This window comes from Varanus komodoensis, unplaced genomic scaffold (genome assembly GCF_004798865.1).
Source record: "Varanus komodoensis strain SLA01 unplaced genomic scaffold, ASM479886v1 scaffold72, whole genome shotgun sequence".
NCBI lineage: Eukaryota > Metazoa > Chordata > Lepidosauria > Squamata > Varanidae > Varanus > Varanus komodoensis.
The window spans coordinates 1,576,217-1,682,845 of NW_025336374.1; the positions used below are offsets into that span (position 1 = coordinate 1,576,217).

At 41.6% G+C, this 106,629-nt stretch overlaps 2 protein-coding genes across 2 annotated transcripts in view; both read left to right on the plus strand.

The window, feature by feature from the left end:
• Positions 1-14,191, plus strand: part of HSDL2 (hydroxysteroid dehydrogenase like 2) — a 27,659-nt gene extending 13,468 nt beyond the window's left edge. Inside the window, exons 5-11 of the mRNA XM_044452458.1 lie at positions 5,686-5,789; positions 8,195-8,293; positions 9,299-9,493; positions 9,896-9,967; positions 11,026-11,247; positions 11,921-12,049; positions 13,212-14,191. Of these exons, the coding sequence (XP_044308393.1) occupies positions 5,686-5,789; positions 8,195-8,293; positions 9,299-9,493; positions 9,896-9,967; positions 11,026-11,247; positions 11,921-12,049; positions 13,212-13,324 (934 nt within the window). The 3' untranslated portion in view covers positions 13,325-14,191. The remainder of the gene's footprint in view (positions 1-5,685; positions 5,790-8,194; positions 8,294-9,298; positions 9,494-9,895; positions 9,968-11,025; positions 11,248-11,920; positions 12,050-13,211) is intronic.
• Positions 14,192-35,082: 20,891 nt separating this feature from the next.
• KIAA1958 (KIAA1958 ortholog) lies at positions 35,083-93,001 on the plus strand. Its single transcript, XM_044452476.1, has 4 exons — positions 35,083-35,282; positions 56,260-56,359; positions 66,461-67,652; positions 91,869-93,001. Exons 3-4 carry the CDS (start codon positions 66,485-66,487, stop codon positions 92,912-92,914), a joined length of 2,214 nt encoding a protein of 737 aa, XP_044308411.1. The 5' UTR covers positions 35,083-35,282; positions 56,260-56,359; positions 66,461-66,484; the 3' UTR covers positions 92,915-93,001.
• Positions 93,002-106,629: the final 13,628 nt, after the last annotated feature.

Consider the following 106,629-nt stretch of genomic DNA (forward strand, 5'->3'; position numbering starts at 1 on the left):
CTCTGGTCCTCCCTATTCTATTGTTTTCTTCTATTTCTTTGCACTGTTCATTTAAGAAGGCATTCTTATCTCTTCTAGCTATTCTCTGGAATTCTGCATTCAATTGGGTGTATCTTTCCCTTTCTCCCTTGCCTTTCGCTTCCCTTCTTTCCTCAGCTACTTGTAAAGCTTCCTCAGACAGCCATTTTGCTTTCTTGCATTTCTTTTTCTTTGGGATGGTTTTAGTTGCTACCTCTTGCACAATGTCGCAAACCTCCATCCATAGTTCTTCAGGCACTCTGTCTTTCAGATCTAATTCCTTAAATCCACTCTGTATTCATCAGGGATATGATTTAGGTCATACCTGAGTGGCCTAGTGCTTTTTTCTACTTTCTTCAATTTAAGCCTGAATTTTGCAACAAGAAACTCATGATCTGAGCCACAGAGCACTCCTGGTCTTGTTTTTACTGACTGTATAGAGCTTCTCCATCTTTGGCTGCAGAGCACATAGTCAATCTGATTTCTGTGTTGACCATCTGGTGATGTCCATGTGTAGCATCATCTCTTGGGTTGTTGGAAAAGTGTTTGCTATGACCATTGTATTCTCTTGACAAAATTCTACCAGCCTGTGCCTTGCTTCATTTTGTACTCCAAGGCCAAACTTGCCTGTTATTCCGGTTATCTTTTGGCTTCCTACTTTAGCATTCCAGTCCCCCAGGATGATAAGGACATCATTTTTTGGTGTTAATTCTAGAAGGTGTTGTAGACCTAAATAGAACTGGTCAACTTCAACCTCTTCAGCGCCAGTGGTTGGGGCATAGACCTGGATTACTGTGATGTTGAATGGTTTGCCTTGGATTTGAACTGAGATCATTCTGTCATTTTGGAGATTGTATCCCAGTCCTGCTTTTCCTACTCTTTTATTGACTATGAAGGCTACTCCATTTCTTCTGAGGGATTTTTGCCCGCAGTAGTATACCTGATGGTCATCTGAATTAAATTCACTAATTCCTGTGTATTTTAGTTCACTGATTCCTAAGATGTCGATGTTCAGTCTTGTCATCTCATGTTTGACCACGTCCAGCTTACCTTGATTCATGGATCTTACATTCCAGGTTCCTATGGAGTATAGATCTTTACAGCATTGGACTTTCCCTTCATCACCAGACACATCTGCAACTACATGTCCTTTCGGCTTTGAGCCAGTTGCTTCATTCTTTCTGGCGCTACTAGTACTAGCCCTCTGCTCTTTCCCAGTAGCACATTGGATACCTTCCGACCTGAGGGGCTTATCTTCCAGCATCATATTTTTTTGCCTTTTGGTAGTGTCCATGGGGTTTTCATGGCAAGGATACTGGAGTGGGTTGTCATTTCCTTCTCCAGTGGATCAGCTTTTGTCAGAGCTCTCTGCTATGACCTGTCCATCTTGGGTGACCCTACACGGCATAGCTCATAGCTTCACTGGGCTACACAAGACCCTTCACCAGAACAAAGTAGTGATCCATGAAGGGGATACAGCATATTACAACATTCCAATCTGGATGTCTTGAGAACATGATAGTTGAGACCAGGCCCTCCTCTCCAGATAGGGTTGCATGTGTTGAACCAGCCTAAGGTTGTACAATGTGCTTCTGGCTATCCCTGCCACCTGAGGTCTCCCCAGCACCAAGTCTAGGAACACACTTGGTCCATCTAGGAGCAGATGTAATCCTCTATCCAGGATGGTTGGTTCTCCTTCCCACAGCACTTCTATAGTTTTTCAGTTACATTTTAGGTTGGATGCCCTCACTGATTGCAGAGCTTCCTTCATGCACCAGGAGTTCCACATCTGCAGTGAAATCACCAGTTTCTCAGTGGGAAGAGCATTTTTCTTAGTAGCGATAGTTATATTCTGCAGTGATGTTAACTCTGGCGCTTATGTGTAAGCAATGCTGATAGTGCCAGTTTGCTTTTATGGAGAGTATAAACTGTTTTATATTTTAATTCTACATTATATGGAATGGAGAAAATAGGTTTTGCATAATTGCAGGTAGACAGCTATGGAGAAATATCTTGCAAAAGGCATAATTTAATACTGCTCTGGCAGTCACTTCAAAAGTTCTGAGGCATCCTGTGCATAAACCATTTTGGTTTGCATCTCGTTAACCATGTGTTTTATGAAGCCTATGTTCTCTCTGTGCATTCCTCCTGCAAATATATTGCTTGCTGTAATGCCTTTTCCTACAATTTGAAACAGGCATTTTTTGGCCCTAAGGGTGAAGTTCTACGCATGTTTAGGGGCAGTGTTGCAGAGGGGAAGCAGGAGGCTGGCAAGGGAGAGAAATGGGCAGGGAGAAGAGAAACCTTTCTTCATGCTTGACCTGATACACAAGAAGACCAGGAACTATTAGCATTAATGTAAATCCCAAAGGGAGGTAGAGTGAATGTGTATTCTTTAGTCAGGGAAAGGCTTCATGGGGCAAAGATCCCTGGAGGAAGAGGAGGAGGAGAGGCAGGCCCCAGGCTGGGTGCTCCAAAAACTAATCAGGAAGAGTGGCTCTCAGCAGGGCTGCCCTTGGAATCATGCTGGTTTTCAGAGGTCTAAGACTGTTTTGTCTTCAAAAGAAAGACTAAGAGCTGATAATTTTGAAAGGATGATATTCAGGTGAACAAAAGAAAGAAGTTTCTTCTTCTTGGCAAAGAGGAGGGGTGTTTTTGTTTCTGAGTGGGCTAATGGCATGGCCTGCTTGTGGTCACATGAACCCAGGGCTGTCAGTGGCTAAATGATAAGTGATACAGCCTTGATTGAATTAAGAAGCAGGGAAGATTAGGCATTAAGGTGTTCACAACCAGCAGAAAGTTTGTCATGTCTTGTCCAGTTCCTTAGAAGCAATTTATTCCTATTGGCTTCTGTGAGTTTGCTGTAAGCAGGACTGCAAACCTGTACACATTAACCTGGGAATAAATCTCACTGTATTTTGTAAGAGTTACATCTGAGTAGATACTCATAGGATTACACCATAAACCTATCTTCTGTTTATAAGATTACTGCTACATTGTAGCTAAGATAAATGATAGAAAATACTAATGCATTAGCAAAGTGATAATGGGGTTGTGCAACAAAGGCAACTTCCTTACATGGGTGGTTGGGTTGTAAACTGATCAAGTAGCTGTAGGGGGAGGCCTTTGCTGCTTTAAAAAGATCATAGGGTTTCATCTTCCTTCCCAACCAGCAGTGTGTATATGTGAGGGAGATATGTTAGAAAGAAAGAAAAAATAGAAAGATGTCCTTTCTAATGTTAAAGAGAAATTAGAAAGAAATGTGGGTAATAGTAGATAATTTGATTATGGCCCAAAACTGGAAAAAAAAAAACATGAGTCCCCTATAGAGGAGTGACCAAGGAATTTCTGCCCTACATTGCTAATGAATGAACATGAAGCATTTATGCAGTTGTGAATAGGAAAGGTTAAGGCAGTTATTGTAAAACTAGAAGGTAAACAACCACTTATACCCTATTAACTTAAAATTATGGAATGGTACAGTCACTGGTGATGTTGCTGTTATATTTTAACTTACAAATAATGGGAGATGTGAAGGTGAAATTAGACTGGCTTTTTGTATTGAAGTTTGGTTAGATGGTCCCCTGGCACTTAGCAGCTAAACATCTTCTAAAAAAATGATTTGGCATTAGGTTTTATCACCACAGTTGGACTAAGCTTTTCTTTGGAGCTGGTGCCTATGCCCTAAAGGTGCCTTTTGCTTCCCAAGAACTAATGGTGATGGTCCCTTGCTTGTAATGCAGTTCACAAGCTGCCTGTGTTCTGTTAATGGAGATAAATACTCGAAACTTTCTGGGCAGATCAGGGTCAGTGCCCTCACCTAGTCCCTGCTGACTGTTCCACTTGAGCTGGTCTTTCTAGCGACCAGTAATTTAGTTTCTGCTGGATACTTTGTCGTGGTACATAGCTTAGAAATCTGTACTTACCCCTTTCTTCTTCTTTTAATTGCATTTTTCTAAAGGGGATGGTCCAGTAAAGTTAAACACTTCAAAGTCTTTCCATTTAAATAGTGGAAAATTAGGACATGGCCAACTCTAATTGACACTGATGGCTACTGTGCTTAAAAGCACAGTCCTGGCTATGTACACTCAGAAGTAAGGCCCACCAGATTCAATGGTACTTACTTCCAGGAAAGTATAAGATTGTTGCCTAATTTTGGCTGGATTGTGCTTTTGTATTTCTGCATGATGACGTGTGACTTTTTTTCTTTTATTAGTGATGCAGGTTATGGAGTGGAAATTTTCTCTTTGAAAAAATAAAGAGATGATACATGTGAGCATTCTAAATACAAGCTGTGTGCCATGAATACTTAATATTACAGCATCCTATGAATATTCATTATGTAGGAAATTGATGGAACAGTAGAATTACATTAGTGAAATTACAGAGCATCATTACTTGGCCAGAACAGGACCTGTTGTTACATCTAGTGTTAGCTAGGACCCTGTGGAATGACTTGCCCATTAATGGCTGATGAGGAATACTTATGATGGAAGTTTAATATGTATCAAAACAAACTGTTGCTCTGTAGTTTCTGAATGTGCTAATTAATGTGATACATGCAGCTCAATTATGTCATGAACTGTTTTTTCTGATTCTTTCTGTGAGGCTGTTTCCCAGTTACTGAGGTATTGCCAATATCCTGTACAGGGCTTAATTTTGAAAAAGCATTTCAGGGCAATGAGTGGCATATGGCCTGCATATAAAACTGCCACAGCTCTGAAAAATTCTCAAAATGGCCTGAAAACTGTGAAGTCTCCTAAATACAGGATACGCTCCAAAACATCTTGAAATACACATGGTGGAATTAGGGTGGCCAGATGTAGACAAGGACAGGGCTTCTGCACTATCATTCGTTATGTAGCGGAGAGAATTTCAGCAGATGTTCCTTGCACATAAAGCTACACGCCTCTCTAGAACAATTAAATGTTCAAGAGGCCTGTCGTCTTTTTACCTGGCCACCCTAGCTGGGATATAATAAGGACAGAGTCCCAATGAATGTTCTAGGAGCAGTGAGTTCTGCAATACTGTTGAAGCTAGGCTGTTGCAGATTGGTGGGGGAACTAGAGAGAAAAGGCTTTCCACTGTGGGTTCTGACCTTGTTCTCCACATTCTATCGCCACCAAGCAATTCTAAATGAATTGTTCCTGATCATTTTCAGCTGCGCAGAGACAGGCCTGCCCATGGCAGTGACCTGAACTGCATAATGCTGTCCCATGCTTTGTTCAACTAATGAGGTGCTGAATGTTCAGTTCTTGTGACAGATGAATCCAGCTGTGCTTAAAAAATGGTTTGTGAACAACCCAGAGAGAGAACCCATGGTTTCTTGTTGGGTTGTAAACTCTGAGTTATTTACGTAAAGCACGGATTGCTATTAAAATGTGAACTGAAAACCATGGGTTTGGAGAAGTTTCTTGCTGAGGATTGTGACTTTCTTTTTCTCACATCCATTTACACAAGTGAGTCTGAATATAAACTATATACTGCTTTCTCCAAAAAAAAGTGGAACAAAACTGCAATAGAACTATGCCAGCTCTAAGATTCAGAATACATATATAAAAGAGTAGGGTGAGGAGTAGGATTGGGAGAGAAAAGTTAAGCACAGCAAATGGTGATTATGTTTACAAGCAAGTCTAATGATTGCCTTGTCTTTGTTTTCATCTTCAGATCTAAAATATGCCTTCCTCACTTGAAAAAGAGTAAGATTGGACACATCCTTAATATCAGTCCACCAATAAATTTAAATCCTGTCTGGTTCAAAAATCACTGTGGTAAGTATAATTTTAGAGCTCTAATCCCCCTCTTAAATTTTGCACCCTGTGTTCACATCTGCAGCTTTTTAAGCATTTGACCCCCCCCTTCCTCTTTGACCTTGACCTGTTCCATTGTGGACAAACCTTGCATACTATTTTTGCACTTGGCTTTTATTTATGCTGCTGGGGAGACATGGCTACCAAAGCCTTTTTAGGTTCATCTATAGCACTACCAGTGGTACTTCTCCTTTGATTGTATTGCATCTTTGCATGCCATTCCCCAGACAGCTTTCCTAGTACACGAACAGCTGTCAGCAGCAGGCCGTGTTGCTTGACTGGATCTTCATCTATGGCAGGAATGGCCAGCTGGTGCTCTCTGGCACTCATTGGGCTTGTGAGATGATTTTGTGAACTCAGTCTGATTTGAACAATTTCAAACCGGTTTTTCAGAAATCTGGGTATTCTGCCTGTGGCTAGGACTATCTTGACTTCTTGTGAACCGTCCCAAGACATCTGCAATGGGATTGTATGGAAAAGTTTTAAATAAATAAATAATAAATCCTGAAAATATTGTTCCCAGCTCCTGTAGCAACCACCTTTTCCTTGAGTAGTTAACTACCCTTTTAGGCCTTTACAAGGGAGCAACCATGCCTTCTTGGTCCTAATTTGTAGAGTGTGCAAATGAATTTTCCTCCAAGTATTAGCTGCTAATACGTTTTGTTACATTTATACACTGTTTTAAATCAAGATTGGCTCCTGGAGCAGTTTGCAATAACTAAAATGGATCACAGGGTGGTGATGATCTAAGATGTGCAGGCTGTGCCCTACATATTTCACACATATGCTCCCCTCTCTCCACTCCCAGCCCAGGCTTCAGAAGTGAGCCATCCCTTACATATGGAATGCTATTTGCAGACTGTTCTGTTGCTGATTGCAGCACTAGCCCATAAAGTCAACCAGTATGATTTAACTTCCTAATCAAAAGGTCAGAAAACAGCAGTGGCCTTTTCCCACATATGTGGAATAGTTTAACAGACCTGCTGTAGTGCTGCAATTTAATTTTTAGGCTCACAAGAGGACTACTAAATTAATAGTGTGGTAGGGAGATTCCAGTTTCCATATATCCAGTTTCTAGATTGCATATATCAGCTTGCCTGAGTTGTCATTTGAATGTCATTTAGCAATGACAAAATGGCAAACAATGTGTAAGGGCTGGATTGTCTGCTATTGTGCAGCCCTCTTGCGTGGATGATTCCAGGGGGTCTTGGAGATAACCCAAGAAGCACAATTCTGAAATCTACCAGAAATCCAGTGGGACAGATTGAACAAAATCTGTATGCTCCTAGCCTGGGATACACAGAGAATTCTTCCAGCTGAGATCCTGCTGCTGTGCCAAAGCCCATTGGGTTTGGTACCAGTCTTCCTGAGGTGTGCCATCCAGTCCTTTCCATGCTTCCTCATGAAGTTTCATTGACAGAAGAAAACCTGCAGCACAGTAGAAAGAACATCCCTGGGTTCACCATACTTGTTTAATCTTGCATTACCATGGAAGCTTTGACAAACCTGGCGCATCAGGGAGGAGAGTTTGAGAGAGAAGAGAAAGGGTAAGGGAAGAGAGCTTGTAGAGTATGGTAAATTGGTGCCTCCTAGATGTTTTGGATCACCACTCCCATAATCCCCAAGCATTAATCCCTCTGGCTGGGATAACTGGAGTTGGAGCTGGAAAGCATCAGGTTGACTATTCCTCCAATAGTCTGTCTTCCCCTCCAAGAATGTGAGAGCTAGTCAGGATTTCACAGTACAGCTTGAGTAGAGGACCCCTGCACTTTTCTTTCTTTTGATGGGTGGGATGTGTGTGGTGTGTGTGTGTGTGTGTGTGTGTGTGTGGAGAGACTACTTCAATTTAGACTTTGTGCAGAGGGTTAGAGTGCCAGGCTCCTGCATTGTTTGAGATGTTCAGAGGAGGGGACAGATGCCCACTGGCTACTCCCTACCAGAGGACTGCTGCTGTGAACAAATAAAATGGAGGTTTCTCAAAAGGTGTAGAAGGGTAGGGAGCGGATGATGGAGAAAAAAGATCATTCACCAAAGGTAAAGGCTGAGAAGAAATGTTCCTGGGGTGAGGGCAGTCTGGATATAATGAAAAGTCTGTGCAGATAAGAGCAGCTGTGCTTGATCAGACCAAAGAGATATCTGGTCCAGGATTCTGAGTGGCTAACCAGATGCTTATCATATATGCATGTGCTCATTCTCCCTCCCCCCTCTCCTCCCCCCTTCCGCCCCCCCATTTCTTATCCCATTCCTCCCTTGCCAGTCCTGCTTTTCCCATGATGGGATTCTTTCCTAAAATAGAGTGTTTTTAATTAATTAGTACATGCCATTATTTTAAATAAATGGGTATTAACGTTTATGTTCTGTTCCAGCGTATACTATCTCTAAATATGGAATGTCCATGTGCGTGCTGGGAATGGCAGAAGAATTTAGAGGAGAAGTTGCAGTGAATGCTTTATGGCCGCAAACAGGTTTTGGATTCCCTTCAAAAACTTTATAATGCTTGGATTGTTTCATTTTTAATTATTGGCCAGATTCTGATTTAAATAGATTTACTTTCGAGTATGATTTTTTAAAGTTAGATAAAAATGTAGTTTCTGGACAATATTCCTTGGGCAGCTTATTCCTTGGTGTTGTAGAGTAATTTGTTTTCATTTGACAGTTAAAAGGTTAAATATTGAAATAGAATTCTTTTAGAATAGTTATTTATTTGACACAGTCCAGCCCTGTACAAGCTTACATGGGAACATGTGCTGCTGAGTTTACGAATGTCTAAAAACTCAGATAATGGCCTCTTGTAGCTCAAAGCAGGCAGCTTGGCTTTTGTTGCCAGCTCCACTAGTTTCTTAAATTTAAGGACCCTTTTTAGACATGATATGGCAGCAAACCTGGGTCTGCTACAAAGTATGTACTTGTGCATGTATGGCACCTGATCTACAAAATGTACGTTTCTTGTATTGCCATTTGACAGTCTTAAAGAATAAAAGTAGGAATAGGCCCTAGAATGTACTTCTTCCATTAATTAAAGACATGTCTAACCTAAAGCTCATTTCACTGTTTCTGCTCTATGTAGGTCTTATGTTGGAATTTACTTCTAAAGTTAGATGGTCCCCATGGACTCTCTTGTCTAACCCCCTGCTACTCAGTGCAAGAAATCTATTGTTAACCAGGACACATTAACTAGGAGGGCAGGATGCTCCAACGGAGCAAAGCTCAGGGAACCAAGGTTCAATTTAGAAGTACTTCCTGACAGTTAGCACCCCAAGGATATGGAATGGGCTTCCATGGAAGGTGGTTGAGGCACCATCGGTGAGGGTGTTCAAAGATAGGCTGAACATGCACATGGTGGGCATGTCATGAGCAGAGCCGGCTGGAGCCAGGGGTCAGACTAGATGGCCTGTGAGGCCCCTGCTGACTTGCTCTGTTTCTGTTTCTATGTAACTAAGCAAATTTTTGTGTATGACCTTCTTATTTAGCTATATATACATCTGCGATGGATATGTTGGGAGGAGCTGGTGTGGAAAAACAGTGCCGGAAAACAGATATTTTAGCAGATGCTGCATACTGCATTTTAACAAAGCCCAAGAGTTTCACTGGAAACTTTGTCATTGATGAAATTTTGTTGAGAGAAGAAGGAATTAAGAATTTTGATCCATATGCAGTTGCCCCAGGTAATCTAGATTTTATTTTATTTTCTAATGTGTCTACAAAAGGAAAAATTGCGGTTCTTCAGTTGTGTAACTGTTGACTGTGGGAAGGATCCAAACTTAATCATATTCACTTGCTTTGGAAAACGCAGGTGTTAAGTTGCTGCTCCTCCAGACAACATTATATGTAGATTTTATGCATCTGCATGCATGCATATTGGAAACCCAGTCAAGTTTCCCAAGTGGATGGGTACCTGTGCACAAAGACAACTTTAAAAATGTAAAATGCTACACATTTGCTATAGATAACATCAGTATTTCCTATTGCAACTAAGGAGTGGAGGTAAACCTGAAAAGTGGAAAGACACATTCTGATATCATATAAAAGGTATACCCTTTTAACATATTAATTCACTGTATTTTTAGGTCACCCTTTGCTGCCAGATTTCTTTTTAGATGTGGACCCCGATACACTAGCAATGAAAATGGAAGCACAAGGTGAGAACTTTCTTTCTCCCTCTGAGATCTTGCAGGCCATGTGGCTGGAAATTATAGACCTCAGACTGGTGAAGGCTGCCTTTGGATCTGAAACCAGACGTTGTGTTACCCTCCACAACACCACATTTTCCGATCGCAGTCCCTTCCTTCTGTGAGCTTCCATTGCAGGCAAATATAGCAAATGGATTCAGAGTTGATTTTGGGAAGGGTTTTGGGATTTTTAGAGCTTAGCAACCAGATATCTAATTCAAATTGCATAGCAGGCAGGTTTCAGTAACAACTTTACCTGCAAATCTAAATGCTAGCTTTTGAAAAACCAAATCTTGAGGACAATAGTACTCTGTACTTTAGGGACCAAAAATGTGGCTCCTCCCTAAGAGCTCATTTCTAGTTTTCTATTGAAAAAGCTCCTTGAAGCCCAGTAAAAAGGCAATGGGAGGTCATTTTAAAGTGCAAAATTAATTCCAAACATACTTGATTAGCTGACATTCCTAGAAATTAAGGAAATAACCTTCTCATTAAATTTTGTCATTTTCAAGTGTCTGAGAAAAGCTCATTAGGTTCCATCTAGTGTTGTGCGAGCAGATCTCTGCATATACTATGGAACTTCTTCCTTTCCTCTTCCCTGCACCCCATGACCCCCAGATCTTCTCCAGAAGGTTTCCTAATCTCCAGAACTGATTTAGGTGTGTGTTGTCAGCTCCAAGGTGGTAGCAGAGAATCAGTTCCGCCAACAATATTCATTCCTCTGGGCAGACACATATGGATAATTGATTATCCCTGCTTGACATGAATTAAATCCAGAACTTCATAGATGCAAAGCATGCCTTCTGCCTATGAGCTATGACTCGCTGAACCAGTATGCTTCCTTGGCTTAGTTTTCATGACTGCTGACCATTTCTCCGTTCCATATGAGTTAGTAAGCACTAATTTGAATTCAGGAGAAAATATGGTTCCTGTTTGTTGAAGGGTGAAGCTGGAAGCAAAGAATTGGGAGAATTTGAGTCATTTGAAGTACTTGAATCGGAAACAAGTATTGATCAATGTTTCCCGTGCAGGAGCTTCTCCAACATTCAAAGAGGGGAAAATGCAAGATGTTCCCAAACGTGATGGTCCTGACAAAACTAAGCCTGATGGTCCTGAGAGAACTGGGCTTCATGTGCATTTTGCTTCAGAAAATGCAACTGGGCCTGTGGCAAACACTTTTAAAATTATAAAAGGAGCAATTAATGAAGATGTTGTAAAGTCAACTCAAGGAGTCTATCGGTTTGAGTTATCTGGTAAGACACAGATTTAAGAGTTAATTAAGATACCAGATGGGTTTAGGATACCTCTGTTATCAAAAATTTAGTAAGATTAACAGAAAGAAATACATCTTCACAGTTGTGGCAATAATCAACCTTCAATGTAGTCTCCTATGTCAACACAAAAAGATAAACAGAATAATCTAGTTCGTTCATTCGTTCTCTCTCACACACACACATGCACGCACACGGAGATATTGAGATTATGAAACTTCATGTGGATGCACTGGGATCATTTTGTTCAGCATCTATACAAAAGAATGTGTGCAGTTCTTACAAGAAAACATGACAGTTCATTTACTTACCGCCTTTAGCTGGTATTGATAGATTGCTTTTGGAAGTTCCTATAACCTGCCCTGAAATCAAGGGAAAGAGGTAGCTAGAAAGCTAAGTGATTATATCACAGGGAGAAATCCACCAGGAGAGTTAAAAAAAAGCCATTATAGCAGATACCCCCAGCTGAAGCAAGCACAGATTAAGCCAAGCCTGTGTATCTTGCCCTGACTTTTAGTAATGTTGTCTCTTCCTAAAAATATTTCAATGAAACCATGTCTTTAATGTTAAAATCTCTAAATTACTTGATTTATACATAAAACAAATAAATGGCTAATTTAGTTTGCAATATTTAACTGTGTTATTCCTGCATTAGGTGAAGAAGGAGGGACATGGTATATTGATCTCAGAAACAAAGGTGGCAGTGCAGGAAGTGGAGAACCACCTGGAAAAGTTGATGTGATTATGAGCATGTCTAGTAGCGACTTTGTAAAAATGTTTTCAGGTAGGTATCGGAAGTGTCTTTGGCCCTTTAGCCAAATGTGTTTGTGTCCTCTTGGGTTATTGCTAATCAGAGCGTTTACTGTTCTTAGAGCTGCTTACACTGATAACTGTTAGAGATGGTGTAGAATTCTGTGGGCTGCATACAGCATACTGGCCCAGTTATAATACTGGTATACCACTAGCATGAGTTGTGATACGCCAGTAGCATAAGCTGGCTCAACATGTTTCCATCCAGAACATTAATCATGCCAGAATGTGCGCTTGGCATACTGCAAGAGGTCGTGTACCTTAGTGATTCAAGCAGACTGGCTGTAAGATTTTGCCCTGCATTTTAATCTTGGTTTCTTAATTCTGAGAAGTTCAGCATTACTTATAGGGCAGTCTTTCATACAAGTCAGGCTATCTATTCCAAGAAAGTTAACTTCCAAAATTCTTAGGTCAAATAACAGTCTGACTACTTTTACTCCACACCTTATCAATAAACATCATGCTGTTGAGAGGAGGACTAAAAGAAATCTAGCACAGAAATGTTTGTAGAAACAATTAGGACTACATTTGGGAGCCCAAACATTCTTGACCATTTTACTATACATTTTATTAAAAGAACTCTTGCACCTTTATGTGAGGTAAAGTTCGTAGCACTTGGCAGGATGATACAGATGACAGTGCTTCTCTGCAAGGTGAGAATGCTTTCCATGGTTATTACTATAAACTAGTGCAGTATAATCCTGTCCATATATTCTTGGAGCTGAGGTTGACAGTACAGTGTCTGCAACACCGCTCACCAGATGCTCACATCTACCTCTCCAGATGCCTGTCTCTGTAGCATCTGCTGCTGTTCTCACTTCCTTCTCTTCCAGCACCCTCACCCCGTATCTCCACTGCTACAAGCTCGATTTAGCTGTTTGGTCACTCTGTAGCTGCTAGGAATGTCTGGCATAGAGGGGAAGCCACATGCAGCCTAATAGCTGTGCATTGCCCCCAGCTGGTCTAAATGTTAAAATCACACCTAAAGCTTTCTCTGTAGTTATTTAGCTTTACAGTAGAGAAGTCTGTTAAGTGAAAAGTCTGCCAGGGTCTCAATTATTAGGTGAAATGAAAGGATGCAGGGGTTTTGTTGCAATATTTCTTGATGCTTTAAAGCTGTTTTTGTCTGCTTTCAGGAAAACTGAAGCCAACCATGGCTTTCATGTCTGGAAAGCTGACAATCAAGGGTGACATGGCCTTAGCAATCAAGTTGGAAAAACTGATGGGTCAGTTAAATGCCAAACTGTGATAATAAAAGGGCGATTGATGTGTCCCATTGAACTCTCAATAAATATACAGTGCTTTGCTGTTGAGGATACCAGTGCCTGCTCTTTAACATGTTATGATTTATCACTTCCTTAGACTTAGGACATTTGTAGGATACCTGGGTTCCTAACTTGATTTACTTAGAAATAAATGCTGTTGGTTGAAATGAGATGTATTTCCTAGGAAGAGTGCTCATAATAAATGTGGAATAGATTTATTTTCTGATGAGAATTAATGCACCATGAAATTACACAAAAACATTCTTGTTTCAGAGAGGCCATAGGCTAGATATTTTGCCATTTTCCTTTTTCCTGAGGTGTCAATGTTTGATTTTTCCTAAGGATTAGATTCTCTTAAAATTCTGCTCTAATGGCTATAAGCCTAAGTCTTCAGCTTAGAAGGGAAACTTAATCCTTTGCCCTGTTGCGTTGTCAACCCAGGCCTGACATCGGAAACCTTCATTAGATTCATTAATACTGAAAGACTTCAGTCGAGTACACCAGTGTTAAATGGCAAATTAATTGGCTTTAAGCTGCTTCTGTCTTTTTGTTCTTGGTATTGATGCTTTGGAAGAACAGGTGCCTTCTCTGTTTTAAACACAAATTTTCTACATGAATTTCAGTAACTAAATCACTTATTTCCTTAACGAATTTTGATTCTCTTTAACCAAGATCAGATGCTCAGGGGTTAAAAGGCAAAACAAAGCCACCAGTATTTGCTTTAATTACCAGCTGCCTATATGATTATCTTAGTAGCATTTTGGAATACAGTATTTTAAAATCCTGTGAAAATGTAGTTCCTGCCAAACTGTACATACAAGATAGTTTAAATAAAAATCTCTCTGGGTGTATGTCTGTTTACTTACAGTTCTCCTATTTGGTATGCCAAGTGACACTATTGTTATGGGGTAAGCAAATGACAGTGAAGGGTTCCGGGTATTCTTGCTATCATTTTAATGTCTTTTATATGTTGGATTTGTAGCACAGTCCAAGGACAGGTAAGAAGGATTGCTTCAGACAAACACAGATGTTTATGTAGCACATGCAAGGGGCTGAATGCAAAGATGCTTCCTTTTGGTACAGTTCTTGTAGTACTGGGTATGAATGTATCTTTTTCACAGCCTGGCTCTCCATCTCACTTCAATGAACATCTTAATTGTTTATATCATATCTTTGTTTCGTTCAAGGAAATCCAGGCAGTTTACATAATCCTTCTCCTCTCCATTTTATCCTCACAACAACCTGTGAACTGGGTTTGGCTGAAAGCCTGTGACTGGCTCAAAGTCACCTATTGAACTCCCTGGCTAAGTAGAGACTAGAACCTAGAGCTCTCAGATTCCTGGTCCTACACTCTTAACTACTCCACCCCACTGGCTTTCCAATATTTACAGATTGCCAGCTTCAAGTAACAAAGCATTAAGAATGTGCTTGTGTTAGGGGATGAATTTCAGAGAAATAGTGCCTACTTACTGTCCTTGCCTAAAGAACAGATCATCCATTCACCCTGGCCTGATCTACACATCCAGCAGAATAAGATGGTAACATGGATTGTACCATGTCAAGTTGTAGGTCAAGGGGTGCTCCCCCTTTTTAAAGCAGATCACAACCTAAAAGGACAAGAGAAATCTTGACTAGTTGCTCCTTAGACTTTCTCCAAGGTAACATCTGTTTATACTAGACCTACAAAACAGATGGTGTCCAGGATGCATGCTGTCCAGCAAGCCATTTCTGGTGGCCTGTCAGATCCCTTCACACTAGTCTCAGCAAGAGAATGTGTGCCTTATTTCCTGATGAGAGGCTGGAGTTAAAGAAGGGTTTATCTGCTAGTGCTAGCTGTGGGGGAAGCAAGGGAATCCCCAGGTATGTGCATGTTTGTACATTTGTGGGCTCCTGGCACTGTCCAATGCAGTCCATGCAACAAGAAATGTTGTGCTCCACCACCATATGCAGCATGGTTTCCTAAAGTGGAGATGAGGTGCAAAGAAAAGCTCAAGTCAAGAAACTGCTGCTCCCCCCTCCTTTTTTTCTAGGCACTGTGAATTTTAATTGATAGGTGAATTCACCGAAACATTAGTGGATTAGAATGGTGGGACCCATTTTAATTAAGACATGTATTTTATTAATGAGACTTGGAAGCGAGGACATTTCTGAAGTTGTCTGGATTTATTATAGTATTTGGCCATGGCAAAGAGAATGTTAAGTGGCTTTGTCTTTTAATAAGGAATGACAGCTCTTGTTTATAAATCAGTGTCTTAAACTTCCTTCAGTATCTCAGAGGTATTTATGCTGGATACTGGTAATTTACAGATTTATAACAGTAATTGACTTGTTAAAAGATCGGTAACCTAGTACAATCCTATTACTGTCTGCCAAGAAGGCAGTCCTACTGAATATAATAGCATTTCTCTGAAAGACACCTTGACTGATCTGACCCTACAATATGCAGCCCCAAGGAAATGTCGGGTATGTTCTAAAGTGTGCTGTTATGAACATACAGTAACAGCAAGGCCCTGTAACCCTGGCCCATTCATCATGTGACCCCCAGATGAGATAGTTCATGCTAAGCTTCTGTGGCAGACGTACAGTTGAAGTGGTCCACTGAACACAAGACAGCTTGAAAGCTATTCTGGTTGACTTAAGAGCACTAGTTATTTTAATTTGTTCTTCTGGTGTTTATATGTTAATACTTTTACTTACCCGTATAACTGGGCACTTTTAAAAGGTGCCAGTTTATGCTCAAACAAAGCTGTGAAGTAGTTCTCTTCAGGGGATTATCTGAACTATAAACAGTAGCAGTTTTTCCATGAATTAAGCCTTATGTAACTTGCATATGTGATGTTTATGTACTCTGAACGTTTTGTGTTTGCCAGAAGGTTAGTGATGACCTTTTTAAAAAAGAAATGTGCCCAGTAATATATGTTTAGGCTCCCACTTTGGTCTTTTGTGTTTCATAGTTCAGCAGCAAGACATGATACTGCAAGACAAAGTGCAGCCTGGGGTTCATGTGTGTGTGTGTGTGTGTGTGTGTGTGTGTGTGTGTGTGTGTGTGTGTGTCCCCGAACTGGATGTATCTTGGTTTTCCCCTTCCTTAATATTAAATCTGATTAGAAAAAAGATTGTACTGATGTTAATTTAAATAAGGGTCAGTAGAGCCTTCCAGGGAAAGGAAGAAGGGGTAATTAATCTTCCTATATAACTTTCTAAGTGGGAGTGTGTTGCCTGCCACTATTGATTTTACAGGTAGTAAGGTTTTCTGATCTAGCCTTTTTTGCTGCTAGGCTGTGCTTCATTTATTTATTACATTTCTCTGCCTCCCAGTAGGCAAAGCTCTCTGAGTCATTCATAGCATGATCAAACATAAAGCTTTTAATGCCAAAACATTTAAAGGTTTTAAAACAAGTTAAGGATAATTGATAATACAGTTACCAGGATCTATATCCTACTCTGTTCACAACGGAGCTAATTGTAGATGAAACAGAGAGAGATTTGCCATACAAAAAATACTCCCACGTTAGCAAATAGAAATCTCAAGGGTGCAGAGATGAGGGGGGAACAATAGTCACCTCATAGCTTAGGGCTGAATAGTTAACACTTAGGCAAGCCTTTCCAGCTTAGTGCCCTCTGGAAGTTTTAGACCACAATGTCCATCATTCCCATCTGCCATACTAGCTCAGGCTGAGAGGAATTGAAACAGGAAGCATGGAATTTCTAGCCAACATCCAATACAGCAGGATTTGATCAAGGATTCCAAGGGAAATTAGGATTGGGCCAGTAATCAGGGTTGAGATGGATTGGTAGACAGGTAAGAAGGGAACATAGATTTCGGGCCTTGGTATGAAGTTTTTCAGTTTTCAAGAGGGAATGCAGAACAGCTTTGGGAAAGAATAAGAACAAGAGCGTATAGGTAAAAGATGGGCAAGGCAAATGTGAAGGCTTAGAAGGACTCAAGGGACAGCAAAAAAGAACCGAGAGAAACTCTCTGTCCCAGAGTAGATGTGAGCTTGGAAGCAAGAGCTGATGTGGGCATGGGGCTGACAGCTATCCGTGAGATTTTTGCTTCCTCAGAACCCTGCTGGAACTAAAGGTCCCTTTAGTTCAACATCTCGTTTCCAATGGCAATAAGCAGAACATGGAGGTAACTGCCTCTCCTGTTATGTGTCTACCAGATCCAAGACTCAGCTGTGCTGCTGTTTTACAAAGAACTTCAATTTCAGCAATAATGGCTAAATGATTTAAAATCATCATCATCATTGGTGGTGACTGGTCACCTGTTCTCCATAAATTTATGCAATTCCCTTTTAAAACTACCTAGAGCTATTATTTGTCACAGCATCTTGTGACAGTGAAAGACAGATGGCAAGAGTGCAGTCCTTCCATTTTAAGATTTTTTTCCCTTAAGATTTGAAGTAGCTTCTGAAACGACACCCCCAGCCCATCAAACAAGGAAATGCCACTGACTGCTCCTTTACCTCCTGTGACTGTAGGGTTATAATAATCCATATGTAATGGGATGAAAAGAATTGCTGTGGAGGGTATCTCTTTTGAAAATAAACAAAAAAATAGGTGGATATTTATGTCATATGGATGGAGTGGGGAAAAGCAGGTTGCTTACCTGTAACTGATGTTCTTCGAGTGGCCATCTGTGCAGTCACACATATGGGTGCTGCGCCTGCGCAGTGCCTTTGGCCAGAAGATTGATAGCTAACGGTTTTGGCGGGAAACTCCGCTCCCCTCCCCACCAGTAGTATATGTAGAGCAGAGTTTCTGCCATTTTCCAGTCTTTGATAGACCGGACGTTCGCTCTCTATAGAAAAAAAAATTAAACTAAGGAAAAACGTCTTAGGTACCGATGACAAGAAATACGGTGTAGGTACTGAGAATAAAGAATAGTATGGTACCGATAACAAGTTCCACCCATCGACACTGAGCGGGGCCAGCGGGTGGGTTGTGTGACTGCACAGATGGCCACTCGAAGAACATCAGTTACAGGTAAGCATGGACATCCAAACGATAATGTTTAGCGAATGTGCTTGGAGTGGCCCAGGGCCGCCCTGCAGACATCATCAATCGGGACCCCCACCACGAAGGCTGAAGAAGCAGCTACTGCTCGCGTAGAATGACTCCTTGGGATTGTAAGTAAATCTATCTTAGCCAACTGGTAGGACAAAGTTATAGTGTGAACTATCCATCTGGAGAGTCTTTGAGGGGTAACAGGAGAACCTTGGTCCTGCTCAGAGTATTTAACAAAGAGCCGATTGGAGCGACAGATAGATTCAGTCCTTGATCTATAAAAGGCTAAGCAGCGCCGTACGTCGAGCACGTGCAAGGATCTCTCAATTGGATTCGATGGAGATGGAAAAAAAGCAGGTAAGACAATCTCTTGACCCAAGTGAAAAGTTATAGCCACTTTTGGTAGAAAAGACGGATCCATTCGTAGAACAGCTTTCTCCCTATGGAAATTCAGATAGGGAGGGTCTACCCTGAGGGCACAGAACTCACTAGCTCTTCGAGCTGATGTAACCGCTACAAGAAATGCTGTCTTCCAAGAAACAAGGCGCAAATCAATAGTCGCCAAAGGTTCAAATGGAGCTCTGGTTAGTGCTTGTAATACCACTGAAAGACTCCAAGTAGGCATAACTGGTCTGATTGTCGGATGAAGGTTATGCAGCCCTTTAAGAAATCTCTTTATCAGTGGTTGAAAAAAATAGAGGATCCCTGAATTGTACCACGGTAGTAAGAAATTGCAGCCATGTACACCTTTATGGAAGATTTAGTCCTAAATGGTGGAGTTCTAAGAGAAACTGAAGAATATTCTCTATGGATGCTGAATATGAAAGAAACGAACGAGACTTGGCAAAAATAGAGAATCACTGCCACTTAGCCGCGTATGATTTTTGGGTTGACAGTCTTAACGCAGATTCGAGAATGCTCTGAATCTCTGTGTGGAAAACCATCAAATCGGATGAAGCAGGGAAAAGCAACGGATTCGAAGCCTCGATTCGAGTGTCGGATCTGGGGACACGATCCATAGAAGACGTAGACACCGTTAGTACCGAGTCAGTACTGACAGTTATCGAATCTGCCAGGCTGTTAATTTCAGCGATGTTAAATCCAGGTGGCGAACTGTGCCCTCTCGCTGAGTTATCAGATAAGGAACAGACGGAAGTTGAAGGTATTCTTCGTGAGATGTTCGAAGAAGTGTTGAAAACCATGCTTGGCATGGCCACCATGAAGTTATCAGCAGTCCTGTGGCCCTGTTGTGAACTATCTTTGATATTACTCTCATAATGAGGGGAATCGGAGGGAAAGCGTAAAAGCTCATATTGCCCCAAGGGATCATAAAAGCATCCCCTGATGATCCTTGTCCGACTCCCGCTCTTGAGCAAAAATTCTCGCATACCCTGTTCTGCTGGGTAGTGAACAAGTCCATGTTCGGATGCCCCCAGCGATGGAAGAGTTGGTCGCATATCTGTCAATCCAGCTCCCACTCGTGAGATGTTGACATTTGTCTGCTTAGAAGATCGGCCTCGACATTGTCCGTACCAGCTAATGTACTGCTACGAGAGCAATGTCTCTCGAGATGCACCAGTTCCATATCTGTATCGATAGCCGAGCCAATGTGGGCGACTTTGTCCCGCCTTGTTTGTTCAGATAAAAGACTGTAGCAATGTTGTCTGAGGTTATCTAAACGAGTCGGTGCCGAAGAACATCCTCGAACGATTGTAGGGCCTTGAATACTGCCAGAAGTTCCAGGAAATTGATATGATTCTTGGACTCCTGAAGATTCCAAACACCTTGAGTGCACAGATCTGAACACACTGGTCCCCATCCGAGCAGGGATGCATCGGTACCAAGAGTCACTGTAGGACACCAGGGTTGGAACGGAACCCCAACACTTAAGTTGGCTGGAACTGTCCACCAAATCAGGGATTGTAGAACAGAGGACGGGAGCTGAATTAACTTTGTCGGCAAGTCCTTTTGTGGTCAAAACATCTTGTTGAAGTAGAGCTGGAGAAGGCGAAGTCGAAGTCTGGAATTTGGAACGATGGCGACTGACGCGGCCATGTGTCCCAAGAGTCTTTGGATAGATCGGGCAGGAACCGTCCCGTCCCATTGCATTCGATGGATGTGCCAAGCAAGAGTATGCTGTCTGTCTCACGGAAGAAATGCTTTTGCCACGGTGGAATCCAGACGGGCTCCGATGAAATTGTTCATCTGTGCAGGAACAAGAGAGGATTTGTCGAGGTTAATGCAAAGCCCAAAATCCTGCAGTAGGGTGCAAGTCATATGTACAGAGGAAAAAAGTCCTTCTCTGGTCTGAGAGACTAATAACCAATTGTCGAGATAGGGGATATTTGAACACCATGTAGTCAGAGATATGTGCAGACCAGACTCATACACTTTGTAAAGACCCTCAGGGCCGTAGCCAGCCCAAACAGGAGCACTGTGAATTCAAAGATTTCAGAAGCAACAGCAAAACGGAGGAAACACCTATGACACGGATGTATCGAAACATGGAAATAGGCGTCCCTCAAGTCCAATGAGGCGAACCAGTCCTCCCTCCTCAGCAACAGTAGAATGTTTTGAAGGATGGTCATCCAAAATTTCTTTGGTGTTATAAATCTATTAATAGCTCTTAGAGTCAATATTGGTTGGAGACCCCCATCCCGTTTCAGGACCATAAAGTATCTAGAATAGAATCCGTGGAGTCCTTCAGATAGAGACAAACGACAAAGCACTCCTTTACAAAGGAGCTGGTGAACTTCGTCTAACAATACCAGCGAGCATGGAGTAAACCGGATCAGACTCAATGGTGGAATGATGTGGAATTCTATTTGATATCCGTGCTGAATGATGGATAACACCCACCAATCAGATGTGATGGACTCCCAAATGGGGAGTTGGCCTTTCAGCTGGTCCCTAAATGAGAGAGGGAAAGGTGGGAATGGGAGCAGAGGAAAGGTTCGCCCGGCCCATCAGCGTTGGCGCTTGTCACCATCAAAACGGTGGCGGCCTTGTTGGAATTGCTGAGGTGGCTGTTGTCTGCGGTGTTGTTGGCGGTGCTGTGGCTGTTGTTGGGGCTGATATTGCTGGTATTGCTGTCAGTATTGTGGACGGGTCCAGGACCACTTACGTCTAGGCTGAGGCTGCATTTCCATGCGTCGAGCCATCATCCTAGACTTGTGTACCTTCTTCAACTTGTGGTCAGTATTCGCGTTGAAGAGGCCGGACCCGTCAAAGGGCATCTCCTCAATCCTTCTCTTCATCTCCTCCGGAAAGTTGCAATTATGCAACCAAGCATGCCGCCGGAAGGATATGGCACCGACTAAGGCCCTCGAATCGGTATCCACATGGTGTCTGGCCATGGAGAGCTGTTGTATCGTGACCTGCATGGCCTGCTTTACGAAAACCCTTGCAAGGTCGCCTTGGTTGTCTGGGAGAGCGGCAATGATGTTGTCCAGGCACTGCATTATAAAATATTGGTAGCATGCCAATGTCACCTCATAATTGGAGATTCGCAGGCTGAGTCCAGAGGCCACATAGACTCGGCATGCGAGGGAGTTGATCTTCCTCCCTTCCTTGTCATGGGGCGCGGTGTGACTCCTTGCTTCCCGTCCCTGAGAAGACTCCACCACGACCGAGTTTGGTCTAGGGTGACGTAGGAGGAACGGGATGTCCTCCTCCCGAACCCGATACATGGCTTCGTATCTCCTTGATGTTGGTTGAGGGTGAGCCAGGAGGTCCCATGGCTGGGTCATCGTCTGACGCAGAGTTGTAATAAATGGCAAGGCAATGGAGGTCGACTGTTCACCCTGGACCACATCATGGAACCGGTCAGTGCTGGGACCAGGCTGTTGCTGAGCCTCGATCTCCAGCGACTGAACCAGCCTGGACATCAACTCTGCAAAGGAGATGTGTGGCTTTTCTGGTGATCCGGGGCCCTGAGATGTGACAGCAGCATCAGGTGAAGTTGAATTGACCTTGGACTCATCTGAGTCCATCCAATAGGGAGCTGGAATGCTGGAGGAAGAATCTCCTGGCGACACTGATCTACCGCTCTCCCTAGTCGGTGCTGGTGGAGCATCCCTCGGAGCCTGAGAAGTGAAACGATCCCGAGGAGCTGGTGTAGAAGGCTGGTCTCAAGAAGCCGGATAGTAGCCGACGGATTCGTAGTCTCCCCATCTTGGAACAGAAGAATATCGGGAGTGGTAACAGTCATCAGATTGGCCATCGGAAAATCGGCTTCTATGGCTCCTTGGAGGAGACATCCCAGTCTTAGCGTCCAACCGCACTGGGAGCATAGGCGTGGGAGACCTAGTGCTGTTGCGGTTCACCTCCCATACAGCGCAGAGAGTCCGGAGAAGTAACCCTCATAGCTGCCTGAATGATCGGACCCGAGGGTGTTGGTACCGCGACAGCAGTCAGGACCAAAGATGCCACAGAACCCGAGCGTCGATGTTTGGTATGCTCGGGTTTTTTACGTTTCTGAGCCGGCTTTTCGGACTTATCTTTCTTGGCCTTTTTGTGAACAGACGGCTGTTCAGAGCCGCTGTGTTTCCTCTTTTCCCACTGTTTTTTAGGCGGGGAAACAGGCTGATTGCCTATGATGGAAACAACTTCATCCGAAGGGCATGAGGGCAGAGCAGCTGAGGAAGAAGCTGGACGTTGCAGTGGAGCAGCCGGAGTCGGAAGGCGGGCAGGGGCAGCTGAAGTCAACGCGGACTTAGCAACCAGACGGTTCGATTGTAGGAGAGCCTGGTCCCACAAAAGTTTTCGCAGGTGATTCTCCCTGTTCTTCGTGGCCTGCTTCAAAAAGGCCAGGCAATGGCTGCATTTGTCCGTCCTGTGACCTTCCCCCAAACAGAGGAGGCACAGGTCGTGCGGGTCTGCCGCGGGCATCTTAGAGCCGCACTCTACGCACTCGCGGAAAGCCGCTCGTTGTGCCATTGCAGAAAAAGAAGAAAGAAGACAGTGCAGAGGGAGTAGATAATATTTTTGCTTTTGGTTTTTTTTTTTTTTTAGAAAACAAGAAGAGGAACGAAGAGACTAACAGGAACACTATCAAGAGCAATAAGAACGAGGAAATATGAACTTGGAAAAAGGAGGAAGAGAAATCGCAAAAGCGGAGAAAAACGAGAAACGATCCTAGCGAGAGCGAAAGTGGCACGAGGCACAACGAACAGCGGTTACTAAGACTGGAAAATGACGGACTCCACTCTGTATATACTACTGGGGGGAGGGGAGCGGAGTTTTCCGCCAAAACCATTAGCTATCAATCTCCTGGCCAAAGGCACTGCGCAGGCACAGCACCCATATGTGTGATGCACAGAGGCCACGACGAAGAACACATATCACTCAAAGCAGGATATAAGGGTTTTTTAAAGTTTGAAAATCACATTTATGGGGATGCAGAGGCAACATTGCTCTTTGCTTTTTAGCAAGCTATACCTACATGACAAACTGCTCACCCTGCACTGAACTGTACTCATTTTAAAAACACTTTTAAGAACTAGATAGGCACAGAATTCTGTGGTGTTACAGCAACTGCCTAAAAAGCTTTAGCTGTTACTAAAAAAAAGGCTAGGCAAATCAGTTTGGTAGTGAATGAAGTACAGTTGGAGAGTGTATTAAATAGAACCAGAGAAGGATATTAGCATATTAGCACATTTCTGAAAATGTGTTCCTAAGACACAGTAAAACAATAGATGGTAGTAACTACCTCGATCTACAGCAGGATGGCCCTCCAGCATAGCTGGTGTTTGATATGATGAAAGCTGTAGGTCAGAAGGCCACAAGTTGTGCACTGCTGGTCTACAGTACTGCATCTCTCAATGATTCACAGCCCTTTCTTCTGTGCTGTTGATGTGTTTTCTCATTCATGCATCTTTGGGAAGATACGTGCATTTGGTACATTGAAATGGCTAACCAAATGCAAAAGTTAATAAGGAAATGTATCCATAACAACAGCAACACCCCTCATGAATATATCAGTAACAACAGCAGTGGGTAAAGTTTCTTTGTTAACAACTATCATATATAGCTGCTTCTGTGTAACTTATATGCATGCACATGCACACACAGGGGAAGCCTATTATTTCTTGAATTTGGTCAAGGCAATGTGCTCTCATTTACACAGAAAATCATTGCACCGCTTGTTGAATCATAAGCCAGAGAGTTGATCAATACTTTCCTAAATTAATTCTTTGGCAATATTGCTTACAGTGGCTGGCAAAAACTCAATGTTCCGTTAAATGCTTGTAAAATTTGCCATATTTTCAGATTGCTTGATTGCATTATTCATTGATCTCTCATCTAACTGACTTTTCATCCTTAGACTGTAACAAAGAAAAATAGTCTTTAAAATGATTTAGCACAAATTAATCATCCAAAGTGTCTAGGTTCTGGACAGAAAATAAATAAGTATTAAATTTTTATCGCAGACATACAAGGTACTTTTCCCATAGTGATTTCTAAAAGGATTAAGAAAAATAAATCACGCACTGCATTAGATATGATCTCTGCAAAATCCTATTGCTAACACCAGGTGTCACTGCTAACTTGGTCCATTTTATTTTCAGTAGGTCAAGTGTCTTCAAAACCACCAGAGTGCTTTTTATGTCCTAATAATTTATAGGTCAATTTTTAATTTTTTTGCTGAAGTTGCTAAAAAGGTTGGCTTACATTCTTAAGTCGCTATGCAATGATACCCTTTGTAGGTAAGATCAGTGTATTCAAAATTCACATTTATCTGTGAACATCATGGTTGTAAAAAAAAATCCAGAGGGGAATATCAAAGCAGCAGTCATAATGACATGGTTGCAAGGGCAGGGGCAGTTGGTTTATACTTGTTCTCTTGTGTTTTGACATGAACATCTTGTTTCTGGCTATTCTGGCACTCATAAGCGAATTCAGATAGGATTATGCACTGACCATGCATGCCAAAGGCATAAAATTCCTTTGCTTCCAACAACAACAATCACTCTGTAGTAGTAACATTGCCACACAAAATATAAAAATATGACATTTCACAATGTATATTAAAACACATTTATGTTACCAAGAATTTGTTCCTGAGCCTGTTCCTCTGTTACACTGTGATGAAGGCTGTTCTCCAACTGCTATAGCATTTCCTGTGTCATAGTTTGACCTGGACTGATTTAAAATCAAAGAGTGTGCTGTTGTTTTGGGTAAAGCTACAGCAGGACATTATTTTCTACAAACAATTCAAAGTTGACTTCACCAGCTGCAGCTAGAGGCAGCAGAGTCCTCATTTCATTCCTCATTTTTGTTCTGTGGTTTTCTCTGCCTGGCATTTCACCACTCCTGAATTTCAGTTTAACTAGGAAAATGTCCAGAACTGGAGAATGGTTCCTTCAGTTTCTTGGCATTTCCTTCCCCAAACACACATATACATCTTTGTGTTACCCATGTGTATGGATAAAACACTGCAAAAAGTGCTCGATGTGATCGTATCAAGTTTTTGTGTGTGTATGATGATGCCCATATCTCCACAGGTAACCCAGAGGAGAAGAAATTTCCAAATTAAATGAAGGACCAGAAAGGTGAGACAAACTCTACTTACTGAAAACCAGAACTAATTTTACAATTGCTAAAACATCAATTAAAATGAATCCTAATATGACCCTTCATACAATTAATATCCAGATTGATTTTTTTGTGTAGGATATTTTATCAGTACAAACCTTGCTTTGCACGAGTTGGAGTAGCCCTTAGTTTGCTACACAAACCCTTCAAGCAAAGGTATGCACTTGTTGGAGTTGGATACATTGCACCTGCCCTGCGTGAAGCCATGCCAGCTGACACCCCAGGCATGATCCCTTTCATGTTGCACCTCAGTGAGGTGGTTCTGGCCACTCCATTCCCCTAAAGCAACTGATGACTGCAGAAGGAGCTTTTTGGGCAGGCATGACTGGTGGCATGATTGGGTGTTCACTAGCAAGTAGAGGATGAGGTAGAGTTCACAAGCACCAAAGAAGGGGATGAAATGGACAAGCACAATTAATTTCTGTATTACCCATTAAACAGGACAGGCTCTCTGGGTAGAGATAGTGGTTTGCTGGGTTAAACAGACATCAGGCAATCTTGCACAAGACACTGAAAAATATTTTTTTTAAAAAAATCTTGAATGTATTATTGCTGTCACAAGGGCTCAGCGGATTATTTCTATTTGGCAACCTGATGCGTGTGGGAATTTCCCTTGGTAGCCAACAACTTCAGAGGTTCAGCTGCAGAAAAGGTGTTGACAACAGAGCTGTGGAAACAAAGAGTTCTGCCATGAAGGCATCTGGAGTGCATGCTGGGAGTCATCAGGAGTACTGAGGGTATGACAAGGCACAGAAAACCCAAAAATTGTCTGTTGAGCTAATTAGACCACAAGCCCATGGTGACTTATTCTCAGGATGGCTTAGCATGATGCCCCACGCCTTTAATTAAGACTAATGTAGTTTAAATGCTAGGATGCACATCCAAAAAATTCATTTAATATGTATACCCAGGTTCAAGTTTTCATGTTTTATAGTCTCAGAGATATGGTGTTGACAGAGCAATACATGTCTTTTATTACTGCAGAAGACTACTTTTATGTCACACTTTTCCTCCAAGGCTGCTTTCCACCACATTCCAATTTTATTCTCAGAACAACTCAATGAAGAAGGGGAAGATGGGCAAGAATGACCAGCCCAAAGATATCATGGCTAAGTGGGAGATTTGAACTGAGTCTCCTCAGTCCTATTCCAACACTCTAACCATTACAGCTTACAGCAGAGGAACTAAACTGCTAAAGTACTGAAAACTGTGGCAAACCTCACATAATAGTACCCTATATACAAATGTAAAATGCAGAAATAACCATTTTTAAAGCACAGAACAATGAAAGGTCCCTACTGCATCAATTATCTTGAAGAAATAATACCAAGTAGATCAAACTCCAAAATTTGGGAAGCAAATATGATGAGGAGACAATTCAGAAGTGTTCTTACCTGTAGCATATGAAACAAACATCTGTTCATGGATCTTCAATGCATGAGCAGAAGATGTAAGACTCATCTGTCCCACACTTATGTAAGTCCACGGAAAATGATTAAAATATGGTCAAACTAACAAGGATTTGAAAATGCACGCTCAAAACCAACCTAGGAGGCAAAATAGATACAACAGGGACATTTACCAGAAAATCAGGTTCTTCTCCCTGATGAAAGTGTTATCTGTTCAGTACATATAACAAATGGATTGGAAATACATAAATCTTACACTTCAATACTGAATATAATCTTCCATTTTGAATCTTCCATATCCAGGAACTGTTGTTAATCTTTCCCCCTTTATACTGCTCCCTACCATCAGCACCAGCAGAGTATATTATGCACCATAGAATTGCTAAACTCTCTGCAAGTGGACATTAGTATAGTCACATTACAAGAGCCCTAATTTATCTAGAGTTTTGCCTAACAATCTAGTACTGGCTGCTGTTGGACCATTAAATCCTGTGATGCATTTGATTTTTAAACACTAGAAACACGAATCCTTAAGAAAGCATTTTCATGGGATGAGGGCTTTCTTAATCTTCAAATGAGTGTTGTTAGATTCTTAAAAGACTGGGGTCCAGGCCCACAGGGCCCAAATCTGCATAAAATTTGCATATGTTGATTTGTATCTATATAGGCAAACAAAAATAATTACTTGGATTTATTGAAAGTTCACAGGAGATAAAGCCAGCCAATTAATTTCTCATCTAATAATGTCAAATAAAACACATACTTTAGTTAATTTGTTCTTGCCCCAGATCAATGGAAACCAATGGAAAAGTGGTTTTTCCCCCTAAGTTTAATTGCCAACCAGAGAGACATTTTTGAGGGGAGGGCTATTGTAGCTCATTGGGAAGATGGTGTTAATGCTATTCTTTCCAGCTGCAATCCTCCTTGAGAAATTCAGCCAAGAAAAAGAATCTTTCAACTTGTACCAATGGGAATTCAGGGCTCCAAGGTCCTAGGTCCTAGGTGTGGGGCTCCAAGGTTAACAACATGTCTTCAAACTGTTTCACTTACATTATCTCAGTAACAATTCAGTCAATTTGGGTTTTGTGCACATGGGTACAAGAAAAGTCAGGACTAGAACATGGACTAGAAAATAGAGTGGAGCTAAAGATTTATGAGCAGGACCATTTATGTCCCAAAACACAGAAAGGCGTAACACTACAAAAGAAATTAGTAAATATAATTAAGAGGTTCAGTATGTCGCACAGATATTTTAATCAATCAATCAATCAATTTATAGGCTGCTGAACAACCTGATAGGGCTGATAGATAGCAGTTGCATTATATACTGAGGAGTGCACATAAGACTGTATTACTATGTCCCACAATGTATTCAGAACTTATACTATATTATCCTGATGCAATCAAAAGTGCTTTCTCTTATATAGTTAATAAACTCACCCAGCCACCTGCTTTGTAATTAAGATACCTGCTTACTGCCAGATGTAGTTTCAAGTGGATTTCTTGTTTATCTGCTATATTACTAGACATCCTTTTATGTTACTCTGGCTGGCACATTAGTTAGATCAATACATCCAACTTATGGCCTAAGCATATGGATTTAAAGTTAAAAAGCATCCACACAGACGGCCTGCTCCTAAGCTCCCTCTAGCCCCCTTCACACAGGAACAGTTCTGCTGGCAGGGCAATCCTGTCCATAGTTATCTAGACATAAGTTCCATGATTTGAGTAAAGCTTGTTCCCAGGTTGGCTAGAATAGCATTGTAGCCTCAGACAATTACAGCTTAATTTCTTCCTCCAATTAGAATCAGGTTACAAACACATTCATTTTATGGACATCTCCATCTTTGGCAAAGCTGGAAAATGTGTTGGCACTGAAATACTTCCAGATTGCATCTATCATGATTTTGCTTGAAAAACAGTGCCAGTAAAGCTGTCATGTGTTAGCCAATTCATCTTTAGCGAACACTGAAATAACACAGGAAAAGTGGGGGGGGGGGGTACTTTCCTGGGATTTCCCTGCCATAGTACATCTCAGCTTCAGAGAAGTTTCTCAGGATTGTCACAGGAGAAGAACCAGTTAAATTTCCCCTCCATGCCTGCTCCAGATCCTGTTAATTCTATGCATCCCAGCACTTTTTGAAAGGACAGTGTTTGAAACAAAGATTAGTAGGAGGGCTTATTTTGTAAGCCTCAGATTATTTGGAAAATGAATGAGTTTTTTTCCCTTCCCTTCCCTTGTAATAACTCAGTCCATCTCTGGATGTCTCTAGGGGTATCAGGACAAGCCCTGGGTGGGAGTCACCATGGTTGCAAGACATAGCAGGAGTCGCACCTGAAGCTCTACGTGCCCAAGCTATAAGTACAGAAATAGGCTGGCAGCCCCAAGAAAGTTTAAGAGATGTAGTTTTTCACTCCTACAGTGATTTTTGGAGGCAGGCTTCTATTAACCATTTGTGTAGCCACTGCCTCCTGGTGTTGTATTTCAAAGTGCTGTTGCGGGGAGAACCCTGGTCCCTGTAGGGGACCCAAGAGTTAGCTTCAGAAAGTAGATCCATGGAATCAAATGGACAGAATTTTCTCAATTTGTTGAACAGACTGCTTTCTAAGGCTGTGCTCAGAAAGTCTTCTGCTGCTCAGTTTTTAATCCGAGATGGAGAAGAATTTGGGATGCTTTCAGCACTCATCTCTCTCCTGTATGAACCTAGTGAATTTCATTCAGATCTCTAGTCCTGACTGAACAGTTGCATATTGACCCAAGAAATAGTTTGGATCACTACTCAGAATGTCCAGGTTTGCACGTCACACTAAACCACCCTGCAAATAACTCACGGTTGGTTAGTTATTTTGAGAATGACTCATAGTTCGCCCAACAGACAACAGGATTTGCTGAAGCTTGCTCTTCCCCTCCCTTAGACCTCCATTTGGCTCCATTATGCATCCCAAGGAATTCTGTGACAAAACCCATCTCCTTGTCGCAGTCCTTTCCTCACTCCAAGCAGTACATCTTTTTTCCTCCAGCTTTTATTTCCTTAATTTCAGTGCCTCAAAATACTGTATACAAATCAGGGCAAACAATTTTTATTATTTTCAGTTTTTTGCAAGAAGGTGGGTGTAGCCTTCTCTGACATCCTACAATGTGTTGCTGTTAGATATACCACTAATTTCCCTTTGTTATTTAGGAAGATGTGCAGTTTCCTAGAAAAGTTATCATTTCCAAGGAGATTTTCTATATTGATTATTTCACTCCCAGGGTCAGGTACAATATGGACAATGATCTTTTTTTGCTGAAATGATAATGCAAGTAGGGATACATTTTCATGTCATAACATGCTTACTAAAGCATTTGCATTTGTCCTGAAGCTTTACTTGATGTACAAATGCACTCATGGCATCTTATAAAGTTAGCTGTGTTATTCAATGTTTGATTTAGATGTTAATTTTCCATAAGTGCTGTGAAAATAGATTTAATAAAGTCCTCTAATTCAGAAGATAGATTCCAGAGTTTTTGGATTAGGAACAGAGGGACAGTTAGACACAGAAGTATTCTATCATTCTCCAGACATCCTACAATGGTGATCTTGCAATGGGAAATGAAATCAAGGAGGCCTCCAACAAAAGCAGTACTGTAATAATGGGGTATTTCAAGTATCCACACATTGACTGGATCCATGCATGTTCCACTTCTGTCAGAGAGGTTAATTTTTTGATGTCCTAAATGATGGTGCCATAGAACAGATGGTTTTGGAACCAAATAGAGGGGAGGCAATCCTGGATTTAGTCCTAGGTAATGTGACCCAGGACAGAGTACAGAACGTAAATGAGCCAATAGCAGACAGTGACCATGGTGGTATCAGATTTCATGTACAGCTAGGTGGAAGACTGCTAAAGAGGTCAAACACAGTTGCATTTGACTTCAAAATAGGAAACTTCTAAAAAATGAGGGAACTGGTAAAGAATGTGAAGAGGGGAATCAAGAAGTTTAAATCACTTCAAACTGCTTGGAGAGTATTCTAAAGTACTACCAGAGACACAGATAAAATGCATACCGCAAGAGAGGAAAGGTAGCACAAAGTCTAGGAAATCACCAGCATGCTAAACACATAGAGTCAAGGAAGGTATTAGGGAGAGTAAAACTTTCTTCAAAAAATGAAACTCTTGCTGAAACCAGAACAGAAGAGACCACAAGCTTGCACAAGGGAGATGCAATCAGTCCATCAAAGAAGCAAGGAAACAGTTCGAGGAGAACTTCCCTAACAACATCAAGGCTAACAATAAAGAATTATTTAGATATAGCAAAAGAATGAAAGCGGCCAAGGAAGCAGTTGGGCCATGGGCGATATTGGAGTTAAAGGAGCACTAGGGAGGAATGAGGAGATTGCTGAGAAGCCGAATGATTTTTTTATTAGTCTTCACAGCAGAGGATGCAGAGCAGATATCTGTTCCTGAGTGTATGTATTCTGAGGAATTAAGGCAGATAGCAGTGACAAAAGATAAAATTCTCAACCTTACTGACAGACTAAAGTCAGCAAGTCCAGATGGTATCCATCCTAGAGTTCTCAAAGAATTCAAACATACAATAGCTGAAATTCTTACAAAAATATTTAATATGTCCCCTAAAATCAGCCCTTGTACTAGAGGAGTGGAGAACAGCCAATGTAACAACAATTTTAAAAAAGGGATCTAGGAGAGAATCTGTGAAATTACAGGCCAGTTAGCTCAACATCTGTTCTGGGTAAACTGCTTGAAAGACTGGGCTATGTTGACACAAAGATCACCGGGTCGCAGTCTTCTTCCTGATGTTGTAATCGTAAAGTGAACTGGCTTTTGAGACTTCAGAGGGTAGGAGAAGGGATAATCCTGGAACTGACAAAATACAAGAAAAATCAGGTGCCAGCCTTGTGGTTGAGAACTATCAGAATTATTGCTTCAAGGACATTGCAGATAACAGTTATGACTAGCTAAGGCTTTCTGTTACAGTGAATTAATAAAATTAACATTTAAATTAATTAAATAAAATTATGTTATTATTTATTTGCAACATTTATATACCACTGTGCAGCTAAACAGATTCCAGAACAGTGAACAATAAAAAGATACAAGTAAAGAATAGAACAATATGTTTAAAATGGCCTTGCAATAAAACCATGGCTGGTCAGTCAAGGAAGGCTTTCCTGAAAGACTGATGTTTTCAGGAGGTCCTGAAGCAGGAAGTTCCACAGATATTGAGCTGCTACACTTACGGCTCTTTTCTGGGTGGAATGTGGTCAGGTTGTAGGTCCATGTGGAACCACCCGCCTGGCTATACCATGCGGAACCATGTAGATCATGCCATATAATGACCTTGTGACCAGGCAGGTTGGTAAAGGGGAAAGTGCTTTCTAGTATCCTGGTTCCCATTTGTTTAGAACTTTATACATTAGTGCCAAAACTTTAAACCTGGCTTGGTAGTGATCAAGCCCTCAGTGCAGTTCGCTCAGAAAAGGGGCAGCTGTACAAGCTGAGCCTTATGCGCAGCCCCACAGTTGGCACTAATCTAGTCTAGGGGTTACCTGAGTCTGTACTACTGTGGCCAAGTTATCTTTCTCTAAGAGAAGTCATAGCTAGCAAACTCGTAAGCGATGGTAAAAGGCATTCCAAGTTATTATGGTCAGTGGGACTCCAGCAACAGTGATAGATCTAGCAGTAACGCTAGGCTATAGACCTAATCTTTCAAAGGGAGTGCAATCCAGAAAAGGCAATGGGTCTACCTACAAGCTCAGAGAGCCTTCTCCCACAGAGCTTTAGTATTTCCAGGATGCAGTTTAGTGGACCTCCCCCATCCCACCAATTCTAATCTATTTTATTTAATTTTAGCAATTGCCTCATGACTTTACATTAACGCAAATAAACCCCATATACAAATATGCAACTTTATATCACCATTTTGGTGATCCGTTTTTTGCTCCGGAGGCCCTGTCTCAGCAGCCACACTGTCCTGTGGGAAACGCAATGGCCGGGCAAAGCATGAAACGACGGGGTGGGAGGACGGCTCCTCTGCAATTTCCAGTGGCTCCAGCAAGCAGCAGCACCGCCTAAGAGTAAACACTCCCCCTTCCTGATCCAAAAACAACCGGGGAGAGAGGAAAACTAGCTCAGCACGCTCGCTCCCACAGCGTCCCACTGTTTTCAGGTCCCAAACAACAGCAGCAGTCATTAAAACACGCACACACGCCCCCTCCCACATGCCACGCGACCAGAGAGCTTTTAATGCAATCATTTAATATATTCCCCGGTCGCTGCTCCCGCTGCTCCTTCTGCGCACGGAGCGGCCCAGAGGACGGGGAGAGGTGTCCCAGCAGCTGCTCTTCCAAACGCGAGCATTGGCTCGACATGACTGTATTTAATGTGCTGCTTATTGCCTCGCCACTGAATAGCACTCTCCCTCCCCCTCCCCTCCCCCTCCCTCCGGCTCCTCCATCTTCCTCACTCCCGCTTTAGGGGGCGATTAGCCGCCTCAGTGTGCCTCTCTGCGCCGGAGAAGGGAAAAAAGGCGGGAGATGCCGCCCGCCACAAAGCAATCCGAAATATTCCGCGCCTCACGGCTTGGCTACTGGTCCCCTGGCAGGGCGAATACTTGTGGCGATTTTTCCTGTGCCGTTTTGTTCGGTCGTGCCTCGAGGGAAGGAGGAACCAGATACCAGAATATATGCAATAAATAACGAAACATGGGGAACGAAGGAGACAGAGGAACAGGCGAGAGCACGACCTGGTGCGCGCAATCCTACACGTTACACGCCACTATACATATTCCAGGTGTGTCTGGCATGAAACTGGGGGACCTCAGTGGCACCTATTATGCAATATTCGCCTTGCATACGAATAATTTGGGAAACGCGTTTAGTCTGACTTCACTTCGTTAAGCATCTCTGCGCAGATTAGAGGTTTAAAAATAGCTATTCGGTTTCTGCGTTTTTAAATGGGATGCAAACACTCCTTGAGATTAGAAGCTGAGGGATGTTTAGAGCGATAAGTATCATTCTCTGCTCTGAAGGATCTTTCCTGAGACCCACTAGCAGTAACAGAAACCCCGCGTATGTGTGGAGTTGTGAGACATTTATATATGCATATTTAGTATTTCGTCACCTTTTCTGTGAGTTCTTTAAAAGCTTCGGACATGCTCTCGCTTACTTTCACTCGGAGCGAGCGAGAGATCTTATTACATGCTCAGGTTGATGTCTTGATAATATTCCTTCTCAAAGATGTTGTATTACACTATGCTTATCTGCTTGTGCTGTGCTGACAACCCAGGTGCATTTACGCCCTGCACTCATAGATGGCTATATAATAAATCCCTAGCAAGGGATGGGCAGCTTACATGGCAGTGTCCCCTGCCACAGGCGTCTTCATCTTCCTCGCTTTCCAGCCATGGTGGGCTGAGGCGGGGACGCCGAGGGGTGCGTCCCTGCGTGTGCCGGGGCAGCGGGAGGTGGTGGCGACGGCGGGGCTGGCTGAGCGTGTCCCAGCGGGGAGGGGATGTGTGTGCAGTTGCGTGCGGTACTTCCTGTGGTATATTTATGACCAGGGCTTCGATTTCCGGTGGCTGATACGCGCGCTCTCCCGCTCTGTGTCTCCCTCTTTCTGGCAGAGCGTTTAATAATACCACGGAGGGAGCGGGGGAGCTCTCGGTAGACACAGGCACACGCACGGAGCGGGGGAAGGCGGAGGAAGGCAGAGAGCGGTGCCAGTGGACGGGGATGAAAGGCAACTCTCCCCTCCACCCGCCTCCCGCACACGCCTCAGACACAACACGCTCCCCTCCTAGCCTAAACAAGCGCTGATAGAACCTGGCCATCCGATATCACCAATAGACCACGGTCTCCACTCCCCCGTTACCCCACCCCCAGCACATAACACACATCACATTCCTATGGACAGGCACGTGCAGGTAGGTGGCGACCAGAGCTGTGGGGTGGCTGGCGGGGTGGGAAGCCGAAGCGAAATGGCGTGGACGGGAGGCTGCGTAAGGGGGCGTCCATATGCTCTGTGAGCGCTCTCGCTCGCTCTGAGCGTGTTGTGAAAGGGGTGGCAGCTGATTCGCCCTTACGGCACCCGAGTGTGTCTACAATAAAGTCTTCCTCTGTTTTTGTGCGTCTGGGGCGGGAGGGCAACTCTCATAAAGCCCTTCCGTGCAGAGATACCCGCCTGTCCTCGTCTTTTGGAGAAGTGCAAGGGAGATAGAGCAGTTATTGAATGGAAGGAGGAAACATAGGTGAGAAGCACCGATATCCTCTCTGTCTTGGCATCTCGTTCAGGGCTGGCGGCGCCCAGCCTTAGCCGGGCACCCCACACTTGACGATAGGGTCGCTCATGCTTTCATTGATCAGAGTTTCGTGTACGTGTGTAAGTTTATTAGAGCATGAAAGGGATGCGCTGCAGTTTTCTTCCTCCTCTGGCGGGGTTGAAGGCAGCGGGAGAATGAGAGGCATGCTTGGGGATGTGGTAGGTTTGAAGATGTGACCCGAATGATGCCTATTTGCAGGAGTTACACTGCTGAGTGTAGAGGGGGCGGGGGAGAGGCCAGGCAGGTATATTTGGGGACGTGAAGGAATTACATCTTTGGGGTCGTGTTGTGATGATGCTGGTGAATGGAGAGGACTGTGCATGGTTGAGGGAGCGTGATTCCATCGTGTGGGTAAGTGAATCGTGGGGTGGGGATGCATAGGGACAAGGTGCACCTCTAACACTGTGTGTGTGTGTGTGTGAGAGAGAGAGAGAGAGAGAGAGAGAGAGGCTGTTGGCTATGTGTCTTTGCTGTGTAGAGACATTGTGAAGAAGTGCGGGGGGAAATGGGTGATTACGTAGCGGGACAGGTGTTATAAAGTGTTCCTTTTGAGGCTAAGAGACCGAACCGAAACAGGTTCACTCAGAAGTACGTCCTGGTCGGTAACGCTCCTATACGTGGAGACAAACGTTGCAGCTTCAATGGGCGTTTCTTGGCTCGGGACAGGTGCGATAAGAAGGAGAAGTATTCGCTTGAAATGTGTGCTGTTGTTGCGGGACAGAGTGGAGACACACACGGGAAAAGCTCCTTTCATATGAATGCATTCTTGCACGTGAGATCAGGTATCCTAAGTCTTCGAATTTCGCCCTGCGATAATCAGCTTCTCTTTACTTTGACCTAAAAAAGATGAAAAGGAGGGGAAGCAGAAGGGCGGCAGGTTGATATGGAGAAGCATTCTTCTGCTTTGGCTTTGTTGAGTGTGGAGTCAGGACAGAAAAGAGCCTAGACAGATTCTGTTAGCTGTTTTGAAGTTCTCTCTCCAGAGCTGTTCTTTCCTTTTTGGGCTAGAGTAGACACAGAGGGACCTGAGCAGGGGGGCTTTAAAGAACCGGATCCATCCCTTGTGCCTACTCTAGGTAAAAATGGAAGAGGCATAGTTGCAAGATCTGTATTTTAAGCAATACCAGTTTTGACCCCATCATACATGCATATGTTCCTCTTGGCAGCTTAGCTACCCTTGTTTGTTGTTTCTAAGAAAACAGAAAAGAAAAATAAGGATGAAGAGGAAGGGAGCATTTGTGATCTCAGACACGGAGCTGTTTTGTAGCAAATACATTCATCACAGTCCTTCAAGAAATTGGATAACACACTTAGTTAGGAGTAAGCGCCACTGAATCCGGTGGAGTTCACTGGTATATAGACATGTATAGGACTGTGCTTTGATTGTTAAAAGGAGGCCAAAGACAAAGTTGAAGGGGAAGAGCCTTCCTTGTTTCTTCTTGGCATTCTTCTTAGAAAGTTAAATTTTCACTGTTGCCTTTCCTGGAGTGGAAGGAAAAAGTAGAGAGGAATACTGTTTGTATATCCCAGCTTCCAACAGTTCTAAATGCCAACTAAAGTTGAGATCCAAATGAAATAAGTACACTGAAGCCTTGGTAGCAGAACCTTGTCTTCAAAAGAAGGATTGTTTATTCCAAAATGTTTGCTGTCATTTTCACACTCCCCTTATAGACCAATGCCTTAAAAGACTGACAGCAAACACTGTGATTTGAACAATAATAGTTGCTAAGTCTGTAGGTTCCCACAACTTTTACTAAGGCAGCACATCAGCAGAGTTTCATATTTGTTCAGGATCTATGAATTTGAGCCACAGTCACTAACTCTGAAGTCATTTCACTTTTGCTTATATTGCCTTTAGTCGCCACACATCTCTAATACAAAATCTGGGATTCTTAATTATCTGCAAAGAATCTCTGTCTTAAAAGCTAGTTCAAGCTTTTACACATGATGGATGACTAGATGTTCAAATGAATCTTGAAGTTGTTATTATTAATATTATACTATGGTAATAAAAATGCAGACATGTGGGATACTGTCCTGTGTCATTCAGGAACAGAATTGCTTAAAAACCTCCATATATGGAGAAAATGCTGAACAATAATAATTGCATGGCATTTAGCTGTTCAGTAATTAAGTGTTCTTAAAAGCACAATCCTATAAATCTCTACTGAAAAATAAGCACTATTGAATTCAGTGGGGCTACTCCCCAGGTAAGTGTAACTTAAGTGAACTATTGGGAAAAGATCCTTTAAAAATAACAACTTCTAGACTCTTTCAGAAAAAAAATGAGTTTTTAAAAAGCTCTCATTCTGTAAGTTCAGCATGGCAGCAAACTTTTTTTAGAAGAAAAAATGACTCTTATTTACAGCTTGGCACTGGTTCTTCTGATTCTCTAGGATTAAATCTAGGATCCTATTTAATGTGTTTGTTTATAGGCTTTAAGTATACAGTATTTTCAGTATTGTGTTAAATCCCTAGGCTCTTTGAAGTCTAACATGAAAGTGAAATAGCTTACTGAATTGACTGGGTAACACTCATGCTTAGACCCTACTTAAAACAGAGACTAAAGACTTAGAAAAATGGGCTGGCAATATGACTGACAGTATGCAAATCTCACTTATGCTGTCTTGGTTGCTCTTGGATATTTTTATGTCCTGTGGATTGATTCTTAAGGTACTTCAAGGAAACCAGTCCCATCCAAACAAGGTTGCACAGGCTTTCCTTACTATTTAAGACACAGCAGCTGAAATGTCTGATGTAAATCATGATGAGATACATATATGATTATATAGTAAAGTTGATAGAGAGCCGTGTGGCCAGAAGGTTGAATGAGAGTGATCTATGTTCAACTCCACACAAAGTTCACTGGATACCTTGGCCATCACTTTCTTTTAGCCTAATCAACTTCACAGGGCTGTTGTGAGTATAAAATGAAGGACATATATGCTTCTCTGAACTCCTTGGAGGCAGGGCAGGATAAGAATAAAATTAATGAACAGTTATAATAGAAATACGTTCCTTCTGTCCACTTTCTTCATTATGTATATATCTGAAGGTATAAGATTGAATATGTCTTGTACCTGAGTTCATATTAGATTATATAAACTCTGAGCAGCTCTTCTGGTGTTGGTAACAGCTGAGTGTGACGATACTTGTAAGCTATGGAGGTCTGCTCCAACAATAATAATTTAACACACTGGTAAACTACATGTTGACACCTACATTATACAATGTGATCAAAATGTCAACACACCTATTTCCTGGAATAAATAGCTGTTGAGTGTGTAAGATGATATAAGATCAAGCAGCTAGTTCAAAGATATACAGAGTTTTGAATTTCATCTAATACTTAGGCAAAATGAACATTCAGAGCATAAAAAATGGACTTCTCTTGCATGTCCATTTTTAGTTTCAGCCTCTGTTTCTAAATGCCAGCATGGCTGAAAAGTAGATTAATTCTTGTTTACTGGCAAATTGCTTTTGCTGGTTTTAACAAAATTTAAACATGGGAAGCTCGAGGAAAACAATGCAATATATATTCTTACCTATGTTTATCACAGTTTGGAACAGACATACATTATTTTAACCAGTATCCATTTTTTTTGGGCAAAATGTACATCTTTGCTAGCAAAAATGTTTGTGTCACTTTTCTAACATGGTATATTTGACACTGGTTTTAAATATAATATTAGATGTGGTGGAGAGAATCTTTATCTTTGCTAGCATTTAATATGTGGTTGTGATTAAAAGTACATTATAAGGTTTGCTTTCAGATTCCTCTTGATGTTCCTTTAATTGGATTCTTCAAAGGAGCAATGCAATACATTTTAATTGAGCGAAATGCTGAAAAGTTGTAGTAATGTGATGTCATGGTATATCCTTTTTCATTTCAAAGTATAGGTGCCTATGATGAATCTAAAATAGGATGTGGTTTTTAAGGGGTTTTTTTATATATCACATAGCAAAATACCTTGATTTGTCACAAGACTGTACTTAACCAGGAACTATAATCGGTCCTAGCTCCCTTCATAACAACTATAACTATACAATACATGTGTTTGCAAACATTCATTTGTCACATTTCCATTATAAAAATGCTACATTTCTATTTAGATCCTGAAAATATCCTAAGTGCATACTGTAAAAGTGTAATGTATGAATTATCTGTAGCAGTCAGATGATTCACACTTTGGGCACTAATGTCGTTGATATTTAGGCAGTCCACTGCAGCAGAGTAAATTGTGTGGCCCAATGTTCAAAACAATGGCTCTGCATACACATTATATATTTCATAGTCCTTTTAGTGTATGTTTAGATGTTACTTAGCTAGCCAATACCACCAATATTGGCGGAAAGAGACTCCTAGGTCCTCAGATCAACACTGACATTGCACAGGTCCATCTCACAACCTGTCTAAAATCCTCTGCCCTAAAGAAATGTATAGTGCTATACCATCATGAGTGAAATTGGTGGGAGAAAGGGATGCAAACAAGGAGGCACCTCTGATTGCACTGGATCCACTGCTGTTGTTAAAATATCCACACTTAAAGTACTTTAAGATGGAAGGAGAGCTGTGGATTCACTGTAGCATCCTTCCATCCAATTTGCAGGTCTCCTGTGTTAAATGAACACAAACGAGTCAAAGGAACAGGCATCTCCCTCTCTTCACATCCTGCTTGCAGTGTTGAACAAGCAGCTGCCTCTCCAAAGGACTGTGCCAACAGTGTAAAATTTATTAAACCCCACCCAACCAAACTTGGGCTCATTCTCCCATTGAAATCAATGACCCCCTAATGGGGCTATTGGTCAAATTCTAACCTAGTACTGTTGCCTAAGTCACTGCTACACAGATAGAAATAACACAGATTCACGTGCCCTTCTTATTCATAGAATCATAGTATAGTTGGAAGGGGCTAGAAGGCCATTGGGTCCAACCCCATGCTGTTGCAGTATACTGAGTTACACCATCCAATTCAGATGACTGTTCAGATGTTTTTTGAAAGTCTCTAGCAAAGGAGAGCTCACAATATAGCCCAGGTAATAGGTTGTATTGTTGTACTGCTCTGACAGTGAGGAAATTCTTCCTGATGCCTAATCTGAATCTGATTTCTTTTAACTTAAGTCTGTTATTCTGTGTCCTGCCCTCTGAAATGAATGAGAAGATACCTCATCCTTCCTATTTGTGACAATCTTTCAGGTACTTGTAGAGTGTTACCCTATCACCCCTTGGCCTTCTCTTCTTGAAGCTGAACATGCCTAGTTCACTCAATCTTTCCTCACAGGGCTTTGTTCCCAGTCCCTGTATCATCCTTGTTGCCCTCCTCTGTACCTTTCTAGTTTTTCTGCATCTTTTTAAAACTTAGGTGCCTGGAACTAGACACAGTGCTCCAGGTGAGGTCTGACTAATGCAGAGTATAGTACTTCACATATTTTGGGAGTGATACTTCTGTTAATGCAGTCCCAAATAGCATTTGCCCTCTTTGCAGTGGCATCACATAATTGGCTCATATTTAGCTTGTGATCTACAAGAAGATCCCTCTCATTTGCAGTATTATTGAGCCAAGTATTTGTAGCAGTGCATTTGGTTTCTTGTTCCTAAGTGGAGAAGTTGGCATTTGTTCCTGTCAAATTACTTGATAATGAGCTTCTGCTTAGGCTATTTTACTGCTAATGAGCTGTTAATGGCAATTTGTGGGTTATTTAAGCCTTTAATTGGTGAAATGTTGTGGGTGTGAGTGAATGTGCTGCCTCTAGCATATTCAACACTTCTGTTTTCAGTTATCTGTCTATGATCATCCCATTCATAGATTGTTACCATGATGTCTGAAACCAAACATTATGGTTTCTTTAGGGGTTAGAGAACCTGGAATTAACCCAGCAACGATGTGTTCAATCATCACAGTAACAACCTACAAACAACCTATACATTGTTAATTGAAAGTAGAAGCCATGAGCACGCCAGAGGTAGTATACTCAATGATTCCTGTTTGTCCCCAACAACCTATTTAAACAACCTACAGGTACTTGTAGTGTGTAAACTGGATGGTTCATAAGCATATAAGTAATAGACTAAGAATTATAATTAGTGAAATGAATTCTTTGTTTCTTCAATGAACTTGCTATAGTACTATGGAAGTTCCTTTTGTTCCCTTTATTTTTCTTTCAAAGTAAAATATCAGGGAAACAAAGTGCTTAATTTTGACCGAACTAGGCCTGTTATTTTTATACTATATTGGCACAACACACCCTGTCCCAAATATTTCTTTTAAATACCCATTTAGTGGCATAAAGTTATCCCAAAAATGTATGCATTAAATGACCTTGGGGCAAGAATGATGTTATTTCCCTTGACATTTATTCCAAAATGTTGATTTTTGTGGGTTTGAAAAACCCCCCCCCATCAGCAATACTGAGTGAATTCTTTTGTAAGACAGAAATTATAGAGTATCAATGTTCTAGTATGTTTCCTTGGTAACAAATATACTACACAGATTCCATAATGAGGTTCTTAGTCTACTAGCAACTGTGTATATTGCCTCGCTCAGCAATTGTGTCTTGAAGTGAATACAAGGTCTTGTTTATATGGCTGTTCAAACAAATGCTATCCAAGATAAATTACCACTGAAAAATGAAAATCTTCCACCTATGGTAAAATACTGTATAAAAGTTTGAGTGTAAATAATGCAAAATATTTATTCTGGTTGAGAGGTTTTCACATTTAAAACTATGACTGTACAATATGTACTGCATTTTGTCTTCACTCAGGTGTCCGAAACCTACAGTACAATAACCTTATAACATTCATTGGATTGTTCATTATCAAATGTGCAGCCTGATCCTATGCAAGTTAACTCAAAAAGAAGATCCAGTGAGTTCAGTGGTGAATAGTTCAATGAAAATATTAACTGAGTGGGCAGCAGTGTAGAAAAAGGTAAATTCCATATCGGGGACTATTAGGAAAGGGACCAAAAATAAAACTCATTACTGTCATAATGTCATTCCATAAATCTCTGGTTCTGCCTCATATGGAATATTTTATGCAGTTCTGCCCATCTCAAACGGCTATTTTAGAACTGGGAAAGGTGAACAAAATTTTAAATGGTGCACCTTCCCAGTGAGGAAAAATATTTGGGTTATTAGTTTTGTTTTATCTGGGACCTGGGGAAATTACTGATGTAGGGTTTCTGATATAATGCATAATGTGGAGGAAGTGGTAGAGGGAACTATGTTGGTTAAGAGGCCACTGCTACTATGATAAAGCCCCCAAATACATGGTCCATTGCATGGATAGCAGAAGATACCTGGCTGAATGGAGCATCAAGCCATATAGGAAGCAGCTCCCCACTTGCTAAGGTAGCAAGTTATTGTTTTTTTCCTAAGTTCTTGGCTCCCTGAATCCAGAAGGAACTCTCCTCATGAACAATAGCCTGTTTAGGAGTCATATTCTACTCACATGCAAGATAAGGGAGACAGGAAGTGGATGTGGTTATAACCCAGCAAGCAGCATGCAAAGGAAGCTGAGGAAGAATTTTGTGACTTGGCCTGGTTAGAATAGCAAATGTGTGGCCTACATAATACTTTGGACTACAACTTCTGACAATTATCCTTAGCTAGTGTAGTCAGTAGTGAGGTGTGATGAGGTTTGTAGGCCAACTTGTGGAGGACCCAATTCACCAACCACTGGCTTAGGGAGACTGCAAGAACTACTGATAAAAAGAGGACAGGAAGTTTACTTCAGCTGAGGCCTAAGTGGGCTTAGGATTGACCTACCCCCTTCCTTATTACTTTTCTTTCTTAGAATAAAGAAGTCTGCATAATGGAATTGGACTGTCAATTCAGAGATTCAGAACAGATACAAGAAAGTATTTTACACATTCACTGGTGCAAGATGTGGCAATGCTCATAGCTGGCTTTAGAAAGAAATCAGACAAATTCACAGAGGACAGGTTTAGTATTTATTTACATGTATTTATAGGCCACCTATAATTGCCGATGCCTTCCTAGGTAGCTTAAGTGAAACATCCATGTTCAGAGGCAGTATGAATACAGCTGGTTATTCGGTGACTTCACTGTCAGCGTCCCACAGGCATTCGCCACTATAGGAAACAGAATGGTGGACTAAATGTATCTTTGTTTTGATCCAGTAGGGATCTTCTTAAATCTAGTGGGGCATATTATGGTAAGCTTAGCTAATTCTGACATTTTAGGCCTTTGGCATTCTATAAAACACATAAAACAATCGTAAACATAGCCTGCACCCAGGAATTTGGTTATTTTGGGTCTGGCAGCCTTGCCCTACCCTACCCCTGCTGGGTGGTTGTGTAGTGTGCAGAGTCTGTGTTACAGCTATGGTGGCTGGATGCAAGAAATGGCAGGCCTTTAATAATTGTAAAGAACAGGGAATTTTAGCAGAAACAGAACAGAAGTAGGGGGAACCAGTTGACTGTTCCCCACAGTATCCCACCAGATGCCTATGGAAGCTCATAGAAGGACATGAACACACAGCATCCCCCAGGTCATGCTCCCTGACTTTGTTTCTGTGGCTATCTGTCTCTGATAATGGAGGCATCCTGAATAGTAGCTATTGATGTTTGCCAATAATGAAGTCTCCCAAAAGAGGATCTCAACACTATAATTGGAATTAATCAACATCAAGTCATTAGATCATGGTACAGCCAAAGTCAAGTTTGGACAATACAGCAAGCCACACCGCATAGAAAGCTATGCAGTGTGGTTTCTTTGCCCCAAGGCTTGCAGAGGACCTCCAAAAGATCAGGCACACTGTGGCTCCAGAGCCACCTCCCACTTCATTCCCCTGGTCTTCCTGCAAGGATCCTAAGGGATGCTGCAAGTGCACTGAAGTTTCCCTCTCTCCCTGTCACCACTTGACAGCAGAGCTGGGGAGTGGGGACGGGGGGGGGGGGAGAATGGGAGAACACCCATCACTTGAGCCTACTCATGAATAGGCAGAAGCAATGGGGAGCTCCTTGTCTCCTCAATAGGAGGCCCAGCAAAACATGCCATTGCTCACTGGTCCCTCAAGCTTCATACACACAGGCCTAAGGGGGTGGCATGTGATGGACACTGATGCCTGCATGTGCTGCCTTGTCAAGCCCCAAGCAGGACATGGGAAAGCAGTGTGTAGCTGTGGAGAAGCTGATGATAGCAGCCCAAAGAGCTGCTTGGTCACTCTGGGCAGCTGTCATTAGAGCCACATGGCCAGAGTGGCATAACTTGCAGCTGTCTTTGCTTGTAGGCCTTGGGGCTTCATTTGGTTGTGTCATCCAGGTTCAGATGTTGTGGCATGCTGGGAGTTGGGGGCATAGTGGTTTAGTGTGTCATACAAATGCATTGAGTAAACTAGCAGACTCCTTATAGTACGAGTTCAGAGTACATTTTATGTAGACACTAACTATTTGGCACCAGATACATGGAAAAGGGAATAGTATCTTTGCAAATCCATGTAATGCCACATTCTGTATATCCTACATTGGGTTGGCTCTGAACTGGATATTGAAAAAAACCATACTGGGCAAATGTAGCCTTCTAGTATCAGTCCAACTAGGTCTCAAGAATACATGTTGGATCAGTATTCTTTATCCTGAATCAGATTGGATGACAGATGTCTTGTTTGGCAAGAGCGGATTGTACTGCCTGTATAAAGTGATGTTAGTGGAAAAATATTTGTCCATATGCCCACAAGCTATGATATTATTTGGAATGCAGTGTGGGTTCTGAATTACAATATGTTTGATGCCTTTTTTAGTCCAGCATAGTTCTTGTAAGTGTACAGTTCTAGTGAAGTATATGTGTGATTCTAATTTTAAGCTGGCTAAGTACTAGTACTGAGCCATGTTGCTAGTTATGTTGTGTTTCCTTCCTGTTGTAAATTTGTTTGCAATCCCCATCTCATCTAATTACTCTTCCACCAAGTGTCTTGTTAAATAAGTCATTCTAGTATTTTGATATACTATTCTACAGAAAATTAAGGCTAGTTACCTTCTGGGTACAATCAAAAAGTGCTGTCTGGCATATGAGAATGTACAAAGTGGAATTTTATTTTTAAATTTTCCTTTGACATGAAAAATACTCCTTTTTGCCAAGTTGTGTTTTCTGAACCAGTTATGCACGACAGCAGTGGAGTGTTGCTCCAATACAGAAACAGTCAATTTTTTTATGGGAGGTTGTTATTCAACAGGGCCTTAATTTACAAGAAACATGTTACACTTTAATTGAGCCCTTTTAAGCAAGCTGCACCTGCTTTAATAGACACATCTTGTACTGTGCATATGTCCAATTTCTGAAGGATGGTTAAAATCTGTTTTGCTTTAATTGGGAGCCAAAGCAAAACTGCAAGTTGTAGCAATAGTATTAAGGTGGTGTTATGGCTGCTGGGTGACCATCCTTTATTAAGCAAATTGATTGCTTTATACATCAGGGATCATTTGTTCCCTGAATGAGATTTAATGACTGAAACACAGTCTTCCTACCTTTGAAAGAAATATCCTTCAGCTAAAAGGAGCGGGGCAGACAAATGGTGTTATTGCACTTTGAACAGGGATACAGAAATTAACATCCCTCACACAACAGAATTGCATTCACCAGCCATGTCCCCTTCTTCTGGTTTATCATGTTGACCATGTTTCCCTCTAGCTGTGTGTTCAGCAAGCATGAGAACGGCCCATACACACATACATTCATTTACACTTCCTCCTTTGCACAGGTGATTCTGAAACACTCAGGGATCGCCTCACTTGTGTAGAGAAACACATGTGTACCAGCCCTTTCCCATGATCAGTTTATGCATGGCTGGAAGCATGTTTGTGGTGGGGCTAGCCTATGTGGAACAGTGACCCTCACCCTCAAGTTATTTTGATACTTGGGGATGGGGTGGAATTAATCAGAGCACCCCCTAGAGAGAGTTCAAATCTGTTCTTCTAAGCTCATCTGGAACCAGTCTGAGAAAATGAAGACATCCATGCCTGCTTTCAGAATCTGAAGAAGGATCCGTAGTTTTGTTGCCTAGAGTAGTAGCCTAGTTTCTTTCACTAGTATATTTATAAATAAAATGAATATATTACTAATACTTTGTACTCTCTAGTTCTTTCTTCTCTAAAGGAAACTAAATCTTACAGCTAGATTGCTCACTTTTCAGGAAGTGGGTAGCATGGAAACAATACAGGTAATTAAGTACTAGAAAGGGTAAGCTTGCAGGGTGTGTTTACTAAGATTGAATCCTTGACTAGTTGATCCTATAATGCTAACCTGTTTTTTAAAATCTTATATCCCACATCTTCTCTTCCCACCTATTCTGTCATCTACTAAAATAATTGCTTGTTATTTTGATTTAATTTCGCTTTTACAAGCCATTGGACAATGAAAAAATATTTTATTGGACATAGTGCGATGACACAAATTGAAAGGAGCAAATAAAAGTGAGATAAAAGTATAGTAAATGTACTCTTACAATGTTATATAGTTTTTAATGATTTATTTAGATCCCTGGTTGGCAAGTGTTTTTTAATAAGAGCCAAGCTTTTAAACTGGACAGCAACATTTGTTCTGTCCAATTTTGTACAATCAATAATGGCAAACCCATCTTCCCTAGTGTGCATAGCAATAGAAACTTAGGCAAAGCTTTTCAATAAAGCTGTGCACTTGTCCCAAAATTCAACTTGGATCTCAGTTTGGTGCTTCAGAAAATGGCCTGCCTCAGCTTAGACAGAACTGGAGGCCATCTGCTTCAGCTCATGTACTGAACACAAGTCAGGATTTGGAAATCTGAGACTTTGTGCCTCCATTTGACTAACATGGAAAATGAAATGGAATGGCAGTAACATTTTTCCTTTTAGCTGGAATTGGATGATATGAGCTCATTAGCCCATTAGGAGGGGAACACATCTAAGAATGTCAGAAACACAGGAGTAGGGACTCTGTGCCTCATGTCTATTTTGATTTTTTAAAAAGAAAAACTGATGATAACTTTTTAATGTCTTGGAAGATTTGGGAGATCAAGCCTGCCCAACTTGAGAATGATAGCTGTAGGTGGTTCTGTGGAAGAGCAGCCTAGACGTTTTGAGGGTACCCAAAAGAGGATGAGCTGATTCCTCTAGCGTCCATAACATTGGCCATGTTGCCAAGCATGAGAATAAACTTCACACACATACTGACATGTCCACTTTCAGTTCTTTCTCTGCATGGAGGTTCCTGAGAAAATGTGGGATCACCTTTGTATAGAGAAATTCTGCATGTATACATAAGTGTGCTCACAGGGCTCCATCTCCAGTAGAACCAGCTGCCTAGAGAGGTGGTGGGCTCTCCCACACTAGAGACATTCAGAAAGAAACTGGACAGCCATCTGAGTGGGATGGTGTAACATGGTGTCCTGCAACAGCAGTGGGTTGGACTCCATGGCCTTCATGGCCCCTTCCAACTCTACTGTTCTATGATTCTTTGATCTCTTGGTCAGCATATGCATGGCTGGAGGGAAAGGAAGATGGCAGGTGTGAGTATTGCTAGTGATTATAGTCCATGTCACCCTAGGCCCCCCTCCAACATAAAATTGCCCCTAAATTAGATACTTGTTAAGTTTCAGGAGAGGTACTCTGATTTATGTGGAAGGGAGATGTTAAAAATTGAGGTATGTATACTTTGCTTTCCTTTTCCTCCCACTCTAATTACTCTAGGGGCGGGGGGGGGGGGCATCTGAATGAAAATGATACAAACCATGAAGGTTTGCCCAAGTATAAAACCTGTAAAATTTCAGAAAGATAGGTAGGGGTGATTAGGATGGATAATGATGGAAAAAAATAAAACTTTTTCATAGTGAAGCTTGCAATAATGGAAACATTTCCATCTCAGTGTCCCCACTTATAATCAGAATTTTGGAGAAACAGAGCTGAAACATGCTATTTACATGAGATAGTCTATGTATCCCCAAAGAAATAAAAAGGCTCATTGGAGTCTGGCAGAAAGCATCAGCAGAAATCAAGCCCAATTCTGTTCGGCTTCCAAACCAATGCACTTTCCTACTTTCCACTTACCTATTTAAGTCACTCACTTCCAGAGTCGAGCAATAACGTTAAAAATTATTTATTTCCCCAACACTGCATTTTGTTCTGTCAGAGTTAATGCATTTTGCATCCTGTTCTTTTTGGCCAAGATTCAGCCTGTGTTGCTGTTCTCATTGAAAGAAGAGAATAACTTTTAAAAAAATAATCTGTGTCTTAGATCACTTTGGAAGCATCATCTAATCCTTGGGTTCAGGGGCTATGCTAGACACTGTTGCTAAATTTAATAGAATGTGTGTGTGCATGTATCACTGTGTGTATTTACTTATTTATTTCAACCCGCTTCTCAACATTCTGTGGCTACAGAATGGAGTTCATATTTTGTTTGGTGGAGTTTCCTCTCAGTTCCTCCTCCCCATTGAAATTTTCCATATATTTAATTTTGCAAATCTCAAGTTTACTCCTTGCATGCTGATTCTTCCTCTTGTTTCTGTTTTTAGTGGTTTGATATATCTTTAAACATGCATTGCCTCATTTGGTCCAATTGTAGGTTTCTGTGAGACATCCAAAGCCAGACACTTTGAGTTGTTCTTGGGTAAAACAACCCAAACTTAGCTAACAATAAACCATAGGTTAAATTTGGATATTTTTATCCACAAGCAACCCACATTGTCTGGCTTCTGCCATTTACACAGGAGCCCATCATTGGGCCAATTGGAGGATGCATGTATAAAAAGTGAGACACAACCTGGCAAATTGTGGGTTAATCAGTCCACAATTTGATGCTGTTATATGCAAACCCAGAAATGTGTGTGTGTGTGTGTGTGTGTGTGTGTGTGTTCTGTTTTGACTACAATCCTATTGGCACACAGAGTAGCCAGATGCAAAATAGGATATGGCTGCTGTGCCTTTCATAGTTGTGTGGAAGAGGGAATTTCAGCAGGCATCACTTGCAATGCAAACTACCCTTGCTGAATATCTTCTTTTGCATCTGGCCACCCAATCAGCAGTCAGCAGTCAAGTTTGCTATTATTGGCAGTTTGAAATTACACAGTGTAACACTATCATGGACAGTCTGGCAGCTGTCCCTAGCCAGGTTACAAGCAGGAATGGAAAAGGGTGCAGTACAGCTTGATTGTGAAGTTATGGGTCTTTGCTGTGCAGCAGCAGAGTCACGGGGAGAAACACCAACAGAGTGTGCAGGAGCTTCTTTCCTCCCCAGTTGGTCAGATGGATTGTGACTTCCTTTTTTCAGCACCATGATGGGAAATGAAGTTTGACACTTGTTGTTTCATGAGTGGGCACAGGCCAGGGAAATGTTGCAATATTTAAATTAGCTAAGTCCAAAGGACCGTCTTGGGCTGTTGCTCCCTAAGGTGAGAAGGGGAAATTGTTGAAAACATGGAAACTTGAGCTCCTTGAAAGCACTTTGTTGAGGCACAGTTGCTGCAGTGGGAGAACAAGGAAGGCAAGTTTGGAGTTTCTCCTGTATCTTTTATGAGTTCAGAACAGTCTGAGTAAAATCTTAGAAGGAAATAGCTTTTTAAAACAAGCTGAAATATTTAGAATTAATACCAATAATAACTGAAACTGGAGATGATCACATGGCAGAAGAAAGAAAGTGGGGATAAGCTTGGCTGATCAGTATGTTTAGATTTTGTACAGTTTCCAGCTCAGTTCTTAAACTGTGTCCATACCAGTGCTCTTGCTTCATTCCCTTTAGTTTTATTCTTGCCCTTCAATGTCCTGGAGTTCAACTCTGGGCTTTTCCTGGAGTTCAAAACTGCAGACCCAGGGGCTAGATTTGACCTTTGAGAAGTCTCTAGAGGACACTCCCCATCTCTGTTCCCACCTCTTTCCCCAAGCCACTGATCATTGGTGGTTTCTCAGCTTTTGTGCAATTTCCCCCACATTCTGCACTTAGTTACTGTCAGGAAACATTTTAAGCTAAAATATGCTGGTACTTTTGGCCTTGATCCTTTTGCCTTTGCACTGGAATGCATCCCGGAAGAGCTACTTTGAATGTAGTCCTTAATCTGAAAGTGGTTCTGCACCCCTGTTTTATGTGATTTTTGGTTTTGTGGTGGAATATGGGGATGGGTTGCAACAGAGATTTGTAAAATTGGAGGCAACGCATAGAGTTTTTGTTGCTCTTTCATAGTATCAGACCTGTGGTCAGCTAATGAAACTGAATGGTAGAAAATTCAGAAGAGACACCAGGAAGCCCTTCTTCATGCATCATATAGTTAAACTATGGAGATCAGGTCCACAGGGTAGAATGATGGCCACCAATTTGGAAGTCTAAGAGGATTAGGCACAATAATGAAGCATAAGGCTATCGGGGGCTACTTCTCATGATGGCGGTATGCTACCTTTAGGATTAGAAGAAGACAGCATGGCTCTGAATGCCAGTTGCTGGGGATCGACAGTAGGAGAATGCCTACTGCCTTCATGTCCTGCTATTGGGCAAGCAGGATGCTGAACTGTACTGATTCCTGCACTCATCCAGCCCAGTCTTCCTATGGTATGCACACTGCTGTAAGAAGCCTCACATTCCAATCATTAATTTACCCTTTCAAATTGTTTTCAGTTGTCCTTAACACAACACTCAAGTTTCTCTCACAGAAGCTGGGTGGGTTAAGACCTTGTCATGTGACATTATTCAAGCGTTGTTCCATTCTACCCTTAATTATCCACTCAAGCTGTGAAAGTATATAGTAATTTCAGAAAGCAAATACATCAATATCATTTTCTTCACACTGATAATTGCACTGTACAGGGTTTTTATGGTATCAGAGCAGCAGAAATAATGATATATATTCATGGCAAAATGGTTTCTCTTTGGACATGATTTTCAGGGACTTTGCAGCCAGCCTTGTTTTCACATAGTTTGACCCATTATAGTTGTTTACTGGAAAGTGTTAGAGCAGGTAGCATATTCTATGGCTTTTACATTTTCCAGACATTTAGGAGAGGAAACTGAAAAAGCAGCACCAGATAAACAGTCATCACATGTAATTGCATTACTGGTAAGGAAATTTAATTCTCTCCTCAGTTATGGGTTTGGTAAGATGAGTTGCATCCAGTTTGAGATAGGGTAATGCATGAGGTTCTGTTCTTAGTAAACAGTCACAGAATAAAATGGATATATTTTTATGTTAGGAATGTATTATTTATTGTATCTGAAGTAAATGTACAGCAGATACCTGATAGCACAACCATCTGTGTGCAACTGGATACTCTAGCATCTTGGCAGCAGAGACAGAGTGGTTGCTATTCTAACTTGCTGCACAAAGGCAGGTTCAAAATTACTCCTGTGGCTGTATTGTGTTAGTTAATCCTACAGTGGTTCTTTGGGATACAATCTAAGTTTTTGTTTGACTTTGTTAAAAAATTAAAAGAAGCCTTTCTGATAGAGGCTGAAAGATTAGTGTGCCATGGTAAGAAGTAAATCTCAGTGAGTTCAATAGTACTTCCCCAGGAAGTACTTGTTCTCAAGTCTGTTTGAAAGGGGTCATTGCATCTGGTGTGGACACTTTCACCTTTGGAAAACAGAGTTGGAAGCTTTTCTATTGTTTCAGAAAGCTGTACAATCTTACTGGAAGCCACCGGGGAAACAAATGTGGGCACTGCTGGAAGCAATGCCTATCTCAAACTATTTGCGATATCTAGTATATTTAAGATAAGACCAAGCAAATCAGTCATCTTGGACAAAATAATAAATTCTTTCTCTAACGTGCCTTCCCATACAACTACATGCAAATGTCTGTGCACACACACACATGCCATTCACCATCCTGCCCAACTTACTAAAGCATGAATCTACCGCATAGGATATCTTTTAGCTAGCCTTGTCTCTTGTGGTGCCTTCCAGATGTTTTTGATTTCAGCTCCTATAAACCTAAGCCAGTCTAACCAAGCAGCCAGGAATGGTGTGAGTCAGTAGTTCAAAACATATCTGAAGGAATGCCTGTCTTCATATATCCCTACCAGACCCTTAAGATCTTTTATGGATGCCCTTCTATGTGAGCCCTCCCTAAAGTAAAGGGGGAAATGACAAGGAAAACGACTCTTTCTGTTACTGCACCTTGTCTTTGGAATACCTTTCCTAAGGAGTCATGACTGGCACCCTCATTGTTCAGTTTCCATCACCAGGTGAAGACTTTATTTCCTATCTGTTTTTAGTATAATCTATCATCTTCCTATGTTTTTCTCAGTGCTGCTTTTATCTGTTAGGTGCATTGTCTCCTATTCCCATCATAACTATTTTTATGATGTTGGATTATTAATTTTTAAATCTGCTGATTTTATTCTGTATGCCATTGTTTTTGTGAGCTGCCCAGAGAACTCTTGGGTTGTGGGGTGGCATACAAGTATCATAAACAAACACCTGGCTGGAACTGCTCTTACCTGGATGGCCACATCCAGAAGATCCTTCAGGAAAACCACACCTCAGCCCTTTGGCAATCACACTTTGAGCTTTTGCAAGATTCTGTTTTAACTCCTATGCTATTTAGCATCTACATAAAAGCACACAGAGAAACTATTTGGAGTGAGATATATTGGTGTGCTTTTTGCTTTATTAGAAGCAAGCTGTGGCTATCTTGAATCATTGCTTGGGTATGGTAATAGACTGGAGGATAAACAAATTTAGACTTAGTCCAGACAAGATGGGGGTACTATTGGTTGGTGCTTCATCCATCTAGGTCAGGGGTCAGCAACCCACAGCTCTGCAGCCTCATGTGGCTCTTTCATCCCTCTGCTGCAGCTCCCTGTCGCTCAAAATATGCGTCACAACCACCAATGTGCGACACCCGCCAGCACACGATTTATTGAGCTTTTTGACCCTCAGTAGGCCAAACCATGGATAAATCCAAGAAAAGAAAAGTTTCAGAAGAAAACATAATGTTTAATGGTACGTGGGCTGATTCATTTGCTTTCACTGCTGATGAGACTGGTTTACCAGTATGCTTAATATGTTTTTGCTGCATGCAGAAATAAAAAATTGTTTTCTCTGTAGCAGTTCACTGATTTCATAAATGCAACACACTGTAGTTTTTTTTATACATAGCATAAAGGTAAAAAACAATATATGCAGTGTTATCTTCATTTTAGCAGTCAAAAGGGTTTTGTGGTGTTTTCTTTTCTGTGGGAAATGGGTCCAAATGGCTCTTTGAGTGCTTAAGGTTGCTGACCCCTGATCTAGGTTAATGGTGAGTTTAACATGTTTGGGTTTCACTCCTCCGAAGCAGGGAGGGGTGGGCAGCATGGAGCCATCCAGATATTCTGACCACTACACCCATCAGGCCTTACCCTTGGGCTTGCTGATTAAGCTTGATGGGTATTGTAGGCCAAAACATCTGGAGGCCACATGTTGCCCACCACTGCCTGAAGGATCAGATTCACAATCTGGAGGTGCTTATTGATGCAGGATTGTCATTAGAGGCTCCAAGAGCTTTTTATTAGTTTTGGCTGATGGATCAGTGGCAACCTTATCTTGCTAGAGATCGCTTGGCCTCTGTAACCCATGCTTTGCTAACTGCTCATTTAGATTATTGGCAAGTGCTGTGTGTGGGGCTGTCTTTAAAAACAATTCAGAAAGTGCAGTTGACCTAGCATTGGCCCATTATTTTCCCACTCATTACTAACTGGGACTTGACTGTATGCACTTTGTGCTTTAACAGCTGCATGAACTGACAACACAAAACACAATTTAAAGTGTTGGCTTTAGACATTAAAACCTGAAGCTGCTTCAGTTCAGTTCAGTTCAGCTTATCTGAAAGACCTACCTGAATCGTAAAACTTCTTCAGGGACCCATCTCACAGTGCTCTTCCTGCCTGTTAGATGAAGCCAGGCAGGAAACCATTTGGGCAGAGGTGATAAAGCTTCTTTGGCCCAGAGACACAGTCCCCCTTTTGCAAAGGCTCTTGGAGGCAGTGTTTGAACAGTAGGTGGGGTTAAGAGCCCTGGGGCAGGGCCAAGAGCAGAGTGGGTGGGGCCAGATGTAATTCATATCAGTTTGGATCTTTCCCCACCAAGGTTGGAAAGATACCACTCAATTCTATGCATGTCTATTCTGGCAGAACAAAACACAGCTCATTTTAAAGTACAGGGTATGTAAGAACAGAGTATTTGAAGTTTAAATGCCCTGAAAGAGAGAACAGTGGAAGAACATTGTGGGCTGAATAGGGAGCTCCTGGGGGGGTCATATCCTGTCTATGGGCTGGAGGTTCCCCATTCCTGTGCCTTTCTGGAGGTAACTTCTCTGGTAATGGCATTCCTGTTATGGGACGGCTCCTGTAGAGAGCTTTCTCTGCTCCTTTTTTGTGGTCTTTTGAAGAGTTTTTTCTTCAATCAGGCATTTTAATCAGCTGTTGTACAATGGGTCTCTCTTTTTTAAAAGTTGCTTTAATTTTGGGGCTGCTCTGGGGGGTTTTTTGTTTTGTGTTTATACTGCTTTTGATTTTATAATCTTGTGTTTTGTTTTTAACATATGAGATGCTTAGAGAACTTTAAGTTATGGATCATTATAAAATGTCATGAAGTAAATAAAACATTGCTGAGCAAGCCTTGTTCTCTTCCTCCATTGTGTGTATTTTACCATACCCACTCATGGTGATAAATGTAAATTTAAGAAGGGCTGGCTGAGATCACTTCTTTCTTCTTTCCTGTGTCTTTTTTCTTGTGTGTTATGTACTTTAGTTTGTAAGCCTATGGACAAGAACCTTGTTACTATTGATGTTTCGAAGCTGCTCTGGGAGAGCCTTTGGCTAAACAGTGGGGTAAAAATGCTTTAAATTAATAATACATAAGAGGAACATGTTAATAACCTAACTGATGGAGTGGTTCTAAAAATGAACTATATAACCTGTATTAAAAGTGTGTTTTGTAGATAATGATTAATTATAGGAAAGTACAGGTTTAGTCCTCTGGTGCTTTGAGTTTTAGATTTCAGTGCTTTTAAATTGACTATGTCATGGAGCAAATGAAACAAATGGACAAAAAAGGCAGGTGCACTTCCAAGAACAACAGAATATCAAAGAACAAAAAATGGATCAAGAACATTGCAAATAAGCCCTTGTAAACTGCATATGAACAAGGTGAACTTTAGAGCTGAGTGCAAGCATGCAGTGCTTGAGGAAGACCTGAAATGGCTGTGGCTAAAGGATCCTTCAATTTGCTTTTGCTCCTCATGTAAACAAAGGTTGCTGATTTAGGGCAATGACATTTGCATCAGCAGTCTCTGAAACAACTCCTGCTTCTGACTGTGTAAACAAGATGAGGCTTCATTTTATAAGCCACGTATCAAAAACTGATTGAAAGCCCACGACTTACGTGTTTATCTTTTGAAGACCAAATTTCTCTCTTTCCTGATCATGGGTAGGGCCTTTTCTAAGGCAGGGGAAAACAAGCTTTCTTCTCTTCAACCAGTGGGGGAACATGGCACAGGTTTGCCAGCCTCAAATAACCAGCTGAGAACATTCATTCTGATGACCTATTCATAATCTTCAGGCTGGACTTACAGAGTCTTTCAATGCTTGTTTCTCCATTCCTCTACCCCTTTTTCTAGACAGATAAATGGATGGCCCTGTGGTTAACATTCTGGTTTATACCTGAAGAAATCCAGCTCCTGTTCCCCAGTCTACCTTAGACTTCCTGATTGTGCTCTGGTGAGTCTATGCCTTATGTGTATTATCAGCTGGAGAGCAAAAATTATGGATGCATTATTCTCTTTAAGGATTTGTTGCCTGGATTTACTTTGGACCTTGATCCAGTGCTTCAGAAAATGTTCGGTTGCTGCTCAAGCCAATTCAGAGACCATCTGCTTTGACTGGTAGCAAACTTAAATCAAGATTTAGAAACCTGAGGCTTTGTGCAACCCATTAACTATCATGGAAAATTAAGTAGTGATAACTTTTTTACCTCTTGGTCAGGACTGGATGATATTTGTACCTTTAGGGGAGGGGATTATACTTGCTAAATGTTGGAAAAGTAAGTGTTGGTGAAGGTTGCTACCTGCCTTTATGTAGTGACTTTTTTGAAAAAAGGGATTGGATGCTAACTCTGTTTCTTGACAGAATTGGATGAAAATTGGAGAAATAGTTGTCCCACCTGAGGGGACTAAGCCTACCAAATACCTGAATGATAGCGGCAGGTGATTTTGTGCAGTGTTGACACTTTATGGAGTTCTAAAAAACACATGCTTATGCCCTCTATGTTCTGTATGGACCATGGTCTAATAATGTCTAACAGCTTCACAAAGTCTGTAAAAAAGAAGTCTAGAATTTGTTGAAGGATTCACACAGAAGTTTATGTGTAAGGAGAGTTGGAAAGTGATCTGCTTTCCATTCCTCCCCCCTCTGTTTTTTGGGTGCATTTGTACAAAAGGCAAGAAAATCCCAACATTTCAGAAGAGTAGGGACAAAGGCTAGGGGGTTAATGGAGGGAAAAGCTTTTTCCATAGCAAAACCTTGTAGTGTTGGATTGAATGATCACATTATCCCCATGATATCATCCTTGCCCTCCTCTAAACCCCAGTGATTGGAGCTTCAAGTAAAAATGTTTAGGATTGGAAAGTGGACCTGTCAATCACTCAGCTACACTGCCCTCCCCCATAATCCCACCCACTGTGCATAATTTCCAAAATGCAATTTGAAGAAGAGACATAATGTCTGCATCTCCAGGCATAAATAGATAGTGGGACCTTATTTTGGCCTGGCTTCAGTCCTGCTTGCTTCAGAGGGAAGCCTTCTCCATGAAGCATCAGATAATGGTTCTTAAAAAAAACAAAACAAAACCCTATTTAATAATATGAAATACAATACTAAAATCTATCAATACAAATATAAAATACCTCAGAAAGAAAAGAAAGAACACCACAATATGAAAAAAGACAAGAAAATATAGAAAGCAGCTAGTGCATCCCACCACTGGGACCTTTGCTACATAGTAATTACTCATTTTCTTTGTCTTCCTTCTTCTAAATTTCTGCTCTTTCAGGAATACCTCCTTCCATCCAAAATTGCACTGAATCATCAGAAGGTTCAATACCCTTCCCTTTTATTAATACATGTTCAATAAACAAGCCCCATCATTCTTATTTGTCAACCCCTTTTACCTTAATTCCACATATATTATTAACAGCTATGTTCCAAATTTCTTCATACCATTCAGTTTATACCATGTCTGTATCAACACCTTTATTGTGGGCCATTTCACACAATCAAAAGCTGTAAAAATGTCTTGTGCTACTACTGCAACTTTTAACCTTTCCTTTGATATAAATTTTATTATATCTAATACACTTCTAGTCAGGTCCAGCATCTATCTTACTACTGTGAAACCACTCTGATCCACCTTAATGCATTTATCAATAAAATTACTCAATCTCTTTGCAAATATTGCAAAGAGGTCTATATGCTCCAGGATCTGACAGATCTTTATTAGGTTTTGGAATCAAAAGTATTGAAGAATATTTCCAAAATGCTGGCATTTTTGCTCCCTCCAATATGCTATTTTTTACCCCCCCCTTTTTAATTTTTTTTTTAAACAGAACATAAATACAATTGAAGTACCAAAAACATATTCTTCAAAATATACCTCCAATATACTATTAAAAATTTAATTTTGGTACCAGCAACTTTCTAAATACCTTATAAATCAATTTTCCTAATCCATCCATTCCTGGAGTGCTCCCTACTTTTAAATTATTAATAATCTCTTAATAATAATATTAATAATAATATTAATAATTAATAATTATTATAATAACAGGTTTTTCCATTAGATTCCTGTCTGCCTGGTACAATTTATTCCCAAGATTTTTTTCTATATATTATCTAGTTTTATCCATCAATAGCTTCCCAACTGCATATAACTTTGAATAAAATCTATAAAATATTCCTAATTTTTCTTTTGTCAAGTTACAATTTTACTTTTTTCATCTTTAACTATTCTTGTTAAAGTTATTCTTGGTTGATTTTTTTACTCTTTTTTGTTGCATAGCTCCAGTCAGTATCCTTGAATTCTTATTACTAAATTTAAAAAATCCTTTAAAAAATCCCTATATTTTGTCTGTGTTCTTTCTGTGTCAGTATTCTACAACTCTTTCCTTTTAGCTTGTATTCCACCAATATTTTAATATCTTGATATCAGTGTAAGTAAGGTTAATCCATTCTGTAACTGTTTTTTTTTTAATCAGAAAAATGTGAAGCAAAGTGACAAAGAACATCAAAGATCACGGTCACCCCCCCCCCCCACCCTGAGCATGGCAATCTCCCCGTCCCCCAGCAGGACTGCGATGGGGGGGGGGGGAGATGGCCACAATTGCGGTTGCGATCCAATGCGGAGTTTGCAAGTTTTATAAAAATGGTGCTCACAATCCAATTTGGTTGTGAACCGAGGCGTTCGTGAGCCAAGGTACTACTGTACTTACTCCCCTTGCAACAGACTTCATGTGTCTCATTCTAAATTTCCTTCACTCTTTGACATTAATTTTCCATATTTCTTTCAGTCCTTTCTCTGTTTATCTATATGTTTATGTTGCAAAATGCTTAAATCCACCTTCTAACCATTTCATTGTCACAATTCATTTTAAAGCCCATATTTATTAATGCATGATCTGTAATTCTTATCAAACCTATATCTGAATTATCTAGTCTAGAAAGCATATCCTTTTATACAAATATGTAATCAGTTCTAGAATAAGGTTTGTGAACCAATGAATAAAAGTGAATCTTCTTTTATCTCCCTTCCTCTCCCTCCGTACACCTTCTGAGTCAATATCATTTATCATTCTATTTAATGATATAATGTTACACCTTATTTTTTTAGTGGGATTTAATCTATCCTTATTTTCATCCATTACCATATTGAAATCTCCTGTCATTATTACAAAACTTTTCTTGACACCATCTGATTCATCCAGGACAGTTTAAAAAATGTATCTGATCAACATTTGGTAAGTAGATATTAACTAGTGTACAATCTCCTCTCATTTTACTTTATGATATCAAATATCTACCTTTCATATCTTTCTTAACTTTTTTCATTTAAAATTCACCTTTCTTAGATAATTGCCACTCCTCTGAACTTTGAATTCCCATATGCTTTTTCATAGATCTCAGACTATGAACATTTTAACTCATTAACTCCTTTTATGTGTTTCAATACATAAAAATATCACCTCTGTCCTAATTTAACATTGCTTCAATACTTTTTAAAAAATTATGTTCCCTAAGCCTTTCACATTCAAAGATAATAATCTCATTTAACTTGATATAACCTTGTGGTCCCTTATGGCATGCATCCAAAGACTTCCATACAAAGTAAAAATAAAAAGACATAATTTAAAAAAATACTTTTAATCTGTTCGCTAGAAAACATTCTCCCTACATTTACCTAAAGTATTCCCCTTCCTCCTCCATGGGCACCACCTTTCCCCAAAGCTGAAGTGGGGATGGGGGAACATTCCTGGTCCTCACAACTACCAACTTCCCTTGCCTTTATCCATTATTAGTTATCTCATTGTAAGTACTACCCAGAGTTACTTATTTTCCCACTATTTCTTCTTCCTTTTCCCTTTAAAAAAACTATTCTTATGTTTTTCTTTATCCCCATATACTATTCCATTTTTTGCCTTATATCTACTTAACTCCTCCTAGCTTTTATATTATTATATATAGTAAGTATATTTACGTAGTCTTCTCCCTAATAGAAAGCAGCAATTTAACCTTAATTGTTAAACTCATTCAGTATCCCAAACCTTAATTGTTAAGCCCATTCAAAATCCCATGCTTTAAACCTTATATTATTTAGTTAACCTTGCTCTATTATTCTTATAGCTTTCTATCTTATAAATCTTCTAACAGTTAACTATTTTCCTTCTACAATTTTATTAACACCAAACTTAAATTTACCCTTCTCAGATTGATCCAGAATTTTTCTACTTTCTTTCTTCTTCTTGTTTCTTCATCTTCTCCAATTGTTCTTCAGCAATCAGGTTGATGCTTAGTATCGGGGAGATAATGGTTCAGAGATGTTCAGTTTGGCTAAAAACTGATGCTGTGAGTACTACAGTAGTGACAACATCACCAAAACACAGGAATTGGCACCTGGTTCACATTTCTTCTCTTCTGCAGAAGTTCCAAGATATATTATACATCTCTGAACTTTCTAACTGCTCATTCATTCTCACCAGTTATCAAACTATGCCAGTTGAGTAATTTTTAAAGCCTGTTTATAGCAGTTCACTCATCCAAAGTCATTAGCTTCTCATTTGCAGCTTCTTTAGCCCATACAGAGGCTAAATGGTACATTGGTTTACATACCTTTTGATATACTTTTGTTAAAGGAACAGGTGTCAAGGCCAGACAAGGGCCATGGGCAATTTCCTTCTGTATATGGAGAGGATTCTAAGATCTGAGCAACCAGATGCTACAGAGAAGCTCAAGTCCACACCCCAAGCCCTCAGATTCCTGAGTTAAACCCTGCGATTAAGAAACTGGGAGAACTCCTAAAATACTGGATAAAGGGGAAGGAGGAGTTCCTGGGTTGCTGCACAATGCCCATGCTTGCTCTTAGTCTGTTTCTCCCTGTGCAAACTATTTGGTCTGTTCAAGAAGAATGCAAAGAAGGAGGTGGAGTTTTTTTTAACCTGAAGCAAGTTTTCCCCCATCAGAATCTCTAATGAATGGATAATAAGTAATTAATTACCTGCTTACAAGAGAAGAAATAGGTATATAATTATTTCTGTTTCCAGCATTGCAATGCCCTGCAAAGCTGTTAGTTAATTATCTAAGGATGCACTGTTTGAACTAATGACCACATTTCTAGGCTCATGTGTAGATGGATCCAGGATATTGTTAATCAGGTAAGCTGCAACAGTTAATTAGTGGTTGGCATCTAACTAAAAATGATAAAGCAATTTGTTTTGTTTGCGATCTTAACATGAGAAGGGAACATATACATAGAATGTGGCTATGAGTAATCTCTGCTTAAAAACAAACTGCACTAAGACAAGTGGAATTCTGTGACTTTTCATAAATTAGGCAAATGTTTATGATTGTTGTTATATTATATTATATTATATTATATTATATTATATTATATTATATTATAATGTGCTGACTTTCTCTTGCAAGGAACTGAAAGCAATTTACAAGTTTCTTTTCCTTTCTGTTTTATCCTTACAATAGCCCTGTGAAGTAGGTTAGGCTGAGAGTCTGTGATTAGACTCTCAGCCTAACTTAAGAGTCTGATCACCACCCAATGAGTTTCATGGCTGGGTGGGTACCAGAACATAGATCCCCCAAGTTCCAGTCCAAAACTCTAACCACTGCACAACACTCTTATGCAAGGAATATTGAACATATTTATCCTACTGTGTAGCCCTGAGGTGGTGCCCAAATGGCCATGCTGAGTTGCCTTCCAAGTGATTTTTCTTCTTTGCAAGTGAATGGACTGATTCCTGCATTCACTTGCACAGGGGAGAAGAAGTACTCATTGCTGAGAAATGGGTGTAGTGGAATGAAGTCTAACTCTTCTGGACCTTTGGAAGCAACAGGCAAGCTTTCCCTCTCGCCAGTTTTTGGTAGAGATGGTTCAGTCCATGTACAAACCAGTGTAAACAGCTCTATTGGTTTGTACAGGGAGTGAAAAGGTGCTGCTGAATATTGTCTGGAAGGGGGGAGTTCAGGCCCAACCAAGGATCCTCAGAACAAGAGAGCCCTTGGTAGTGGTGCTGACTTTGGCCTCCTCCAGATGGCTGATGGCATGGAAGCATTTTCTTCCCTTACAAATGAATGGAAAAATGCTCCATTAAGTGTGCATGGAGATAGAGAGAAAGAAGAAGCAACCAGAGGGAAAGAGGAACTAAATAAAGAGGGGGGAGGGGGAGCCAGATGGAGGAAGAAGAGCCAGGGAGCTGGAAGGAAGGAAGGCAGGAAGGAAAGGGCTGCTCCTCATCCCATGCAAATAAGTGGAGATGTTGCTTCGTTCAGCTGCATGGGGATGGGGAGAGCAAGAGAACTAGAGCAAGGGATCAGAAAGAAAGACTGGATAAGTGAGAAGAAAGTGGAACCAGGCACAGAGGAGCAGAACCAGAGATAGAAGGGATGAAAAGGGAAGAGCAAACAGAAAGAAGACAGGGAGGGAAAGAGGGTCCTAGAGGGAAATTAAAAGGAAGGAGCGAGACAGTCAGAATCTAGAGGGAAGGGAGAGCCAGAAAGAATGGAAGGAAGCAAGAGACGTAAGTAGGGGGGGAAAGCAATCACAGAGAAGAGAGAAAGAAAACCTGGAGGGAGGAAGGGAGTGTAATGAAGAGAGGAAAGATGGAAGGAAGGGGGAGAGAGGGGGAGAGAAAGAAATAGCTAGATGTGTATGTGTGTGGAGAGGCAGGCAGGCAGGCAGGCAGTGCAACTAGAGCAGTGGTTCCCAATCATTTCTATGCTCTGCACCCCTAAAAAATGTTTGATTTATGTTCACATCCTCTACAAAAGTAATATCACACTTGAACATGAAGTCAATTTTCTAATTTTTGAATCACATACAGTACTGCAGATCAATAAATTGAACTAAAATATAAGCTTTTAAATCAATGCATAAAATTCAAATATAAATTGAGCGATTAGAAAAAATGTAAACAATACAATCCCAATTGTGAACATAACACTTATTTGTTCCTGCTTCTCATTCACAATTTTATCAAAATGTGGAACTGTCTTACTGATTGTGATCTTCAAGTCTGCCTGCAGGCTATTCCTAATTTTGTCTTAATTGGCAAAAGAGAACTGAATCCAAATGCAAACAAAACAGTAAATAATTTTATTACTGGAATAATTTTGGGTGGGAAAATGTGATGCAGGCTTCCACTTTGCCATACCCCCTGAAATGCCATCTCTTACCCCCTGGGAGTGAGGCCACCCCATGTTGGGAACTAGGGAGAAAGCCAGAGTGGGTGGAACTCATGCTAACATTCATGAAAACATATGGCATGCCAAACTTTTTTGTAATTACCCCATCATTCTCTACACCCACACCCACAGCCCTTCCTCACACACACACACACACACACACACACACGGGGGGGGGAGAGAGCGCGGGCGAGTGCAGTGGCATTCAGGATACTTTGTGGTGGCCTTTTGAGCAAGGTACTCTGTCAGCTCCTTCCTGCACAGAGTCTGCCTCTATTGCTGTATCTCCTCCCTTTTTCCATCATTGCTCCCACTTTCTAGTTTGTTAGGCAGAGTTCCAGCGACCATGTTGGCCATGTCATCTGCTAGTTCTGCCTCTCTCTTCTGGACCAGGGCGAGAGGCAGGTGAGCAAGCAGATCACCGCAGTAAAGAGGAGAAGCCAATCCAGAGCTCTCTTGCGAATAGGCCCGAGATGAGTTGTGGGCTGTGTGCAGGTGCCCAACCGTGTCTTCCTTGAGCACCACTCTGCTTTGTGGGTGGGTGGCTTGCAGTAGTGGTCGTGCCTCATCTGACTTGATTGATATATAGGACTGAGCCATATTTGCTTGGTTTTTATTGTTCAGCTGTTAGCTCAACAATTAGACTTAATTATGCACCAAGAGGGAAACTGGAATGGGCTGAAGCATGGGCAGCAGACAATGCTATGAGAGATTTATAAAACATATGAGTGTGCCTGTTGCAATCCATTGCTAAGCTAATACCCTTTCAGTAAACACAAGACCGAGGCATTTCCCCCAGCCAACCTGTTTGCAATCTGTTCAGCACCTGTTGAGCAGGGAGTCGTAGTAGCTAAACCCATGCCATGCCATACTTGGCACAGCAACCTGTTCCCCATGAAGAAGTGCCAGTGGTGGGAGAGTGATGGTAGCTGAATAGAAGGAATGTGGCACTGTGCTAGCATTTAAGCAAATGGAAAATAAAATCCTTCATTAAAATACCATAAGCTGGAAAGAAAAAGTGTGCAGTGCTTATTAGATCACCTGCTGGTGATGCTGCATTGTTAGAGCAGTTTCTCCTGATAAGAGAACCAGGATTAATGTTCTCTTCTGAGAATGCCATTGCACTGTTGAAGCGACATAAAACAAATTAAATTTTTTTAAAAGAAGAAACGTCACCTGCAGTTATGGCCGTGTTGTGTATAAATGTAGGCAAAGCAAATTTTCAAACAGTTCTTGCTCTGCATGAAGTAATAAATAAAATTGAGCTGGAACAGTAATGAATTCTCACAAGAGCAAAGAATATTAAATAAAATGCAGCCAAGAGGTTTGGTAAATGGGAGGAAAGGAGACACTTTAAAGGAGGGTGTTTTATTTTTTATTTTATTAATAATTCTTATATATCACTTAATCTATTAAAATCTCTATGTGGCTTACATACAAAGTATTAAAATTACTGTTAAAATATACCATTAATAAAGAATTAAACCAGTTCCACAAAAATGTATAAATAAAAATAAACACTAAAACAGATCAATGTTACAAGAATCCTGGAAATGTTTCCAGGGCCTAAATTTCAGTGTGGGCAGCGCCAAAGGTAAAAGGTAGGAAATCAAGGAATATCAATCATATTCTGTTATATGGCAGAAATCGGAGAAAGTTGGCCAAGAAAATCCATGTGCCTTCCATGTGGTGCCAATCTAGATGCCACTTCCCCTTCCCATCCTTCTTTCCACTGTCTTAGAGAAACAAAGAGAGAAACAAAACCCCACAGAGGAAGAATATGGATCTAGCCCCTTTAGGGAGCCAGCCTTGTCACAGTGGTGGATATGCAGCTCCACTTAAGTAAGTCTTACAAGAAGCCAGGAAACCTTTGTGAGATTATGATAGCTGTATTGCTTCACTTAGCAGGAGTGAGTAGGAGGTGGAAAATGATAAGGACTTTGCTCTGCTACTGAGAGGCAAGGCTGAGCAAACAGAGGCCAAGCACTTTTTAACATCTTCCCTCCATTCCTGAGGCAAAAGAAGGGGGACTCCAGTAGGAACTATGACATAGACAATGCTTTAAATCTCCTTGCCTGGACTGGCACAGCCCTAAGGCACTGTTCTGGGAAGGCCATTAAACGGACCCTGTGGGTGAGCCAAGTGTCAGACATGAGAGGCAATCCATGTTCTTGCTCAGTGTATTCCATTGCAGTTCCAGTAATGTCTGCAAATCCTTAAGCTTACACCCTGGTTTCCGTTTCTTGAGTTCATAGAATATCATGCCCACAGTTAAATACATGTTAAGTCCCTTTGATTACAACCTGTTCCTAAACTTACCAAGAAGCTTCAATGTGGCATTTACCCATTGCAGCCTTAATCACGGTCATTTCTACCCCACCCTCAACCCCAGATTGTATCTGTAATGTCTGCTACTTTCAAAAAATCTGCTATTCATATTGATCTTCTATGAAGGTTGATGCAAAGGCCATGTTGAGAAATGTTTTTTAAAACCTGTTTGTTATTTATTTACCATCATAAGGCAAGAGGACAATAATGCAAGGGGATGTTGAAAGCAGAAGCAGAAGATGGGGAAGGCCAAATAAGAGATGGATCAATTCCATAAAGGAGCCTATGGCCTTGAGCTTATGAGCACTGAGCAGGGCTGTCAGGAGCAGGAGATCTAGCAGGGCGTTCATTCATAAGGTTGCCATAAGTCAGAGATGACTTGATGGCATGTAACAACACTACGTTTATGCTATGCAAGGGCCACACGGAAATACATCTCCATTTCTCCACTTATTTATCAAGGTAAAATTTGCATTCAAGCACTACAGAAAACCATGGTTCCAATGTAACCCTTCTTCCTTTCTCCTCTAGGAACCAAGCTGTTAAGCCTGTACCATGGAGGACTGCCTTCATACTTCTTCTGAAAATCTCTCCAAATTGGTTAGCTGGGCCCACAGTCATGGGACTATCTGCAGCCTTATTCCAAATCTAAAGCACCTACTGTCTGAGGGTTCCCATGGCAACCTGACTGCCATGTGGGGCTGTAGCGCAGGCCATGCCTATCACTGGCCCTTGACAGCAACCTGTCGAGCTGGCTCACAGGAACGAGTTTGTTTCCAGGACAACCGAAGCTTCAACTCGGACAGTCCCAGCATTCTTGGTGTACCTTCAGATGCACAAACAAGCCCAGTGGAACGGTACTCTGGGAGGCCAGGGAAAGCAAAACTGGACTGCAACAGAGCCAGAGACTCCTGCGATTTCTCCTACTGCAGTGAACCTTCTGAATTAGATGAAACTGTGGAGGAATATGAAGATGAAGCCACTCTTTTTGACATGGTCTGTGAATCCTCAGTGACAGATGAAGACAGTGATTTTGAACCACATCCTCAGAGATCTCAAGCTAGTTCTCGGAAAAGACCAGGCCCGGGTCCCACTTCCTCATTTCATTCAGGCTCCCGCTCTCAGGTCATTGATGGCAGCAGCAATGATGTGCTTGTCAAAAAAATCAAGCAAGAACTCCCTGAGGACTATTACATTGTGGCCAATGCAGAAATTACTGGTGGCGTGGATGGGCCTACATTATCCTTGACCCAGATGTCAAAACCGAAAGCTCATCATGGAGCTTCCTTCCCTGGGGCACCGAAGCCCACTTCCCATCCTTCACCTTCGCTCAGTGCTGAATTTGACTTGCAAAGTGTTTCTGCCTCGTCACCAGTCATGACCAGGCCAGCAGCTCAGAAGCCTCAGAAAGTGAGTTTGGCTTCTCCAGGTCGAGGGCCGGGTAGCAGCACCCCTGCAGTCAACCCTCAGGGAGCCCTCCAGATGCCTGCTAGCACTTCCAATGCTGGCAAACCAATAAGCATTCCTTTATCAGCCTTGCAAATCCCTGGGCAAGAAGAACAGGTAGTTTCTGATGATCTCCTCCAGCCAGTGACCACTCAAGTACCCAATGATGTAGCATTATCTCCTTCTGTTAGCACAGAGCCGGAAGTTAGCTCGAGTCAGCAGCAGCCAAGCACGGCACCAGCCCTGACCACTGAGCCAGTGGCACAGACAATACCAGGTATCAGCACTTGGAATGCTTCTCTGGGTGTTATTTATTTGGGGTGGTTTTAAAAATCCACTATATACCCTGAAGGTCAAAGCTTTACTCGATGCATACAAATAGTGATTGGTTGCTGGTAAGGCAGAAAGGGTTTGGACTCTTTTCTGGTGTAACTGGAATCATGGTGTAACTGGAATCCCTCAGCTCATATGGTGTACTGTAATTTACACATAGGTGGTCCTACTGACTAATTTGTAATTTACAGATAAGTAGTCCTACCAACTCATTCTTCTAGGATATTGTCACAAAGTGCCTACTCTAGCATTTCCCCAAATTTCAGCTTTATATTTTTTTTAAATAAAGCAAATGTGCCAGGTACACAAATAATACCTCAGAATCTCTATAGGCATAGGTGGGTGGGATTCTTTTATTCCTCCTAAATATGGCCCCCTGCAAAAGCACCAAACAAGGTTCAATTCAGAACATCTCATTTTAAAGCTAAGATTCTTAACTAAAACCTCCAGCAAGCAGAAGTAAAGTCCATGCTGGAAAGCTTTGCTATGATATTTTAAAGTTAGTAGCCCAAACTGTCAGTTATGCAAATAAAAAGTCAGCGGGCTTGGCATTTTTATGTACTAAGTCTCATTTTGCATCGCCTCAGGAAGGATTGAACCTTAAATTACTGAACTTGCTGATAGCTGAACAGCAACCTTATGGGGACTGCAACCCCTGGGGGAAGATTTTAGTCAGAGAAAAGGTTTTTCAGATTCAGCAGTTTAGTTACCTGAGGCACTTTCTACTGAGGTCTAAAATGATAGGTCAAAACTAGTGCTAGTTTTTATTTATTGTTTTAGTTGAGTGGGAGCAGGGAGGGGTGAGCATTCAAACAAATCAGCATGCAAGGAAGTATGAATCTACTCCCATCAACCCCAACCAACATGGTCAGAGGTCAAGCATGTTGGGAGTTGTAGTCCAATACATCTGGATGGGCACCAGGTTGGGGAAGTAGGACTTGCATCCACCAAATGGCTATGCAAAGCAGGGCACTGAACCCCCTTGCACTTCTTTTGTCTCCCCTAGGGAGGAATTCCAGTATGATTCCTAGAAGGTTAGGTTCTAATGGGAATAGAGTATGATGGGGTGGGTTCTTCGGCTCCTTCTAGTTGTGGTAGGGAAACATCACAAATGTCCCATCTTAGTAAACTTCTCAAACGTAGGAGAGGTCTGAGTATGAGACATCTGGTTTTGCTGTATGACAACAGTTTATCCTGGCAGCCGTGGTGTTTGAGCCAGCTTTAACATGTTTGTCTTGCTAGCAGCAACATTTACACTGCAGTCAGGTTGGCTAGCTGAAGAGTATTTATGCCTGGGGTCATTTCCACCTTGCTGTGGCTTGGGCTGCTCAGACAATCCCAGCCAGGGCAGAGAGACAGGGAGACCTGGGGTGCTTCCAGATGAAGGCATCCTTTCTTCCCTGCATAGATTGTGACAAAAGCAATTAATCAGTGGGAGAACAGGTGACATTACATGGAAGACGTTGCCTGGACCTGAATAAAGCTGGAAGCATCTGTCTTTTGATTCTTGCTGGGCTTTCTTGGAAGACAGAAAAAGAGACTGGGAAGGGCCTTTGGTAGGGGGGATTTTGGAAGAAGATGCTCCCATGTTCTATTTGCTTTCCCAGACTTGTCTACATTACAGCAGCCTGATCCTAAGCAAAGTAGCACTTCCACAGTTACCTTTATAAGTAAATTAAGAAATTTCTACATTTGATATCCTGCTGACTACTCTGAAGAATTTTTGTGGACATAGAATCAGAACAATGAAAACATCCTATTACCTTCATATTGCACTTTTCTTCCTTTTGCAAGGAATCCAAGGTGGCTTACAAAGTTCTCCTCCTCACCATTTTTATTCTTACAACAAGCACCCTTTCTCGTAGGTGAGGCTGAGAGTGAGTGACTGGCCCCAAGTCACCCTGTGGATTTCATGGCTGAGTTGAGTTCCAGTCCAATTCTCTTAATGACTACACCACACTGGTTCTCAGAAACATTTTAAAACAAGTCCACCAGTATCATTCCATCCAGCAGAAAATCCAGCTCAAATGCAACAGCCAACAACATTCCTGAATAGAAAATACTTATCGTGTTTCATGAAGAACAAGGAGGAGGCAGGCAGGCAGGCCTCCTTCCAGAGGGCCTTCTATGAGGAAGGTGCCACTATTGAGAAGGCTTTTCTTGTGGTAGCTTCTTGTTATGGCAGACCTACCCCTAGCAGACTAGGGAACCCATCTTCCATACCTTGATACCTTTGCAGCCTCTGCTTCAAAGGTAATTTGAGAGAGAGAGACCAGGAAGCAGGCAGAAAGATGTTCTAGTAGCCATGCTCCTCATCAACCCATGAACTTGCCCATATATCTGCCTGCTTCTTGTTTTCTCTCTTTCCCTTGTAGGCTCAAGGTGTCTCATGATGAGGAGTCCTTGTGAGGTGGAGGCAAGAGTGGGCGATAGAGGCAGAGAAAGAATAGAGAGGAAGAGCATGCCAAAAAAAGGAGAATAGGATAAATCCGTGTGTGTGTGTGTAAGAGAGAGAGAAACAGAGACAGAGAGCAATTGTATGGAAAAGGATGTATATTTAAAGAGGTGGATTGTGTATGTATGTGAATGTGAGAAAAAAAGACTGAGAATGTGAAAAGGATTGATGTTAAGATAATTACCATCCACTCTCTCTTCCCTCTTTGTTAAGATTGTCACAACCCCACTGTGTTTTTCTCTGTTTTTTGAGATTCTTAAGAATTCTCCTGCAACTCACCAAAAGATAACCTCTGAAGAAATAGGGCCCTGAGAGAAATGATTGTTCTCTCCTGGTTAGATCTTTGAATGTCATAAATTACATATTGAATGGCATCAGTGCCATGACTAGGTGTAATCTAGCAACAGCATTCAGTTCAGTGGCCTAATTTAACACTGCCTCTCCTAAACTACTCGGAATGCTTAAAATAAAAACTTGCTGATCTTGTTTAATATAATACTAAGTTATTTAAAAGAAATAGTTACTAAACCCCTGCTTTCCTTTTATGTTTGCATTTTTGCTATTGTTAGAGGATCTAGAAACTTGAACAAGTGACTCTGTTAACTATGACCTCCACAAACTACTTTCTCCTTTAAACATGTGCCAAAATTTTGGGCCAGTTCTGAGCTCTTTTGTGCCACATATCCTGCGATTTGTGCCACCAAAAACATGTGAAAACGCTAGACCCTTGTGTGGCACAACAAATGCAAGCAAAATGGCACTCTCATATTTCTCAACCTACAGCAATGCTTTGAGCTGCCAGGAAAAGTTTATCAATGACATAGTACAAGATAGATATTCATTTGGTGGGTTCATAATTAACGGAGCCCAACCTCGTCCAGTGAGTTAAGCAGCATTGTATAAGATCTTGTGGTTTCAGAGCCCTCTCCATGTGCAGAGGGGAACAGCAGTATGCAATTTCAATCCCTGCACTTGGCAATGAGATCCCTGGGTAGGTCATGCCAGTTCTATGCATTTTGCTCTTAGCTAACCAAGAACAATTGCTTGGTGTTTCTGGTGCTTATCTGTAGCAAATCTCTCCTCCCCCTCCAAGTGTTTATGAATGGTTTCATTGGAATAAATCTAATGTTTTCTGCCACTGCTTTATTTGGAATGTCATAGAATAGAAGTTGAAACCTTTTTGTTTTCCACTTTTTAATATTGAAACAAATTTGGTTTGGGAACCTTTTAAATGTTTAATACTATATTTGAACCATTAGGAATTTAACAGAAATGCTGCATTCTATATGTCATTCCCTTATTGTACAAATACAATTATCTGCAAAAATGTGAGATGGTTACAAATGGTGGATACTTTATTGACTGTCAAAAGAAAACATTAATCCAGAGTATTTGTGTTTGGATGCCTCCAAGGCTTAGATTTTGTTGAACAAAAAGTGATTCATTTCAAATGTTGAGTGTTTTTTCTATAAACGTTGGAATCATTTAATGGCAAAAGAAGGTTTATTTGCCCTAAATGGAAGTTTGGCTAGCCAAAGTCCATTATGAATCTTTTAATGTTGAAAATAAAAACTTAACTATTCACCAGTTTTATAACTTTGGTTATCTCAGTGGCTATTCCATAAAAGAGTGTATTAAACATAAATGCAGTTTAAATCCTGTTTTCTTTAATCCTCTGTACATGAAAATGTTCCCCAAATCTCCAAGGAAGACTTAGACCTTCACCCCCCTCCCCGAGCTTTATGCAGATGATATTGAGAAGCAAGAGTTGCAGATTTCAGTGGAATGGACAGGAATCAGTCAGGTCTAGAAAGGGTGTATGTGTGTTTGTTTGTTTTTGGATGCATTCAGAGTTTAATTATGTAATATACCATGTATGCAAAAGGACCTCTTATTGTTTCCTATTTTATATACTTGCAAATACCATATTATCAGTATTTGCACACAGTGACCCTTTTTAATAAAGAACAGGCATTTGCATCTTCTTGTACATAGGCCTTAAGATATGCAGGCACTGTGCAGAAACACTGAGCTGTCCAGGGAAGTTCTGTTCATTCTGAGTAGTGCTGTCATCATCTTCCCCAAAGCCTTGTTTTGTGTATGTTGCTTCAAGTTGAGTTGGAACATTTTAATATGTGATTCCATGGAGTGGGGTGGCCCAGCACACAGCCTGTGGGCCACATGCAGCTCCTGAGGCCTTGTTGTATGGCTGTCTTTCCACCAGGAGCCCCATGTGCCCCCACAGTCCCAATCCCAGTGATAGCAAGGGCATGATTGCAGTGAGCTCTCGTGAGTCTGCTGGCCCATCCAGCTCTCTTCCTGAGCCTCAGGAAGAGAGTGGGTCTGGCTGGCATCCTCACATGCCCTGCCTGCTCCTACTGATGAGCAGCATGCGGCTGCCAGCCCAACAGATACTCCCCAGTGTGCCCTGTTGACAAGCATTCAAGTGCTAGCCTTCCAAACATCAGCTGGAGAGGCATGGAGCTGCCACCCGGATGGGCTTTCCCCAGCCTTCGCGCTGGTCAGCAGGAGCAGGCGAGGCACGCTGGGGAGATCACAGGCCTACAAAGCATTGTCAAGCCGATTCTGAGACCTCGTATCAGTTTTCTTCCTTGTTTAGTGGTTAATTAAATATATTGTGTGGATTAAATTAAATAAATATATTGCAAATCCTTTATTATATGGAAATGTAATTCATCTTGCGCCCCCTGGATTCTGTGTCGAAGTCCTCATGTGGCCCTCAAGGTACAAAAAGTTGGACTGCCCTGGCATGGAGAGAGGAGCTATACTTGTGAAGTTAACTCTTTTGCACTACAAAGGGGCAAGAGTTTTGTCTTTCGTTGCATCTGGTCAGTCTGTTTTTGGCAGGTGCAATCATTGATCACTGTTTACTTGCTTTCATATATATAAGAGAGGTAGGTAGGTAGGTACGTATGTATAAGCACTCCTATAACTTATGTTTTATAAGACTGCATTATTAACTGTCATAAGTTTTCAGGGAGAGGCTACATTATAAATCTTAACCAATGATGTGACACAGAGAGCCCCACAAAACAAATAGAATCAAAACTATTCTGGACATAGTGCTGCAGATGTGCAGAATTAGCACTGCAGGGTGATCCATCATGAGAGAGAAAGTTATGAAACCTTATATAAAGGTGTCCCAAAGCTCTCTTTAAAAAAATGTTTCTGCCACTAGGACTCGGCCGTTATGATTTTACATGGCAGAATTTGTGGCTTTTGGCTCCATCTGTTTCTGGAGAGAGCCTCATGGGTCATATCCAGAGGGAAGTGGTCAAATGAACAATTAAACTACTGTTAAGGATTAATCAGAGATGCACTTTGTCTCTCTCCTGCTTGAAATAAAGAGTTCAGAGTTGACTGGCAATTCATTCAGAATCATAAATGGAACTTAGCTCTTCAGCTAAGCTAAATATAACATAATAACCATCTTAAAGGGGGATGCTGTATTTTAGTAGATGTGAATAAAGTGGAAAAAACCACCCAGATAGTGTTCATGTGAATAATTAAGGAACTGTGACAAAATTCAGATTAAACCTTTATTGGAATGGCAGTCAAACCTGACAATTTGAACTGTATTTTTGAGCACTGGGGATTTTTAAAACAAGAAACAAGAGTAAGCCTTCCATGACTAGCACAGTACTATGAGCCAGCAATCAGTATAAAGTTTAGCCTGCATCTGACTGGCCTACATCTCCCAACATCTCTGCAGCCAGTTGTGCTGTGCTCCTTTTTCCCTTCATTACCCATATTTTCACTAACAAACACTCCCAAGCTGTTACTGTTTTTCCAGCAGTCTCTTGGTGACCATAGGTTATCCTGTACAATTTACCAATAAGTCAAGCTGCATAATGGAATGAAAATAAATCAATCTTTTTATCCCCCAAAATCCAGACTCATAGAAATAAAAGTGATAGTTGCTTTAACCATGTACCATGCATGCATGTCCTGGATAGCTGTCACAACTGTGTTCCTCTTACACATTTCACAAACTTCTCTACCTGGCCACAGCTGAAAGAAACACAGTTCTGGAAAACATAGAAGTTTGATCTATTCCCACATACCAATTCTTTGCTTCTGTGTTCATATTTCACCATTAAAATCAACAGCATGGAATGGCAGCCAGTTGAGTAACGGTTATGTTTGGAGACCCGCAAACCAGGACTACTTTGAAATTGAGGCCATTTAGCTTTTATATAGTGACATATTAAATTTTCTTTTCTTTCCTATCACTTGTAGATGGCTAATATTAGAGAATCTGGACACAGCAGTATAGATCATAGTTTCCACAAGTGATTGAACCAAATGATGGGAAGCCTTTTTTGAATGTTGTCCGATTAACAGAGAGAGTAGATAAAAATCTAACAACTGCAATAATGCATTTACCTAGAATAATTCTGTCACTAACTGATGCCACAAAATACCATGCTTTGTGAACAGATTCTTCCTCAAATGACTGATATTAAGTACTTTACTTTTTAAGCTGTCAGGAACAAGTGGCTGTGTCTGGGAAGAATTAGCCCAGACTAAGTGCACTGAGTGCCATTTTTGTGAACATGCAGAAATCTTATTATGAAAATGGGCCAAGGACAACTCTTACGGTCTTTTGATCACTGCTATTGCTATAACAGTTCCCATCACCCTGTATTATGCAGGAACATCATATGCTTAGTTTAACTTGACTGCATTTGTGAGTAGATATTGTAGCCTTCAGTGCAATAGCTACAACTGCTCTGACATTTTATTTTAGGTGCATATATTTGTATACTTAAGTGTAAATCTCTGAAAATGGCACATAATTTTTCAGGTGTGCATATGTCTGTAGAAGGGCTGGGGGTGAACCTCCAACCATTGCACTACTGTTGCCCTTTGTACACTTGCCATAGCATGAACACTTTACTCCAGTAAGGTGGCCACTTATGAATAAGAGGACAAAAGTGGGCTTACATAAAAATTGCTTGGGTTTGCATGGGCTAATTCATTATTATTTAGATTATTACACTGCATTTATACCACGTCCTTTTCCCTCATGTGAGGCAGCTGGTAGCTCCATTTAATCCTCACAACAATAACTGTGAGGGAGACTGGGCTGAGAGTCAGTAACTGGCCCAAAGTTACCCGGTGAGCTTCATGGCTGAATCAGAACAGATCTCCCTAATCACCAGTCTAGCACTCTACCTACCACACCAGTTTACTCCCTATTCATACATACAAATTGAAATTTTAACATTATTATTACACTTTAAATCATGTGTCTTCAAACTACGGCCTGTGGGCCAGATCCAGCCTGCCATAGAGGTTTTGGACTCGCTGTGGCAAGGCAGTGGCTTGCTTGTGCGGAGATCATTTTGGACTCACTTGGAGAAAAGCGTGCCCGCCCTTGCCTCCCCATGCGCCCATGCGCCCCCCACACCCCCCCAACCCAGCCTGGCCTGCAGCCCCCGCCTGCATCGCCTTGGCGGCCCACGCCCATTGCCGGCACCTTTCAACCGGACCCCTGTTGAAAAAGTTTGAGGACCCCTGCTTTATACTGAAATGCAGTGCATGTGACCATTTTCTGGAAGACCATAACCAGGTGTGTTGCGTGCTTTGCTCAGCCTTTTGTTTGTCCAGCTGCTCATTCTGTTGGCTTTTTAAAAACAATCTGTAAACCAGTTCTAGATTGAATAGCAGAGGCTGGTTGCCCCAGTATCAGTGCAGCAGTTTATCCACCTTGGCCTTTAGTCTGAACTCCAAAGGAAGTATCCATGGTGCTGAATCTAATTGTAGATTTTAGGATTCCACATCATGGACAATGGACAATGCCTTTAAACTCCAGAATGGATGTAATGCCCCACTGACATTGAAGTCATCAACCTCTGCTGCCTTCAAATAGAGGATGCCTTCACATCAAGCCCTTCTATGGGACTCCCACAAGACTCTATGAAGCAGCCTCCCCTCCAAAGCTCTCTGAGGTTTGGGTAGACTACAGATAGCATCAGTGGGGCTGGTGGGTCTTCATAATCAGCTGACACACAGGACAGGTTGTCTCCTTTTTGAAGGTGCTGGAGCCTGCAGTGACCTCCTTTTCAGGGCCCCATGCCTCTCATTCTCAATCAGGCCAACATTAAACATGCCTGGCTTCTGTTTCCCAGCCAACATTCTGCTCTGGCTACCTTCAGTTCTTTTTTCCCATTTGCACTGTGGAGAGGCAAGCCTGATACTGGATGGTCCAGAAGGCCTCAGGTAGTCCCTTTGGGGATTTCTCTCACCATGGGCTTCTCTCCAGTTTTGTTACAGGCAGTGCCCTAGATGCAGCTTGCATCTGCTCCTTTGAAAAAACCAAGGTGGAACAATGGCAGCTATATTCCACAATGACCATCACAAGTCACAGGTAGTCCAAGAACAGCCTCCTTTGTTTCTTGAAATGGGCTAGAGCAAGTGTGGGCCCTTCCAGATATTGTTGGACTGCAGTTCCCATCAACCCTAGCCAACACAGCCAATAGTGAATAATGATGGGAGTTGTAGTCTTAACAGCCCCATGTTCCTCATTTCTGGGCCAGAGAGGCCAAAAATCTGAAGCAGGACGAGGTAGCTCCTCATGGGTGCTATCCAGTGTCAGTTTAGATGATGTCTCATTCATTTTAATGCGTTTACTCAAAGTAGGACTAACATATGGCCCTAAATTTGTAAGTCAAGGTATGAGAAATTTCCTGAAATATGGGCTTTTTCTTCACCCCTCCTTTCAGCACGTCTTCTTTTCACATGCCTTTGAATTACCAGAAAGCAAACAGTGAGTATAACCAGGCCTGTCCCCATCCATGCTCACAAGGTTATGGGGTATGAGGACAAGGGGTGGGAAGAAGTCTTCTCACCTTTTTGGCCCAGTTCACTTCTACTGTGGAGCATTACTCAGATGATGTAGTCATAACAACTTGATTGGACTGGGGCTTACGTATGGAGTAGGGCTTGCTGAGAGAAAGGCCAAATGACTACACCTATAGTATCAGGGTATCATGCCAAGGATAAGTCAAAGTTAGAACATTCCTTCCTGATTTGCTTGCTGTCCGCATGAAAGCTGTTTCAGACATGACAAAGAGTTATTTTGCAAAGAGATTGTTGCTTGAATGAATACATGGAAATCCAGCTCCCTACATTAATATATGGTACCCATCTAAAATCATCTAGTGGAGTTTTTAAATTGTTTTAGTGTAACATTAAGGGGACAGGATGGGATCTAGATCAATTAGATCTAGATCTAGAGTTTGAATTGATTTCTGAGTTCTGTTACCCAAATACCTGCTGAAAAAATATATTTGCAGAATGATGACAAATTCATCTATTGGAGGGAGAGTAATTGGAGGAATTCTCATGGTGTTTGGTGAACTTGGAATGGTCTGGATCAAGGGGCAACTCTTTAGAATCTAAGAAATGTGAAATGCCTTTTACAGGCCAGGTGGGAGCAATCCAGTTTTTATTTGTTCCGGGTTACTGTATCCTTGGCAATAAACCTTAAACTTTACATTTCTGCCAGGCTGATGGTGTTGGTGGTTTCTGTCTTTGAAAAGGAATGACTAATTACATGTTTCTATGCCGCTTCCCAGCTCCAGTGGTCTTTGCTTGATTCCTCCCTCTCCCTGCACCCCACTGCCACCCCCATCCTGTATCTATTTATACTGCTGCCAGTAAGTCCTGACAGAAAGATAAGTAGCTGCGTGTGCTGGGATTTCCTTACGGGATACTGGCAATTGTTCGCTTCCATACTTGGCAATCTGAGCTTTAATCCACCCCTCCCCTGCTGGCAATACAGGGTGTTGTTGCTAGATGTGTTTAAATGTTAACTTTCTCTTTCCTCTGTGCTGTGATCTGGCACTGCAGAAAAACACATGGGCATGCCGTTTGCAACCTGCCCATTGTTCGGGGCTTGTCCTGTGTAGCTCACTTGATTTAATTGGTGCTTTGGGAAAACAAGAGGCGAACAGGCTGGTCTAGGCATTTGTTTGCTTTTAGCTGCATTTGCCTGTATCTTTTGTCTGTTTGGGGTTTTGTTCCCTGATTTACATTACTTGCATATATGCTTGCCAGTCTAGCTGCAGTCTGTCTCTCAGCATATGATAGCTGTCAGGAAAAGAAGCACTGATAAATAGTGCAACCACCAAGTGCTGGTTTTGCTCTTAAATAAAGATGTGAATATTTATTATCTTATTTCTAAACAAGGAGGTCTCTGAAAAGTACAGGCAAACCATATTGTGTATATATAACAAGGTTATAGTCCATTTCTCCCTTTCAAAGTAATGCATTAAAAACAACTGAGCTGACTTTTTGTTTTGTTCCAGAATTAATTTAAAACCAGACTTGGACTGGGCAGCTCTTCAAATAGAGGACAATTCTCTGTGAAGTAGTGCATATGGCTGTCCTAAGTCCACCCAAAAGGAGAAATGTAACTGCAGCATTAAACTAACACAAAATTCAACCCAGTGGTCCATATTTCAAATTATATTTTAGGTTTTTGTTGTGAGTCACCTTGTGCAATGAGAAAGAAAAAAAGGCTTGCATATTTTAAATAAACAGATTCCTCAGAAATTCAGAAAAAAATATAACAAGTTATCTTGGCATGCTTCCAAATGGAGGACCTCCATGCACACTGCCAATGGGAAGACACTGTTCATTGTGTGTCTTTTCCCTGGTTGATGTATTTGCTGTGGCAAAGAAAATGCTAGAAGCTGAGGAGGGAAAATGCAACAGAGTTACAAATGGAAGGCAGTGTCATGTGGAGTCCTCTTAAAACCCAGTGAAAGGAGCAAGGTGTCGTGCCTGAAGCCCCGACAGAGACAGCACCTCACGAGGAGGTCTTGTGCTTGGGACCCTGTATCCAAAAGCCAACCCCGCAACCTAGCTTGGGGGTGGCTGAACAGATAGCTGTACCTCCCCCCTGACTCCCTGCCCATTGAGCAAACACCCCAGCCCACATCAAAGCAAGAGAGCCCGGAGGGAAAAGACACTATGAGTTCTACTCAGAAGGAGTCGGAGCAGGCTGTCCCTCCTCCCACTGACGCTGAACTTCCTGAACATGACACAGGAGACGCAGGGGGCATGATAGACTTTTCCCTAGCAACCAATTGCAGAATTCTGAGGAGGTACGAGCAAAGGCAGGCCTTGTTACGCCAGAAGAAAGGCATGACCAGGAGAGCTAGTCCCTCGTGGGCTCGGGGAGAGACACCGCTAGAGGATTAACATCTGCATTCCAAAGACCTCAACAGAAGAGCTTATCTATAGAGTTGTAAATCTTGTAGAAAAGTAGCAATCAAGGACTTTAGTTTTATTGCATCTGAAGTGTGGGTTGTTTACATGTTGAGCTGCACCTCAACACAAGGCAATTCACTGCACATTAAGAGCCCCCCTGGAAGTTACCTCATGCCCTGTGCAGGCCTTAATGCCAGTGTATGGGGGGGGGGAGACACACTCTTGCTCCACTCCCCGTGTTACAGTGAGCACAGCCCTCCTCACCCCCTCAGTTCCAACTTGGGAGCAAGCTCTGAAGAGGAGCCCTACTTGCACCTGCTGTCACCTGAGCAGAGCTCTCCCTGTGACTGAGAGTCCAGGTAAAGCCTATTAGAATTTCTTTTTGGACCTTACTGCTCAACACGGTTGGAACTGAGGGGCTGTGAACATGGTGCCCTTGGATGTTGGCAGCATGGTCAGCGCTCCACGACCCATATCTCTATTTATGTGTTGACTACCCTGCTTGGGTTTAAATAGTGAGCAGACCTGATATGTCAATTTGATCTTGACAGAGCTGCTCCAGTGGCCCATTCAGGTATCTCCTACACCTGGAGAAACCCTTTTTTCAATTCAGAATCGTATTCACTGGCAGAGGCCTTTTAGAATTTGATCATCAGAAAGAATGAGAATTTACAAAGAGCAAAGCGAATTATGTAAAAGGCATGGACTTGACTTGGTCTGATAAAAAGTGAAAAGCAAAAAAAAGGAAACTTGGCAAGAGCACTACTTTGTGGCTACATTGTCAAGTAAATTCAAAGGAGTGAACATCACGAAAGTGAAGTTCTGCAAGAAATACATGGGGCTTTCTGTGTGCTAGTGGAAGCCCTCAGTAACAGCTCACTGCACGTGTTGTATATTTATGTCTCCTGCAGATAGGATGAATAAATCAGAGCAGGGCAATATATAAAAAACTGCTGCTACTATGGACTGAGGGCTGTATTGTCCCTTTTATAAGCAATATATCAGATGAATACTGTCAAGTTCTATAGAAAACTCTAGAGTGTGATTTACTATATTAATTACAGACTTCTGGCTTCAGGCTGCTAAGCCTGAAATTACTATCACATTCTTGAGTTGATTTAAGAATATTCTTTGATTAGGGCTACAGAGCAGCTTATTATGATAAATGTAATACAATATTTATAGCATATCCTGTTCTGTTCCCTGGTTTCTCTGTTGACTCAGAAACCCTACGTGCAAAAGTGGAGTTTGCCCAGTTGGAGTGTGCCTAACCATCCACAGGAATAGAGAGTGCAGGGCACACAAAGGGTTTTGCTCAATCTCCAAAAGTGGGTTGTGAGTGAGGGGAGTTGAATTGTCCCCTGCCTGGCCTTCCCATAGTACATTACCCGAATTCCTTTTCCTGCCTTCCCCATCCCTGGCTTAGCTTCAGTTCTGGAAGTGGAAGCTAAGTCAAAAGTGTTTAGGGATCATGGCATATGGGAAGATAAGGTGATGAAGGAGAATAGTTATTAAGAGGAAGTGTTCCAGTTAGTTCTAAATTATTTCCTCCTCCCTTGTCCTGTTTATTTTTTTTTCTTTTATTTTTGTCTGAAACATATAAGGGTCTCTTTCAAATTTACCTCAGAAGACCTGCATTGGGGAGACTTCTTAACACAATCAGATCTGACAATGTTCCCCCCGAAACCCCCCCCCCCCCCATTTAGTATTCCCCTGTGGGAGGAAACAGAGCTGGGTTGAAGGAAGGTCATTTTTAGTGGAAATAATGCCAAAGGAGAAAAAGGCCCTCCTCTCAATGTGGGTCTTCAGAGCCAGTTTAGAGCCTGTACTGCTGGACAGTTAAACCTAAAGAAACCTGTGGGGTGGGGGAAATTGGACATAAATTATTAGCATCTGTGGTGTGCTTATATATATATTTATTTATAACATTTTTATGCCGCACCCATCGCCGAAGCCTCGGGGCAGCTTACAAAGAAAATAAATAAAGAATAGAATAAATGTGGAGTTTCTCGGCCATTACTTATTCAGAAAGTTCTAGGCCTGTGTGCTACTTGTATAGCTTACAACAATTTAAAATCACAATGTTATAAAATAGAACAGTAAAACATTAAAATATGACAAAGGTGGGGAGACATAACCTTTACATGAAGCAGAAGATACACAGAAATATAACCCCAGACCACATACTCTATGACCTGAGCTATGATCTCTGTGTCTGGGCTCTTTATTTTATTTTTCTTTTTAGACATCCCAATAACTAGTGTTCCAGGTGGACTACAAACAGTCAAACTGCTACATGAACAGTTCCAAATATAAAATGTAATGCACAAACTTTAAAAGAATCAAATCAAATGTAAAACAAACAGCACAGGATTGACAAAACAGGCGTACAAATTTAGAACAAGGTCCCTAAAATGCCAGGAAGAAGAGAAAGGCCTTAACCTGGCACCAAACAGATAACTATGTATGTGTGTCAGGTGAACCTCTCTAGGAATATAACTGGTTGTGGTGTACTATGATGAAGTTTAGCACTGTCAGTAACAACACTGCTAGTAGCAGAAGAAGAGATATAATGCACTGATATGTTCTCTGGGGCAAGAATGCTCCCTGAGAGAAGAAGGATTTGCAAAGGAACACCATGTGGCATGTGCTGGGAAATCCACTGGTAGGCTGTGTCCAGCCTGTATGGCTGCTTTGATGGATGGGCAGAGCAATCTTATGGCCCCTAGACAACATCTGGAGGGCCATAGGATTTTTTGGAGTTGCAGCTCTAATGTTGGGGAACAGATCTAACTTCAGAGATGGGAGTCTGCACTGGGAATGCAGAATCTCCAGAATCAGAGGACTGACCTCAGAGGAGGGGTTTTGGGGTGTTCCAGGGGGCAGGAAGGAGACCAGTGATACCAAGATAAGAATTATCTTGAGGCTGCCTCAGCTTTCTTCCCTCCCACTCTGAGGTACTGCTGTTAGGTGGCCAAATTGGCTGCATAGCTACTCAGTGTTCCTTCTGCCCAGCCTAGGATACCTGTAATCCTTCAACTTGTTACAGGCTACAGGCATCCCCGCTGAATTGCATCCTAAGAATCTTTAATTTTGTCTCTCTGAACCTGAAGCCAGTAATAAGAGATGAACTGAGAAATGAATGCCAGAACCTTTTTACTGCACAGACATATACTCTGATTTATTAATTGAAGTAAGTCAAGCAAGAAGCATAGTTCTTGAAATCGGGCATCTGGGAATCACGCCAAATTCTTAGTCAATGTAAACTAGCATCAGTGAATCTAACAGAAATGTTTGCAATTTGAAATTTGGCCTGTTGTCTTTCCTGTAGTTTGCAAAAAGACACACCATCATGATAAATAATTTCCCTGTAGCTATCAGCACTATAAAATGGCCTGTGGCAGGCATCACAACCAATCTTGGGGTAGAAGCTGAAATTGGCCATAAGATCACTTGCTTTTTTCCCACTGCCCTTCTCCTCTCAGAAATGGCACTTGGCATCTTGGTGCTTCCACCCAAGAGGTAAGAAATTAAGACTATAAACCTATAGCTGTAAAACTGTGCCTAGAGAACCATAGGAAGAGTTGGAGTCCCAGCTTCAAGGTCACGGCTCACAATCTGATTTTGGAGCACTCTTGACCCTCAGAGCTGGCTTGATTTTTTTCTGCATTGACTGCAGCTTTAGAGTTGGAAGGCCAACTGTACAGCTGGTGCTGGTTATTATTATTATTATTATTATTATTATTATTATTATTATTATTATTATTATGACATTTCTATGCCGCCCCTTGCCAAAACCTCGGGGCGGCTTACAACATGATAAAATACATTGAAATACAATAGTACATAATAAATTACCATTAAATATAAAAATACAAAAAAATACATTGATTTACAAATACAAAATTAAAATTATCAGTATAAAATAAAAATATAGGAGGAGAAAGAGAAGGAAGAAGAAGTTGCCCAGGCCAGATCATATGTTTTAACAATTGAAATGATGTTTAAATAAAAAGGTCTTTACCTGGCGCCGAAAAACCAGTAACGACAGTGCCAGGCGGACCTCTTTGGGGAGTGAATTCCATAGGTTGGGCGCCACTGCAGAGAAAGCCCTCCTCCGGGTACTTACTCTCCTAATTTCTTTCATGGAGGGTTCCCGGAGAAGGGACTCTCCCGCAGATCTCAAAGGGCGGTCGGGCATATACGGACGTAAGCGCTCGTTCAGGTAGCCAGGACCCAAGCCGTTTAGGGCTTTGTAGGTTAGGGAGGGATGTTCCACGGCACTGCCGTCTCACAAGGAATCCTGGTAGTGACCCTGGCTCTTTTCTTCATGAGCTGTTATAAAACATGTAGAAATATGGTAGGATGAGGGAAGCATTCCTTGCCTCCATACTCCTTCCATCAGATGCCCATAACCCTCCGAGTTCAGAGGTTTAGGGGCAGCCATATGGAAGGGTGCTGTAAGTGATAACAACAGCTTACTTGATTGTAAACCCAACACATCAGCATCTTTTAACTTAAAGCTTTTACTTCCAGTAACTAGGGATTTATGAGAATTTGGCAAATCATATGAACATGTTCTGTTCACAATTTTTTGCAAAGCAAAAAGATGAGGTTACTCAATTAAAGATAAAAACAAATCAGTGGTCCATGTGAATAACATTGTACAAAACCAAAAGTGATTACATGTATATATTAATACGTGATCAAAAGATAAAAACCTTTACTTCAAATGAATATATATATGGTACATCAACCTGTATATTCAAAAACATGTACCATGAGCAATATGTACAACAGTGCTTGAAAGTATTAACTTACTGGTGCCAAATGTGTTGATCTAACACTATGCAAACTGGATCTCTGTTTGAGAAAGCTGACAGTTGGTAAGAAACTTTTGTCTAGAGTAAATATACAGTGGAGCCATGCTTTTAAGATCAAGCTCATACGAGTATGTGCAGCAATGCCATTTAGGACACAAGGATGCAAGGTCTTTTTGAGATTGCATAATATAGAACAATGCTCTGAAGTTCACTAGCTCTCTTTTTACCAGTGGGCTGTAGTTCATGAAACTGTACACAAAAATATACACAGTGTTTCTTCTCAACAATAGTAATATATTGTCTTAAAATATACGATATGAGATGTGGTAATGAACTATACAGAACTGTGATAAAACTTGGAATGTAATTTCATTTGCAATGTTCACTATGTACTGTACAGCAAAATTAATTGCCAAATGCAATGAGAAGTGATGGAATTAAAAGGGTAGGATAAAATGGAGGAATGACCACAGACAGGAATATGAGCAAAAACTGAGTTGTGTGTTAAAAAGCAACAAGCAGGCAAGGCAAGGCAAAAGAGAGAAATGCAGTTGAGGATAAGATACAGTACAAGTTAATACTCATTGCACAAAACCTGCAGTGTCTGAAAAGAGCAGGAATCTGTATCCAGAACAATTATATGCACAGTATATACACAAATATAAATTAGCTATCATGGGTACTGTATGCATATGAAAAGGGAAGAATTCTTCCAGGTTTCAAGGTGTAGTTCAAAAGGTTGCCATTGTACTAATTTACTCTTCCAAGTTGGGATGTTCTGTAAAATAGTAGTATAAAAGATAGTTTGGATAATTCATAGCTGGCTTTGCAATTCACAGGTTTTGAGTAAAACCTGTACCAAAACCCATATGATCTTCTAGCAGTTGCTGTCTGTACACTGGTCTGTCCTCTCATCTGCTCCAGTGATCCTGACACCAGCTGGCCCACAGGGATAAAAAAAATTAGTTTAAGTATACTGAGAAGTTGGGAAACTGCTATAAAGATCAATTATAATTCTGTCAAATAAAACTTGTTCATGGCTGTTCTTCTTGTAGACTACTGTGGGACAAAGTATTAAATATATACTGTATAACACCTTCCCCTAAAGCGACAAAGCAGGTAGACAAATTTCTTGTCTGGGATTTCCACACAGTTTGTTTGACTCTCAGCTCAGAAGAACATTGATTCTGCCCTCCACCCAAAAAGACCTCAGATGTGGGCACTTGGTCAGTATCTGGCAACATGCCTTTGGGTAGAAGCAGTGCAGTAGTATGAAAGTCACAGAGGTTGTAAAACAAGACAACATCAAACAGGGATATCTGCCAGGTGATGTGTTCCTTTCCATTCAAAGGAGGTGAGAATCATTGCAAGGAGCAAGTCCTAAGTGTCTCTTGTAGCACTGAGAGCAGGAAGCACTAAGGAAGACCAACACAAAAAGGAATCGAGAGCACAGAGTACACTCTGATTTCCTTAATAGGTAAATGCCTGGGTGATTGGAAGGCAACTGAGAGGCCAGGCTCAGTCTCCAGAGTCTCTAAACTTCAGTTGCCAGAGCTGCTGAACCCAAACCTTGCCTAGTCATTATAGCTGCATAACTCAAAGAGTCATTCTGTTTGCTGTTGCCAGAAGAGTTGATGGGCTCATAGTTACCGTAAGGGATCTTTAATTCATAAATATGCCATAATAGCCTCTTTGAGGATATGTCACTCACCTTCACCAGGCAAGCATAAGAAGCCATAACTCATTTGACACTCTAATGTTGTGACAAACCCTGCTATAAAAATACCCAGGCTGTTTAGCATATTTCACACTGATGTCTCAACAGGAACAGGAATAGTATGTTGTGAGTCAAAATGCTGATGACATGAAAAGTTCTAAAATGTTTGCTGGCAGTGTGAAAAATATTCTGGAGTACAGGCTTTCTGAGCAGCATGGGCACTTGCACAGAAAACTGATACATTTAGTATTTTCATCAGGAAAACTTGCCAGCAGTTTTGCCTTTGTATGGATTTCCCTCCTCCCCACCCTTAGAATTGTCACAAATACTGCTTCAGAAAATAACTGATTTTAAAGATTGTGTTGTGGCCAGTCACATGTTGATATCAGCCAATGACAGATTTTTCAGCACACCTTAAACCGCAATCCTATGCAAGTTTAGACAACCATGCTTGGAGTTGTAAACCTTTATTCTCTCTACCTTTCATAGGATTGCACCATAAGTCATACATGTCAGTGAACTGATGAAAAAAGCTGTGCATGTTATATTGCTACACATGAATGATTCTTTTAAACCTAAGTTTTGGAAGCTTACAACTCCTCTCTCTAATGTGAAAACAATAGCAATTGGAGCAGAAAAACACAGGCAGTGCCATTTTATACATGTCTGCTCATCAGTAAGCCCCATGTGTTCTGGTAAACACATTGAGGATTGCAGCCTTATTGTAACAGGATACACATTGCCACTTAGCTACTTCTCCAGAAACCAAAATGGGGAAGAAAAAGAGCTAAAGGGTGGACAAATAATTCTTGTCTTTATTTTTGGATATCAGCATTTTATAAATAAAACAGTCTAGAATTACAGCACAATCCTGTGTGTATTTATTTGGACATAAGTGCTACTATTCCTAGGGAGACTTAATCATGCAAATATGAATAGCTTTGCAGCCTTCGTCACCAAAAATTCTTTCAGGATTGTGTGAATGCTTCCAGAAATTGAAAGAGTATAAAATCTTAACATGCTTGATAATGGACCTGGGAAGAATATGGAAGGCAGATCGGTCTGCCTATAGCAGGTGAGGTAGGAACAATGCGACCTGGGTGGATAAAGAACAAGACAGTTGACTAAAGGGTAAGATTAATAATGCCTGCTACAACCATAAACTCACTAGGTAAGGCGTTAGCGCCACTGAACACGTGGATACATACTTCTGACTAGACATGCATAGGCTTCCTCTTTGACGGCCTTTGCTGAACGCTTGGGAAAATCTAGCCTTATACTACCCTATCTGAAAAAACAAAACCTCAAAGACATTCTTAGGAAGAATAAGCTTTGTATTCATTTCAAACATATGGACTTATAAAACATAAACGTGCCTCTCTTAACTTGGTGCCCTCCGGATGTGTTGGACTACAATTCCCAGGATGCCTTATTCATATGTTGGACTATATGGGAGTTGTAGCTCAATGGGCACCAGTAATAGTTTGGTGAGTGAGGATATATGGCATCATATATTGATATAGAAAGCCTGCTTTAAATTGAAAATAAGCAATAGAAGTCCTACCACTGTTTAGTTACAGCCCTTCCTTGATAATAGTTCATTTCTACAGGCCAACTTTATTTTAGAAAACATTTAGTCCTTGTCACACTGATCAACATTAAATATGATGGCTTGTCAAAATGGCTGACATGCAAATTGCATGCCTGTCAGCATTTCACAATGAGCCATGACGTTAACTGCAAACAAAGAGGGAAAGGCATCCCCACAATTATTCTTTCTTTGGTCTTCTTGGCATTCCACAGAACACACACCCCTCTTCCCACTGTCAGTCATTTGAATGAGGGAATTAAGGTTGCTTGAAGAGCTGGTCCAAACCGTCCTTCCTGTTTCATAACATTGTCTTCATGGGAGGTGGCAAGCAATGCATAGCTTTTGATAAGGAATCTCTCAGAGCAAGTTTGAAGAAGATAGATTGTTGCCCCCACACAATTATTTCTCAATCATGCCTGTTGCTGCTACATCTTCTTTATTGGTAGAATAGTGTCTAAGAGGTCTGCTGGACATTTTTTTTGCACTTAATCTTTTGACTCTCATTGTATGCTGCTGTAGAAATTCCTTCCTAGCTTTCCACCCTACAGAACATCTTCAAGGACTCTGGGGCTCAAGTCCTACCACTTCTGCTCTCCCAACCTCTGTTGTGTCAAGTTCTTGCAGTGTTAAATATTCAAGCACACTGAATTATTCTTTAGACACAACAGAGAACTAGCTAAGTATCGTTATTGGTGTGTACCATTCTTTATACATAGTCCACATTCTTGCAGCTGAAGATGCAGACGTTTTCCACAAACTGTATATTCTGAGAACATTGAGCATGCAATATTGTTTACCTGAGAAAATCTGCTTCTTCACCATATAGTGTTTACATCACATTTTTGCCACTGTGTGTATGGAGTGCTGGACTAAGCCAGCCTTTGGTCTGATCCAACATGGTTTTTCTTATGTTATTGTGTTCTTATTTGTGGTAATGTCGGTACTGTTGTTCCAATGGGAGTTGTCAGAGAGGCTGGAGCAGGAGCCAGACCTTGTCTGTGGAACTGTTTCTGGATATATGCACTTCCTGGGCTCTTTCCATTCATTACATGAGCATCTGAACTGTCACTGTATTTGAGAGATGCGAAGTGTTAACATAAGTTTTGTTGTGATGGCTCTTTCATACACACAGTTAACTTATGTCGAGGTCATACCTTGAATGTGTTTATCTTTTTAAGTTTATGAGTGAATATGTTTACCTTACCCAGTCAATAGAAACAACAGAAGCCTTTTGCTGCTTCATGACCTTGAGTTGAGAGAATTAGGTATATACTACTTGAGATCAGGTAGGTAGAAAGCCAAGCCTCCAGTCTCTAAAATATCCTATCCTATCTGGTTGGTTGTATCTAACCAAACAGACTAGACCACATCTAGTCTGTATCATTGGTTGTATCTAACCAAACAGACTAGACCACATGGGCACCAAACAACTTCCTTTTTGAATTTTGTCAGAAATCAACCTCCCATTTCCAAATCCAAAGACCAAGTGCAATCTTATGGCCTCCCAACATTGCCTGGGGCTCAGGAGGATTATTCTGAGTTTCAGTTCCAAGTTCCTGTGACTTTGGAGCTGGGATTCAGAATGCAGGGCCCTCATCCTGCCCCCATTCCCTGACAGAGTGGAAGGAACCATGCCAGCTCCCTTTCTGAGGTCAGACATGGGCCTTGGGGAGAGCCAAAGGGGCCTGCTGAGGGGTGGGGAGGGGCAGAAGATGGGGCCATCTAGTTGCAATACAGGGCACAAGATGAGGCCACAGTGGAGATTGCTTTTGCGCCTTGCACTGAATGCATGTAAGCCTTGTTTAGAGGCTTAGGTACATTGAGGGTAAAGGCCATAGGATAGCACTCCAAATTGATTATGGTTAAGAAACAGTAAGAAGGGTAAACAAGGTAGAAAATCAAAGTAGAAACTCCTAAGGAAAATCAAGTATAAGGTTTGCTAACTTGGATTAAATGCTTTACAAAGGATCACTCATTTGTAGGAATTGCACCTGTAGGTGTCTGAAGTTAGGAAAGCTAGTGATGGTTCCCTGTACACCAAGCAAAAGATACTATTCCATGTGTATTCATCTTGGCTGAAGGAGGGCAGAAGTTGTTAACCTACTTCTCCAATCAAACAAAGCAGGTAAGCAAGGAAATACTCGTTAGCACCTTTTAATCTAAGAGATAATGCTGGAAAAATGCTGCTGAAAGGGGAATAGTGTTATCTTGCGCTAACAAACTGGTACATCATATAGGCTTCCCATTTGAAAGGTGTGGAACTGGCAAAATACAGCCATCCTATTGAGAATCAGCTGTCCTGGTCAAAAATGCCCAGAGTTATAGGGGAAAGGAGGCTGAAAGGCAGCCCAGCTTCACACATGGCACATGGAGAGTAAAATTAAAGATCATAGTCACTGCCCCACCCTCCCAACTGCTAGTACTCCTAGGCTAAAAGCTTCCATGTCACCTGCGAACAGGTTTTTTTTTGGGGGGAGGGGAGCAAATAACCCTTTCTCTCAGCACCTTTTAATCTTGGTTCTAATTGAAAGCCCCATGGCTGGTATTTTTTATTTATTTATGTATTTAAAACATTTTTATGCCGCCCCCATCGCAACGAAGTCTCGGGGCGGCTCACAACAGAAACAAAATACATAAATAAATAACAATATAACAATAAAAAAATATTTAAAAACCTCCGGTGCATCTCAGCTAAAAATTTAAAATCCTATAAATACAAATAATTTAACAATTAAAATAAGTTTTAAATAAAAAGGTCTTAGCCTGGCGCCAAAAAACAAATAATGATGGCGCCAGGCGGACCTCTCTGGGGAGCACATTCCATAGATGGGGTGCCACCACAGAGAAAGCCCTTCTCCGGGTACTCACTCTCCTAATATTCACAGAGGGTTCCTGGAGAAGGGCATCTGTTGCTGATCTCAATGATCTCATTTCAGTTTTTAAAAATAACTGCGTCCAACATATTCACACAATGTAACACATAGATTGCAAGGCAGAGAAAGATTCATGCTGAATGTCTGCTTAACTGAACAGGGAGACTGAAGGTGGATGTGCTTTTCCAAAGGCTCATGTTGACAGCCTTTAGCTTATTTGGTCCTGCTAATCTTGGTTTTGCTTTGGTACCATATCGTGTTTAATGTTGGTTTTAACTTCATTGCAAACTACAGCAAGGACCATAACATAGACAGATTAGAAATAAATATGCCTCACTCCTGGCTTCACTGAAGTTGGTCTTTCAGCCAGTATATATAACAGGGTACTTTTCTATTATTTGGGCAGCCCATGTTTCATTTGAAGGGACTGAAATAGAATTAATCAAAAAATAAATGTCTTTACATACTTTCAAAAGGCATGGAGAAGTGATTATGATGAAAATCCAAGACAGATGTATCCTGTTGGGTCTTCTTTTGTTTCCACATGAGAAAAATACAGGACATATCAGATGAAGTGACTCATTACAATGCACTAATAAATAGTGAGGGATCTCTAGTACTTCAGCACTGATTGACTGAAGTGCATATGGATCTAATCAATACTGGGATAGGCAACTTCTCTCCTTTTTTCAGTGTGTAGGTATTCTTCAAGGTAACAGTTTGTTTAGGTACCATATTGCATATATTATTTTACTGATAGACAGAAAGTTTTCCTAATTAGAACATCAGCCTTTGTTACCCAACATAGTGGTTCTTATGATACATTTTGTAGTGCTGCCTTTATAGCGCCTGACTTCATTCCTATATTTTTGTCTGGTCATAGCAAACTGTACATTGCTCTGTAACCAACTTAAATGTTTTGCTTGCACATTACATTTATATGTATTATGCCAAAGCAGACAGCATGTTTAGCATGTTGAAAATGCATTTCATTAAACATTTTTTGCTGTATTAAATGTGTCTTTTGTTTTGTTTTGTTTTGTTTTGCTATTGGAACCAGGACAGCCTCTGGTTTCACAAATGAAATGGTTAAGAATGGGCTTTCTTAATTGGGCCTCTGCACACAACAATGGAATTAGTATAAAAGGTTTCTATTTTCTAGCTTCTTCCAAAATGCAGACCAACTCAAATCTCAGATTCCCCCTCCCCTCTCAAATCTCCATGACCTAAAGTGTTTCCCAGTGACTTGAAGAACACATATTGGTTTGTTTTTCATATCCTTAATAACATCATTTGTGAAACTGAAGTTGGCTTTTCAAACATGACAGGTATGTAATAAATAATACCTTTGTGATTTTTGTGCATTAATTTTTTCTTCTGTTTTAAGGAAAATTTCAATTTGAGAAAAGGCAGATCTGATAAACTCATTTTCACCCTCTCTTATTTTGCTTCTCCTAGACCAAGATGAGAGAGCTGCAGAACTGAGCAGAGAGCAAAATGAAAAGACCATACGGAGTACCCAGACAGCTCTGCGCAACTTTCGAGAGTTTCTTATCTCAAAGTATCCCTCAGAAACCAGAGAGATCTACATTATTCCTTGCAAAGAGCTGGATGCTTATCTAGCATCATTCTTTGTGGATGCCCGCCAGAAGGATGGTTCAGAATATGAGCCAAATAGTTTGGCCAACTACCAGTGTGGGCTGGAGCGCTATCTCAAGGAGCACCGATATGGATACAGTATTACTAGGGATAAAGAATTCAAGAGGTCTCAAGAAGCGCTGAAGCAGAAGCAGATTGAGCTGAGATGCAAAGGGAAAGGCAACAAACCACATAAGTCAATGAAGCTTACCTTTGCAGATGAACTGATCCTTCGCAAAAGAGGCCTGCTGAGCCGATACAATCCCGAGGGTCTGCTGAATCTTGTCTGGCTTAATAACACCAAGGCATTTGGCCATTGCACAGGCTTTCATGGGTCCACCCTCAAATGGGGAGATATTAGGCTTCGGGTGACAGAGACTGGACTGGAATATTTGGAATGGATGGGTCAAGATGGTGGTGATGGGAATGCCAAAACCAAGAGAGCAGGCACAGATTCCAGAGTGTATGCAACACAACATGCCCCACAGACCTGTCCCGTGCAAGACTACAAGGAGTATGCGCAAAGGCGTCCCCCGGCAATGCGGTATGAGGATGCCCCTTTCTACTTGTCCATTAAGCCAGTTGTCAATCTAGCTGCACTTCACTGGTACAATTGTCAGGCCTTAGGTAAAAACAAGCTGGCCAAGATGGTCAAGACCATGTGTGAGAAGGGGAACATCCCTGGTAGGAAGACCAATTTCAGTGTGTACCAGAGTTGCAGCACCCTCTCTGAAGCTCAAAGTAACCAGCTGGTGCTAATCTGTAACAATTTAAGCCAACAAGCTGCTCAGTCAATGGCGAACCATTCTAGTCCTGGCAACTTCATTGTGTCTGCCTCTTATGACTCATCCTCAGACACTGCTTGAAAGGCCTCTACTTATGAACACTTTGCACTTGAAGCTTTGGATCTGTGCCCAGTAAGATGCATCAACTGTAATCCTAGAGTATCCTTCCAACTCACCTTTCCCAAGTGTCAATTCACTTTATTAAAACAAATAATATATATATATATATTCTTTTTACAAATGTGTGAATAGAAATAGTTTAGTATAACTTATATAGTATTTATAGCACTAACATGAATAAAAAGTGAAGCATACTTACAGGGTGCTAATATGGCAGTTTTTAAAAGGGGGAAATAGTTTTGAGGCATTTAAGAGATGGAACATAATGTTTAGGCAGAGTCAACACTATCATCCTACAGTGTGGAATCAGCTTAACAGTCATGGGGTTATGTCCAGTGTTAGTCTAACTCAAGTCCTATTCAATCTATCTACTATCAGTAGGACTAACAATCCATGGCTTCCTTCAAAGTATGATGGGAACTATAATTTAATACAAGGGTGGAGAATTATTTGCTGCTAGTCCCTTCATAGAACTACATTTCCCATGGCTCTTTGGTTCAGAGACACAATAGTTTAATAGATTTGAAGCTGGTTCAAATCTCTGTGTGGACAAATCTTGAGAAGATGAGGTGGGAAGGCAACAAGGTTAATGAACAGGGACTGACTACTGGGAACATTTTCTGTGTAACCTTCATACCAATGAATAGAACAGGAGAACACTTTTGCACATCTCCTGTTCATGGTTATTGAGCTTGTGCAGAAGATGTTGACATTGGATTGGGCTCTAAAGTGCTTCACTTGCACTTAAACATTATTTTTAAAAAGTTTACATTCCCCATGATGGCTCATGCCTTTTGAAAGTTTGTTATTAATATGTGAATTCCATATGTGGGGGACAGGGGAAGAGGGATTCTTGTCTATTTTTTTCTTGTTTTGCAATTATGCTGTTCAGACAGATTTTGGGTGTAGATTGGGGAAGGAGAGGGGAGGGAAGAGAGGGGAAAAACAGGTCACTGTTTTCTGCAGCATTTTCTTTGCTTAGTTTTATCTTCTGTCTCAATCATGCCAAGTTGGGGGCAGAGGGAAGAAGGAAGGAAGGAAGGAAATTGATCAAAGTAAAAAAACCCATGGAATCTTTTAAAAGAAGTATGATACTTATTCAAATACAAAGCAGTTTGTGGCAAACAAGGGAAATATTATTCAGAAAATAGTAATATTTTAAAACTGAGCATCAGCTTTTAAGCACTTTCTGTCTAGTCATTTATTTATTTATTTATTTGGGAATGCTGTCAAATGTTCAGCTAAACCTTAGCTGTGGCACTGTGCAACAACAACCAAAACAGGCTTTGGTTGACTTAAGACTGCTTCAGTTTGCAGTGGATTGAGACCAGCATTTATATTTCCTTGATAAATCAGCAATAGCAACAAAAAATAGTGCCCTCCCAGTCTTTTAAAGAACATGAAAAGTTGAGAGTTTGGTTGTAAAACTCAGCCTCAGTACTCTTGAGACTTTCCAGGGAATTAAAAGTAAAGCAGAAACAGATTCCCATAAATTTCTGTATGCAGTTATCATATTCCAAAATACCATAGTGGATGGCAGGGTAACCCTTCATGCAGGGCATATAAGTCATTGTGGGGGCACAACTGAACTTGCTGCTTTAAAAAGAAAACCTAACACTCTCAAGTCCTTGAGAAGGCAAAGCTTTCAAAGCCCTAAATCAGGGGTATGGAATGCCAGGCCTGGAAGCCAAAACCTAGCCATCCCTGGGTTCCTCAGGTGGCCAGCTTACAAGAAAATGACCCTGAACTGTTTTTATTGCATTGTTCTGGCCAAACAGCCGTTAAATTGGCAGGCAAAGTGTTTCACAGCGTGGAAATAAATATTGCTACCTGCTACTAACTGTGTTCATTCAACAGAATGATCCACACTCAAGGATTGAGTATGGGTTGAGTGTGGATTGTCACTGAACTGTGGTTTGTTGAAGTGTGGGTTACCCATTTGTAACTCAGATGTGATTGTAAACCATGTTACGGAACCACAGTTCACAACCCAAAAGAAACCATGGTTTCTCTTCTTGGGTTATTCATGGTTAACAAGCCATATCTTAGTACGCTTGGGCTCAGACAGCACAATAACCTGCATTCAATACCTACTCATCCCTTGATTATGGGTTATCATGTTGTCTGAACCCAGTCAGTGTCTGCACATCAAGCTGCTAAGAAAGGCACTACTACAGCAATCTGTAAAGTCGGCTATCCTGTTCACACTTATACATGGTGAACTTGCTCCACTGTGAGGCATCCCATCATTGGTGGCATTTGCTCTTTGATGCGCGTTGTTCAATGGATGGTACAGGCATCAAGTCATGATAATGCAAATGCAAATTAACCTTATGTGCCACAAAGCAAGGCAAACCCCCAAGGAATATGGCTTTTGTTCTACACACTGTATTTCATTTTTTGATTGGCTTGTCCAACATGACTTTCGGGACAAGCCATGGATTGATCTGTATCCATTATAAATCAATTTCCTATCAAATGATGCCATTTCTCTCTCTTTTCAGAAGATATTCTCATGCTAAACTGCATGTGATATTGTTTTGTTTTCCAATCCAAGGAGAACCAGCTCGCTATTTGTGTGCCAAATCCTAACCTCAAAACTATTCTTCTGATAATATATTCTAATAAACCTACCAAATTTTAACCATGAGCCTGATATACTCTTTGCCCATACTTCCACTTATAAGGATGAAAAGTCTTTTCATTTTTTTCAGAGATATTCTACAGGTTAATGACACTTTTCTCTTTGGGAATTTAGATGTAATGTCCCAGCTATGCCTGTGTACATTGTGTCATAGCTGCGACACTTTTAATGCTAGGTGGCATCAGCCATTCCTACCACCCACTAGCGACCATTGAAAATTGGCCATCCCTGCTCTTTTTACCAATTCCAACTGTAGGTGACTATTTAACAGCATTTGAAAAACACTGACTTTTTGAGGGGGCAGGAGAGTATTTTGCTTATAAAAAAGAATATCTGTCTTGCCAAAAAATAAAATGAAAAACACACAGTTTCTATGCATTGTGTAATTCAGTGATATTCTTGTTGAATATGCATGTTTTAGAGATGCATTTGTGATTTTGGTAGTATTGTTGACCATTGCTGCTATATCAACATTGTAGTTCATTGGGGGGAAATGGTACTGTTTACTGTGAGGCTGTGCAAGTTAACAGTTTTACATGTGACCTTTCTGCTTGTGTCTTTTGCTTTTTAATGTATTATCTGGATCCCATACTAGTGCCTTCTGTAGAAGGAAAATAATATGTTGTGGTTGAGAATTCATGCCAAATGTTAAAGATCTGTTGTTCTGTCCATCCTCAGAGAAAACTGGAACACTTCCAAAATAGATCTAAAAAGAGAATATTTCAAGATGCTGGAAAAGTAATTTATTATTTTAGAAGCCCAATGCATTTCAGCCCATCTGCCTTCAAATATCTTACCAGCCTATCTTCAAACAGTTCTGACAGAGTTTTTTGAAGGATTTTTTTAGAATTCCCCTGAGGAAGATTGTAAACAATATTGGCAAGAAACATGTTCAACCTCTTAATAATAAAGTGTTTTTTTAGCATCTTGATACTTATTTTCTCTTTTTAGTGCTACAAATTCAGTCGGAAATCAGGGCAGTATTATCTTTTGGGCAGCACTTGTACTTTCATTATATGAGGGGCATTCAATGTATTCTCAGTATCAGCATGAAGAAAAAGGAATAATAAATTGAAATAATTTTTATTTTTCAATGAAATTCCCCATAACTTCAATACACATTACATCTAGAAATTAACTTTTCAATTCCCTGTAAAAAATACCCTTCCTCCTTGTCTAAAAAATGTGCGTTAATTGCCACCTTGAGCTCTTCATAGTTGGAAAATCGCTTTCAACAAAGATCTTTTTTTAAATTTGGGAATAGGTAGTAGTCACTGGGGGCCAGGGCCAGGTTATAGGGTGGGTGGTTTATTTCTTCGAAACCATAGTCTCACACAGCAGCCTTCGAAACATGCGCCGTGTGAACGGGCGTGTTGTCATGAAGAAGCAACACACCTGCAGTCAGTTTTCCCCGCCTTTTTTCTTTAATTGCTTCTCTTAAATTACGCAGAGTGGTTGCGTAAGATGCTGCGTTTATGGTTTCACCTTTTTTTGTGTACTCGATCAATAAAATTCCCTTTGAGTCCCAAAACACCGTGGCCATGACTTTTCCAGCCGATGGAGTGACTTTGAATTTCTTCGGAGGGTCAGCACCTTTTTTATGCCACTGCATGGACTCCTGCTTACTTTCAGGGTCATAGTGATGAACCCAAGTTTCATCTCCAGTAACAATCTGATCGAAAATACTCGATGGATCTTCACCACAGAGCTCTAAAAACTCCCTACAGCACTCAACTCGCACTTGTTTCTGAGGTGCCATAAGCATTCGTGGCACCCATCTTGCACAGACCTTTGAAAGGTTAAGATGGTCATGAAAAATAGTAAATATGGTACCAACGGATAGGTTTGTCATCTCTGCTAACATTTTGATTTTTATTCGGACATCTTCCAATACAAGTTCCTCAATTTTTTTCACATTTTCTTTTGTAGTGGCAGTAACCGGCCCGCCCGAGCGAGGGTCGTCTTCAATGCTTTCTCTGCCCCTTTTAAATTCACTTGTCCACTTTTGAACAGTAGATAATGAAGGTGCAGAGTCCTGGCAAACGGCCACCATCTCTTTGTGAATGATTTTTTGACTTTTTCCTTGTTTTGTAAGGAACTTAATCACAGCGCGGTGCTCGATTTTCTTCAACATTGTTGCGTCAGTCATCATGGTCACCTTTCACTGAGGATTACTAGGGAACTAATGATCACACTTCTTTGAAATTTTGCATGTATACCCTCAGATAGTGTCATTAGCTAATGAAATAATTAAATTACCCACATCAATAGCAAATCAACCCGATATTGAGAATACCTTGAACGCCCCTCGTAGACCACTTGAATAGCACTTTTGCAGCACAGTCCTCTCTTTGTCTGCTCAGAAGTAAATCCCATTGAATTCAAGAAGAATTACTTCCAGGTAGATGATTGTAGAACTGAAGCCTTAAAATGCCCTGACAACAATACTCTTGGAGAGATCAATATAATGCCCATTATATGGATTGGAGAAGTGAGGCCAAAAGATATTGCTTGCATTAGGCTTCTAGCCATATACAGCCTTAGACTTGAAATCCAACCTTCCTAGGATACCAACCTTAGGAAGTAGTATAAGCACTGCTCTAATGGCCCAGAGAACGGTTTGCTGGTACAATGACATGCATGTCCCTGGAGGTCTGCTTTTCATTGACATCAGTTTAGATTTAGTTCATTTCATCATCTGGAGAGCAGAATGGGTCTGAGGTGAAATCCACACATGTATGCACTGAGACCTGGAGTATGTGTCATTGCACTGGGATACAACAGAAAATGGCCAGTGAACCATCCAGAACTGGCCCTAATGCACTGGGGTACTTATCAAGACTATCAGGGCCAAATAATTACGTTATGAGAATCCACATATTTCCTAATGGCTACCTGGAAACTAGAGCAGCAGGATAGAGATTCCTCACATGAAGCTCCTCTTTCACATTGTGGGTACTTCTACTTAGTACAGCTGGGTTGCAGATATTTTGGACTGCCACAAATTTTGTCTGGGATTGTCAACAGTCAGATGTGACTGTCATCATTCATAACATTTTGGACATTCACTCAAATATGTTGTAGGAAATTGCAAATCTAACTATGGTTCTCTGGTATATAATACATATGATAAAGAAGATGGGAATCACCACTTCCATCATATATGGATGGAATCCATTCCTAATTCATAATGTGACCTTCAGGTGTTTGAATTGGGGCTGAATTGTGGATTTGTTGTTGTTATAAAAGTAGAGGCATCTGCTATTGAATCCAACACCAAACGGGCCTTCACATATTAAATAAAATGTAGGCTACCCCAAGGGCTCAAAGGAACTTCCTTGTCTCAGCTTTTCAGAGTATTGGTTGAGAAATGCCTGCCCCTCCTTAATAGCCCGATATAAATTGTGTGCAATTTATTAGGAAAACAGGGAAAAGCTATATACATGAAGTGAAAGATTTTTTAAAATGTAGATTACTCCCTTATGCAGACAATTATGATTCCTGTATGAAAAATGGAGTTGTGTGTTAACCTGCATAGTTTGTCAATCCCGACATTACAGAACTTTAATTCATCTCATTGTTTGTTGTCCATGATTGTATTAAAAGTTTTGGAATATGACTTTTAAAACAGGCTGATGATTTTATTTGATGTACAATGCTGACAACTACTGCTCATTCACAACTTCAAAATATGTGTGAGTACAGCCTTAAAACATACCAGACTTGCACCTTAACCTTCAACTGATTTGCATAGAAAAGGAGGCCCATCAAAGGAACCCAGAGGCCAATTCAGATGACCAGATTGATGTGAAAAGAGCTGGGTCTGTGTGGATCTGTGCCGAGTTCAGTATGCAACATGTACCCAGCTGTCAGGAGATTTTGGATTTGAATACAGGAATATCTTGACCCAAGAGCCTTCTAAGAAGCTTTTCTTGTGGTCAGAATCCCACCTCCCTGAAGTAGAGCAGCAAATGAGAAGACGAGTAGCCCTGGACATGCATGGAATTGGCTTTGAAGGAGGAGTTTTACATCTACAGATAGAGCAAACCATCTTATTTATTTATTTAAAACATTTTTATCCTGTCCCTTGCGATAAGATGCCTTAGGACAGCTTACAATGGTTAAAATAGTAATATAATAATACAATAAAACAATAGTTAAAACATTAGATAATAAACACAACATAAAACAAATGCTTTCAAAAAACTAAAGAGAAAGAGGAAAGGAAGAAAAAGAACATGCGACTGTGATCAGATCTTAAAACATCTAAAATCCTTAATTATTAAAATGATGGCTAAATAAAAAGGTCTTTACCTGGCGCCAGAAAAGGTACAGAGTTGGCACCAGGTGGACCTCTCTGGGGAGTGTATTCCATAGTCTGCACTTCTGGACTGCCTGACTCCTTTTCCTGTAGGGCCAATGACATGCCTCCTCCCCCCATGCAAAGAACTGAGATGGGACCAGTGATAATTATTTGCTTTAAGATGTGGTATATACCCTATGGGTATTTGGATTCCCACCCCCCTCTCTCTCACACACACACACACATTGCATTTATCCATGAGGAATTACTTGGGTAGCCTAATGCTACAGTGTATGCTTGCTTGCTTGCTTATTTATTGAAAGCTTTTGTATGCTGTCCTATTATACAAAATCTCTGGACGGCTTACGATATTTAAAAGAACAATTAAAACAACAATTTCTAATAATAGAAACAGAACAAAACAATAAATCACAAAGCAAACAGAGCAACTGAAGGTTAAAAGTTGTTAAATTTTAAAATATCGTTTAAATAAGGTTTTGGCCTGGCGCCAAAAAGAGTATAAACTTGGTGCCAGACATACCTCTCTGGGAAGTACATTCCAGAGTCTGGGTGCCACAGCAGAGAAGGCCCTACTCTGAGTTGACCTTTTTACCTCTCTTAGGGTTCCCGGAGTAGGGCTTCTCCCGCAGATCTTAAGGGGTGTGAGGGCATATAAGAAAGGAGACCTTCCTTCAGGTATCCTGGTCCCAAGCCATTCAGGGCTTTATAGGTCAAAACCATCACCTTGAATTGGGCCCGGACTTCAACTGGAAGCCAGTGGAGCTGGTAGAGGACCAGCATTATGTGAGAGTAATGGTCGGTCCCCATCAGCAGCCTGGCAGCTCTACTCTGTACCAGTTGCAGTATCCAGACCATTTTCAAGGGCAGCCCCACATAGAGTGCGGGAAGTTACCAGAGCATGTATCACTGTTGCTAGGGAGTGCTCATCCAGGTAAGGATGCAGCTGATGGATCATTCGAAGCGCAGGAAAGCACTCCTTGCCACCGCCGCCACCTGGAACTCCAGTGACAGCTCTGGGGCAAGGAGTTCTCCCAAGCTGTGGACCCTGTCCTTCAGAGGGAGTGCTACCCCGTCCAGAACTGGGTCAAAATCACCTTCCTGGAGACCCGCACTGCCCACCAACAGGACTTCTCTCTTATCTGGATTGAGGCTCAGTTCCTTGGGAGGGAAGGCTAGGGCAACTGCCATCAGCTGCCGGAAGTGGCTGCCTCGCTTTGTCTGATGGTAGGGCTGGCCCTGTTCATGCCCCATGTTACGGTCCAGATGTCGAAGCTGCTGCTACAAGTTCTGAGGACACTTGAGTATGGGGATGATTGGGTGCAGAAAGAGCCCCTGGAGGCCATTGCCCCACCAGAGACTCCCATGGGAGGAGAGCTCTGGGAATGCCTTCAGCTGCACAGCCTGAAGAGGCAGCCCTGCCCCTCTGTTTGCAGACTCCTCGTGAGAGAAGGGGACGGTCATCTTGGAACCCCACTTCCAAAGGCTTCAGGAGTCTCCCCATTGCCTCCTGAACTAGTTCCTGTAGAAAACAGCATGGCTCCTTTAAGCAAGAACCATTTCCTCAGAAGGGGTGGAATTGGAAACCTCTACTTAGCTACACTGCTGGAGAAACTTTCTAGCTCTTGAGGATTTTGTATCCAGTGAGCTGACTGTGGTGCTGATCACCTTTCCTGGAACCACCTAACAGCAAACTTCTCTGATGTGTGCCCTTCAGATGGTTTGCACTTCACTTCCCATCACTCCTAGCCAGCTTGGCCAGTGATCAAGTATCCTGGGAGCTGTAGTGCAAAAGATCTGGAAGGCAAAGGCTGCCTTCCAGGCCTCAGCCCAGAACAGGTTTCAGGGCATTCTTTAGCGTTCTGCAGCATCAGCTCTTGCAACTGGTTAACAGTATGAAGTCTCTGGAATGCCCATACTAGGTATCGATACCAGAAGCCTGACCTCCCATCAGTACCTACTCAGTGGAGTAGCAATTGTGGTTGTGTGGATAGAGCAGCTTTCCTCAACAAACCAGATCTCCTCAGTCCAGGTCTAAACTACTATCCCAGTCTCCCGCAACTCACCTGGATGTAGGCCAAAACTCTCATCCTCAGTCAGGCTGGTAGGGGATGGTGGCAACTGTAGGATAACACATCCAGAGACAACTGAACACCTACAATCACACAGCTGCTTCAGCACTCCATGCCGACAAATTCTACATGAAATCCATGCAGCCCATGTGAATCTGGTTGTGTGAATGGTCCTTTGCTCTTATGTAGATGGGTTTAGGATCAGGGTGTTTGGAGCACCATTCCGAAAGTAATCCAGTGAGACAGTCAGTTATGTCTGTGAGAGGTGCATGTTTTAACTGCAGTATTCTGTCTGTGCCTAGGCAGGGTGACATGATAGTTGAATAAACTGTTTTCTGCAAAGTTGACTGCTTTCTTTAATCAAATATAAAGAAGGTGTGCTTGGGTTCTGAAGCATTCTGTGAGGCACAACACAGACGAAGGAATGCTGTTTCCATATGATTTCGGCTTTGCCTGCCTGCCTTCCCACAGGCCTGCAACTCTTTGCAGTCATTCCTCCTCCTCTTCCTCCTGTTTCTGTGTTCCAGGGGTGGGGTGGGGGGCTTACCTGGGTCCAGCGATTAGCTATTAGCCCAAGGATGGACAACTTGTGGATCTCCAGGTGTTTGGGCCTACAGCTCCCATCAGCCCTAGTCAGCACAGGAGCAATGCTGAGGGACAATGGGAGTTGTCGGCTAAAAAATCTGGAGGGCCACAAATTACTCACTTATATCTTAGCCTCAGAAAGAGAGGGAAGGTTGTTTTGGTAGCTTCCGTATCCTTCTCTCACTGCCTGTGCTGCTCATCTTTGGGAACCCCTAGTGACTAGTGTCATGGGACAACCAGGATTGCTGCCCAGCCGTCCATGGCCTGGTCACCTGGCCAACAAAGCTCCACCCATTAGGCATCTAGCCATGGGCTGTGTCTCTCCGTAATATCCCTGTTTGTGGGACTTGGCCACTGGTGCTATCTTGCAGCTCCCCCACCCAGCCATTCTCTCTGTAGGCCCCAGCCCCAGGAACCCTGGACAAGCCAAGCATAGTCCACCACCAGCCACCACCACCAGACCACCCCCATATATGGCAGTCACTATGTGGAAGCTGGCAGGGCTCAGTACTTAGCTGGTGCTCGGTCGAGGAGGGGATATCATAAATTGTATAGGTCTGTTAAAGACCAGCTTGCATGCGATGGTTTGCGAACACTGGTTGCTATATTTAGGTGCACATGACTCTGAAGGCTGTGACTCAAAACTGGTGGCTTCCATGTGGTCAGAATCCCCTCACCTGCATAATGTGCAAATAATCACCTTGTAGCAAATCTGATGTGGTGCCATAATTTCTTCCAGTTGCTGTAACTGCTTCTGTGTAATTTCACCCTAATAGTTCTGTTTTTCCCTACTTTGTGGATTAATGACATGGGTGACCCCACTCTGCCAGGATTACATACTGCATGCAGTGATGCCAGGACACTATATAACCTGTCAGATCTGGCTGGATGATATTATCTGTGAAGCTAAGTGAGTTTTAGAACAAGGAAGAACACTTAAGCAAATATGGATTTTTTATTGCAAAGTGCTGGAAAATTGTTATAAGAAGGGCAGTTTTTCAGTACTGAAAACGTTTTCCCAAAACTGTATGCGGTTTTAGTTCCACCATAAGTGATCGTCAACAGCCTGGTGGGGAGGAGAGCAAGAGAGATTCAAGCATGACAAACAATGGGGCCCACCAAACCCTCAGCCAACTTCTCCACAGCTACAAAAACTTGTGTGCTTTTTGTGACCCAAGAAGGAAATTCCACACGGGAGAGCCAATGTGACGTAGTGGTTAGGATTGGCCTGAGAACTGAGTTCAAATCCCCACCAGCTACGAACAATAATGGGTGTTCTTGGGTCCATCACAGCCCCTCAACCTCCTGGGGTTGTTGTGAGGATAAAGCAATAGGAGTTCATGTATGCGGCCCTGAGCTCCTTACAGGAAAATGGGATAAAAGTGGAATAAATAGTGCATAGAGCAGATAGTATGCTCTCGGCTGTTTACTAGCTGTTCTAGCATAGCACCCAGCCAGGATTGTCGCTTATGCACTGCTCAGCAACTACAGCAAGCAAGAAAGCCAAGCTTTAAGGAAGCTATCATGCCACCATGATTTCCATTTATTTCCTGCACTGAAGCCCTTCCAACTTTTGATCAATTTCCAACAGAGTACAGTCACCTTCTTATTTGCTGACCAATATACCCATAGACACAAAATACTACGCAATTGCACGTGCTATTTTATATGCTGTATAAATGGTATCTTTACTCTTTCATTAGGCGTTGAACTCCTACCAAGGCCATCTTGCTATAGCTGTCCCATAAACATATCAGGCCTAGACCAAAAATTATAATTAGTGAATAGCTATGCTTCTTTAGTGACCTTGATTCCTTACCAGGTATATGCTCTTTTTTCATTGCTTTTATTTTGTAAACTATTTCGAAAACAAGTAAGATTTCATGGGGTGGGGAGGACACACAATTTGCATAAAATGCACAAGTGCAGTTTTATATGTAAATGCAGAGACAATTACTACAATTCCAATGGAGATGCAGTGCATCTTACTGCAGAATGTATGACTGTGGCCAGGTGGCCCATGTGCCTTGCTCAGCCTGCTGTCCAGGTGCTGAAGAGATGGCCCCTGCTCTTCTCTCTTTTTAGCATTTGTTTCTTTAAACCAGATAGAGGACTGTCAAGTAAAGGACACATGGCTGCCCTATTTTCGGATGGTACTGGTATTAGTCCATCTCTAGCAGCCTTGCCCAACCTGGTGCCCTCCAGATGTTTTGGACTGCACTTTCCAGGATGCAGACTACTGGCCACGCTGCTGAAGAGCTGAAGTCTGAAACAGGTGGAGCGGCGGGCAGCTTGTGGAGGTCTGTTCTGCAGCAACAGCAACTCTAGCTACACTATTGTCAGACGTTTGTCTTTGAACTGAACTTGTAAAAAGGCAGTGCATTACTCATCCAGTAGTATAACCAACCCCCTTTTTCCCCTGCCCCAATGGAAGCACCACAGTCTTAAGTGCCTGCTTGGGAATGAATCCATTTTTATTCACACAAAAGTAGCTCAGTGTTCGTCTGGCATGTTGCCTGTTCAAAATATGCTGAAGGCAATGACATCCACATGCAGACCAAAGCAAATGTCTTACCTACTCAACATGAAATAAAATAAGCCCATGTTTTGCTTTATGATTCTTGCCAAAAATGAATTAAACTTATGCCTTCGAGCTGCTGCACTTGATGCAGAAGAAGGTTGCTGGCTGTGCAACCTTTGTTCCTCAAGTGTTTATGGATGTTCTCTCAGCTTGGCTTGCTTTGCAAGACTGAGCTGAGCACGAGAGGAAATCCACAAATGCTAGAGGGACAGGTTCTGGTGAGTTTCATCCTGATCCTAACCTGTCCTCCCAGCAATGGCCTTGTCAGTCCATAGGAATTTGGGGCCCATCAACCGCCCCCTAGACTGGGAACAAATAAATCCAGCAGTGGATGGGATTTGCTCCAGGTACTGTAACAGGCACAGTCAGATCACTTTGGCCTGGTAGGATGCACTTTTGAGCACATCCCATAATGGTCCTACAGAAGGCAAGGAAACAGTCCTCAGCTCCACTGTTCTCACCCACTCCAGATCCCTCTGCACAAGCATTGCAACGCAAATGAGTGGAGGTCAAGAGTGTCAGGATAGGTGCTCTTCTGAAATGAGAAGCAACTTGGCACATTCACAGACTTCTGGATGAATGCAGAGGCACAGGTGTGTCTGCAGAGCACAAGGCACAATAATCTCCCTTCTCTGCTTTCCATGTAGATGTGGGCATGAGACTTCATGTGCTTCTCCTTACAGTGCAAAGAAAAGTTTCATGGCCTGAACTAAAAAATTAAATTGCAATTTATAGCAAGTACTTTTGGAGTTGTGCCAAGCACAGTGCCATTCTGTAGTGAGCTGATAACTAATCTGCTTGGTCAGAAGGAATATGATGCCCAGTTGTACTGCTGGTTTGCTCCATCCTATGAGAGACAGTTATTATCCCATGAAGACCTGCCACTCTCCAACCCATGGTTCCTCTTCCCCAATTCCAAGGCATGCCAAGATGGGGCATAAGCCCTACACTGCATGGTTGCCTGTATCCAGGAAGGCCAAAACACTCAGCATCCCATTTGCAAATACGTTAAGACGTTTTTGGGACAGCTGCTGGCCTGTTCCAAAAAGTACTGTATAGAATTGTTGGGATCCACAATATGTATCACCAGTTCACCCTTGCTATCTGCTAACTACTCTAATTCTGGGACACATTCACAGGCTACATATTCTGCAAGCACATGCAGCCCAACATATTTTCCTCCTGCTGTGACAAAAGCAACCTGGCCCTGGCCGTGACAAACCCAGAAACATCTTAAAACTGGATGTGGGCAGCGCCATTTGGAAAGCAGTCTGGAGTACTTTTCCAAGGGAAATGCAGGCAAAATTGGACCTTCCCATAGAAGGCCCTCAAGACAGTATGTTTCTCCCACCTGTTCTGTGTAGGCACCTGTCTCCAGAGGAGTGGCAGCAGTGGGCACATCACAGTATTTTGCATCTAGAGGACATGGTGATGCAGCCCCTTGCTTATATTGGTGAACCCCCAAAGTTGCAG

Coding starts and splice junctions, on each gene's coding strand:
- KIAA1958 (XM_044452476.1), top strand. CDS start 66,485: ATGGAGGACTGCCTTCATACTTCTTCTGAAAATCTCTCCAAATTGGTT. Junction 67,653..91,868: donor AGTGGCACAGACAATACCAG/GTATCAGCACTT, acceptor TGCTTCTCCTAG/ACCAAGATGAGAGAGCTGCA.